We start from the raw sequence: 144,179 nt of genomic DNA, 5'->3' as shown, positions 1-144,179 counted from the left end.
GCTCCGCACCCCGCCGGGCCGTGCTCGGGGACACAGCTGGGTCGCCCCCGGCTGCGGACGCGAGGCCGAGGGCCCGCCCGCGGAGAAGCAGGCAGCTCCCCGGCCGCGGCCCCGGCTCTCGGCAGCCGGCGCACGCCGCCCCCGTCCCCGCCCCCGCCCAGGGCCGCCCCGCACGGTCAGGCGCTCTGTCCCCGGGGGCACAGCCCGGAAGTACCGGTGGGCGGCCCGCGGCCCGAGGCATGCTGGGGAGTGTAGTTCCACGACCCTCTGCGTCGGCAGGAAGCGGCCCTGGAGCAAGGCATGCTGGAGATTGTAGTGCCGCCGTCGGCCACGCAGGGCACGCGGGGGGCCGGAGCCGTGCATGCTGGGAAGTGTAGTCCTCCGTGGCCACCCTGTCGCCGGGAGAGCGCGCGGGGGGCGGGCCGGGGGCGTGTCCTCCCGACAGACCCGCGGGCGCTGGGGGCTGAGGCGGCTGGTTTCCCCGCCCCGCGCCCCGTTTCACGAGCCCTTGGGAGGGTGCGTGGAGCCGCGGTTCGCCCCGCAACGGGGCCGCGGCGCCCCGCACGGAGCCCAGAGCCCCGGGTTCTCCAGCGGGAAGATGAACCGGGGACAGGGACAGGGACCGAAGGACGGAGAGCGACATGGAGGCCTGGCCCCGGCCGTGCCTGGCGTCTGACCCCGAAAACACACGTTTGCAGGGGCGTCTGGGGGGTTCCGTGGGAGAAGCCTCTGCCTTCGGCTCAGCTCACGATCCGGGGTCCTGCGATCGAGCCCCGCGTGGGGCTGCTCGGGGGGCACCTGCTCCCCCGCACCGCCTGTGACCCCGTCGGTCAAATGAATAAATAAAATCTTAAAACCAACCAACCAACAGGCGTTTACCAAACCGGGTGTCCCCCGGGAAGCGGGGTGCGGTCCTGTGGGGGGTCGCAGCAGGAGCTCCCGCGCGGCAGGTGGCCTCCCGGACCCAGACCTGGAGCGCGCCGCTGCTGTGACCCGCTGTGACCCGCCGGTGGGACCTGGTGTGACCCGGTGGGACCCGCCGGTGGAACCTGGTGTGACCCGGTGGGACCCGCCAGTGGGACCCGCTGTGACCCGCCGGTGTGACCTGGTGTGACCCGGTGGGACCCGCCGGTGGGACCCGGTGGGACCCGCCGGTGGGACCTGGTGTGACCCGGTGTGACCCGCCAGTGGGACCCGCTGTGACCCGCCGGTGGGACCCGGTGGGACCCGCCGGTGGGACCCGGTGGGACCCGCCGATGTGACCTGGTGTGACCCGGTGGGACTCGCCGGAGGCGGCCCGGGGAGGCCGGCCGCGCCGCGGCGTCCTGTGCGGCGTCCTGTGCGCGGACGACGAGCTCCGGTCCGGGGGAAGCGGCGCTGCCAAGGCTTCGTGGCCGCGAGGAGCCCAGCCTGATGAGGCCGCCCCGGGCCGCGTCCCACCGCTGCTCCCCGCGAGAACCCGAGTCCTTGTGTGCGGGGGACAGGCCGCGAGGAACCAGACATGAAGCGGTCCAAGTAAGTCTGCACGAAAGCGGTGAGAGAGAAGCCGGTGAGTGACCCCCGCGTCAGAGCCTGAGGACAAGTCTCTCCAGTGAAATACAAGAGAAGCTCCGGGAAAAGTCCTTCCAGAAAACGGACTTGGCCGCGGGTGTCTGACGTCCACGTCCGGTCATTAAAAAGTATCTTGTCTTTAGGAAATTTCCCAGAGGGGAAATACAGCGCAACCCTGGATGAACGATCTCTTGGGTAGGAGGTTGAGAATATTTTCACTTTTTATGTCTGAACTTTTAGCATCTTAAACGTGTGTGTTTCGTGAACACACAGGGACGCTCTTGGGAAAGATCAGCGGCTCTGCCAGGTCCGAGGGAAGCGCCTGGTGTTGGCGCCCGCCCTCCCCTCTCCTTCCCCAAGATCCCCACCGAGGTCCTTTCTCCGGTGACCGTACTTCTTGGGCCCGTCAGGGTCCAGTCCCCGTGAAGTCTCGGCCCTGACACCCACTCTGCTTCTTGTCCCTGATTCCATCAGGCGCCCTTGGGGCCGTAACAGGCCCGGGCCAGGGGAGACAGCAGAGAGCACAGTGGTTTGGGTCAGGGACGGTGGGAAGGTCACGGGGAGGGGCACGTGTTGGGATGAGCGTGGCTCACTTGCAGAACTTGGGAGTGCGTCTTGTTTGGGGAGATGCAGAAGGGGTCCATGTCCTCGTTCCGCCAGGTGTCTTCATAAGCCATGTCTGTGGGAGGAGGGTTAGAAGACACAGCCCAAGGCAGAGAGTGCGTGCCATGGCGCGTGCCATGGTCTGTGGCCTGGGGGGTCTGTTAGTGATAGGGAGCATTTGAGGGCTCACTCAGAATGGGTTAGCGGCCACTACACAGTCCCTCCTGTCCGTGAACGGCCCCCACAGCATAATGAGAGCTCAGTGATGAATGCTGGGCGAGGCTTCCAAGCCGCCCCTCCCCTGACCTGCTCCTGCGAGAAATTCCGACGTGCTGCCGTGCAGTGTAAGCGGCTTTGCTCAAGCCCGACTGCTGTTTCACTGCCGTCTAGAATTCACTCTTTCCTTCCAAGGTCCTGGGATCCATGTAGCATGTCCTGCCCCACTTTAGAGATGGACCGGTTCACTGATCGGTTCTCAGCGCGGGACTGCCCGCTCTAGGAACATGGGCTTCCAGATCAGTCCGTGTGGGTCTGGATCCGGCATTTGCTGACTGTGAGATCTTGGGTGAGCACTGAGTTTCTCTAAGCCACGGTTCACGCACACAAGGGGTTCATATCAGTGTCTGTCTTGTGGGTTTGCTGTGACAGCCCTGACAGTGCCAGCACGCATCCGACGCACAGTAGGACCTCAGCGGAAGGCGGTGGGTGGTGCTGAGTGATGGGGGTCCTGGGTAGCCTACGGTTCATAACGGGGCAGAGCACCCTCCACTAGGAAATCCAGCAGGACTCTCTCTCACAAGGAGCTTCTGGCCACGTGTCCGCACTGTTTTCTGGCTCTGCCACAGAGGCTTGTGGACAGCATTGCCCGCTCCTGTCCTGCAGGTATGGCCACGGCTTTCTTAACATTCAGAAGGTGTGTTTAAGGTCTCAGACACAGAGGTGGCTCCTTGACACATGCCCTAGAGGAGCAATGGGAGCACCCTTACACACCCTGACCACACTCGTATCCTTTTGTCTGGTTCAGGGGGAGGCAGATGCATCATCTTTTCCAAAGCAGCATCTACGGCAGATCGGGAGATGACACAGCAGCTTCAAACTGTAAACAAGAGAGACACTGCACGTGGCTGGGTTCTGCCCTGAATGGGTGTGAGTGCCAGACTTTTCTAGAAGTGGCTCTGCGTGTGAGAGGAGCAGGGGTGCAGGTGAGAGTCTCCACCTCTGTGGGACAGATGGCTTGAGAGGACAGACAGGCAGAGGCAAAGTGACCAGGATTAAGAAGAGGCAGGACAACAAACCGAAGGGATGGAAGTGTCCATCGTGTTCATGGCATGAACAGGACTGAGAGAGTCCTTGGCCAGGAGAGAAGGGACAGGAGTAGTTCAGGGGCACATAGGTCCGGAGCAGGTGTGCTGGACTTCTGTGCCAAGGTCAAGTGGGACATGTACACCCGCAGGATATGGACACAGGGACAGCTGCACAGATGGGGGATCACCCGCAGGATACGATGGTGGGCAACTGCGCAGATGGGGGTGGGGTCAGCAGTACAGCCTCAGGCTTTATCCCAACAGGCCGTCTACCACTCTCCTGTGTAAGCAGGGGCTGTGTCAACACTAGAGCTTCTATTTCTGGAGTTTGTCCCTGTGGCTTTCCTTGCAAAGCTTCCTACCAGGTCTCCAAGGAGGTGAGTCGAATCCTGTTTCCCCAGACAGGCAGTGTGCATCCTGGATGCTTTGCTCCCCGCTAAGCCCTAGACTCCAAGATGAGTCTCAGGGTTCCTTGTGTTCCCTGTTTTTTGAGATCTTAGTCACTTGGGAGATGCCGTGGTGATAAAAGGGCTTTAAAATGCAAGACCCAGATGCACCCTGAAGCACGTCCCAGCACTCAGTCTGACCTCAACTAACTCTGTCTCCTTTAAACGGTGTCTGCTGACCTCGGAGCGCCTCACACTTTACCTGTCATGAAATTCCTCTCCAGTCCAAGGAATCTCACTGATGCCAAATAGTTTCTCCTCTTTCTCCTCCATGTTTGCCTCCTGATTCCCTTGTGGGTGTTTGCAGCCGAAGAGCTCTGGTCACTCTTCCTTCTTGCCCACATTCTGTACCTCCTGCCAGTAGTGGCTCGAGCATCACCATCCAATCCATTCCCCAGGGATATCCCTCATCTGAAAGAGGTACAGCAGCAGCATACCCGTTTTTGTTTTTAGTCTCTTAAGAATGTGTCATTGCCCCTTGCTGTGCTGGCAGGCACGAGGCCTGTAGGAATCCCCCGCTTCTCCTGGGGACCTTGGTCCACAGCCCCCTGTAGGTACCTCAGTCCGGCCGCAGGGTCTGCCTTTCCTCCATGCGGGGCTCAGCACCATGGACAGCCCACTCCTCTTAAAATTTTACTTGAAAAATACTCCACAGCATGGGAGTCGGAAAGTAGAATCACATCTAGAACAGTGGACAGGCAAGCTTGTTTTGGGTGAGGGGGAGCAAGTGGAGGGAAAACAGGATAGATATTAGGAGTAATTTTTTTAAAATTTCATTTTATTTTTTCAGTGTTGCAGAATTCATTGTTCATGCACCATACCCAGTGCTCCATGCAATCTGTGCCTCCTTAATACCCACCACCAGGCTCACCCAAGCCCCCACTCCCCACCCCTCCAAAACTCTCAGTTTGTTTCTCAGAGTCCACAGTCTCTCATGGTTCATCTCCCCCTCTGGTTTCCCCCAACACACTTCACCTCTCCATCTCCCCATGTCCTCCAGGTTATTCCTTATGCTCCACAAGTAAGTGAAACCATATGATGATTGACTCTCTCTGCTTGACTTATTTCACTCAGCGTAATCTCCTCCAGTCCCGTCCATGTTGCTACAAAAGTTGGGTATTCATCCCTTACGATTCAGGCATAGTACACCAAAGTGTATATGAGCCACATCCTCCTTATCCATTCATCCGTTGAAGGGTATCTTGATTGTTTCCAGTTTGGCAACTGTGCCATTGCTTCTATGAACATTGGGGTACAGATGGCTCTTCTCTTCACTACATCTGTATCTTTGGGGTAAATACCCAGGAGTGCAATGGCAGGGTCATAGGGCAGCTCTATTTTTGATTTCTTGAGGAATCTCCACACTGTTCTCCAAAGTGGCTGCAGCAACTTGCATTCCCACCAACAGTGGAAGAGGGTTCCTCTTTCTCCACATCCTCTCCAACACATGGTGTTTCCTGTCTTGCTAATTTTGGCCATTCTAACTGGTGTAAGGTGGTATCTCAATGTGGTTTTAATTTGAATCTCCCTGAGGGCTAGTGATGATGAACATTTTTCATGTATCTGATAGCCATTTGGATGTCTTCTTTGGAGAAGTGTCTGTTCATGTCTTCTGCACATTTTTTGACCTGATTATCTGTTTTGTGTGTGTTGAGTTTTAGGAGTTCTTTATAGATTTTAGATATCAGCCCTTTGTCTGTAGTGTCATTTGCAAATATCTTCTCCCATTCCGTGGGTTGTCTCTTTGTTTTGTTGACTGTTTCCTTTGCTGTGAAGAAGCTTTTTATCTTGGTGAAGTCCCAAAAGTTCATTTTCGCTTTTGTTTCCTTTGCCTTTGGAGACGTATCTTGAAAGAAGTTGTTGTGGCTGATGTCGAAGAGGTTACTGCCTGTGTTCTCCTCTAGGATTCTGTTGGACTCCTGTCTCACATTGAGGTCTTTTATCCATTTCGAGTTTATCTTTGTGTCTGGTACAAGAGAATGGTCGAGTTTCATTCTTCTACACATAGCTGTCCAATTTTCCCAGCACCATTTATTGAAGAGACTGTCTTTTTTTCCACTGGATATTTGTTCCTTCTTTATTGAAGATTATTTGACCATAGAGTTGTGGGTCCGTATCTGGACTATGTACTCTGTTCCCCTGGTCTATGTGTCTGTTTTGTGTCAGCACCATGCTGTCTTGGTGACCACTTTCAATGCCATCCCAACTGAAATTCCAAACAATCCTAAAATTTGTGTGGAACCGGAAAGGACCCTGAATTGCTAAGGAAATGTTGAAAAAGAAAAACAAAGCTGGGGGCTTCACGTTGTCTGATTTCAAGCTTCACTACAAAGCTGTGATCATGCAGGAGTAACATTTATGACTGTAGCCCTTGATGCATTGCCTTTTGTTCCACATAATTTTCATTGTTCTTGATAGTTATATATGATGGGTTTTACCATCTCCAGTTTAGAGGGGGCAAAGCAGAGGCATAGAGGGGTTATGCAGTTTGGCGTGGTCACCCCGCAGGGCAATAATGGCAGAGGTCGAGCTTGTCCGAGGATGGTGAGAGGCGCCAGGCAGGAGCTCTGACGGGGCCATGGCAGGGGTCTGCTGAAGACACCCAACCCCATTCTCAGAGGGAGCTTCCCTTCACCTTGCTGGGCTTTCACTGGCTGTCCATGTGCCCTCCCCTGCGACACAAGATAAAGCCACTGAAACTAGCCCTTGGCAGACTCTAGAGGTTGGGGATGGAGCTGCAGCTTCCCCCCAGGAAGGAGTCTTTCAAAAGGGGAGGGAGGCTGGTGGGGCACAGAGGTGGTGAGAAATGTACCCAGCGGAGTGGGCACAAGTCTGCTTGAACACCGCCATATGCAAACTCAGTTCATGGTGCGCAAGGGATGCTCCTTGTTTGCTCTGCTAGAGTGGGATTTCGGAATGGAGAAGAGAACAGAATGGAAGTATAACGTGCAATTGTTCCAACTGAAATCTTACCTCTGAAAGCACACCAGATTGCTTTGATGCAAACAGGAAATGAATGCCGTCTGAGGCACTATACAAAATAAAACTTGACTAAGTGGCCTGTACCCAGGCCAGGAGGTAGACACTCTGCCGTGGGGTATATGCTTTGAGCCTTAATCATATCGGCTATTTATGCCCTCAGAGACAGAATGCATGGCTTGCTTAGACATTTGTCACTGTAGAAACACTACTGAAACTGAGAACCTAAGCACAGGGGCCAGGTTTGGAAAGAGCGTAGTATTTCCCCAAGACCTCACAGTTCCCAGGGACCTTTCTTTCTGGTCGCTGGACCCCATGTCTGGAGGCACGGATTCTATGTGGAAATCTCATAGAGAAAACTTGGCAAACATGATAAATACAAATGTAAATTAGCTGTCAATCAGACATTAAAATGGATTTTTAAGAAGAATTTATCTACTTTAAAAGAGAGTAAAGATGATCCTTCTGCTAAATGATTTAAGAGTGTAATTGGCTGATGAGAGTGTAGAAAAACAGTAATAAAAGGGAAGTGCATTTAATTTTAGCTCGTCACTTCCAGCTTTATAAATCGGTTTATTCCAAATGAATATCACAGTTTTCAAAATTAAATTACTTTTTTTTTTTTTAGTTTTAATTTTTTTTCATCTCCAACCTTTTATGTGACCCTTACCTATACCAGCCAGTGGGCAAAAGCAGAGACTCTGAGTCTCCTGTGCGTGTGTGTTCACAGGTCTGCTAAGACTGGGTATCATATTTAATGAAATTGCATTACGCCGCCATCAACTTACAAACCTGGGGAAACGTCTGGCCCCAGTGTGTCTCCCTCAGAGAATGCTTGTTTGGATGAACTGCGTATCTTATTTCCACCATGACCTTTTAACCACACGTCTAAGCCCCCCCCCCCCCCCCCCCCCCGAGAAAACCTTAACAAGTTTCTCATCATCACAGAGAGCAATTAGCTGTCTTCAGTCAGATGTGCTACCAACTGCACCTGGGGCCCAGAGCGGGTCTGCCGGCCAGGCCTCCGGGAAAGCCCAGTGCAGCCCAGACAGGTTCATCTCATGCAGCGGTTACCAAAGTGTGTTCCTCAGTCGACAGCAAGCATCGCCCGGAAGCACATTAGAAATGCAAACTCTCAGGCTCCACCCCGCAGCGGTTCTGAAGCTCCGGGTGAGGCCCCAGGGCCTGCCCTGCACCAGGTCCTGGAGATGCTGGCTCCTGGTGGCTGGCGGAGTCAGCATGCTCCCTCCCGCCTGCCACTTGTGACCCTGGGAATGGGCGTGGACCGCCTCACCGCCACAGTCAGAGCTTCCCTAGATGGTGATGGAGGTAATTCTGCTGCCTTGACAGGCTGCTGCTAACTAGTTATGTGTTCACACGTTTCATGGGAGACTGGGCCTCGCGTGCGGGGCCTCGTGTTACGGTGGAGCCTCGCTGCATCGGAGTCAGCGCAGGGTCATGTGGTGGCTGTCCAGCACCAAGACGAGGGGACACACGCCAGGGGAGCAGACGGAACAAAGGCAATCACTCGTAACCACGCCAATCTTGAACTTTCTCACCAACTCTGAATATAAAATTGCAGGCTGGACGAGAGGAGCAGGCATGGGATGTGTGTTGTGTGAGTTTCCAGTCCCAGGCAGAGGGTCTTCAAAGGGAGCTTGGTGTGTGTCCCCCACACATGAGAAGGGATTCTACTGGTGCCTGCTTCGGAACTGTGAATTTTCAGCAGCCTTTGGCGGTTGCTCTGAGACTGGCGTGCACCGTCCCAGAGTTGATCGCAGTAAGGACTGTGTTTACCTGCAGCCGGGGGTGGCAGGGGTGGCAAGAGAAGGCTTGGATGGGGAGGTTGACGGGTGTCTCCTCCTGCACCAAGAAGCTGGAGGCCGACACCAGCTGGCACTAGGAATAAGCTCCCAGGACAAAGATTCTTCTACCGGGTGGAAGGACCAGCAGGAGAGAGGTCCTGGCAAAGCTAAATTCTAAAACATGAAGACTCCAAAGTCTTCATGGGGCAAGAATCAGATTCTGGCATAACCGAGCTGGGAGCAAGCTTATGACGGCACGCGCTCACAGAAGGTGGCTCCTTTCTTTATCACTGTGGCTCCCGTGTAAGAGGGTGTCACGGAGCTGGGTGCAGGGGATGGAGAAGCACCAGACCAACAACTCGCCCCCCATTCCACTCCAGGCCGTGCCATGAAAGGGAGTTGTGCCATGATGTGTTGTTTTTGGCATTTGGGGTTTTTTTGAGAGGGAAAGAAAGAGCAAGAGAGTGCATGGGGGGAGGGGCAGAGGGAGAGGGAGAGAATCCCAAGCAGACTCCATACGCAGCCATGGGGCCTCACATGGCTCACATGACCCTGAGATCACGACCTAAGCCAAAATTAGGAGTTGGACACTTAACCGGCTGAGCCATCCAGGCACCCCATGGAGATTGTGATGTTAAATCAAATTTGCTGTTTGATTAATATTTGGCCACAATCGTCTAATTTCTGAATTGAGACTCTTTGCAACTTAAGTGGTCCTTGCATTGTTTATCACCTAAAGGTGGGCAAAATAGCTGTGGCCTTCTAGAGTTTTCCTTTGAGAGAAGTGAAGATTAATCTCATTGAGAAATGCTCAAAGAGACAAAGGTAGACCATAGAAGTAAATTCTAGATAATGAGGACATGACTTATGCTTGTTCAATACATGTTCACCCACACACACGCTCACACACACATGCTAGCACACGCTTGCTCACATAGGCATTCACATGCACACACATACGTGCTCAAACATATACTCACGTGTCAGATCATAGATCTCCAACAAACGGAAGCTATTTGCTTTTATTAGGAAAAAATAACACTTGCCTTCTTTCAGAATGGATAAGATTTTATTAATTCCAGTTTCCTAGGTCTAAGTATAAAGGCAGACCCATCAGAATGCAAAGTCTTCCTGAGCGCTGACGGGAACCAGCAGCAGCTCCTGGTGGCAAGTGCTTCACAGAGTCACGGGAGGGGAGGCTGTAAGGCAGCCCAGAGATCTTCAGATGATACAGTAATGGGCTTGAGCCTCTCCAGGCGGGGAGGGAGCTGACTGCTCTCGGCAGCCATGTCACACGGGGTCAGCAGGTGCCTGTACAAGGCAGGCATGGTGAGGAGTGCTTCAGCTCCTGCATGACCGCCAGTGTGTGCCTGCAGCGTCCCCAACACCCAACCCAGGTTCAAGTCCACATTCTCTCCAAACAGTCCTGCCATGTGTTTGGACGCCCCCTGGAGCAGAGGCCTCGCTTTCGGATGGGTGGGGTCACTAAGGTACTACCACTCACGTACTACCCGTGGCTACAATGCTCACATATGTACGGCAAGGTCGGAGCTTCTGTTACGTATCTTTGCTCTGGGCTTCGACCCACATGGAGCCTGTCTTCCTCTCCCCATCGCCTCCCTTCAGAAATTCTGGGAACGTGAATGAGTCTTTCTGAGCCCAGTCCCCTCGACGCTTCCCCGTTCGGCTTACTCCTTGGATCCCGCTTCCTTCCGCGTCTGATGGAAACACGTCGCAGTTTGCATGCACTCTTCTGAAGGTGAGGGCCGTGCCCCCAAACCAGGACGCCTTCTCTTCTTCCAGATGATAAAAGGAAGGTCCAGGGAGAACATTGGCATGTCTGAAGCCATATAGGGGTCTTCCTTGACTAGGGTCCAGCCCCATCCCCACAAACCCAGTCCCAATTAAGAGCACCATAAGTAGGAAGTTTATTCAATGCGCTGAGTTTCCTGAACATGGGAGCTCAGCCTCGCCCACGTGACGTTCTCAGAGTCTCGTATCCTCCTACACCGACAACGTCATCGAACACAAAGTCTGTTTTATAAGGAAGCATCGAATGTCTCGTGCCATTTACTGAACACTATGCAGAAGGTGAGGAACAGCATGGCTCTGTGGGTTCAAAGTCGCTACAAGCATATTGGTTGTTGACCTTTGGGACCGTGCATCTGACAGGGAGTCGTGGCCACCGCTGCTGTCCAGCCTCATGAGAGGATGGTACCACAGACCACTAGCTTGGGGAAGAGATCCCAATCCCAAATTCCAGATACGGTTTCTACTGAGTATACCGCTTCCACGCTGTCGTAAAGTTGAGAAATCGTATGTTGAGCCATTGCAAATTGGGAAACGTCGCTGACTGGAGAACCAACCCCACAGCCGTGTTCCCACCATGCTACTTGCCCTCCAAAGCACAGAGCAGGTCTCTGTTACTTGCACTCCAGGGGGTTACCTCTTCCCAGGTTACACCTTTCTGCGCGGCTGTGTGTTTGGCGTGCTTGCTCCTGAGAGCACAGGGTCCGGCATGCGCACAGGGTAGAGAAAGCATCCATCCGGTGACTTTCCTCAGAAAGACCTATGATGGGTCGTTAGCACGGACGGTCAGGATGGTGCCCAATGGCCAGCGGGTCAGGATGCCCTTGGCCACAGGGAGCAGTCATGTGCATCAAGGGAAACAATCCTGTGACGCTAGTGACTCAGGACCCACAGTGACCATCACTGGGAGCTGCAGAGGGCCAAGGCCGTTTCAGATGCTTGTTCTGGTTTTAACTTCTTAATTATAGTGTAAATGTGTGAAGATGAGGGGAGCGATACCTACTGGTTTGCTGAGCATTTACAGATTGCCCACCCCGTGCCGCACACTCTGCGGGTGCCCTGATGTGTGCTCACACGGAGTCCTTTTCGTTGCGCCCAGAGGCACGTGTCCGTCTGGCACGTGACGTAAGCACGGCTCACAGAGATCCGTAAATCCTCAGGGTCCTGAAGCCGGTGGCTGGTGCGGGAAGACTCTGGCTCGCACCAGGCTGTCCGTCATGCACGGCTACGTCAGTGATCTCTGGCTGCATCCGACCTAATGCAGAGTTCGGGAGCTTCACGCAGCACACACTTAATGTCAGGAATCATCACGTGGGCCTCCCCACAGCCGCTTGAGCGCCCTCGCAACACGGCGCTGGCTTTGCCCAGAGGAAGGGATGAGAGGGAGAAGGAGCCCCCAGAGGGAAGCCTTTATAATGTGACCCTGGCCGCAGCCCCAATACCTTGGTGGTACGCTATGGGTCAGCCCCCCTGGCGTGTGTGGGAGGGGCTGACACAGGGGGTGAGCCTCAGGAAGTGGGGGCTCTGGGACCACCTTGGAGGCTGATGGCCCCGAAAGCAGCGGAACCTGAAGAATGGGGCCCGAAAATAGGTCATCTCTGCGTCTGTGCCATCACCAGATTGGCTGTTCTCTGATTTCGTTTTTGTTGTTGTAAAACACACACACACACACACACACACACACACACACGGAAGCACAATTAGGGAATGATTGTGTTAATTGGGCTATCATGATGCTGTGATATGCACCTGCCAGCTTCACCACCCAACGTCGACCCAAACAGGGAGCTCCCTGGCCCCACGTGTGTGTGCTGCATTTCTCAATTCGGTCCTCAAGCATCTGCGTGTTTGAGACCGCGATACTGGAGGCCCGTAACAGGAGTGATGTGTCCTTGACATTCTGGGGGTGAACTCCACAAGACAATGCAGGGCGGTCCTCACGCGCCTGTTCTCAACTGGCTTACGGGGCTTCAGGCTGGACGCTGCCTTCCCGGCGGGGAGGTGTCTCCCATATCGAAGCTGAATGCGCTGTGTTCCGTCTATGCAGGGCCTCTAGCTTTCCAGGGCAAGGCTGTGAGTGCAGGGCCCAGGCCACAGCTAGAGTGTGTGTGTTCCTGTGCCCGGTTGGGCGTGGGGCGGGACTGTCTGCAGGGCACGGAGATCCGGAGTCACCTCAGCGGGGCGCAACCAGCCTCACGTCTGAAGGGCACCTGGAGAAAGGCCAGGGCTCGGGGGAGGCTGGGGACTGGGCTGGTCCAGGGACAACCTCTCAGGACTCAGAGATGAGGAAGGATGTTTGCAGGGCTCTTTCTTGGCTTTTCCCCTTTGATTCTGGGCTCCTGAGCTGGGGCTGAGGCAGAGAAGCCTGTGGCCTTGAAGGCGCAGGGCTGGGCTAAACGTCCTTGACTTCTGGCCTGGCTTCCATTTCTGGAGCTGGGCGCCAGGAGAGCTGAGCCTCGGCCTAACCGAGTTCCTGCTGCCTCTGACCAGAGCAAGCTCCCGACTCCACCAAGAAACCCAACACGCTCGGAGGCCTCACGAGGGCACGCCCCTCACGCACGCCCAGCGGGGAAACGCCTGGACAGGGACACAGCAGAAACGGAAAAGTGGGCACCACACGAGGCGCTGATCGTCGGACGGAAACACTGTAATCCCGCAGCCCAGCCCCCGCCCCCGAGTCCCCGCCGAGCCGGCGGAGGTTTGGGCCAGTGACCGCGCACTGTGAAGGTCAGCAGGGTGGGAAGGCCCCGGGCTCCCCCAGGTCGCGGCTCGCACCAGGTGGGGGCTCTGCGGGGCCTTCCTTCCCACCTCTGTGGCCTCACCATGCTGGCCTCCCGGGTTCCCCCTGCCCGGGACCAGGCGTCCGTAGCTTTCTGCGCTTCTCAAATCACGAGCTTCACGCGAGAGCAGCGCCTCTGTTTCATGACGAGGTTGATGATGCCGCTCGAGGAGAAGCTGTGAACTCAGATGGAGGGAGGCTCACCCAAGGGAGGCAGAGCTCTGGACCCCTCTGCTGCCTCTCCAAAGCCCCCAGAACCCTCTTCTCCACACAGCAGCTCAGGCCTCTGAGGCCTGGTCTCTGGCACTCCGAGCTCTTTGCTCTCCACGCAGACCTACACCGAAGACGCAGGTGCCCGGCGGGGTGACAGGAGGCCACGCATGCCCAGGTTTCTGTTCGGTTTTCAACAGACACTTCATGGCGCCAGCAGTCGGCCCGACACCGTGCGTAGGCTGGAGCGCACCTGCTGTCCACCCTCCTCTCACGGTGCACGGCGGGAGGCGCTAACAGGGTGACAGTGGACAGGCCCAGAGCACAGGGAAGGCGGGTCACTGCCAGCACTTGCTGGAAGAGGACTGTCGGGCGTCAGTTGGACAGAACTGTAGGATCTGGGGGACAGAGGTCCTGGGGCTGCCATGGGGCTGGCTGAAGCGGCGTTGTCGGTCTCAAAGACTTCTCTTTCTTCCACTAGAGGTTTCTGGTCCTCTCCAGGATTGGAAATCCCTCTCCACGTGAGGAAGTAGGAAAGAGGTAAGCCTTCGTTTACAACATACACGTGGCTCCTCACTCTTGTGTTTTTATGCATTTTGGAGGGAAACTGGGGAAGGCTCTGTGAAGCGTTGTTAGCCAGACATGATTTCTCGATGGGAGTTTGACATTCCGCGCATCTGATGGAGTCAGAGGGACTTTGAGCAACGGTTGGGTTAATCCCTGCTGCCTGCCCAGCTTCTGTTCCACAAATATGCGGGACTGAACGCTAGTGATAAATGGAAACAATAGGAAACGCTCATTCTCTGCTGACCCATACGCAAACAGGCTCTAAAAATGGTAATGCATTTAATACTCATAATTAGCGCGCCAGCCGTAAATCGCCCCAGAGCTCACGTATTAAAACAATGAAATGCACACATCTCTATTAGGGATGAAAATTTATTTGTGGAAAAGTTTGGAAGCCAAGACCGAGCCCATGGAGGCTGGCTTGCGGCGGCCCCTTCTCTCTCACGCCGGAAGAAGAGACAGGCACGCGTCTCTCCAAGAGCATTCTGCAACCAGGGGTGAATCTCAGGGCCGTGTCAACGCTCCGGTTAGAGGTCAGAGGCAGGATGCGGCAGGGCAGTGAGCACAGAGCCAAGCCGGACCAACAGGAAGAGAATGACGGGGGTTTGTGACCATCGGGCCTATGATGGTGCACAAAGTTACAGCAGGAATTCTGGGTTAACCCTGGTGAGCCACCTCTTGGAATGTTTCTTGTTAAGGGTCTTGGGACCTGGTGTGGAAGGACCCCTGTGTCCTGGCCCCTTACTGGCAGGCATGAGGTCACATCGCTAGTAAGAGCCACGCACAGGCTGAGATCTCGATGGTCAAGGGGGCAGCTCCTCCCAGGACCATTCACTGGCGGGTGGGTGGCAGACCTCGTCCGCGGGGAGCTGGGTGAGGCCATCTCCCAGACAGGAGGGTCTGGAGATGTCCAGGAGACACAGGACTCCATGGAGTGGGTCCAGAGGCCCAGAGACTTCTGACCCGGATCCAGCTGGGCAGGGCCCATGACCTTGGCCGCCGTGCCAGGAGCACGCTCGGCCCAGCCGGGGGTGATGGCAGCCCCCTGCAAGCTATGTCCCTGGCTGCTTTGGCACCCTTCCTGGCACCCCTGAAAAACGAGATCTGTGGCACAAATGTGGTGTCCGGGCGATGAGGATGTCCCCTGTGGCTTTATATCCAGAGAGCGTGTACGTGCGAGGGGCAGGGAGGGCAGGCAGGACTGCGCGGAGCTCAGCCGGCGTCGGCCCGGCAGGTTCTCGCCTGTTTACAACAGACAGTCTGCTTGCTCTCTCACGCGGGAGGTGAGCCGTGAGGTGAGGGTTTGAGTGCAAGTTTTATGAGATCGAAGCTCATGCTTTCTTGTGCAAATACATTCAGAGACATGCACACTCCGCGTGCACACGCACACACAGCCACAAGAGGCAGGGAGACTGGTGCGGCTCCATCTTCTTCACAGCGGTCTCCATCCCGCTTCCTCGGCTGCCTGGCCGGCCTTCGCGGGGTCGCGGCTGTCGGCCTTCAAGCCCACATCGTGGATGACGCAGAGAACAGCCCAGTGGCTTCAGGCTCAGAGAGAAGGGTTGAGCTCAGTCTGCGTTCTAAGCGTCTCTTCTCTCCTTCTGAAGTGACAGCGAGTAAGACGAGGTTCCCGTCCGTGAGGCTGGTGGCCGGCTGGAAGCAGGGGCACCAGCCTCGGGGACGAGAGTGCGAGCTGTGTGCCGGCCACGCTCCCCCGTCATGCCCTCCGAGGGGCATGTCCAGGCCTGTTTTCCAGCCGAAGACGTGGGGGCCGGAGCGGTTCCGGGACAGCCGAGGGAGCACAGCCAGCGGGGGAGAGGCTGAGTCTCACCTTCCACGGACGTTAGCTGTTGGATCTCTCTGGGTTGCCCCCCGTTAAGTAAACTGCCTCCTCACCCCTCCCCTGTCCCCTGTCCCTCAGTGGCCCCACCACAGTCCAGCCACGATGTTCCCTTCTGTCTCATGGTGGGGGACACACCATTTGTGTGTGCTTTGTGGCTGCTGTCAGAGGTGTTGCCAGAAAAAAATCAGTGAGGTCAAGGGTGTGTATGGGTCACAGCCGCGAATGGCTTGCGTAGGGAGGGATGGGTCTGCGCTGACCGTCTGGAAGACACCGAGCTCTGCGTTGGGACCCGACACCGTGGAGTTAGGAGCTGAGGACGGCGCAGCAGGGTCGGGAACTTCCCGGTGTCATCCGGGTGCCCCGTACAGAAGGACCCGACAGAGCTGAGGAGACCCTCAGGATGCACAGAGGTGACTCCTGGGTCTGCTCTGAGGCTCTAGGGCTGCACCCCCACTTGGAAGCAGGATGGCCCTTCGCAGGGGTGCAGCCCTTCCATAACCAAGTGCACCTCGAGCGGCTCTGCTTTCCCTCCTGTCCCTCCCTTGCTCTCCCTGAGTCTTTTCCTTCAGCGGCGTCCTGTCCTTTCCGGGGACAGCACAAGGTCAGCCCCGAGTGAGGACAGGAGGGAGGTCGGGGTGCCACGCTGCAGATGCCCCCATGGACCCGTGCGCGGGTACAGGGCCCTGCACACCTGTCCTCCACACTCACCTCACGAGAGCTGGCCCTGAGGGGATCCAAGGGCCGGCCGCTCGCTTTCCTCCTCCACGGCTGCCGTGACGCCATCAGCTCGGGCGCTGACCCGCACCGCCGACTCGTGATCTGAGCTGACCTCTGCGGCCGCTGGCGCTTCCGGAACCTGACGCTGCTTTCAGACTTCGGCAACTGCTCTTTCCTCTCTCTTCCTTTGCTTTTTTTAGCAAAATAATCTGAGGTGGGAAGGATGCTAGAACACACACCGGGAAATGAGAACTCGAGGGGCACTGCTCCTCCCTTGACAAGGACATTCTTGACAAAGGTCTGGTTAATCCACACTGGAAACTACTAAGTTCTCGTGAACACAGCACAGACATTTGCTCTCAGCTCACCCACGCTGGGACGGTGGGTCCAAGCCCCTGTCCCCGTCCCGCGCTGCACTCAAGACGGGGCTAGTGTTCCTGCCTTTGGAGAAGAGGCAGAGCGGTGCGGCGCAGGGCTGTTTGGAAATCAGAAGCTGGTCCAGGGATGAGTTCCCCCCATGTCGGTGAACTGTGGGCAGAGTAAAACCAGCGGCGCCAATCACTTGCACCGTGGGTGCAGGCAGCGGCACACCCTAAATCCGAGGCTTGTTGTGGTGCCGGCCGCCTATCCTGGCTGAGGGCGGGTGATTCCCTTTCACTCTTAATTTCTTCAGTTACTTTAGTTGATAATGGACTTTGAAAGGTAGAGTCCCCAAATATCTTGTTATAATCACGTGTCATGTTATAACTACATTAGGCTTTCACAAATTTATAATAAAGTAGAATATTAATCAAATACCCTAGATGCTTATGCTTTTAGTGATTCTCAAATAAACAGCTGAGAATATTTTAACAATTTGAAAAAACCAGGAGAATGTGGACTTTGCTCAGCCAGGTAGGAAAAGCCGCTCAGAGCCACACTGATTTCTAACAGCGCGATGCTGGTGTGGGGATCCCCGGGGGTCTGCTTGGGGACCGGGGGGTCCCTCCGGGGGGCCTGTCCGATTCACCGACGCATCTCAGGGCTGTGGCCGGGCCTGCAGGAGTCGACAGTCCAGGCTGGCGCTGGTGGAAGTTAAGGGAAAGGAGAGAGAGAAGCAAGAAGTAGGAAGACAGGCCGCCCTGTGTCCTTGTCGGACCGTGTCCCTCCGTTCTGTCTCTTCCTTGCGCATCGGCCTGGCCGCAGAACAGCAGCCGCGCCGGCCTCCCTCCTGTGTGTCTGCCTCCCGGCTGTGTTCGAGTGCTGATGCGTTCGTTCCACATGTGCTCCCAGGGGCAGCTGGGTGGTCAGTCCCTGAGACGGCAGAGCCCTGATTTCCGCTCGGGTCATGATCTCAGGGTCCTGGGATGGAGCCCCGCATCAGGACCCCTCTGAGTCTGCTGGAGCTTCTCTCCCTCTCTCTGCCTTTCCCCTGTGCACGGCTCTCTCTCTCTACAGCAAAACCCAACCCACGTATCCGGTGTCCCTTCTATGCGCACACCTCCCCGCGCGTCTGCCTGCGAGCCCACCGCCCCCCAGGCGGCTCCTCTCATCACACCGGCACACCCGGCCCAGGATTCCGACAGGCGCCTCCTGGTCACCGCACCGTGACCGGCTCAGAATCACGCAGCTCAGGGGTCGGCCCATGCAGAAGAAGGGCGCAGGACTGGCTGCGAGGGGCGGTCAGCAGAGTCCTCAAGGAGAGCCCGGGAGGGTCTGTGGGCATCAGCAAGGCAGCCGAGCCACGTCGTGGGGGCCGAGCGGGGAGCGGCGGGCGGGTCCCCGGGACTCCCTGTGCGGCGCTAGCACCTCGTTCCACCGGGCAGGGATCCCTGTTCTCAACGCGTTGTCATCGGAGCAGAGATCAAATGCGAATCTTAGAGAACTTTCCTATTTAAACAATTTTAGGTGCACAGAGCACCCTGAGCTGCGGCCCTGAGAACCTCTGCAAGCCCGAGGACAGGACCCAAATGGGAGGAGGCGGCGGGAGTGGTACTGGGCTGTGGGCGCGGCTTCTCTCCGGGCCGGGGTTGGTGTAGAGCCGTCCAACATTTTACCACACGCACGCGTGCCAGTGACAGCCGCACAGAGCGCGCCCGCACCCCCGACCACACCGTCCGAGGGAGCCTCGCTGCAGTGCGCACCCCTGACGACCGTACACTGCTCACCGCGGGGGAGGGTTTCTCACTTTGAGAACGTTACACAGAGAGAGTGTACGCTTCGTGACCATACGGTACTGGCTTTTTCCCTCAGCGACATGCCCTGGGGACCCACCTAGGTCCTTGGGGCACAGAGTTTTCCCTCGCCTTGTGGAGCGGCCGCCCCTTGCACGGATGGGCCAGCCCGTGTCCCCAGTCCCTGCGGAAGGACACTTGTTCCCTCCCCAGGTTCGGTGACTGTGGCCGCAGCTACTGTACGCGGTCATTCACAAAGAGCTGTGTTAGCCTCGCCTGTGTGTTTGTCTAGGTGACACACTCAGCAGTGGGATTGCGGGGTCCTGAGCGTGTGTGCTGACCGCCGGGGACACCGCCCAGGGGTCTCCTCCTGGGCCACCCCCGGGCTCTGTATCCCCTCTCGCGCCACACGCGACCTCAAAGGCTCCCGCCACTCGCCAGCTCCTGCCGCGATGAGCTCCTCTTGCTTTCTCCGCTCCGAGGGCTGCGTAGACCGTCTCACGGCTGATCTCAGGAGCTCCCCCTCGTGCCCGAGGCTGCTGAGCGTCTTTTCACACGCCCGTCTGCCATCTGGGTGTCTTTTTTGGAACCGTGTCTGTCCAAGTCTTCTGCCCATTTTCTGACTGGATCGTTGGTTTCTTCCTGCTCAGCTTTGAGAGGTCTTTACATATTCCGGATACAAGTCCTGTGTTGAACCTGTGAATTGCAAATATTTTCCTCAAGTCTGCAGCTTATCTTTTCGTCGGCTGCGCAGGGTCTTTTGCAGAGAAAAGATAGTTTGGATTTTTAGGAAATCCAAATTTTCGTTATGTTCCTCCTGTGGCTCTTACTTTAGGTGTTGTGTCAAGAAAGTGAACCTTGGCCACAAAGAGTTTCTCCTAAAGGTTTTGTAGTTTTATGTTCAAGTATAAGATGCGTTTTCTGTTGTTTTTTATTTAGGGCGTTTGCCTATTTCCATCTTAGATCCTTCCGGTGTGCAGAACGGAGCAAGAGGAACCGATCACAGAGCGAGAGTGGGAGCTGGGAACGTGGCCACAGAGGGGAGGGTGCAGGGTCACGGTGAAGTCGGGAAGCCGCGGGACCCTCCACGCTGGGCTGGCCCTGGTCAGAGCGGCACACACGTGCCTCTACACATACATGTGTACCTACACACATGCACACGCGTGTACATACATGTGTGTGCGTGTCCCATTTACTAATCGCGTGGAGAAACCCGCTTCACACCAACTCTTGAGATCTTCTTAAACCTCTAAAAGGAAATACTTTCGTGTTTGGAAATTTATCTTGAAATAAAAATGTGTTTGAGGAGACACATTATTAGTTAGTATGCACGCATGTACACACCACGGTTTAGGGACTGGTGGTTTACAAGGTGGTTATTTCCTAATTACACTAAATCGGGCTATCCGTCAGCCTGTTTCAGGAAAGGCAGAGTGGAATGTGCTTGGTCTGACTGGTTCACATGGAGTATGATGCTAATTATATGCAGTGGTGTTTCTGGATTCTTGCCTTGGGCATAAAAAAAAAATAGTGCCTTTGGGTCTGAGAAATTAGGCTTTGACTCTTGAGCTAGATAAGAGCATGAGGCAGCTTTCAAATGATCTCAGTGAAATGCCCCAGAACCCACGATGGGGCTGCGAATTCCAGCAAGAGGAAATTAAAGCCATAAAGGCAGAAGCAAAGACTCAAACCCCGGCTTGGAAGTGCTGGTTTTGGACAATGACTTGCTGCCGCACGGACCCCGCTGCCGTGCGCAGACCCCGCTGTGCTGCGTGGACCCTGCTGTGGTGTCGTGTGGCCGTCTGCTGTGTTGACTTAGGGGCTCCCCGTGCAACCCCGGTGCTCCTGTGCCACCCTCCTGCAAACGGCAGTGATATTTCGGTGCCTGGTAACACGTAGGACACTGTGCACGAGACAGGAGGCTTGATATGCTGTGTGGATGGCGACTTCCGCTCGAGACAGTTCAAGACTGTCTGCACTGCCTGTTTTTAAATACCTCCTTTTTTCCTTTCATTTTCTGAACATACATTCAGCCTTAATAATATTCATGATTCTAGGGACGCATGCAGCCCTTTTTCTGGATCTGTCAGCCCGGCATGAGTGCGCGCTCCCGCAGATTTGTTCTGTCTTTCCTCGCTTCTGGGAAAAGGCAAAAGGGGCGGTACTGGAAGTCGCTCATTGTGGACTGCTGCTGTCGCCTGGGTCCCCAAGAGCCCTTTCTCCCCAGTGCATCCTGAAATAAAAGATGTCCCATGCTAGACTCTGTCACTTTCTGTTGGTGGTGGCTGGGGTGCTGTGGGCTCCAGTCCCAGGAGTCCGGGGCACCTGTCTGGGGGAGTCGGCACTAATTTCTCAGCTGTTTTATCTAGTTGCAGTTGGGAGGAGCTGATCTGAATGCATTCGTCAGCTACAAGTATTTGTAGTAACCACGGGGCCGTGACTGGAGAGAACATCAGGCGTGTGTGTGTGTGTGAGGAAGAGGGCGACGCTCCCTTGCCTGCACAAAGTTTAATATTCACTGTCTTTGGCCTCAGTGGGGGAAAACCCTCAAATTTTCAGAAATCTATCTCAAATATAGTTATGACTTTTTTTTTGTTTAAGTATTTGCTTTTCACTATTTTCTTTAAAAGCAAACTTTAGGGCAAGAAAGTCCTTTCCACGTCTACTTTAAATCATTCTTGTTACAGGAAAGCATGATTCTTCTTCTTTTCTTCTCCTTCTATCCTCAGCTAGCCCCTCATATCTGGTGAGTGTCCTCTGTGGGGCAGTTCGACGGTATATATACCCAGCTGTCGATTGTGTCCATCACCTCCGGATCTGTATTTTATTCATTCATTCATTCAACAAGAAATTACTGAGTCCCATGCTGCTCCCAGCACTGTCCTGGGTACTGGGGAGTAAAGATGAAAACCAGATGGTAAACCCTTAACTGATTTACCCACCCGTTAGGAAACGAGATAGGTAAATAAATGTCCAGGAGAAGCAATTTCTTGAAGCAGGTTTGTGCTACCCTGCCCTTGTTTAGGTGCTCCCACAAGACCAGGAGCTCCCATGGACCAGGAGCTCCCATGGACCAGGAGCTCCCATAGACCAGCTCTTCTCAAGGACCAGGTGCTCCCATAGTCTAGATTCTCCCACAGAGCAGGTGCTCCCACAGAGCAGGTGCTCTCACAGACCAAGTGCTCTTGCAGACTAGGTGCTCCCATAGACTAGATGTGCCCACAGATCACATGCCTGCACAGACCAAGTGCTCTCACAGACCAGGTGTTACAGGTTTTGAAGAATGGGGGCGGGCCCCATACCACATCACTGAGGCTGTGCCTCCACTACTAGAACTGCTTGCAACAGCTCTTTACAAAGGAGTAAGCAGGCAGCTGTGACACACAAAACCCTTTGACTGAGCCATTCTCAAAATCTTAGGAGGGGAGGAGCTTCTGGAATGGTGTGTATACGGGCTGTTGTGTAGGTCCAACAAGGCTTTCCAAGAGGTATCTGCCGCTCTTCGTGGTATGGAGAACTTCCATGGACCCTAAGCTATGGTCTGAGTGTTTGCATCCCCGCCCCCTAGGCACTCCTATGTTGGGACCTAATCCCAAGGTGATGGTAGCAGGAGGTGAGAGCTTTTGGGAGGTGAGCAGGGACCCCATGAGGATGGGGTCAACATGATGGGATTAGGCTGTCATGAAAGATCCTTCAGAGCTCCCTCATTCATTCCTCCGTGGGAGGCTACGGCAGGTCTGCAGGCTGAAAGAGCGTCCTCCCCTAGCCATGCCGGCACCCGATCTTGGACTTCCAGCCTCAAAAACTGGGAAATAAATGTCTGCTCTTTACAAGCTATCCAATTACAGCATCCCAGAACAGTCTAAGACACGCTGTGTCCAGGCACTTTTCTAGGTTCATACTTTATTCTCCAGGGTTCTGTGTCTAAAGAGGGACCCACATAGGACAGAGGAGTTACTTCTTCTTACCTTATGTGTGTTCTCAAGGCTAGGTCCATGCTTGGCAGAAAACTATCATTTAATAAACAATGTGAACTAATATAATTAATAGATGGGTTTAATTAAGTGGTATGCTGATAAAAGCTTAATAACTGGCAACCCAAAAATCAATCAATCAATGAATCAATCTATCACATTAAAGTCTGATTTGTAGCATTTGCCAATCTCTGTGGTGAAAATATTTCCATCATGACTGGTTTCAAGCCACCAATGTGATGTCAACTGACTCACAAAATTCCTGAGAATGTAACATTGCTCTTTTTCCGACCTGTCGTCCCAAGATGGGCCACTTTTGCATGCAGATTGTCTAGAGTTGAAAACAGTCAAGGCCCAAAAGTCTCTGGAGAAACATTTGACCTTCTCTCTAACGACCTCAAAGAAGTTAGATAGACAACCTGCCAGGAAGGGAGCGATCACCATAAGTAAGTATGTATCCTATGAACTAGGGGTGGGAGACGGAGGGAGCCTAAGTCGGTTGAAATTCTTCTCTGTGTTCCATTGTTTCCAAGTGGCCCAGCAAACATTTGTTCACCAAACATTTACTCTTTTTCATCTTCCCGTGAATTGCATTCCTTCCCTCTGAAGTCCCAGACCGCTACCCCGTCTGCTTAGTTTGGGATGGCATATGCACCTGACTATCTTTGGAATCTCACCTCTATGTGAATTCCTTGTGAGGTATGGTATTAAATTTGTTAATCTGTGTCATGTCAATTCAACGCTTAGACTAACCAAAGGAGTCTTAAAGGGTAGAGGAAAAATTTTCCTCCCTAACACTCTCGTGAAAGAGCAACTCCAGGAAACCACCGGCGGTTTGTCTGTTACCCAGTGTCCCAAGACAGTGTGACTCACCACTGCCGGGAATGGAAGGTCCTACCCAGGAGGCCTTGGCCCGATGCATGTTAAGGATTATTTCCTTGGTTACTCTGCTTGACTGGAAGTGCCATAAAGGTCGGACTCGGGTTTTATTTCCCTTTGAGTTTCTTGGTGTCGTTTCTCTGTCCTCCATGAGCAGAAGCTGTGATTTCATACAAATCAAATCCGTGTCACTGGCTCTGATTTTTATAGTTCCCTTTTCTAAAATTTACCACACCCTGAGAATAAATACCACCCCAGGCCAGCGTCTGGGGCTGTGGGCCAGAAGAGTGCAGCATGTCTGCTCCCCGGGGCCCTGCACACAGCACACAACAGCTCACAGAGTGCGATCCCAGGATCAGACAGGCGCTAGGGTCTGAGCTAAGCCTTAAAGGACGGGCGGATGTGGGAGCTGGGAGCAGCCAGGCACAGCCATTCCAGGGCCTGTGGCTTTGGTACTGCCCTTGAGCCAGAGCAGTTGCCTGGGGACGTGGAGGCTGGAGGCCCACAGATGCGAGTGAGGGTTCAGCAGACTTCTGCAGGTGGCAGGCCTCTGAGGAATTCTGAGCACAGAGGGTCATTGTCAGGTGAGAGCTTTCTTACCTCTTCAGCGGGCGGATCACGTGACAGTTTCGATTGCACCTGCTGGAAGAACTTCCTGCCCCTCCCTGGGGCCTGGGTCCCGCTTCTCTCCTCTCCATTTACCGGAGCCCGCGCCCTGTCCCCTGTGATGGTGATGTGCCCTGTGTCCCCGAGTCCCTTCAGAAATTGTACAGGTCTCCTTACAGGGGTGTGGGTGTTCCTGAGCCCTATTCTGATGGCCTGGACCATGCCCGCTACCTTAGCTCCCAGCTAGGGGTTCTGAAACAGGACGTGGCTCTGGGCTCCAACAGCTGACAGTCTCTTGTCACATCTGCTGCTCCGAGTAGTTTCCCAGCAACCTCCTGGGTCTGGAGTCAGGCTCCCACACCTTCTGTCTGTGCCTGGACCATCCCAGCACCACTGCGGGGGACGGAATGAGGCCAGCCAGTTTCCTGGGCCCTGACGGCGACAGCAAGGCTACATCTCAAATCCTTTTCCAATTAGCTATCTGCCTGGGCCTGACTTATCATGTCCTGTGTGTCCAGAACCCAGGTGTCCTCCCCCACCATGGAAACTGCTCTTGGCAGGAGCCGCAAAATCACCCAGGACACAGCTTTCAACAGGATCAAGAAAAAGGCATCTTGAGAAAAACCTGGTACTTAGGAGAATGGTTTGCTTCTGGTATAATAACGTGTTTCAGTGCCTAGAATTTTGTTAGAAATGTTCAATATTGGAAATATCAGAACAAAATTCAATATATATTTGTGTGTGTGTGTGTGTGTGTGTGTGTGTATTTTCTTCATTATGGGAGAAACTTGTGATCAAATGACTCAGAATCATTCTCAGATCAGCTGCCGTCTCTCTGTCTCTTATAAAAATGTGCCATTTGTCTCTGAAGCCGTTACTGTCCTTTCCAGAAGGAGGACAGGGCATATCGGAAGGAAAAGCACGTGTCTCACCACAAAGTGAAGGTGGTGCCCGTCTAATCGGTGGCTGATACGTGGGGCCTTCCCGCTCCCCTGTCCCGGCGCAGAGGGACTGTGAAGAAGAAGGCATCCCGGGGTGGCCAGAGCGTCTGCCGTCAGCACGTTGCTGCGGGTCCGCGCAGCTTCCAGATGGGCCCCCGACTGTGGTTCAGGCTCCACATTTACAGGAGTCAGACTGGGGCACCGGAGTAGGAGCCGCCCCTCTGCTGCTCCCCTGGCCTTGGCACACGACGACATGTGTGTGCCGGGGAGAGAGCTCAGAAGCCCCCGCAGAGGGAGTAGCCAGGAGGGAAAGAGCGGGACGGGCCCTGTCTGCACGGCCCTTGACACGGAGGAACGGACTTCGGGAAAGGAGCAAGTGTGGCTCCAGGAAACTCGGACCCCGCACACAGCATCCTTCGGTCTTGAGAGCTCTCGGTGGTGACGGGACCCCCATCAGCAGGGCCAGTAGAGGTGGGCGGGCCTCAAGCTGAGCCCTCGGGGAGCCCCCTCGTTCTTCCTCGGCCTGGAAACCCTGCCACACTCACTTCCCGAGGCTGCTCTGAGAGGTGCCCTTGGACCCCTTCCGATCTGACAGGGGGTCCAGGATCCCTGACGCACTCCTTCCGTCACTAGTGACAGCTTGGCCACCAGGGACCGCCAGGTCTGTCGCAGCTGCACTGGGGTCAGATGTATGCACCTGCTGTCCTCGGGGAGTCCCAGGCCAGCTTTAGCACTTTCTGCATCTGTCCTGTGCACTCTGGGCACTGGGCTAGGGACTGAGTGTCTGGGGGCTGCCCAGGGGACCGCAGGCACTTTCTCTGGGCATGACGTGTCCACTGGGCTGAGGCAGAGGCCTCCAAGTTCTGTCCGGGTGATCCTGGAGGCACACGGAGCAGTGGGGTCTCTGGCCATCCTGGCTCCCTGGGGCATCTGTCTCAGGGCTGCTGAGTTACAGCCACCTACCCCCCAGGCTGCGAGCCCACCCCGTCCCCTCCCCTGTCCCCACCTCCAATTCACCTCGGTTTCCCCCAGGCGATCCAGTTCCAGCGTGAACGTCATCACCAGCAGACGCGGGTAGGGAATGTCTCCAATACTCCCCCAGAACCACTTCACCCCGCAGGGAACGTTCTGGAACATCGCCATGGCCAAGTCCTGTGCTCTGAACGGAGTCCCTTGTGGCCAGGGTTTACTGATTCTCACCACGTCTGTGGAGGTCCTGCTCCTTTCTTGTGGCGAGCAGTCAGAATCTCCACGCACGCCTCCCGCATCTGCGCCCACTTTGGGGAACCCGCACAAGACCCGTCCCCATCCTGGTCCTGGAACAGGAGCACTAGCACTCAGAGGTTTGAAACCACATCTGATCCCTAGTGCTATTTCCTGCAAGCTTTCTGCTGACGGCCATTGCTTTTCCTTCCACAGGTCCCTGGAACATTCCGGTGGTTAAGTCAGGATGAAACTCAAAACCCTCTTTCTGTTCCTTGGCCTCCAGTGCCGCGGGCTGCCAGAGGGAGCCCAGCCAGAGCAGCAGCCCACCCGCAGGGGCTCCGCCTCAAGCCCAGGGTCGTGGGCCCAGACGGATCTCCTCCTCCCGGGAGAACAGCCAGCTCCTCGAGTGTGTCTGTTCACTGAGGCCACGGTGAGTGTGTGCTTCTGCTTCACCAGACAGCTTTCAAAACGGCTGCCTCCGACGAGGGGATGCTAGCTCCGCAACTCCCCACCTCGGACCACGGAAGGACGGCCCGTGCTGCCGTCTGCTCCCCAAACCACCTCATACAGTGCTCTGCAAACAAACTCCCAGAGCCTGGCGTGTCACCCTCACTGAGCAATTCGCCCGGCCCGGTGCACACCCGCTCAGGTCTGCCTCCCGCGCCGAGAGCCGCGGAAAGCTAGTGACCCGCTGTGCTTAACTGACCCGGAAACGGCTTTACACTTAATTGTGATTTGCTGTGGGTGCCACGGTGTTCTTCTGCGGGAGAGAAAACCAGCCCCGCTCTGGTGAGGGACGCCGCGGCAGCTGACGGCAGCGACAGCCAATGGGGGGAGCAGAGCCACCTCCCGACGCAGGGGTAGGAAGCCGGGGCAGCTGTCCCCAGGCTACGGAGCCCACGTGCCACCTGGAGGGGTCCTGGGGACCCGGCTACAGCCAAATGCTGGGTGTGGCCTCCCAGGGCGAGGAGCCCGGGCCCCTGTGGAGCAGCCCAGAAAAGGGACTTCTGTGACGGCCCGGGCTTGCTGCGCTCTGTCTTCTACAACCAGGCCCGCCCCAGGCAAAGCAGGGAAGCCTTCTGGGGGGCTCCACGTCAGCCCCCACGGCCCTGACTCCCAGCCCTCTCCCTTCTGTGGCCCCAGGCACACCCGTCTGGCGGCTCTCATCACTGGCAGTGGGGAGCCTCTGACCCCAGTGTCCAGTGTCCAGCCCCACACCCCAGTTTCCAAGGGCTCTTCCTAGGGCCTCAGGTCTTGAGGCCAGGCACGCCCTCCCTCGCAGCAGATGATTCATGGGGACCAGAATCCCGTCCTGGCCGTCCGGTACACCTGTGTTTCTGTATCTGGAGTTGTGCAGTGCCCAGCCTGTGCAGCCTTACGCAGAAGCGCAGCCTCGTGGCAGTTCAAGGTTGCTCAGAGAAATACCAATGCCAGAAACAGCAGAGGCCCCCAGTCTCCTCTGTGGACCCTCACAGGGCGCTGATCCTTACTAGGGCCGAGCAAGCACTTCCCTCATTTAACCCAAGATCCGTGCAGGAGGCATGGGTCTGAGAAGCCTCCCGGCGGGCAGAGGCAGGAAATGCGTCCTGGGCCGCCTGAGCCTGGCTCCGCCCAGCTGTCACCCTGACCCACCCCGAGTCAGGAGAGGCCTGCACGTGCTGGCTTCACACCTCAGCTGCATCTGGAGCAGACCCGGCCAGTTCGGGCCCTCGGCCGTGCGCACCGGTGCCCTCCGCCCCAGCCCTCCCGGCTGCTGAGGAATGCCTCGGGGCTCCCGGTGCTCCGCGGGGGAAGCTGAGATCTCCCTGTGGCCGCTTTCTTCCGCAGGCAGGAGGACGTTGAGTTGCCTCAGAGACATGGAAATGTTGCTTCTGACAAGAGGTGTCCTCGGTCTTGTGTTCAGACTACAGGAAACAGAAGTGTCCACGCTTCTGGGACCCAAAGACAACCATCAAGTAGACTTCGGACCCGGGTCCCATCCAGTGTTAATAGTGCTTGTCTGAGTTGTGGAGGGTGTGTCTGGGCTCTAAGCCTTTGGGGGGGTCCAAAAGGCAAGACGGAGCGAGGGAAGGACGCGCCTGAGCGCCTCGTCCTGACGTTAGCAGACGGCGGAGCCTCCCCAACAGCCTCTTCCAAGCTTGTCCAGATCCAGGAGCTGCCTCGGCCAGCGCACGAGGGAGGGCAGGTCAGGGCAGGCACCTGACCGTGGCCTGGAGGGGCCCACATGGGATGGGGTCCTGCTCAACACAGCGTCTTGGGGAAGTGACCACTACGGAGGGGTCGCCTTCTGGACTTGAACCCTCATTTGAGGTGCCCGGGGGCATTCCCGAGTCTCTGAAGCTCTAGGTCACCGTCTGTGGATTTGGAGGGCCCTCTGTCGGGGTCTCAGTGGAGTGGGCTCTGGAGGACCAGGGTTCCCCTGTCCCTTAGAAGCTGACCCTAGAGTCCAAGGGACCAGGAGGAAGGAAGGACCACTCCAGATGAGCAAGATGTGCCGGAAGAATTCAGGGAGTTTTCAGTCTGCTTCTGGGGAAAGAACAAAATGGGGGAAAGGATGAAAAGAACCAAAATTGAAATACGGTCACAGAAGTCGGAGCGTGGCTACCTCCGTGATTCGCTGGGAGTCCGGGAAGGTGCTACGGACCCTCAGTCGTAAGCTGAGTTCCAAGCAAGTGCTCTGGGATTGGATGTGAAGAAACACATCGACAAAAGGGTCTGGCCCTCTCTCTGCCCCACCGAGCTCAGGGTCCGGGGAGACAGAGATCATGTGGCAGAGGGGCCGTGGGGACATGTGCTCGGAGCTGTGAGGGCGGGACGAGGTCCCTGAGGGCAGCGCGGCTGGGAAGCCCGTGGGAGGGATAAACCTGGAGCAGTGCAGCCAGGCGGTGGGGTGGACGTTGGCCGGCACCGGGCCTGGCTGGTGTGCACCCTCCCCCCGGAACCCCGGGGGCCCTGCAGGATGGTCTACATGAAGGGGACAGGGTTTCAGGGTTTCATTTTATTGTTCCCATTTTGCAGCCAAGGAGGCTGAGGCTTGCTTCTAAACAGACGACGACCTTCCCGGGGTCGCTCAGCCACTGGAAGCCAGAGCTAGAATTCAAAGACGCTTTCTGACAGCAGATTCCTTCCCAGGGCTACATGATGTTGCCTCTTGTTAGAAACGTCGTCCTGAAATCAAACAGCGTTAGTTTTCAGGAGCGTCCTCGTTGGTATCGTGTGGGGTCAGTGTCTGTTCTTGACACGCGGAGACGAATGTTCCTCAAGCACCTTGGGTACCAGCGGGACTTGACCACGAAGCCTGGAGACCGTGTGCCACCTCGGATGCCCTACCTCCGGTCTCCCGGGTTAGGGGAAGCTTCCCTGTAGCCGAGAATGCGGCTGCCTTCTCACAGCCAAAAGAACCCCGACATTGCAGCTACCTCATTGCCCCACAGTTAAAAGATCTCCATCTTCCATGTCTGTGTGGCACGGTTTGTGCAGGGGACCGGGCGTGGACTAAGGACCTGCGAGCCAGGAGCTATGGCTGCGGACCTTCTCTCCCACTCTCTGGGCCCCTGAAGCAGGTGCCAGGACCGAGCAGCCCCCCAGGAGACTTCATGTCCCCATATCTGGAGACCGGCACCCACGCCTCCTGCCCTGCGCCAGGACCCTTCTTTGGGGAAAACCTGGGCTTTGTTTAGCTGTTAAAATGCCAAATTTTCTATCAAACAGGATAAATGGTCAACACATCACTCCGTGACGACGAGAAGGAAAGACGCCGTCTCAGGTGAACGGCTCTGGCCCAAGCTCTCTGGGCCCTGCGTCAGGAGCTCTGTGGGACCTGAAGTCCAGCGGGAACTCAGGTCCCCTAACTCTGCTCCCACCCAACGCAAACCCCGGTCCCGCAGGGCTCCTGATGCGTCACGACGCGGTGGCAGACTAGAGGACCGCCGGCTGTTCTCTGCTGACCACCTCCTTCTCCTTCTCTTTGGACCTGACAACTATGAGACGATCTGAAGGCATCACTTTTCTGAGCTTTTCTTGTAGCCTCTCCCTTGTCTCAGCCCTCTGTCCCTACCCAGATGAAAAACTCTAGTCTCCCCACAGTGCCGTCAGCCTGGCCCCAGCCCCACGTCACCTTAAAGATCTTCCCCTCCCTGTGTCCCCCTCCGTAGCCACATGTCAGCACCGGCTTCTCCCGGAAGAGATCTCGGATTACCTCTGGCTGAACTAGTTTGTTTCCAGTGGTGACAGTGGAGGGGTATTTGTGCCACGTGGTCCTCTGATACAAAGGCATCCGTTTACAACGGGAGCCCGTCCGCCAGGAGGGGCCAGCTCGGGGAGAGAGACGCATGTGGGGCCAGGTTTCCTGGAGCCTGCACTGCCTTTGCCTGGCCGTCTTTCCTGTCCACAACAAGTCCTAAATCTAAACCATGAAATGGGCTTCCAAGAGAGCCACTGCTCTCTGCGAGATTGCTTCTGGCTGCTGGGGTGCCTGTGCGTGGCGCCGGGCACGCTCGCAGGGGCACTCGGTTGGCCGGCATCCCGCCGCTGCCGCGGGGGCGGGTCCAGGAAGATGGGCTTCCTGACCCCGTGCTGTAGGCTGCCTCTGGCACCGATGCCGCCGTGTGAAGCAGTGTACGAAACGTGTGCCAAGGCTAAGTTGCCACATCTCCAAGCAACACTTTGTAGAGTCAGGAGTCTGCCGCTGCTAGGGTCCTACGCCCTCCTACCCCGGCGGTGGATCCTGGGCCGACGGAAGAGCCAGTGGAAGGCTCTGGAGCCCATCGTAGACAAACACAGCATTTGCATTTCAGGGGCTAGATCTCCTCACCTGTAGTTTGCGGGTCGTTGTAACTCTTCAACCGTCTCCCCTCCATTGGAAAGAGGCCGTGTTAGGAAGGGCCTCCTGGCAGTGGGGACCAGCCTGACGCCCCACACCCTGGGGTCTCTTCCCTCCCTGTTCTTGTGTTCTGCCTCTTCTCTCCCTCTTTCCTTCCAGCTGGCACAGGGAATCCCCACTAAGGGAATCATCAGAAATTCCTTGGGAATTCCAGTAGATAAATGGAGTGACATTTTTCTAGGGAATGTTATAAAGGATCTTATACATCTGAGCTGATGAGAGACGGACAGACAGACAGGAATAGGCTGGGGAGGCTGGCTGGTGGGCAGGAAAGAGAGAGGGGCTTGAGCGCAGATGGGAGAGCCGAGCCGCGTGTTCCCATCTTCCAGCTTCGGGGCACGTGAGATCCCTACCTGTTAGCACTCCTGGGGCACCCTGACCACACCATGACGGCGGCGACTCAACAGTCCCCTTCACAGCAGACCCGGCGGCCTCAGGGCGGGGCTGTGCACCTCCCTGTGCATGCACCGGGGCCACCCGTTGGCAGCGCTGGATCCGAGTGCTCGAGGACCCGACAACTGCCCGCGTCCACTGGAGACGCACAGTCCCTGCGCGGGACGGACCCGTGCCCTGGCCTCCTTGCTGAGCAAGCCTGCCATGACGTCTGCAGGAGGCCCGGGGGTGCACACCCCCGGCTGCCCGGAGCCCGATTATGCTGCCATCAGACCTGCTGTCCGCCTGCCCCTGTGTTCGGCACGGCCTAGATTGTTCTCACCAGGAGCGTCCTCTGGAAAGGAGCGGAACATAAATCACGGGGCTTGTCATCTTTCACGCGGTCATCAAGCCCCGAGGAAGGCCTGGGTTCTCGGGGTGAAGGTTTTGCAAACTCGGTGCCCTGCTCACATGCAGCCCGCTTTCCCGTCGTCTGTGCGGGGCTGCGGGGAAGGTGGAGGGGCCGGGGGCTCTGCGTGGGGGAGAGTGTCGTCGAGTACGATGCGCACGTTCCTGGAGATCAGCACCGTGAGCAACACTGAGCAGTGAGACCCCAGGACTGCCGGCAGTAGAGACACAACAGCCAGAAACCTCAGCCTAGGCTCCCGGGCAGGACGGCAGAATAGCTTTGTACCTACGCGGCCGGGGTGCCCGCCGCGAATGCCGCCCGGGGAAGAAGCCCACAACGCGCTCACGGCCACAGCTGTCAGGAGGGCCGCACCGGCGGGCTCTCGGTGGAGGAATTCTGCATGAAATGAGGTGACAGATCTGTGACACAAAGGCTGGGCGACCCCTGGTCCCCGGGAGCCGGCCGGGGAAGCCTGGGTGCGGGGGAGCCTGGGTGCGGGGGAGCCTGGGTGCGGGGGAGCCTGGGTGCGGGGGAGCCTGTGGCTGTGCTTTCCCTGCATCCGCTCAGGCCACCCGGTGTTTCTTGTGGGTGAAATCACGGTGAGTGAGCGTGAAGTGTGTGCTGTGCTCAGGATGTCGCCTACTGTATCCGTTGTGTTGGAACACGTTTGCATTTTCAAAACAAGGTCTGTGATGGACCAGACCCTGTGTCCTAGCTTCCTGGGCCTAGAAATGCCTGTGGTCCCAAGTAATCGTCACCAGTGCCCCGCTGGACGCTCGAATGACCCTTGTTCCAACACCAGGGTTCCTGGGTCGCCCCGTGCCTATGGGGCCTAGGACTCCTGGCACTGCTGAGACGAATGTGCCTTCCCCAAGAGCCCGTGCCTGGTGGGGCCATGGGGGAGACCAGCAGAGGCCCCCCGCGAAGCTGCACGTCTCCCCCACCCGCAGCCCCTCTTCGTGGACCGCACTCGCGTCTGCCAGAGGTCAGCTGCCTTCCCTGGGTCTCTCGTCACTGTCCTGTCCTCCAGTTACATCGGGTCAGGCATCCGGGGACCGGGAGCCCGAGATCCAGCTTCGGTAACTGGAAAATGTCAGCACCTCTCCCTAACGATGTGTACGTGAGGAGCGTGGAATCTCGGTCTGAGGAAGGTCAGGGCAGTGCTTGGTGACGTGCAGTTTCCAGCCCCATCCACGGAGACGCCGGCGTAGGACGCCAGGGACCAGGGCCGCGTCTTCAACACACGGCCTGGGTGTTTGGAGGAGGGTGCTCCACGGCGACACTTCGGGAAGCAGGGGTCTGATCCTGCCTGACGGGAGCAAGTGAGCAGACTCGGTTCCCTGTGGAGCCTGTCTCCCCTTCCGCTTTGCCGACACCTGTGGCGCCAGTGAAGCCAGGTGTTTCCGAGAAAGAGCGCAGCAGAGCCTGGGCACCTGCACTCCCGGCTGAGCGCGCTTCCAGAAGTTGGTCCCAGCCGGAGCGGCATCTGCGTCACCCGCGGGACCACCTGCAGCCCCTGCGTCTTCCGTTATTGAAGACCCCGTGCGGCTCGGCCCCAGCCTCTCCCAAAGTGGGTGCTCAGGGCCACCTAAGCCCTTAGCGGTGACGCGGCTGGTGTTCCGGCGGAGCCCGCACACCGGGTCAGCGGACACGATGGAGAGGGACCAGGCCCGCTGCGGCTGCTGGGAGGGGCTGGGAGAGGAGGACCCACAAGGGGCCATGCCCCTGCCTCCTGCCTGCTCTGCAGCCGCCGCCCCTCCCTTCCTGGCCCGAAGCTTGCGCGGGGCCTTCACCAGTGTGCAAGCGGCAGAGCAGTTCAGCCGAAAAAAACGGAAGGAAGGTCTCATGGGGCCTTTTGCAAATATGCCAGAAGGGAACGGCTTCAGCTGAAGGAGAAGTATCCGCTAGGTTCTGGAAGACGAAGACAGGCTCTGAAACCCCATTGCTTCTAGGGGGAGAGTCTCCTGCGAGTAGGAGTCACATGAGGAAGGAGACATGACAAGATGCTTGTGTTCGGGGCGGGGGGAGGTGCTGGTCAGGGTGGCTGGGGAACGAACGCGGGCGGGCAGGAGTGGCCGGCAGAGAGCCAGGGTCAGCCAGGGGTGCCGGGGCGCTGCTCCTTGCTGACCAGAGGATATGCGGTGACTTTGTGTTTCAACCTTAAATCTGGGAGGGAAGGGAGGCCTGCGCGAGCCCCTCGGAATCAGCAGTCTGTCGTGGGGGCTGCGGACATGCCGGGCTGCTCCCACGGGCATCTGCTCCCCCACTCCCCGCGGCCCGGGCACCACACCGGGAGAGCAGCACGCGCCAGGGGCTGTTCTCTTGGGAGGGGGCCGAGGGGGCGGGGAACGGATAGTTTTCCACGCAAGTGAGGGGAGTCACGTGGGATGAAGGCCAGGCGGGCTCAGGTGGGAGGGAGCTCCCCGGGCAGAACAGCTCCCAAGGTCCATGGAAGTTTCCAAGAATGAAAACTAGAGTCAAAAGAAAGTAAAGTGCAATTGAAGTCTGACTTTCTTTACTCTGACGGAGTCCAGGTCAAGTCCTGTCTAGACATGGGCACTGGAAGTCACGGCTTCGACGGAGCCCCTGATACCCTGTGACTTCTAAGAGTTCGCGGAAGTATGCCGTCTAGGGAAAGGTGCGCTTTGGAGGAAAGGAAAGGCCACGAGATCTTACTGCTTTACCCAGTGACCGGGGAGGGCCGCGGAGTCCACCTTCCCTGAGCTGCAGGCCGGGCCCGGGGCTGGGTTTTTCCACCGCCAGTGCTGTGTGGTCCCTTTGGGTGACAATTCAGTGTGATGGGCCCAGCCACCGCAAGCTACTTCGGGTGCGTGTGCTGGTCTCGCTCCCAGGCTGCCCAGCCGGGCAGAGAGGATGCCAAGCGCCAGGCTGTGTAGACACAGGCTTCACAAATGGGCACATGGAGACCTGCCTCGTGGCCCCCAGCACTCCTGCCCAGCATCCTGGGGAAGCCACGTCTCTGCTCCCCTACACTGTGGAGGGCGCCAGGCTTTCTATCAAACTGTGCATGCACGTGTGTGTGCACACACACCTAGTCACACGGGCGACAGAAATAAATACTGAATATCCAAATACCTCCAACCTGAACCGTGTAACATTCTCCTCAAACATGCATGCAATCCCTCGCAAATCCCCTGGAATAAGAAATTCAGCATCATCTTTGCAAACGTAATGGCATCTATTTTAATGAAGTTAAATATAAATTATATACATTGAAATAAAGTTGAAATGTAAATATTGCAATATTTTCTTTCTTATCAATTTTACTGAAACAGAATTCCACTCAAAGAAAACAACAGGGAGACACACCACCATATTTGAAGCATTACTGAAAATAAAATGAACAAAGAAAATTGTGGAAAGCACGTATCCTACAAACTCGATGGCTTATTCCAACAGGACTGCCAAACGCTGTGAGCGTGCGGGGTGAACCTGATCCCACAGAATGCTGGCGAGGGTGTGGCGGCCCGGAACCCGTGGGCTCCGCTGGGGGCCTGCGATGGTGGGACCACGTGAGGACACGGTCTGTGGGTTTCCTGAGAAGTCAGGCCCACACCGACCTCGAGCACCCGTCGGTGTCGCGTCCCAGCGCTCTCCCCAGGCATCGAGAGGCAGCACGCCGCAGCCCCCGCGTGAGTGCTCACAGCAATTCTCCAGTGCAGCCGAGACCTGGGATGCTCCAACTAGCAGTCGCGCTCGGACCCTGACACGGGCGTGCCCACGGAGCAGAGGGCCAGGGCCGCCGCGGGAGCAGAGGGCCGCCCGGCGACGACGGGAAGTGAGCTGTCCGTGCACACAGCATGGGCGTGTCTGTAAATAATCAGGCCGAGGGAGGGAAGCCAGCGGGAAGATTCCATTTATACACAACTTAAAAGATGCAAATTCACCAAAGCCGGCAGAAGACGGAGGAGTGGTTGATGGGGGATGGGGGCAGGGGAGGTTCGGAGCACGTTCACTCTCCTGACTGTGGTAATGGTCTTGCCCGTATACAATGTGTTAAATTTGATCAAACTGTACACTGTGCGTGCAGTTCATTCTGTGTCAATTATCCCTGGATAAAGCAGTTCAAATTGTTCTAGAAGGGGAGAGTCCTGCCGTCATAGACAAGCAGCACTAATGTGAGACTCAAGTGCTTGAGCAAGGCGAGATCCGTGTCATTAACGGCTTTTGCTCTCAGGGATAATGACGAGCGTTCCGAGGAGAGAAGGGACCAGTGTTCTCGTGTACTTCTAGCGTGAGTGTTGAATGGTCCCCATTCTCCGCGGGAGCATCCCAAAGCTCACTGATGTTCGCCCTCGTAGAGCAGCTGGACACCTGCCAGCATGGCATCCCCCCGAGACCACAGAAGGGTGCACTCATAGTCCCTCTCACAGCTATCCGAAGACTTCTCCAAATGGTGAGGAGTAGGACGCAATCCAGAACTCGCCACTCAGGGCGCGGAGTTCAGTAAAGGACAGCCGTGCATCCACGCCGCTCAGCCCTCCTCCTAGTTCTCCTCTCCGCGCCTCTCTCTCACAGACACACAACGGTTTCTGAGAGTTACAGAAGCCCACATCGGATGGTTTCTTGCATATCGTCAAACAACATGATCACCCATGATACGTCTCGTGAATACTTCCAGATCGGTAACAAAAGAATCCACGTGTTCTTGTCATGACTTCTTTGGATGTGACACCACAAGTAACTGTCCATGACGTCGGTCGATGGCTACTTACATCTTTCCCCCTGTTCTAAAACTTCCCCACACTATAGCGCGTGTGTTTTTCCACACTCGTGAGCACCTATGTGAGAATAATAAGTTCTGAGAAGTGGAATTCCCGAGTTAACGGATGTATTTGTTTAAAGAACTGATAGACATTTGATCAGAAGTGGGGCCTGGTGTGTGTCTACACCTCCAACCTCCCCACACATTCTGCGCAATAACAGACATCGCCGTATGTGAGCCTCCGCGCTCTGCGAGGTTAAAACAGACGCAGTCATTTCTTTGCTTTAGTTTCATCGAATTGTTGTGTGTCTGGGGTGGGACAGGAGGGATCAAAGAGAAAGCCACCCACCACCCACGCCACATGACCCCAGTGAGGCTGTGAATCACCCATGCTCATGTCCTCAGCCTGAGAGGCTGGAGCGGACAGGCTGGGCCACGCCCCCGACAGACCGCGGACTCCGAGTGTCCATGGGACCCCCATGGGAGTAGCCTGTCCTTGCAATTTCCCACCCTAAGAGGTGAGAGTTGGCTTTTCCTTACTTTGTATTCATGAGCTGTAGGAAATCTGGCCTTTATTTTTCTACCATGTGGACTGACTGTGGTTGGAGCAGAGGAGAATTAAGTCCAAATCACAACATCATCAGAGGCCAGTAGAATCAGAATGGCGAGCAAGCTGTACATGTTGTAAGGACTCCTGACTCCAGCCATGCCTGAAGGAGGATCACTTATCTTTCCAGTTATGTAAACCATTATATTTCTTTCTGCTTAAGCGATGGAACTTGGATTTCTTTCCACTACCTGATATTACATGTTCTTTGATCATATTTTAAAAGCTGTTTGTTGTCTTCTTACTGATAAAATAACCTGGAGGAAATTAGCCCCTTGTTTTCAACCTGGTATTTAAAAAAAACAACAACAAACAAACAAACAAATTACCTGAGCCCTAGAACAGATTAGGCTTTGGGTGCCACTGAGCCAGTTATTTTAACTTACCAAGTGTCTATTGTTGGTAGACGACAAGCTTAGTGTACAGAGAAAGACTTCCAAATGAAGAGTCAACCTGAAAACGCACCTAGCTGGCAGTGCTGGGGCCAGAGTGTACAGAGCTTAAAGACTTCATTGTTCTCGGAACTGACAGATCGGACTGAGCAACAAGAACTGTGCATGCGCGTGAATGACCTTGGAGCATCCGACCTCCGCTTCTAACCAGGTCAACCCTGGGACCAGTTGGTGGCCGTGCCAGCCAAAAAGAGCATATGCAAAATGAATTAGGTGGTTAGTCAGCTCCTAAGACATTCAGGTCTCTCCGGGCTGGATCGACAGCCAGAGGAGAGAGCCAAACCTTCCTGAGACAGGGACGGGCAGCCAGCCCCACCCGTAGGCCAGCAGCTCTGTTCCCCACCAGCTGTGGCCGCAATGTGGCTATCTGTGTCCGTGCCAGGCTGCAGGATGCTGCTGCCGGGGCCTGGCTGAATGTGACTTGAAGGACACACCCGTGCAGAGGGGCTGGCGACGCTTCCTCCCCAAGCTTCTCTATGACCGCAGTGTGCCCGTGTGCACACACACGGACGTACGTTCCCATGTACACACAGCGCACACCGCACATTCTGGGCCGGAAGGGGCTCCCGCGGGGTGGCTGCCTGTGCCCCAGCAGGGGAGAAGGGCTCTGGGCCAGGTGTCCGGGGAAGGAGGCATCACTGCGGCAGGGGACGGAGCTGGGCGTTTTCGTGACATCCGCCCTGACGTACCGGGTGAGCCACAGGACCCGATGTGGACGTGGCAGCCGACCCCTTCTTCTTCCGGGCCTGGGCGGTCTGGGCTGGAGCCCGTGTGACCTTGTCTGCAGGCCCCCAGACAACGGGCAGCATTTCTTTTGGGAGAGGATTCAAGACACTGTGCAGCTGGTCTCATTAGCGCCCTGGGGCAGAGGCTGGCTCGCGTCGCTCCACCTCCCCCAGGGCCCGTCTTCAGCGTCAGCGCGGCGGGGACGTGCACTTGCAAGGTGCTCGCGGAGAAAGGAGCACTCTTCAGGAGCAGGGCTCGCGGAGCCTGGGTGCGGGACAGACTCGTCTCCGCCAAGCGCGGGACTGCCGTGCTCCGCCACCGATGTCCTCCCGGGAGGGTCCTCTCCGTCAGCCCTGGCCGCAGGCGGGCCGGGCGCCCCAGGAGTGACATCTTACGCAGCACTGGCGGCGTCCCAGGCCAGTGGGTCCTAAACGTCAGGACTAAAAGGATAAAACATGTCCCACAAGTAGAGTGAAGGAGGCTGGCGCGGGGCAGCTCTGTGCTACTGTCCCTCGTCCCCCCCAGTTCATGAAGGGAGGTCCTACGCGCACCGGCAGGCAGGGTGGCCTCAACCAAACAGACACACTTGTCCCCACGGGCGTGTTCGGTTTCCTGACGCACTGCTGGGCTGTCCGTACCGGACACGGTGGCTCCCCGTACCGGAGACAACCCGTCACGGCGGCCAGGCGGGAACGGTGGGGGGGGGAGGCTTCGCCTTCCTTCAGCCGACCTCACCCTCGCTGGCTGTCAGGGGGCGAGGACAGCTGATATCCGGTAAGACTCTGCGTGATGTCGTCCGCAGGGAGCTGAGTTTGGGCCTTATCCTACCCAACGGAGTGGTCAAGGGGAGACGGCCAGGCGGCAGGCTGGCAGGACCAATATTCTCAGAGGGTCCTCCCCACGCGGGCCCTGCCCCATTCCGGGATCTCAGGATGCCCGTGAGCTCTCAGCTCCTGGGCCCGTGGTCTTGGCCCAGCATTATTTCTCCATGGAATGGAGGCCACAGGCACCCACTTTCCCCGCTGAACGGCGAACCTGAGACCCAGCTGCAGGCTCTTCAAAATGTCCCTTTTTTTCTCCTACCCCCGCCCCCTTCTCCTTCAATGTTCAGGAGACATTGAATTCTGGTTTAGGAAAGACCAATCTAGAGAAGAGCAGCCACCCAAGTAGAGTAAAATAAAATACAGTCTCCTCCCTTAGGACTGCGAGAGACACAGCACTGAAACACGGGGGCTCTGGCGTCAGGGCCCAGGCTCACCTCTTCCTACTCACTCTGCGCATACGGAGGACGCTGCTCCCGCCAGCCCTCGGGCCTCAGATGATCGCTCAGTGCGGTGCCCCTCCTGGGGCTCAAAGCACGGATGGACACACCCCAACCCGGGAGGAGACAGGACAAGCTTCCCCGGGCGTCCTGCACGGAGCCCCCGGGCCCAGAAGGATGGCCCTTCCCTCCAGGAGCTGGCCCCGAGCTCTCCCCGCGGCCGGCTCACTTGGAAGAGCTCCCTCCCCAGCCCTGAGCCCGTGGGGAGACTGCCTGACCGTCCAGCTCCGGTGAACAAGCATCAGATTAATCCCCCCTCAGGGGCATGTGGGAGAGTAAGCAACACGAGGGTGGGGAGACGCGAGAAACCACTGTGCGCGCCGTGGGGGGGCGGCCGCTTTCCGCTGTGCGCGCCGTGGGGGGGCGGCCGCTTCCTTCCCTTGACCTCCTTTGTGATATCGTTCCTGAGGTTTCAGACGAGCGTGGACCAGGAGCAGGTAGCCCTGCGCGGCCCCCGTCTGCGCCCGCCCTCGGAAGACCGGAGGCCAGTACAGAAGAGCTACCATCAGAGAAACCACTACAATATCGGAGCAAAGTGAGGGCCCTAGAAATCCCTGGAATCGGAAAAAAAATGATTTCCCAGGAGGGGACGAGGTCTGGTGTGATACAGGAGAGACCTCAAGGGACATGGGACCCCAGAGCAAGGCCTTCTGGCTCAGCCATAAGAAGTCCTCAGTGGCCTTCCAGAGGCGACCAGGGAGCCCTGTTGGGGTCGCGGCTGAGAGCGCATCTCGGGTGACACTGCCGCCAGACGCTGCGGACTCTCCCACAGTGAGCACGTCACACAACATCCGTCTGGTGACTGAATCCTGGGCCACTGTCTTCTGTATTAAAAACTGTCACTTCCCTATTTCTTTACCTGTTTGTAGTGCTGACCTACAAAAATTAAACACAAAACTGATGCTAACAAACTCTTAAGGGAATTGGGAGTCCAAAACTGTACAGTTAGATTCTTTTCAGACGCTTGATTTTCTGCCACCTGATTTTAAGCCTTCAGTGTCTTACTGTGGTGATCACGTTGACTGATTTGTGGGTCCCTGAAAGAAATCCGTGATGGCGGCATATGAACTTTTTAATGCTGTTGAGTTCAGTTTGCCGGTATTTTGTTGTGGATTTTTGCGTGTACGCTCATCAGGGCTGGTGGCCTGAAATTTTCTTCCCTTTCAGTGTCCTTGTCTGGTTTTGGTATCAGAGTGCTGCTGGCCATGTCCCATGAGTCTTCCAGTCTTTGGAAATTTGAAGGATTCGCGTTAATTCTCCCAGGATGTCTGGTAGAGTTCGCCGGAGGCCGTCTGGACGGGCTCTCGCAGCGGCTTGGGCGTGAGGACGTGCCATCCAGTGGCCGAGCTCTCCTCTCCGACGGGATTTCCTGTCCTTCCGCAGACAGTGAAGCCGTGGCACCCTGTCGCCTTCTGAACGCACCCAGTGTGGAGATCCCTTATTGATCCCGTCCAGAGGGACAAAACAGTTGACACGTCATTATGCAGAAGTCACTAAATAGAGGGACCATCTGCAGTCACCCACTGAAGCCGGAAAGCCAAAGCACGATGTCCAGAATAATATTCAGGAGGACGTGTTTCATTTCTGGTTATGATGCAGAAATCCCTTCGACCCCTGTGGAATCCCACCAGGTCTCTGGACACTAGTGTAAACACCTTCTCTCTGATGGATGGAGACTGCTCCCAAGAAGGTCACTTTCCAAGGAGCTTCTGCTCTTAAATCTTAATTCTAAACGACGAACGAATTATTTTGATTAGTGGAGCAGATAAGGAAGGTTTGGGCCAAGGAAAGGGTTCCTGCCTGGACTCATGAAGCCTGTCCAGACAGGCGGGCCCTGCTGTTCCCGCCCCATGGCCCCAGATCAGCGGCAGACAGCTCTTCTCTCACAAAGGCTGCAGGAGTGGGGCGGGGAACGCACAATTTAGATCATCCTTTGCATCACAGCACACACCGTAGTTTAAGTTACTGAGGAGAAAGCCCATCTCATGGGTAACCGCGGGTCGTGAGGTTTAGGGGTGCGGGTTGCTGAGGAGCACAGAGCACGGAGCCGAGACTTAGGGGTACATCAGCGGGGAACCCTCATTCTGCCTAATGACAAGCGAGCCACAGACCCTCCTCTGGGTCCCCTCCTCTTCTGCAGAATGGGGCAAAGCCTGTCTTCGGCAACCTGTCTCAGTGGTGGGAGGGACCACAGAGGGTCATAGAGGGGCCGTGATGCACAAACGTGTGGTAGGGACACTGGGGGGGGGGGGCGCTTCATGGCACGGCTGCCCCCCATGGCCCAGCACAGGCAGGACGCACAAACTCAGCATGTTCTGAAGACCCATGGTCCTCACCCTTCCAGACACAGAGGAGGTGGAGGTGAGGGAAATGGAGCGTGGCGGGAAGCAGAGCAGTGGTTCCCCAAGTCCCTGTGGCCGGCTGGGAGCACCAGCAGGAGACGTGGGGCATTGGCCAAGCGGGGAGGCCTTCTCTGGCCGCGGTCCTGGGGCTTGGGGCTGCACCATGCACGGGGTGCTGTGCGGAAGGGCTCAAGGGCTCAGGTCCCACTTTCCCCCATACCTGCCCTCCTTTATAAAACAAGCACTTCTGAACACGTTCTGACCCTGCGGATCGTCCTTTTGTGAAAGCTGAGGAACCCGCCCACCAGCACAGTGCGCGGTCAGAGGCCTGTGAGCGCCCGTGTTCCCAGCATTTATAGACTGTCCACCGGGCTGAGACAGAGAGCACGGGGATCTGTCCCCACCCACGCTTTTTAATTTAAGAACCCCGGGCGACCAGCGTGGGGTGACAAATGGTGGTGGCTTTACTGCTGTTGGTATTCTGAGGTCAGACTGTGGTTGGAGCCAGAAACCCAGGGATGAAGTATAGCATTAAAAATAATAAAGATTAAAAATACGGAGCCTCCCAAGTCAGCAGAGCAGAGCTAACAACCCCATATAAAGAAGCTTCGTGTGGGAGGAGCTTGTGTCTGGGAGGCAGGAGCAGGCAGGAGCTGCCATAAATCTTCCTCCTGCGCCTGCTGCAGTCAGGGCCAGAGGGGGGGCACCCGTGGGAGGGAGGGCACCAAGGTCGGGCGGCATGCATGTGTGTGTGCGTGCGTGCGTGTGCGTGCGCATGTACGTGTGTGCGTGCGTGCGAGTGTGCGATGCAGGTGTGCGTCCTGCCGGTGCACGTGCACGTGTGTGTGCATGTATGCTGCATTGCGTGTGTGCAGTGCACAGTGAAGGCACGTGTTTGCATGTGTGCACATACATGTGTGCGCGCACGTGTGTGCATGTGTGATGTGTGCACGTGTGCATGTGTGCATTTGCATGCCTGTATGCTTGTGCGTGCATGTGCATGTGTGTATGCACCTGTGCTGTGCCTGTGCGTGCATATGTATGAGTGCACAAGCATGGGTGCACACGTGTGTGCACGTGTGCGCCCATGCATGTGTGCGTGCATGTGTATGTGTGTGCACGTGCAGGTGTGTATGCGTGTGTACATCTTGCCTGTGCACGTATGTGCATGTATGCGTGTGTGCGTGTCTTGCATGTGCGCGTACATGTGTTCACATGTGTGCACGAGTGCACACACATGCACACCTCCATGCATGTGTGTGCACTTGTGTGTTGTGCCCCTGCGTATGTGTGCATATGTATGTGTGCACAAGCATGGGTGCACACGTATGTGCATACATGTGTACGTGAGTGCATGTGCACCCGTGTCAGCATGTGTGCGCCGTGCCCGTGTGTGTGTGCATGTTTGTGTGTGTGCACGTGTCTCCTGCTCCTGTATAAGTGTGTGTGCATGCGTGCGTGTGTGTGTGTGTGTGCTGTGAAAGGGGGGGCTGCTCCGGGAGGGCCTGAGAAAGGGCCAAGCTAGGCCAGCTTCCACTCTGAGGGGCGGGAAGTGCTCCTTTCTCTCCTGCGTAACCCGACAGGCAGACGCTTCTATTTCCCTTTGCATTTATCTTTTAAAATTGTATTTTGTTGTAAATCAAGATTCCACAACTTAGTGTGTTTTTTTCATGTCTGTAACCTCTGGCAAATCTCTCTCCTCACCCTCCGTCTCTCTTCCCGTCTCTGTCTCTGTCTCTCTACCGCTCTCTGTCTCCGTCTCTCTACCGCTCTCTGTCTCTGTCTATCTCATCTTTCCCTCTTCTTTTCTGCATCCTATTCCCTTGCACATTCTTAGTTCCCAGATCAGATCCAGCAGAGGCTCCCTCCTCTTTGACTCTTGCTATAAATAACTTTTCAGGTAAGAACTTGACTCTGCAGGTGTAGAAATGGATCTTCCCTCGCACAAGGGTCTCAAGCACCTGTCAGCTGTCCATCTGTGTGTGAGGTGTGCTGCATGGGTCTGTAACCTTGGTGCTCCAAGAGCTCCTGGTGGACGGATGCAGGAGGAGCTGGGGGCCGGGTTAGGACTGGAAGTGCATACGAGCGAGGGTGAAGTGTCTCAGGAGAGTCAGGGCCCGGGAGCTGCCACAGAGACGTGCAGAAGAAGGAGACTGTGTGTGGCTGGGCTGGGGGGGGGGAGGGGCTGGGGAGTCAACACAGCATCGAGAGCCCCGACTTCCCAGGGACGCACAGATCTGCACCACACCAGCGTTCCTGACGAATGCTTATTGAAAGTAATCGTTCTTTCATTGGAGAGTCAACTAAATTAATAAAAACAAGGCATTTTAGTTCTCAAATTCTCAAAGGGGCATGGGCTAGAGCGTTGCCGTCATCATAATTAATTCGGGAAGATAAAGCACTCTGCCCTCCGGGAGGTGTCCCCGCGGCTTGCCTCCCACGCACCCCTGCTCAGGCGCGCCCACACTCAGCGCTTGGGACCTCTGCTTCCCAGGCAGTGGAACCGCAGGGCGGCGAGTGGGACCACTGAGTCCCGCCCGCTGCTGTGTGGCCGCGTGGATGCAGGTGCGTGTCCTCACCGGCGCTGTGGACCATGACGGCACCTTCCGGACTCGGTCGCTGCGGGATGATTGGCTGCAGATGAGGGGTTCGAGGAGGACCACACAGCCGGGTCTCCGCCGGGCTGTCTTGGGGGGCCCTTCAGTGTGGCCCCTGCAGCTCTGCCACCAACACATCCCCGTGGGGCCAGCCATGGTGTCGCCTCCCGTGGGGCCAGCCATGGTGTCGCCTTCCGAGCTCCCCACAGGCACAACAGAGACATCCGGCTTCTCTGCCAACCAGAGTGCAGCTCTCGGGACATGGGTCTTCTCCACGACACTGTTGAGTGTTCCAGAGCCCTCAAGCCTGAAGGGGCCAGAGCTCACCAACCCCAGTGTTTCTCTTTGTGTGAAGAAGCAGGGGTCCAACAGGTTCGTGGTTTGTCCCGTTCCCCTGTGCTGTCTTCCTAATGGCGGGCACGGGGCTGGGGCACAGGTTGGGTCCTGGATGGTCCTCTGTACGGGACTGCCAGAGCGTGGGCGGTGGCTGGGCGCATGGGTGAGGGGTTTTACTTTCGTTTATGACGGTGAATTGTAATGGTTGATATTATTCTGGGCTGTAATTCGGCAAAAGGCTTCCAAGAAGGAAATGCAGACCCGGCGAACAGGTGACTCTTCATAGAGAGGGAAATATGAGGTTTGAAGAGTTATTTGCAGTAGAGGGCCCCAAGCAGGGAGCAGCCTGGGGAGCTGGATGTTCTGTGCTGAACTGTACCCTCCCCCCGTTCCTGTGTTGAGCTCCTAAGTCCCGGCACCGCAGACTGTGACTGCGTTTAAAGATACAACCCTTAAAGAGGTAGTTAAGGTCAAAGGTGGGCGTCAGGACGGGCCTGAATCCAAGACAGCTGGAAAAGGAAAGGAAAGTTGGACGCAGAGAAGGTGTGCGCAGACGGACGCACAGACAGAAATATACACGGACAGATGGGGGCACAGACAGACGGAGGCACAGATAGATGCAGACAGACAGAGTCACAGACAGACAGGCGCAGACGGATGCACAGACGGACAGACGCATAGACAGAGGACAGACCACGTGAGGGCACAGCGAGAAGGCAGCCGTCCGACGCCGGGCAGACCTGCCTGGGGAGAAGCCAGCTCTGCCGGCACTTCGATCTTGGACTTGCCACTTCCAGAGCTGCCACAGAGAAAATCATGTCTGGTACCTGTCAGGACAGCCCGCGCCGACGGAGGCCCCGGCGCGGGGCAGATGGGAAGGTGGTGAGCGCGAGGTCTCCTTCAGACACGTGTGCAGAAGGCCGCCATGGGTATCCTTCACGCCAGTTAGTCCAGCCGGCGACCTGACAGGGGACAGGCTAGGACTTCAGTAGAGCTAGGGAGATAAGGGTGAGGCACTAGCTCAGAGAGGGCGAGCAAGTCCAGCCGCACACACAGCAGGGATGTTTCTGAGCTGGGGCTCTCACCGGGACGCTGAGTCTCCAAGGCGACGTGCTGCGTCTTTCAAGGGCACCACCCAGGAACCCGTGGCCAGACTGGGAGGAAGACGGGCTGGCTTCTGGGGGAGAGGGCAGGAGTCACTGGGGAGGGAGGGTGGGGTGCAGACCTCGAGACAGTGCCTGTTCCCGTGGGCAGCTTGGCGGCGTGACTCCTGCCCCACCAAGAAGAAAAGTTGTCGCCATGTGTCTGGGCGCAGCCCTCTTCCTGGGCAGCCCCAGATGGCCCCCTGAGTCCCCTTTCCTTGGTTCCGGGGATCGGGCAGCCCAGACCGCCCCCTCCTCGAGGACAGGAGCAGCTCCCCACCCTGCCCCCCGGCCCTGTGCCTGCAAGTCCCGACTCCGGAGTACCTGTCCGAATGCAACGCCGGCCAGCGGGGGCCGAGGCCCACCCCTGCAGTTTGCACAGGGGCAGTTGGGGCGCTTGAAACGCCTGAGGTGCTCGTGAGCTCTGAGCAGAAGGGAGAACACAGGGCTCGACCCCTCCTCCCACGCACCCTCCTGATGCCGGCAGAGCAGGGCAAGTTTCCATCACGGTGACTTCGGTTTAAAGTAGAAAATGGCACTTACTTGTTTGCAGGCTGGGCAGAGAACCGTAAAAGCCAACAGACACAGTCCTCACCCCACCAGGCCCCGCAGAGAGAGGGCAGTGGCACGTCTGGCCGGAGCTTCCCCAGCCAGGAGGGGATCGCCAGGGTCCAGCTAGAATGCAGGTTCCCACGTGGTGGTCTGGGGGCTCCCGACTCTGCAGTTCTAACAAGCTCCCCGGGGCCGGGCGACAGGGAGGGGACTCCTCCGGGCACTTGCTCTTCCCCCTACAGCAGCCTGTGGTGTCAGACCAGTGAGGACCATACTCTATGCTCCAGGGGAGCACGTGTCCCTGACACTCAGCTGCGAGCCAGGCACTGGCTCTCCTGGAAAAGAGGCCCTTCTGGGGGCGGCCCCGAAACATGTGGGGCCCCCTGGGCTCCAGGGGACCTGTGTTGGCCTGACCTCCAGGCTTCCCTCACCCCCATGGGAGGGAAGCCTCCAGAACGGCCTTGGCAGGAGCAGCTCCTGCTCAGAGCTCCGCTGGGACAGTGAGAGGCAGCACAAGTCCTGCAGAAGGCAGGGGCCCTCGGACACAGCTTGTTCGCCAAGTAAACCTCCCAGAATTAGTAGTTCTGTCTCATCCAGAAGCTGAGTCTCAACAGAGCATAATGAGGGCCCTTGGGTGGTGCCAGGTGGGCCCTGGGAGGCCAGAGGAGTCACCTGTCTCCGTGTCCCCAGGTCCACTGCGAGCTGGGCTGTGACCTCACAGGTGCGAGGGACTCTGTCCTTCCTACCTGGCACAGGATTCCAAAGTACTTCTCAGGGAGAGTCTGCCCCAAGTCGGCTTGATGACGGCTGCTGTCGTGAGTGACCGTCTTCGCCCCAGCAAATCCCAGGGGCGCCAAATTTCATCGCTAAAGGAAATGCTCTGCAGCATTTTATTTCCTCTCTGAAATATTTCTGCCCCGGGACTCTCAAAGGCAAGATCGCGCGAAGCGATCAGCTCCAGCCAAACGCCTCATCTTCCAAAACCTGGAAACTGGGAGGCGTGCGGTCTTCTGATGGGAGCGCCCCCCGCCCCCACAGACCTGTGCCCAGGATGGCGCGGTGACAGCCGGCGGACTGGCCTCCCTCCAGGGGAGCATGTCCTCGGTGCTTCCGAGGGGCTGTGCCCTTGTCCCTGTCCTAGGCCCTCACCTCAGCTTGGGCTGGAGGAGGACGGTCATTCCTCTCTTCACACTGACCTTGGGAGGAGGGACAGTTCCGACGCCTTCCCTGGAGCCCGTTCTTCGCCGTGGCCAAGCTGGGCCTCAACAAGCTGGCCTGTGGGGCACTTCCGTCCCCGCTCTGGAGCAGGGCAGCCCATCCCATCTGGGGACCAGAGGACACTGTCCTGTGTGTGGTCCTGTGTGGGCATGACGCCCTCAGGGGGTTGCATGGGCTTAGACGGACAGGGCAGGGGCTGAGGGGTCGTGTGGCCACTCCCGTGGGAGGCTTCGGCGTCCCGCCATGCGGGGTTCGCTCTTTGTCCCTGAACCGGCTGCTTGCAGGGGCCCCGAGGCTTGGCCCTCACGCCCACGGTGCATCTGACCAACGCCGGCAGCGGGAAAGGCGTTAGCTCCGAAGATGGGTGTCCGTGGGGTGTGGGCCAACACCGGAAGCGCTTCCCGTTCTGGGTGGGTCCGCGAGACACACAGTGATGTGCCCCACATCACCGGATCTCTCCAGGCCCAAGTGAGGGGTTCACAGTCCTTTCTACATAGAAAACACTGAGGTACACGGCAGTCAGCGAGTAACTAACACGTAACTGCTAGAAAGACCCAGTCGGGAGCACCTTCCTCTCCTCTCCCGAGAACTTCGGGGCGTCTGCCCCCCACACCTGGCTCAGCTCCCTGCTGACAGAGCCCCGTGTCGTCAGAGGGGCACCACAGGTGCACGGGGGGACACGGAGGCCCCCGCTCATCGCAGGAAAGACTCCCCTGGGAGGCACAGAGGGGTCACCAGCCCTGGGCACAGCCTTCCCCCTGAGTGTCCCCACTGTTCTAGGAACACGGGCGCTGTGGCCGCGGACCCAGGGCCATCTTGGGACCACAGAGAAGGGACGCGGAATCCATCTGGGCAACTCTGGCCCTCACGTCCTTGAGCACCGGGACCGAGACCGGCACCGCCCGGCTGCGGCGTCCTCCGTGCACACACCACAGAAACTGGGAAGAAGCACACACCCTTCAGCCTCTGTGGCGTCCTTGCGGCCAACTGCTGAACCGGCTCCGGCCTCGCATCTGCCCGTCTTGCTGCTCAGAAGTGGGCTCGGGACGGTCGTCACCAGAGCGAGCAGCACACGTGTCCCTAAAGAGCTCTGAAGCCCCGAGTCGGCCTCCTCAGGAGACCAGCGCCCCCGGCGGGGTCCCGGTGCTGGCCACAAGACACACTGCCCCCGGGGCGGAAGGGTGAGGCTTCCTTCGTCCTCCAGGTGCCCCGACCGAGGGGGACACCGACCATTCCGGGGCTGGGCGGAGCTGCCGTCCCTCCAGAGGCTGCCTGAGCAACATCCCAGGTGAAGTGGGTGATTATAATTAAAGTCTCGGAACCATCGAAGACCATCGGGGCTTCTCTGCTCCAGAGGCTGACGGCTCCCATCGGCAGAGGCGCAGGTCACAGGAGCCCGCGCACACAGGGAGTGGGGTGTCCTCAAGAGCCCCGGCTGGCAGGCTCAGCCTCTGGGCTGTTCACCCGCTCCCTACGCGCTGGCCTGACCCACTTCTTCTACTGGGCTCCTGCCTGGGCCTTCCAGGACTGGGGCTGCTCGTCAGGGGCTTTGGGCGCAGACCCTGCAAGTCCGAGGAAGGGGCGAGCATGTGTAAGCGCAACAATCCTGTACGGCCGCGGGCCTCACAGAGACCTTGGAAAAGCCACCCGACTGCCCTGTGCCTCGGTTTCCCCATCTGCAGATGTGCAGGACGCGACCACTTGCTGCCTGGGGCGATGTTAGGACCGAAAAAGAGGCTGTGGCCGGGGGACAGTTCGGGCCAGTCTCGGGTCGCCGTGGCCGCTGAGGTGAGCGCTACACGCCGAGCAACGGCCGAGGCTCCGGGGTCTCGTGAACCGGGGGTGCGGGCGGCTCTGCGGCACTGACACGGACGCCGCGCGGTCAGGCTCCCTGGGAACCACCTGCGGGACACCTTCATCTCACAGATGAGGACGCGGCCTGGAGGGGAGAAGCTTGTCCAGGGCCGCCGCATGGGGCGCTTCCGTTCGGTTGGGGTCTGCCTCCCTCTGCAGGCTCTCGGCCGTGCCCGGGGGCGTCCGCTGGACCCGCGCCCCTGAGCCCCCGCGCGCCCCCCCCCCCCCCCCCCCCCCCCCCCCCCCCCCCGCGCCTCCTTCCCGGCCCGCGCGGCAGGCGTGTCTGCGGAGGAGCAGGTCGGGTCGTTAATAGCAGGAACTATTTTTAAGCAAACAAACATCTATTCAGGGCAGAACCCAGGGAAGATGAAGTGCTTGTGGCGCGGGGGGGGGGGGGGGGGGGCCCCGGGGAGGAACCGGCTTTAAAATAGCCTCGGACACCACGCGGGCTGGGGCAGGGCTCACGTGTCTCCGCGCCCCGACCCGCAGCCGCCTCGCCCTCGGCCCGACGGGGCTGGGACAGCGGCAGCTCGGGTGGCGCCGTCTCTGCTGTGCGCCCACCTGGCTCGGATGAAAGTCAGCTTTAGTGCGACCCGTTACAGAGTCTGGGGACGCTCGTGCCCCGGGACCCAGGGCTGGTGGGCGGAGGCACAACAATGACGCCAGTGTCATCGGGCCACCGGCGCAAGAGGGACAGCGCTCCAGGAGACGGTGCGCACCGTCGGCCGCGACCCGTTTTCACCTCGGCGGCAGAGACGGCAGGAGAAGGGAGGCTGGAGGTGCACTAAGGGGAGCGAATGGCCCAGCAGGACCCAGGGTGGCTCCTGATTAAAGCACTCCACTCTCAAAGCTGAAGACGGAGGCTGATGGTGGGCCTGGCCTAACTTGGGGAGGCCCTGGACCAGGGAGACCGAGGAAAAGGGTTTGAGGGAGCGTCTGGGCCGCAGACCTAACTGAGGCCACCAATATGGCAGCAACAGAGCAGAAGGCAGCCCGGCAGGCAGGTGTGGGGGGGCTCGCAAAGATTGGGGGTGGCTGCTCAAGCCCACGAAAACATAGTCTAAATACATCGGAACCAGACATCCAGCTTGTCGGGTGGGGATTCTGCACCTGCAAGCCTGTTTTCTTCCCTCTACTCACTTCCCCATCTGCAGGTGTATGTTCTGCTCCCAACAACCGAGGGAAGAGATGGTGTGGACAGTGTTGGACAGTCCTTGCTTGTCTCGGGGTTGATTTCTAAAATCCGTACAGCAGCAGACCGTGTCCTCTCTGACCCGTCGTGATCACAACAACCTCGCCAAGTGGACATCCCCATCTCCCTCGACCGGTGGCAGAGCTGGGGTGATGGAGGCTGCGGGGGCACGCCCGGTTTCTGCCATGGACGGCTCGGCACAGCTTCCCTCCCTGGACCATGGGCACTTTATTGTCCTTGGCTTTTTGTTCAGAATCTGGTAGAAATAGTTTTTGGTGTGAAATGATGGGATTTTTTTTTAGCAGGATTGCTACAAATGCCATGTACAGCATTGGGGCACCACTTCTGGCACCAGGCCCCAGAAGCTAGCATCCACAAAAGCAAGTCTTACAAATAACGACAAGACAATGGTCAGAAATGGGCAGAAAAGTTCCTATATTGACTAAATTTTCTCTTGGCGAGGCCTTGTCTCCATTTCCCACACCCTGTGACTTCCTTGAAGTCAGGGGTCGTATCTGTTTATATCCCCGACGGTTCCCATCTTTGCTGTCTAGGACCCGTAATTCCTCAGCAACTTACCAGTGACTTAACATCTATTTCACCTGTTTGGTGATGAGCAAAAGGAAGCCACTAAGACTGGAGGCTGAGATCGACTGCTGTGGAGTCGAGCTCTCCGTCTATCTGTCCACGTCCTTCTGAAAACTCTTAAGACTCTGTTTTCACGACTGAGCTAAGGGGACGATGTCCCCTTTGTTATCAGGATTTACTCATGACATAATGCACAGAGCAAAGTGTGTAGTACAAAGTAAGTTCTGTGTAAAGTGTAGGTAAAATTAATAATAATAATGATAATTAATAATAAGCTTGGAAATAATAGACATGGGGTAGAATGATGTCGGCAGGCCGTGATCTAAAGGAGAGTAATTATACCCCTAAGATCAAAGCAAAAGGAAATCAAAGATGGGACAAAAGGAGTAATCACATCGTGGAGGGGATGGAGGTTACGCTGGGAGTTCATCTTCTAGCAGGGGTCAAAGCTTCATGCACGCAGAAACAGGTCTTATTTATTCCAGTGTCAAACTCACTCTAAGTATGTAATGATGGTTTGTTGAGAAAAAGAGTGGAGAAATAAAAGTTCTGGCAACCAGGTTGATTCTGGATGGGAAACCACCCAAGGTGAGAGTGTTTCCTTAGAAAAGGTATTAGCATCCAACAGTGGCCATATACTGCCTCTATTCACGGAAGTTCATCGCAAAAAAAAAAAAACCCTAGAACATGCATAAGTAATTTGAATGTGTGTGTTGGATACTGAGAATTCATCTTGCTAATCACTCTTCAAAACTTACAGGGTATGTATGCACATACACATACTCTCTCCACCCACCCCTCCATCCTTCCGCACACCCACACACCTTCCATCCATCCACCATCCAACTACCATGCATCCATCTGTTCGCCCAGCCATCCGTCCGTCTGTCCATCCATCCATTCCATCCACTGGTCCATCCATCTGTCCATCCATCCCTATGTCCTCTGTCCACTGGTCCACCCACCCTCCGTCCATCTACCCACCTGCCCACCCATCCACACACCCATCCTTCCTTCCACTCATCTGTCCGTTCACCATACATCTACCCATTCTAAGTTTAGTGGGAGCCTACCTATGTCAGGCTATACAGTAGGAGTAAGAGAATAGAGCCTGAAAAAGTATGATTCTGGCCCTCCAAATTTCACTTTCCATTAAGTAGACAGATAATGTCAGAAAACAATCACTTTACACATAGATTCGGTTGCGCAAGAAGTAACTTTCCTGGGGATAGTAGTGGAATAGTCTACTCTAACATTGGCCATAACTTTTCCTTTCCTTCATATTTTTAATCATATAAAAATTCCTGAGTTCATAGCTTTGTCTAGCTAGCATTAATTTGTATAACTGTTGGTCAGCACTCCCCGGCTAAGAGATGTTTATGATGCTTCTCATACTATTAAAGCAACTTTACAAATTCCTAATTGTTTGCTGACTGCTCTTTAACTCTTAGACCACTTACTTGGAGACATCTCCAGTTATAAAGCTTGGATTTTATCATGAAGTTTGATAATTTTTCCTCATTTCATGTTGGCACATTCAAAAAATTATTTGCACAACGGTTTTTTTTTTTTCCTTTACCCATCATAGATCAAAAGCGTTCACCCTAACACCAGATAAATGCTGGGAATGGAGAACAGGGAGATTGCAAGACACACCCACCTTGTGGCATCATTGTGTGGGGAAAATGTGTGTTTGTGCTGAGATGGCTCGTATTTTGCCAACATTTTGTGTCTTATGGCTGCGTAATCACCATAAACAAAGCTCTCTGTATCTAGTGAGCTGAGCAGGGCCTGACAGAAGGGCAGGAGTCCCCCTCGTGTGGGCTTCCTGGAGGTGGTGGACGCTACGCCGGACTTGCAAAAGGCAGGGGACCACAGTGTATCTGACAGAGGGGCCGCCTCCTCCAGCATCATACACACACTTTCTGGGAAAAGACTGGAGAGGGAGCACTTTTGGGAAGAGTACCTGTGGAGAGAAGTTGGCCATGAGCTGTTGTGACAGAGCCCATCAGCCAAGCCCTTGGAGCCTGCGATGGCCCTTCAGAGCTCGGTCTTGGAGGAAAGGGAGCTGGGCCTTTAAGCCCCATGATGATGTCATTGATGAGAATGTCCCCAGAGACAGGTGGAGTCTGGATGAGGCTGTCAGTGAGGAGCAGTGCCAGGAGAGGGCTCGGGTAAGAGCTACCAGCCGCCAGCACTCCCAGCGAGGGGGTAGTGGATGCTCCGCTCTTCGGATGGTTGGGGGAGAAGGAGCTGGTGGGTCCCACAACACCCGCCCCACCCAACATCACCGTCCTGAAATCTGGTGCTCTCCCGTGGCCCATGTCCACTCCAGCTCCTTCCGTCCTCGGCCCTCCTTCAAAGCTTGCTTCTTGGGGGAGGGCACGTGCCTTCCTTGGTGTCCACTCCCCCTCAGTGTTCCAGTCTGCCCCCACCAGAACCCGGAATCATTGATGCCGAGATAAACCATGACCTCCATCTCTCCAAATGCAGCAAAGGGCTCTCAGTCCTCAGCGGACAAAGTGGATCCCATTCTCTTGTCTTCCGGGACCCCAGGCTCCTGCCTCACCCCATAATGGGCTGTGCCTTCAGAGCCCCCTCTATGGAGCCCTCGTCGGGGCTCAGACCTGCGTCCTCACCTGGGCGTTCGTTCCATGCTCTCTGCTGAGTACCCTGCACGCGGCACCCCCTCGCTGCCCTGCGTCTCCAACCCTGAGCTCCTCCTGCCATCGACAGTGTCTCAAGTGCACGAGCGGCTGTCCTGGCCTCACCTGGTCCAGAGTCCTCTGCTCACTCCAGAGACCTCGGACCACCACGTGTGCAAGCCAGAAAGCTGAGCCATGCTGGCCGCTTTGCCCTTATCCTCAAATTCCGTGCCCCGCCAAGCTGCACAGCATAGGTCCCCCTGCCTCTCTGCAGGTTCCCGCCCTGGCTCCGGCAGAAGCCGTTTCACGGCTCGCCAGGATCACCGCTTGCCAGGACCACCGTTCACCGGTGCCTTCCCCGCCTGACCTTTACTGACCCCTCGGAGTCTGGGTGATGCGCTGCCTGCCTACGTCCCGTGCGTCGGTGGGTTCCTCCTCCTTTTCACACACACGCGAGTTGCCCTCATTGTACCCATCGAGGCACTACCTGGTCTGACCTCCACCTGCTTCTGCAGCTTCTATGGCTGGGTTCTCCTCACCTGCCCAGACCAGACCCCTCTCGGGGTCTGTCCTCCCCACTTTGTGCCCGTGTATGTCCCCATCTCCTTCAAGCTAACACCGGATGATGAAAACCGTACTCACAGATGCACAAGAGTGACGCCGGAACCTTCCATATCCCTTGTGAACTGTGCACACCTCGCCGGCATGTGCTCCGCAGGTCTGCATGCCTGTCCACCCTGACTCTTACTGCAAGCAAAATTCATGAGATGATTTAAAACCTGACATTCTCATTCTGCTGTGGGCTCTGCGAATGTCAAGGCAATCCAGACGGCGCTCAGTAAACGGTTTTTAGGTGGAGAGATGGGCACAGGCTGACACATAAAGGAATTCAGCACCAAGAGCAGACACAAATTTTGATGTTCGTGTTGGCGGTGTCGAGTCTGGCATGCGTGTGAGGTCTGTGAGCTGCGTCCAGCATGAGCTCAAGCACACGGTGTTGGGGGTCATGGTCACAGACAGAACCACCCAGGGCTGGAGTCCAGTACTGGACCCTGGGAGCCAAGAGACAGGATGCAGAGGTTCCTAGAAAATACTAAATGTCCCCCAGATTTCATATGCCAAAGCCCTAAGCCCCAACATTTCAGAATGTGACTGTATCCAGACATAGGTCCTTTAATGCAGTCATTAAGTTAAAATGAGGCCTGTTAGGTGGGTCCTAGTCCAGGCTGACATGCGTCTAGTAGGAAAGGAAATTTGGAGACACTGAGAGACACCAGAGGAGCACAAAGACAGATGACCTACGACACAGGAAGTAGACCGGCATCCGCCAGCCAAGGAGAGGGGCCCCAGGAGACACCAACACTCCCGCCACCTCCGTCTCAGCCTCCGGGCCTCCAGGGCTACGAGAAGGTTAAGTCTCTGCCGGGCCGGCCCACCCTGCCTCCTGCATTCTCTTCCCGCAGCCTGAGCAGATTAATGCACGGGCCACAGTGAAAACCCGGGCGTTTGCGTCAAGGAATTCTGGAGAAGGGATTTTTTAGTGAACAGGAGAGTAATCGGTATTTTCACATTGCTGGAAGATCCAGTGAAAGAAGAACCGAAAATCTTCTGCTCAGTTTGACAGGGAGGTACTTGTCGTGGTGAGGCGATTTGCAGAGAGCGGCTCGTGAAGCTTGAGTGGGACTCGGGACAGGCCGACGCGTGCGGAGTCCAGCTTCTTGTGTGGTGGGAGAAGGTGGCGCGAAGGAGCGGGGAGCCGGGCGGTGGGAAGTGACCGTGGACCTTGGAGATTTTGGAGCAGGAGAGCAGGTGCCAGATGGTGCCGGCAGAGGGATGGACACCGGAGGGAGACCAGAAGGTCCCCGGGAGGCAGAGACTCCCACTCCGGCACGGGTGGGGAGCCACAGGCAGCAAAAGACGGAGACAGACGGAAGGAAGGGCGGGGACCCCGGTCGGTCCCTGAGCTTGGTGCTTGCAGATTGAGGGCGTGTGAGCTGCAGCCCCCAGGCTTCTTGTGCATCTGCGGCGCTGCGTCTGCTCATTCGGGGCGGCTCCCAGGGACAGCTTCGAGAATTTCAGCTCCGCAGCAAGAACATCTCCACGTGAACAGCTGCTTGTGATGATAGTGATAATAGCTACCTTTCACTGGGGGCCCGTCCCGGACCAGACAAGACACTAAGATCTTGAACTGGACTCTCAAGTTATAGTCTCTCCTTAACCCGATGCATTCAGTAGTATTATTACTATTTTGCAGATAAGATGAATTAAGATTCAGAAACGTGACTTTTTCTAGTGCACCTGATCGACACACAGAAAGGAATAGCTTGACTGGTAGTGAGTTCCCCATCTCCAATGGTACTTTTGCCTAAAACCTGTGATTGCTGCATAGACCAGCAGGAGTAATTTCTCCCAGAAGCAGGAGATACGGGGATCCTGGAGGCTCCGTCCATGAAGCGTCTGCCTTCCGCTCAGGTCATGATCCCGGGGTCCTGAAATCGAGTCCCGCATCGAACTCCTTGCTCAGCAGGGAGCCTGCTTCCCCCTCTGCCTGCTGCTCCCCACACTTGCACACTCTGACAAATAAATGCATAAAATCTTAAAAAAAAAAAAAAAGAAAAAAAAGTAGGAGATAAAAAGGAAGCCCTGTCATTCTGACTCCAAATACTCAAACGAGCCACTTGTTAGGTGCGCAAGAAAGATGGGGTTGCAGGGACCTGGTGGTACACGGCCGGGCCCCCCGGGAGCCTGGGCCCCATCAGGATCCCGGGCTGTGCTCACAGCTGCAGGCCGCCCCTCACCTCGCCCCATCCAGCTAGATCACCTGTACCGCCATCTGCTCTGATGCATATTGGGGTCACAAGTAACATTTCACGTAAAAAAACTTCTATGGGTAACAATACGGAAAAAAGCCATTGGAGTTTAAATAAAATTCACCTCTGTTCTGGGCCCAGGATTCTGTGGGAAGAACTTCCTTGCAGGGGTGTCTCGGCGACTGGCACGACCTTCTTGCCGGCGCCGCCTGGGCCCCTGCCCGCCCTTGAATGCCCTTGTCTGCCTCGCACAGAGCCCCCTCCTCCTCCACGCAGGTCGTCAGCGCTTCTCAACCTGGGGCACCCATCGTAAGCCCTGGGGCTCGTGGCGCCACCTCCAGGGTTTCTGACCCTGTGACCGGGGAGGAAGGTCACAGCCAGGGAAGTAGCGTCCAAGGGGCTGCGGATGCTGCCGGGTCCAGACCCGCCCTGGGCAGCCCTCATCCTCGTGGCCTCCCATCCCGGGAGGACGTGAAGGCAGACGCGGCAGACACGCTCTGTGCTCGCACGCACAGGGCCTGACTCAGCTGTCCTGCTGCGTAGAGCAGCGTCCCCGGGGCAGCCGGGGGCGGCAGGGTCAGTGTCTGCCTCGGGGAGCGGCTTTCCGCCGGGCACTCTAGGCAGAGGCGTGTCGTGTCGGGACGCCGGGAGGAGCACCCCCTGGAGCCGGTGCGCAGGGTGGCTCTGCCCCCAGGGCGGGGCGACGCAGCCCGGCAGCTCACCTCCTCCCTTTGTCTCTAACCTCCACTAAGTAGCACAAAGGATGAACGTGGGGGAGCCATTAGGAGCTCCCCTGGGGCGCGGGCTTCCGCGTTTCCTGCTCTCCAGCCCGGCGGCCTGGATCCGTGATGCAGCCGCAGCCGGCCTCCCCCTCCCCCGCCCCATCTCTGCTGCTGTCAGGCACCACGGGCAGCTAAGGCCAGCCCAGACGTCCGCTGGTTTGGGGAGACCCCCTTCTTCACCCTGAGTGCGTCTGTGCACGCCAGGAAGGGACACACTAGGATAGAAAAGCAGTAAGCCCTGAATGCAATCTTCCCGAGGGGCAGCCAGCTCGGGTGGGGGGCTGGGGCCGGTGGCTTCCTCTCTGTCTGGCACGAGGTCACAAAGCTTCCTGTCCTCCACCTGGGAGTCGGGGTGATCAGGGACCCCTGAACTGGTGGGAGGGTCAGGAGGGTGACGACCGGCCGTGCCCGGAGGCTCTCCTCGGAGCAGGTGTGTGGGAGGCCGGCACCCCTGTCTCCCTGTTTTATGAGCCACTCCCTGCTGCCCCCCCAGCACTCCCGCCCCAGCAGTATCCGACGAGCCGATCCTGGGCCTTCTTGTGACTAGGCTCCTGGCTGCCGTCCGTCTCTGTCCTTTACGACTCACACCGGCCCGCCTGGGCAGTGAGGTCATCAGGACAAGGCCATGGCCACGCACGCTGGCGCTGCCTTCCGGAGCTCTGTCACGCACCTTCTGTGGGGAAGGTCCCCTGAGACGATTTACAGAGCCTCTTTTCCCAGAATGATCAGGGGCCCTTGAGGGAATTTCTCAGCAAAGCACAACAGCAGTAAAAATAAATAAGCCTTCGCTGGAAGGGCGAACCAGGAGAAGCAGAGCACGGGCTTTAATTATGACGGGGGCGGGGGCAGCCAGACTGCAGGGCTCCGGCTGAGGCTCTGGATTCCTGATGGGGACGGCCGCTGGCGGGAAGGGCTCTCGGCGTCCGAAACCCGGGATTCAGACCTCAGCGCGCGCCGGCCGGGAGAATCACAGGCTGGTCCACCTGCAGCGGAGCACTTGGGGTGAAGTCGGACAGCGAGTTCTCACCTTACGGAGCGCCCCTTCTTTCTGCCGGGTTCACCCCTGCAGGGAGAGCGAACCCCACGCTCCTCCCTGGCACCCTGCGCCCTGACGAGCAGGGTTTTGTCTCCCGGCCCTTCCTCACGTCCCCTCTGGGAACACTGACCGGAGGACCGCCGAGGCAGACCCCGTCTAAGTGACGAACAGCGCGGCTGAGTCGGGAAGGGAGGCAGAACCCGGTGGAACCCGCCCTCACGAGGAGCCCCTGCTGGGGGGGGCGCTGTGACCTGCAGAGGAGCAGCGTGGCCTCGCTGACCGGCTCCGCGGGCCCCCAGGGTCGGTCGGTTTGGCCAGGAGCTGGTGGTGGGAAGGGGCAAGCCCGCGGGGAGCGCCTCGAATCTCTGTCCAGGACAGATTCCCTCGGCAGCCATGATTGCCGGCCGATTTGTCTTGCTCCGTTTTCAAACTGCACTCCTTACTCCGCGAGGGGATTGCGTATTTATTTTAAGGAAAGCAGTCCCTCGCTGTGTTGGACGCACGGGTGGCAGGAAAAGGTGGTCCCGACCATGGCTCGGGGACCGCCACCTCGAGTCTGCCCGCTGGGCTGAGGGGCTCAGGGAGCCGCTCCTCCTCGGTCTGCAGACCCTGTGCTGCTCAGTCCCAGCCCTGATGGCCCGATGGCCCTGTGCACCCCGTGTGCCCCCCACGGGCGGGTGGGTGCGCGGCTCACCCCCCCGCGTCACACGCCTGCAGCCACTCTGTCATCGAGAAGATGGAGCAGGGAGTGGAAGCCGGCGCCTGCATCTGCCCCGCACTTTGTTCAATCCAGACGTGTCTTCGCGGCACGCAGACGCGGCTCCTCAGCACCCTACCCTGAAGTCTCCGACCTCTCCAGGCCTCTGAGGGAAAAGGCGTTTCTTTTTATGTTAGAAGCTCATTTAACATTCAACCTAAGCATAACAAGAGCTGGGTTTCTCAAGTTCACTTCTGGGGCAGCTGTGGCCCTCCAAAGCCATCCGTAGAGGCCCACGTGGCAGGAAGGACAAGAGGTGCCCAGCCCACCCTGAGGCCCCGCTGAGCCGGACCCAGAGCCTCCTGCAGACCTGTGGTCCCTTTGCCAACGGGCCCCCACGGCTCCAGCTTCCTTCAGGTTCACTCCCGTCTTCTCCCAGCCCTGCTGACTCCCCTGATCCACACCACTGTCGGCACTGGGCGGCGGAGGCCAGGGCCTGGAGAGCGCCGTCACACGGCCACCGGGCGGCACAGACGGCCACACTCATGAGCCCGCAGGAGACACGCTCTGCCCCTGCCCCCACTATGGGCCCCCACCTCCTCCTTCCACGGCCTCTGACCTTTTTGCTAAAATCCAAGTACTTATAAGGTCCGAGAGGGCTTCACGTGTCACCCCAGAGGCCCTGCCCTTCCCCTGGAGTGAGCATCGTGGTGGCATCACAGATAGCAGGCGTGGGCGATGGAACCCCAGGGAAAGCTGTCTCACCGGCCTGGCGCTCCCTCTCACTGCCTCTGTGTTTCCCCAGTCCTAACTCTGGACCACATTCTCTGACTCGATTCCTGGCCTTTTGAAAGGCCCAACAGTATCTCACAGTGGGGTACACATGTTCGAATGGAGCGTGTAAGGGCTCGCTCGGACACTCCAGCTGGGGAAGGGTCCCGTGCCAGTCCACGCACCTGCTGAACCCCAGCTTCACCACTTCTTAGCTGAGGGACGACGGGCCGGCGTGTCGTCCGTCTGAGCCGATCCCCTCACTCGAAAATGGGAGGAATCCTACCCTGCTCGAGGCTTGTTTGGAGACAATGTCGGTGAAACGCGCACAAGGGCTGGTTTCCAACGTTTCCCTCATCTTCTCGCCCCGTAAATGGATGTGGGTGTAGAGATCGGTGAGCAAAACCGTGGGTCGTTCTCGGGACACAGGAGGTGAGTGGGAGAGGTTAGGGGTGCTGAAAAAAGGCACCCGTCGGTGTCGGAGTAAGGGCTGGGAGCCCCCCAGCAGCTCTGTTCTTCGCTGGCTGGGGCCTTGAGGGACTGGCCCATCCCCACCCAAGCCCATTTCCTCGCCAGCGCCATGGGACAGCCGTCCCACCGGAAAAGGTTGCCGGGAAAAGTCACAACCACAGCGCACCACTGGGTTGTGTCTTTGTGGCCCTCAGGCCCCGCCCGGGCGTCCAATAGCCAGTGCCCCTCGCTCACGGGAGCCCAGCCCAGGCCAAGCTAACCAGCGTGGTCCCGCTGACGCGAGGCTTACAGCCTGTCAGGGACACGGGGTGAGCGATTCTCGCGCAGGGTTCATGCTTTCCTGGAGTGCAAACAAAATGACTTGGACCTCTGGATGCGGCTCCGTATGTGAGAGTCTTGAACCGCAGACGAGGGGTATGAAATAAAGGCCAGGGGGGCTTCGCATCAGACAGACCAGCGGCGCTCTGCGCCGGTCAATGTCTCTGTGTCTTGGCTGCGCCCCCACAAAACTGAACTTTAAACGGTGACCTCACCGGCCTGTTGTGTGCACTAGAGCCGATGTCTGTACAGGGACCCGGCTCCTGAAAGCACCAGGTGAAAAACAATCACCTGCTGTTATTATTACAACCCGGAAAAACCTGCGTCTCTGCTCAGTCTCAGCACTCGTCAGGAGCAGAAGAAACCAGGCAAGTTCGAGAGGCAGGAACCCAGAGCACCTGCTGTCTGGGGGAGCGGTGACGGGGTGGGTCGGCACACGGGGCTCGCAGGCAGCCTCCCTGTCCCCTGCACTCCGCGGTCTCCACGGCAGCCTTCACCCGCATCCCTCCCGTGTTCGTCCCTCTAAGGCGTGGTGGTCACTCCCTGTGTCCCTCTCCCAGTCACTGACCACTCAGTGCAGCAAGGTTCTGATTGCCTGAGCAAAGAAGAGACCCCTGTCCCCGAGAACTGGGAGGGGGAGGGTCACGTCAACGCCGGCGTGTGTGCGCGCGTAGGTGCATGTGTGCACCTGCTTACACATGCGTGATCTACATTTGTGTGATCTACATTTGTGTGTATGACCTGTACATGTGTGCGCATCTGCATTCGTGTGCACGTGTGATTGTGGATGACCTGTGCACGTGTGCGTGTGCCCTCACGTGGGCGTGTCCATATATGTATATGCACGCTCAACAGCTCATCCTCTTACCTCTGTATTTTCTGCCTGCTCCCCTCGGCAGTTGTCACCAGAATTCTGTATCTCCATCCCTCCAGACCCCGTTCCCTCTGCTGCTCTTGGCCAGTGTCCTCCTGGCTCTGACGCCCTCCTGTTGTCCTCGCGGGTGCCCTGCTGCTCCTGCAGACACGGCACTCACAGCAGCGGATTCCGCTGTTGGTCTGTCTGCCTCCATGAATACAGAGTGAGTTTCTAAGGCCCTGGTCTGAGCCGGTCCCGCATCTACAGCCAGTACTGCACTGTCTGGGGCATCGTAGACTCCCATGTAATGAGTAAAATGATGAATAAATGAAGTTAGTAAAATTAGCATCTAAATAATAGATGGGAGAAAGAACATTACTGATAAACCACTAACTCAAGTGTATGTATGTAATTAACTCAAAGAAATAATTACAGTATGTTAGCACAAGATCTCACGTTAAGCCGCAGAGCCATGCGGCTCAAAGTCACATCAGGGTACTTCAGAATTCCTATCATAGACTCGCCAGAAAACGTGCGCTAGACTTGGCCCAGAACCATTGTCAAACATCTTTGGGATGTTATTGACATAGAATAAAGTGGTGACTCGTACGGGCATAGCCTGATGGACTTCTACAGTTGTATATACCCACGGAACCACCACATAAGGAGACACCCAACATGTTCACCGCCCTTCCCACCCCATGAAAACAGAGTTTGCTCACTGCTTCTTCCTAAAAGACAGGACACCACAGTAACATCTAACAACCAGAGCCCTGGTTAGGAAGGGAAGCTCCAGCACGGCGGGACCAGTGTGCGGTGACCCCTCATACCCCACACTCATCACTGTGCCCTGAAGACAGCCAGCACCCTGCTAGGGGCTAAATTACGTTCCCCAAAAGGCAGAGTGAAGTCCCAGTCCCCAGCACTTGGGAATGTGATCTTATTTGAAAACAGGGTCTTTGCAGAGGTAAGCAGGTTAAGATGAGGTCCTTAGGGTGGCCCTAATTCCAGCTGTCCTCACACACAAGAAGAGCACGTGGTAATGGCACCGAAATTAGAGTGACACACCCGCAAGCCAAGGAATGCCGACTGTCACCCCCTCACCAGATGTGTGGTCCTCAGAAGGGACCAACCCTGCAGATGCCTCGATTAGAACTTTTGGTCTCCAGAACTTCAGGAAAATACATCTTTGTTGTGTTAAGTCACTCAGTTTGTAGTGAAGGCAGCCCTAGGAAGCGAACATACATCCACAATCCACACCTGTGACAGCTCACATCTCTGCTACGTCTTGAGAAATGTCTCACAAACCTTTCCTTTGCTCAGGCTCACAAACAACTGATACTTGTGGACACAAGGGAGGGACTGAAGATACAGTACAAGGAAGCGCTCAATACTTCCGGGGTTAAGGGACCAAGGTCACCCTTTTGCTGTCTCCCCAGTGCCCCAATGTTCCCTAATAGCCTACTAGTTTGGACTCGGCTGTGATACCAAAGTTGGTGATATGACATCATACCAAATGTTTATTCATAACAAAAGTAATAAAATCATATTCTTTTTCTAGTTTTTAGGTATCTGAAAAAACAAGAATCATATTGCAGGGTCACCGTCTTGGGCCCCTGAGTCCCTGTTGCTACAGTCTGGGGTCTACTAGTGCATATATAGTGGGCGGCTTCCCTGACCCTCTCTTGCTCATTGAGTAGATTCACTTCTCGTTTTGAAGACAGACGGTCCATTTCAGTCACTTTGCATGATCCGGGAACATCGCTCACTCTCTCCATAGGACGCATTCTCTAGGGCTTTTTGCCTTACGCGTGGATCTGATGAACTCCTTACTTGAAGGGCGCCTGGGTGGTTCAGTCAGCTAAGCATCTTCCTTCAGCTCAGCTCATGATCCCAGACTCCTGGGACTGAGCCCCATGGGGCTCCTGCTCTGTGGGACCTGCTTCTCCCTCTCCTCCTGCCTTTCCCCCTGCTTGGGCTCTCTTTCTCTCTCATAAATAAGTAAATAAAAGCTTTCAAAAATAATTCCCTAATTGACTTAGGAAATATTTACTGAGCATCTGTCAAGGCCCTGGAAACTATTCGGAAACGGAGAAAATATGAGGAAGTACCTACGACCTTCGTTCTGAGAAAGCGCATATCGTAGCTGTAGTGGGACCCACTAGAAAGCACATAGGCAGAGAATTTTTAAATGACTATTTCAGAATTTTCTATGAGTTTCAGAAGCTCATCCTTGAAATCTTTTTAGATCTTACTGGCACTATTCAATTCATAACACATTTTCTTCCTTGAGAAGAAATTTCCACTGGAAATTCCCATTACCTACTGAAAAGGGCATTTTATAGGGTTGGAGTCGCTGTCAGCTGAAGGACACAACCCAGGGCGTCGCACTGGGAAGTCTGTCACCGTGATGTGATCATCGCCTTCAGGCAGATTTTCGTACTTATAAGGCTATATGTGGCTCTGTGACCATGAAAATGTTGACTCATACGAAGACACTGGGAGTTTATCAGTCAAGGACAATTCTATCTACGGGATAGAATTTGCACGACAGGCAAAGCAGCTCTTGCTCGTATCTTAACAGTCAAGAAGACCCATAGCTGTGCCCGTGCCTCTCCGTCATGGCTTCCAGTGGGCTCCACTCTCCGTCACTGCTGGCGGCATTGCTCCGAGGTCCACACTCTCCTTTCATTGGTTGTCAAGAACGCAGGACATACTAGCTCCAGCAGAAGACATTCTGGGTAGCAGAACTTTCCAAGCCTTTTCTCATGTGGATCAAAGTCTCCGCTGTGCAGAGCTCAGAGCTGGGAGTTAAATGAGAAGATGTCGGGTGAGCTTCCTTATGGCATGACCGTCTGAAGAAGTCAAATGACTAATAACTTACCTGATTGCAAATGATCTTCTGGGGCACTAAGTCATTCTGGAAGGGAAGCGTGTCACACTGCTCACGGTACACTCAGGCACACTGGAAACTATTGCTCTGAAAACACTGACTGGAATATACATCTACCGCTCTAGAATGTTTCTTCATTCTTGAACGGTTGAACCAATCAAGTTACTCAGTTTCAGCAACAAGGATCCATCCTTTTCTCTGGGTAACCCAGAAAGCCTTTGGAAAGTATAGGATGTTTCCAAAGGAAGCAGGTGAAATGCTTAAGCTTCTGCTCTGTTGTCCTGTCTGCTTGGAATGGCATCCGTCCCCCCTCGTGTTCCCACCAACGCCAGATGACGGATTTCACTGACCTTCCCGACTGTCATGCCCTGATTCCTCTGCGCTCTCCTTCCTGTATGTTCTCCTATCCCAGCACCCGGTGACGCGTACCTGTTCAGGCCTCCGAAGTTCTTCTTTGGTGCTCTGAACGCCCTCGCAGCGGGGACCGTGTCTTGGGGCACTGGTGGATGTGGCACCCATGCTACAATCGGACCCGTGGGAGGAGCACGTACGTATCTTCTTGGCAAATGAATGAAAGCAAAAATGGACTGGGTGGACGCCCAGAACTGTCTCGCAATGACCACAGCAACAGCTGGCGTTGCGTGAAACTGCAGAGTCCTTACGGGCGCACCCACCGTGAGCGGCTACTACGCGTCAGGCATGTGACTGGCACTTCAGAGGCCGTGTCTGAGTCAGAGCAACAGCTGGGAAGAAAGGGTCCTTCTCCCTGTACCTCCCTTCCGTCCTTTTCACAGATCGACCCCCCATTTTGGTTGACTTCGGGTGTATTCTACACTGTCTCAGGCATCTCTGCCTACAGAGAGACGGGGACTCATGGGACACAGCAGATCATTTGCTCCGCTTCTGTTCCCACTCACTCTTCAACAGGCTCCTCCCCGAGGATGAGACACCGCGGAGCTGTGCACCTGTGCTTCCGCGACGTGCAGGTCAGGGGCGGCGGGACTCCTGCCGGCCCCGAGCCGGTGAGCTCCACGGCTGGCTTGACCAGAGCGGGTCCACGGGAAGTGAGTCCTCGGCCGCTTCAGGTCCCCGGCAGTGGGATTTCTGCAGGGCTACCCAAGCACCAGTGAGAGCAATAGAAGGAAATTACAAAGTGTTTCTTTTCTGGTTCCCAGGAACGAGTTTAGGGGGACGCCCGTGTTGTCTCTTGACTTACCAGCAGATCTGGAGGAAGCCGCTCCTCCAAGAACCCTCTTCTGGAGTTAGAGATGATCTTGGCCAGGTGGGAAGCACACTGTGCGCTCGAACAGGTCCGCGGTCCCAGGAGCTCGTATGCGGTGTGACTGTGGGTAGAGATGGTCAGGACACCTATCAGTGACAACATTATCACGTGTGGGCCAGTCGGGCTCTTGTCCGCCTCCAGCTCCACCAAAACTTGCCAAACAAATCCTCCCACTAGGTTTTTCAGATCGGATCCGTTCTCGGTCTCTGAGCCGGACCAGACCAGAACGGATACGTCATTAACTTTCTGTCCTTCGGGGCAATAACAAGAACTGGAATGTTAGGGGGAAAATAATGGTTTTTAAAGTTTCAGGAAATGATGAAGGAAACTGTGCAGATAAGGCTTCAGGATCACGACGCCTGGCGTAAACTCTTCAATCATCTTTCCTGTGCATATTCTCTCAGATTCAAAGCCAAAAGAAACTCACAAGAAGAACAACAAAAGGAAGATATTTCATCTCACGTGTTTAGTAAGTGCAGGGCGATACTCCTCACATGCTAATCTTTGAGACGACTATAAAGCCCGATGTTTTTTAAACAATGGGAATTAGAAGGCTTCTAAGCCTAGCAAGAATTTAGAAAAGATTGGACTTGTTGCTGACATTAACTAATTATATTGACTCATCAAAATCATTGTAAGAAATTTCCCGGAGAGCCGAAATCAATCCATAAACGCGGTTTTAATCCCTGTCATGTGCGTCACACAGGGTCTGCCGCTCCGGGTGCTGAAGTCACGGAGCCTCCCTTCCCGGCAGGGCGGCACCTGCAGAAAGAGACAAGGCACGTGCCTTCCATGACAACTCAGGATGCTCCCAAGCTTTTAGGAGAGATCATTCTAAATTACGGCACCACGTTGTCAGCTGCAAATTGCGCACTTGCCAAAAATATCAAACCAAAGGTTTTCTCCCCACCCCAGAGCTGCCTTTTCTTGATTTCTTCAAGAAACGCCTGTTGAGTGACCACCAGGTTCTGAGCTCTGAGCCGCGTCGACGGCCGTGAGAGCAGGACCCGTGGAGCCGTGATGGGTTTGGGAAGGGCATCAGGACTGCGGCGCTCAGGTGCAGGGAGCGGGGGAGGGATGGGGACCAAGGACTTCCCCAGCAGGGGACCGCCTGAGAGGGCTCTGCAGCTACTCAGGTCCCCGCGGGGGAAGGCAGCAGAGCAGAGCGAGGCCCCGTGGCACCTGCAGGAGAAAACCCACCGTGTGGTGTGGCTGCACCAGGAGATGCAGAAAGGTGGCGGCATGGGAGCCGAGTGGGGCCGGGCACGCGGGGCGCACACCTGCGGGGTTCCCCCGAGACGGGGAGGACGCGACCTGACTGCACGTGCGCAGGCGGACTCCGGCTGCTCCGTGGGAGATGGAGCCCAGAAAAGGGCCCCAGAGGAGCCACAGACAGGGAGAACAGTATGGGCCCAGGTCACTAGTGCCTGCTACTGCCAGCTCCAAAACTCAAGAACTTTTTAAGGGGAGAGCGGATGGAAAAAGACCAGAAAGCCTAGAATTCAGAGTATTAGGTCATAAATGATAGGAGCAAGAACGACTGAGAAACATGTAAAGAAATATTCATGCCACATATGCAGTCTGTGTGTATATTTAAAGATTTCACTTATTTATTTAAGAGAGAGACAGAGAGAGTGTGAGCAGGGTAGGGGGAGAGAGACGGAGAAGCAGACTCCCCACTGAGCAGGGAGCTCACTGCAGGGCTCCATCCAAGGACCCTGGGATCATGACTTGAGCTGAAGGCAGAGGCTTAACCAACAAGCCACCCAGGTGACCCTTAAAGATAGTATATTTATGTACAAATGCATGTAATTATTTCTCTAAACATACATTGTTAATGTGTGAATGTAAGGTATTTATACACATCTACGTAAACAGAGATATACACAGAGGCATTGCCAGCTCCTCTGATCCTTCCTAATACCTTAGGATGGGTAAGACTGTATCTGTGCCTAAATAATGTTTCTAGGGCACCTGGGTGGCAGGGTTGGTAAAGCACCTGTCTTTGACTCAGGTCATGATCCCAGGGTCATGGGATCGGGTCCCACATTGCGCTCTTTGCTCAACAGGGAGCCTGCTTCTCCTTCTGCCTGTGCTCTCTCTCTCTGTCTCTCTCTCTCTGACATACAAATAAAATCTTAAAATAATAATAATAATTTTGTTTCTGATGACTTCTTTCTTTCTGAACGTCCATCCTATAAGAAATCACTGCAGTCTTGGTAACATACTCTGAGCTAGACACCGTGATAAGGACTTTCTTAGCTAACCCTCATGCGGAGTCTGGAAGTAAGTTATCCTCATCTCCTAGGTGAGGTCCGTGGGTTTGTCTTAGACAAAGCAGCTTTCCAAGTGGCAGAGAAGCGGAGACCACTGCAGGTGGGGGCAGGTCCCCTTGGACTCTGGGAGCCCTCAGTCTCAAGCTAGTGCAGACTTGGATCACGAAGTCTTCTGCTTTCCCATCTGGGACAGATCGCACAGGCCATTACTCGAGGCTCGTTCCTCCACGGCCAAAGAAAGCCGGACTGAGGGACGAGCTCCCCGCCCCTGTTGCTCAGACTGTGAGGTTCCACCTGGAGCCACACACCAGGCGTCTGCTTCCTGGCCTGCTGCTTTGCTACCATCGTCTTCAGTATGCACAAGAGCTGAAAGTGAACACTCGGTTTATACACGCTGCAAAACAAATGTTTTACCCAAACTAACGAAGAAGCAAATTCAAATGTCACTTTATGCAAATAAGGCCCCGTTAGAAGTTCTGCGTAAACCACACCTTTGCAGATGGGATTGTGGACTCACCCTTCACTTGGGGGTCACGGGGAATGTCTAGGGTTTTGGACTTTAAGGTCTTTTGCTTTTTCCTTGTCATCAAGGAAATATTATTACGTTGCTAAAATTTCAAAAAATCTGGCGCTTTGGATCCACAGGACTTCAAGGGTGGGCGAGCCCTCCACAGTCACGTGGGAGTTCATAGCTGTGTGTCTGCACACACTCAGGTTCCTTGGCTCTAAGTGCTGTTTCTCTGGGGAGCTAATCCATCGCTCTCAGAAGGTTTGAAGGAAATGCACCCAAATCACAGGCGACACTGAAATATGGGGCTTGGCGACCAATAAAGGGTTACCGATGGAATAATACAATCTTCCACGGCGGTGCTTTTGACAAACACGCTGGTTGTTCATTAGATGACCAGAAACGTAGCGGTACCTGCAGATGGCTCTCTAGGAGCCAGGCCGTCCACCCGTGGTGCCCTGGGCTCTTCCGTGTGGCCTGTCCCACCCTCCCCTGTTCTGCTGTCCAGGTGCTGCCTGCGCTGCTCCCGCGACTTCACGTGCGACCACGAGCACTCCCTCTCCGGGTTGCGCCTTCCACCCTGGGAGGCTTTGGTCACTAGATTGTTCCTTTCTGCAGGTGCACGCTGCTGCCCTGTGATGGTTGGGTTTATGTGTCAACCTGACTGGACTAAAGGATGCCCCAGAGTGCTGCAACAAAAGTATTCCTGGGTGTGTTTGTGAGATTAGGGTTGTCCGTCTGCCAGTCTGTCTGTCTATCCATCCGTCCGTCCACCCATCCACCCTGTTGCTGGTGTTTCTCTGCAGAATCCTGGCTCATACACACCCTATGTGCCTTGGGCCCCACTCTGGGGTTACACAGACATGTCTGCTGAGATACCTTCCTCGTGACGACCACGACTGCTCCCCGTGTGTACCAGCCTCCACGCTCCTGTCCGCAGCTTCCTCCCCCGACCCTCCAATCCTACGCTCTCTGGTCCCCAGAATCCAACCAGATGACGATGGATATCGGAGACGAGCTCTGGAGAGCTCTAAGGAGAGGGACATCGCGTCCCCGTTCCCGATCACTACACGCCCTTTAAAAAATCTTAAGAAGCAATAACTTCTTTCGCACTTGGATCGCACTGAAGGCTCATAAGACAATAAAACATCATTTTTTTCACATGCTGTCTTTAAACCATGGCTTTTCCCTTATGCCTCAAATGTCCAGTTATTTTTATGAACAAAATATAACATTTTCTATTTGTCCATAATAGATTCTATTATTTAAGACTCACACCCTTCTGTGACAAGCCCCCAGGGGCATCTTTGGAAAACAGTATAGAAAACAGTTTATAAGCCGGATGGTGTGGTCTGGTGGGACCTTGCTGTCGCCACAGACTTGACTACTTTTTATTTCCTACCTCTATATGTGATCAAGCTATCGTTTTGTTTTCCACTGGCCTTTGCTCTCACGGACGGCTGTGGCAGAAGGTGTATTTGAGCCTGAAATTGGGAAAAGTACAGAAGAGAAGAGCAAGGATTCGGGTCCTCTTCTGAGGACGCGCGACCCAGCTCTCTCTGGGTGTCCTGTCTCCGCCATTGTCTCTGTTCCTCTTCTGCCCCCTTCAGCTGTCAGCTTGCCGGGGCCGCAGGCAGAGTGCGGGAGTTGGTTGACCCTGGTCACTGCCCCCCCACACACACCCCCGGAGCAGTCCTGCCCAGGACGTGGCTTGTTGCACTAATGTTCTTTTTTTTTTTTTTTTTTTTTAAGATTTTATTTATTTACTTGACAGAGAGAGGGAGAGCACAAGCCGGGAGGGCCGCAGGCGGAGGGAAAGCAAGACGCAGGCTCCCCGCTGAGCAGAAACCTGGATGCGGGGCTGGATCACTGGACCCTGAGATCATGACCTGAGCTGACGGCAGGCGTTTGACCGACCGAGCCACCCAGGCGCCCATGTTAATGTTCTTCATAGAGGATATTTGTATAGGACACTAGTTGACATAATGACTTCAATATATATCATGAGCCAGAATAACAGAAAGGTATCACCCTACTTAAATATTCTCATTTTACAAGAGAAACATGAGGTTTTATAGTAACTTGGAAATGGTGATCTTCATTTAAATTCAGTATCTTGCACATACTACAGTCATGGTCCCATAACATATTCCAAAGCTCCAAATATAAATTATATTCAACCATTTTCTGAGAAAAGTACAAATTAATATTTCCTTTAAAGTAAAATATCATTCTCATAGGTTTTTCTTCACATCGCTTTGTCACAAAAAGGCCAAAAGGACATTTAATAAATAATAACAAGAAGAAGAAGAGGAAGAAGAAGAAAAATGACTGTAGAGTCATTCGCTACTTTGTGCGCATGAAACAGAATAGCTTCTACATGCAGATAAATTTGTTAAATAGTCATCTTTACAGCCATCAAAAGTAATTTACAAATGCACAAATTGATAACATGCCTTGCTCAGTCACACCACATATCATTTATTTCACCTATAAAATCTTACTGCATTTCTAATTAACCACACTCATAAAAGGTTATCAATAGGAAAACCACAGTATCGCGCTCGCGTGATAAATACTCATCCTCTTTGTCTACTCGCCGCTCCCCCTTCAGCTGTGTGTGCGTGCGTGTGTGTGCTCGTGTGCGTGTGTGCTCTCCGTGTGCCTCGAGTGCAGAGAAGATGCCGCTTGGAGACAAGATGAAGGAACAAGCGTGCTCTTCGCACGGTATACGTCCAAGCGGGCTTCCCCTACAATCAAGAGCTGACACGACGCTACTCTGCAGATACCGTGATAATATCTCTGGAAATTCCAAGTATTTCACAGAGAAAGCATGAGAATTTAAAAGTCAGGTTAGCAAGATGACTGTTTATAAGGTCACGTGTGCTCAAAGTGATCGTAGTCCTAGATACGAACAGCGAGAGTAGAGAATTAAATTCATGAAAGCATCAAAACTCCTCACATACAAAAACAAATGTAAGACCTCTACACTGAAAACTATTCACTGTTATTGACAGAAATTAAAAAACCCAAATAGATGGAGAAATATACCATGCTCGAGGCTTGGAAAAAATCAGCCTTTACATTAATTTCAAGTTGCCTCACGCTGATCTGTTGAAAGAAAGTTTTAGCAGAGTTGTTTTTCTTTTGAATATTAAACTGTTGCTAAAATTCCTATGAAAATACAAGTGGCCAGGGCAATCTTGAAAGAAGAAACACATAACTGGGGGAGGGAAGCTTCCAGTGTAAAGATCTATTATAAAGCTAGAGTCGTTAAAGCAGAATGGTGGGATGGATAAAAAAAAAAAAAAAAAAGAACGAACTAGATCACAGAATCAGGCCTGCGTGTAAACGTGACCCGATTCAGTAAAAAATATAACACGAAAACGTAGTGGGCACACGAGACTCTTCTGGGTCAATCGTTCTAGCGCAACTGGATGAATACATGGAAAAATTAATTTTAACCCCTGCTTTACCAATTCACAAAAACAAGTTCTTACACATTGTAGATCTTAAAGTGAAATATTAAAAATAAAGTTTTAGATGAAAATACTTCATTTTTGTGACTAGGAGTAGGCAAAGATGTCTTAAAAAGGACAAAAACCTGTAAGCAAAATGTGATACATTTTATATATTAATATTACATGATTGAGTACTTTGTTTATCCAAATATGCCATTAAAAGTACGAAAATACAAACCAAATAGAGAAGGAGAATGGGTACGTCTTTCCAGCAAAGGCTCACACCAAAAATATATAATGATCAACAGCAACAAAAAAGCCAATTGAAAAATGGCCAAGCCACTTAAATTAAATAAGCACTTTATAAAAACACATCAAAATAACCAATGAATATATAAAAAGATGTTCAACTTCATTCCTAATCAGGAACATGCAAATTAACTTGACAATTGAGAACTGTCAGAGGAGCTAAAATGAAGACAGACTTTCTCTGTCAAGTTACATGGAAGACGAACAGCCAGAACTCCATACATTTCCGGCAGAAGCATAAATTGGTACAACTTTGGAAAACAGTTGGACGGTTGTAATAAAACGTTGCTCGTAGCGCTCTTCACAATGGCCAAACACTGGCCCCAGCGCCTGTGCAACGGACCCGTCACTCGCCGCGTCACGCCTGTGGCTCAGGGATGACCAGGGCAGGCGCACCAGGGCGACACCAACAGGCGTGCGTCTCCCAAGCCCAACATCAGGCCAAGTACGCCGGACAGGAGAGCACAGGCTGTCTTGTGCCTTACATACAGATTCCAGAAATGAGCCAAGTTGCTCTGTGCTGCGTGGGTCAGGACAGTGGTTCCCTCAGAGGCAGGGTGGTAGCTGTGAAGGGACCTGGGCTCCTGGAAGCCGGTTATAACCCGACTCTTGATGAAGGCTTTGATCAATACAGGTGTGTTCTGCTTGTGGAAATTCATTACACCATATGCTCTGTAGCTATGATTTTATACTTTTACTAATGGATCTTATCCTTTGGTTAAAAAAATCTCCAAAATCATGTCTCTTCATATAAAACAATGGAAGTTGATGAAATCAATGATTCTTCGAAACCTTTAATTTCAAAACCTGATTTTTGTGTCTGAGTGGAGTGACGCAGTCCTGACTTTGCTCCGTAACTTTGTTCCCATTAGGCAGCCGGGCTCAGCACTGTGAATTCGGATTCCTAGAGAGTCTTCAATATAAAAGTCACACAAACCTTTTTTATGCTCTACCTTGAAGGTCTCAATAAATTTTGGCCTGCCTTATTCTGTGATGAGAGGTGTTTTCCTGTAAAATCTTTGATCAAGACCATCTCTCAGAGTGGAATGCATTTCAAGGGCTATATTTATGTAAGTTTGGTTATACTCAGGTCTTTTTGGACCGTCTCTATGAATATCAATTAAAGAAGAAGTTGATCGATGTCATTTTGGAGTGCAGCTAGTAAAAACGTGAGGCATTGTGGATATTTTCTCGTAAAGATTGTTCCTACCCATATGTGAGGAGGTATTTTTGAACGGCCGGCCAAAGGCCAAACCTGGGGTTTCCACCTGCTCCTTCCTCCAGGGTCAGAGAAGGGCCCAGCGAAGGAGGAGCCGCCCCCTCCCGCCAATCTTTGGGTTGTTGGATATGTTCTCCAAAGGGATGACAGCCCAAGAGGCCAGCGGGGCTTGAAGCCCGGCTGATGTGAGAACCAGAGGCAGGAGAAAAAATTAAATTTCCTTACCCACCACAAGCCCTTGTAACAGCAGAGTGACATTCCTCTGGGGACTCAACTGCCTCCGCCTTAAGACTTTGCTAAGGGCAAAGGGTAATCCTAGGCTGACCGACCCCATACTCCCAACCAGGATCCTGAAGTCGACTGTAAAAATTCCTTTGGAAACTTCCTTTATCTCTAAATCCTCTAAGATCGTATTAAAGATCTTTCCCAAGCATATGGTCCAAAGATACACATCTAAAGGGTCTCACAACAAAGGTTTTATTACTAGTAATGAATAACCGTCTTCCCAACAATAGCTGGCCCCTCAAGGTCCTGGAAACTCGCTTCCGAAGTTCCTTAGAGATTTACGTCACCCCTGGCTCACCTGCAAGTGTATAACGGACCCCTCCTCACAGCCCCGGGGGCAGCAGCTCTTTCTGCCCACAGGTCCTGGCCCCGTGCCTTAATAAACCATCATTCTGCACCAAAGATGTCTCAAGAATTCTTTCTTGGTCGTCGGCTCCGGACCTCAGCCCACCGAACCCCACTTACCTTCTAAGACTTCATCACGGCCTTCCCTCTGCCCTCCGGGCCGTGTTCTCCGGGGGTGGTGCTGCCTCTGCTCCAGGCCAGACGGGCATTTTCTGTTTGGCACAAAGGTCTGGGGAGGGCTAGCCAGACCTTACTCCCTTTTAGCCAGATTTCTCCAAAATCATTCTTCCTCAGTCTCTCCCTGTTTCTCTGTCTAGACCGGTGATTCCAAGACTTTCGGAATAATGTAAACCCCTTGATCCTAAATTTTTAAAGGATTAGGTGGTTTGGTCTAGAATAGCCTTATCATCTGTGAATATCTTATTCTGATCATACATCAAGAAAGTGACAAGCATATGGCTATAGTCCATTTTGCCATTCTGTGAGGCGGTTTAATGGCCCAAACAGTAAGTCACTAAGTCCCTCAGATCTTCTGCTTCCCTGTTTTGTCCTTGTTTCTCAGTCCCGCAGGGTCTCTTTGCCTGCCCCTCCCCCATCTCCCCAGCGCACCCCACATACGCAGGTACACAAACACCCATCTGCACACACATGTGCACACACTCACGCACAGACACACTCACACACCCACACTCAGCACCCATCCCAAATCGTTTCATAAACATTTCTGAACTAGTCTGCTGAGTTTTCCCATATCTAAGGTTGGCATTTCTCATAGTCTGGTTTGCTGTTAGGTCTTCTGTCCATGAATTTCTGAATGGTCTTTACATTCGACTTGGCCATGTGTGTGCAAGCCCCCTGCAGAAAGGTAGCTGTAAGCCGTCGCGTGGCACTGAGGCAGAGGCCCCAATAGCCCCTGGTTCTGGGCACATGTTTTTTAATGCCGTGTAATTACATGAACTTGAAGCTGTACTTGGGTTTGAGGATTGTCCTTGAGTGTGTGTTCTGCAATAAATTATTTAAGGAGATGTGGAGGAACTAATTAGTTAATAACCATAATTGGGATTAAAGAGTAATTTTGATTTTCAAAAGATGCTTTAAAGGATAAATATTCAGTTGTCTCATTTTACCGTTAAGAAGAAGCAAACCTCCTTAAGTGACTCCACATAATGGAAAGCCTAGGTGGGTTAAATGCTACCCTGGGTGTGAGGCGACAAGCCATTGTCCAACCCCCACTGATGGCAGACTACCAGGAGCTAGCTGCTCCTTGGGCTCTGCCCTGAGGACAGTGACTATTATTGTTTGCGTTTTATGTTACTCGGTAAATGTACATTGTGCAGAACAATAGATTAAATCGTGCTGAACAAAGAACACGATTCCAGCCCCCAGGAGGAGACTTAAATTTTCGATGCTAAGTGACCCAGCTCAGACTTGCAGAGTGGGTGTGGGGCATCCTAAGTGCTGGGAGGGAGGCAGGGGCTCCCGCGTTCTTAGCCAGAGAAGAAAGGCTGGGCGCTGGGGAGTGAGGAAGGCAGGCGGGAGCAAGAAAGCGCAATTAGCTTAAGAGAAGGAGGCCTCGGGAAGGAGGAGGAGAAACGCAGACAGTGAAAGAGCTACCAGGCCACAATAGGGGCTCCCCGGCCAGGAAGTCAGCCCTTTCCTGTTCTGCCCGCCCCTTACTTCAAGCAAGCTCTAATATGCTTCTACTCCCAGAACGATCTTCAGGGGTGGCCTCCAAGAGAAACCCCAGATGCTTACCTCGGCAGATGCAATGACTTTGGCTCCAGTCCACTGTGTGTGTCCAAACCCCCAGACCAGACATCCCCACTCCTCAGGCCTCCAACACACCGCCCAACCCTGCAGACCCTCATTCACTTCAGACCCGGTAATTCCTCCACTTCTGCAAGCAAGTGTGGAACGAGTGTGACATTTAGTAACTCCTCCAGGAGTTCAGAGAGAGGGTGATGTTTGGTCAGCCTTACAAAAAAAGATTTGAGCTGAATACACTTCAAAAAATCTGTTATTTAATTTGATGATTAGTCAGTAGGTTTCCTTAAGTTTCTCTTTCTGAGGTCCCATCAAAATATTAAAGCATTAATGAAAAATATATTCATGATCTATAATTCATTACTTTGACACAGTTGGTTTTATTTTCTGTTAATCTTCAGTTATATCAATACATAGATTTACTAATAGCAGACACATAATTTTAGATGGTTTCCTTATTTTTATATCACTGTAAAGTTTTGCAGGCGAGGTAAACACAACACCAGGTGAGGTAGGCGCAAGGCAAGATTTATTAAAGGCATCTCCAGCAAAGTTTCAGGGTTCAGGAGAAGGGGGAGTCGGGAAAGTCAAGCCGGGAGGAGGTCGGCACTCTCGGGCGGCAAGGTCCCGAGACTTGGGAAGGGGGAGTCTCATGAGGAAGTGGCGCTGGGAGGGAGTCGGCGGGGTCTCTATCGGGCCAAGGCAGGGCAGGGGCTCACATCCGTACATGGTGAGGTATTTGGTGATCGGAGGGTATGGGGTGGGGGGTCCTGATACTTTTGTTTCCTGCATAGGTATCGGGTCACCTATGGAGATGTGACCTGGGCATACATCCTTTTGGCAGGAGAGTCAAGGGTTAAGGAAGGGGGGCGCTGGAAGATGACTGTCCCTATGGTCATTTCTATTGTTCCTCCTGCATTCCCAGAGCCGCCGACCCAACAATCACTATATGTATTTTGCCTCCCGTAATATAATATTAATGTTTATTCTATACCATAGAGTTATTTGCTACAGACGTGGAAGCATTCTTTTATTGCTGGGTACTTTCATTGTTTCTGAGGTTTTATAGATAACTGATGGTAAAGAACATCTTTAGCCATCATAGTATTTTGATTTGTTTTGATTATTTCCTCAAAATAAATGTATTTATTTTAATGTACATAAGTACTTTAGGTCAAATAATAAATACAGTCAATGTCCAATAACGTGATCATGATATTAATTAATTTCTTGATCTTATTTCATTTTTGTTTTTATTCTTTTTTAAACTTTTTTGTCCTTTTGACTTTTAAAAATTTTTGTTGTTTAGCCTTTTTCTGTCCTTTTTTCTTTTATTTTTGATAATGTGATTATTAAATGGGCTTCTTGATATTTAACACCTTCATTAGCAAATTTCAATATACATAACAATTTCCCTGGAAACTGTTGGGCTGGCAGGAAGGGCTACTCAAGATGGCGAAAGTTCCCGCCACAAGACCTGAACTCGGCCAGGAGAACAAAGGCCCAGGCAGGAATCTGAGACCCCCGCCCCGGGCTCCAGTGGACCAATGGGACCCCGACGATCAGGCAAGATATCCGAATAAGGGAAACTTGCCAAAAGACCCCTGAGCTCCCCTAGAGATCCCTTAAAAGCCCTCTCCTCCCTGCCTTGGGCGCGACTTCTGCCACTCTGCTTTCCAGAGTTGTGGAACCTCGCCCGAGGGTGCCCACCTCCTCAGGTTCTCTGAGTTTTACCTGGAGACCTGCGGACACAAGATGAGCTATGTTCCTGAATTGTAAGCATCATCTTAGGTTATTCTGATATAGATAATCCACGTTATCAAATATAGGATCAGAAACAGATATAAAGAAGTAAGGAAGGCCTAGTTTTATCTTGCCTCAGTTGCCCAACTAAAATAGTGTTCTAAACATATTGAAGAAATTTAGGTTAGCACAACATCAAGAACAATTATGGTTTTTTGTATTTTTAAAATGTTGCTGGCTGTTCCTAGTAAATGCATTTTCATCCTATGATAACTTACTTTATTTAAGTATTAATTTATTTAAAAAGAGAGGCTAACACACTAGAAAGAAAATAGTATTATTTCATAGACATTCCATTTGCAAACAGACACGAGATAAAGGCAGTTCTCAGGATGTGATAGGACTCTTTGCAGACACGGGCGCCTTTGTAAGTAACGCACCACAGAAACTTCAGTGCCATGTAGAGTTTTTCCAAAGCTTAAGAGGGTCACATTCTTTATACGTTTCTTATTATGCTCACATAACAATGTACAAAACTTTATTACCGCTGTGGGTTAGAATAACAAGTCCGAGACATTCTTTCCTTGAGCCATGCTCACCCCCCATCTTTGGGCAGAGGGGAGATGATTTAACCAACGGGAGGCAGGAGGGGGTGCATTTGAGTTGGGTGCCAGAGAAAGTAGATATTTTTTTTTTTTTTTTTTTTTTTTTACAGAGAGAGATCACAAGTAGGCAGAGAGGCAGGCAGAGAGAGAGAGGAGGAAGCAGGCTCCTGCTGAGCAGAGAGCCCGATGCGGGACTCGATCCCAGGACCCTGAGATCATGACCTGAGCCGAAGGCAGCGGCTTAACCCACTGAGCCACCCAGGCGCCCGAGAAAGTAGATATTTAAAAGGTAGATTCACAAAAAGAGGGAACAGGACAGGATGATAAAGTCTCCTTGACCCCATGAGTGATGGCTCTCTCTCCAGAGAGCCCCAAGTGAGAGCTGGAAAGACTCACAGACTTCTTCTAAAATGTGTCTCTCTGTTCACAGAACGCAGATGGAACTACAGAAACCTTACTGACTGGGGTTATCTGATCGTAACCTCTGCCTAAATCCTTGGTTAAAAATTAAACTAAACTATATTGTACACCTGAAACTAATAGCACATTTCATGTTAACTAACTAGAATTAAAATTAAAACCTTAAAAAAAAAAAAAAAAAGGAAAGAAACTAAACAGGACCCAGGGAGACACCCAGATAGGCAGGCTAAAGAACAAAAGCAAACAAACACACAAACAAGCAAATAAAACAGAAAAGTCTGTGACTACACTAGGAGCTGAGAGGAAGACAGGTTGTAAGCCTGTGCAAGGGCTCTGGAATTACCTAGTAAGACAAAACAAAGAATCTTGTCCCCCAAGAATAAAACCTCACAGCCCTCTGCACAGAAGAAACAGAATCCAGAGTTATTTTAATGTATTATCTTTGACGTTCTATATCCAAACCAAAATTATTAGACGTACAAATAAAAAGGAGAATATTACCCAAACTAAGAAAATGTTATCCTGAAGTTACGTTAATGTTGGATTTTGTAATCAGTAACTTAGATGCAATTATTATAAATATGTTCAAATAGTTAAAGAAAAATATGATCAAATAATTGAGTGAAAATATGCTATTAATGAGTGAATAGTTAGGAGATCTTAATGGAGAAATAAAAACCACACCAAAAACAAAAATAAAAAACAAACAAACAAACAAAAAAACAGATGGAAATTCTAGAGCTGGGATGTTCAATACATGTCATAAAAATTCACTAAATGGTTTTATCAGCAGCTTTGAGATGGCAGAAGAATCAACTTAAAAGAAGATAGACCAATAAAAATTATCCAATTTAAAGAGCACAGAGAGAGAAGATTGAATAAAAATGAGAGACTCATCAAGCTTTCCAACAGATGTATAATTGGAGTTCCAAAAGGAGCAAAGAAAATACAGGTCACACAGAAAATAGAGAGACAATGTCTAAAAGTCTGCTAAATTTGATAAAAACATTGATTTATAAATTTACAAACTCAAAATGCCCCAAGTAAGATATTCACAAAAACAAATGCATCTAGACATCATATTCAAACCTCTAAAAACCTAAACCAAAAGCAAGAATCTTGAAAGTATCAGAGAAAAATGACAATTTGCATATGAAAATACAATGATATAATTAATAGTTGACTACTCATTCAAAACAATGAAATCTATAGAAATTGGAACATGTTCAAGTATTGGAAGAAAAGAAACATCTTCTATATCTAATGAAACTATTCTTTAAAAACAAAGGCAAAACTAAGACTTTTAAAAATTTTTACAGAGAAAGAGTACTGGAGCCAGGGGTGGGGCAGAGGGAATGAGAGAAAGTCCCGAGCAGACTCCCCACTGAGCAGGAGCCTGAAGCAGGACTAGATCTCATGACCCTGAAATCATGACCTGAGCCAATATCCAGAGTTGGATGTTCAGCTGACTGAGTCACTCAGACACGCCAAAACTAAGACACTTTTGATGTACACTGATGGCATTCTATTGTTATCAGATCTGTCTTATAAAAAATACTAAAGGAAGCCTTTCACATGGAAGGTACATGACAACAGATAAAACTTAAGGTCCTTATCCACCAAGAAGATCTAACAATTATAAATATTTATGCCCCCAACATAGGAGCAGCCAATTACATAAGAAAGTTATTAATCAAGATAAGGAGTCATATTGATATGAATACATTAATAGTAGGAGATCTTAACATGCCACTGTCAGTAATAGACAGATCATCCAAGCATAAAATCAATAAAGAAACAAGAGCATTGAATCACACATTGGACCAGATGGACCTCATGGATATATATAGAATATACCACCCTAAAACAATAGAATACTCATTCTTATTAAGTGCACATGGAATAGAATAGATCACATACTGGGTCACAAATCAGGGCTCAACCGATACCAAAAGATTGAGATTATTCCCTGCATATTCTCAGATCACAATGCTTTGATCTGAAAATCAAACCACAAGGATAAGTTTGGAAGGAACTCAGACACCTGGAAGCTAAAGACCACCTTGCTTAAGAATGTTTGGATCAACCAGGAGATCAAAGAACTGAAACAATTCATGGAAACCAATTAGAATGAAGACACTTTGGTCCAAAACCTATGGGATAGAGCAAAGGTGGTCCTAAGGGGGAAATACATAGCCATCCAAGCCTCCCTCAGAAAAATTGAAAAATCCAGAATACACCAGTTGTCTTTACACTCTAAAGAACTGGAGAATCAACAACAAATTAAGCCAACTCCACACACAAGAAGGGAAATAATCAAGATTAGAACAGAGATCAATGAGATAGAAACTAGAGATACAGTAGAACACATCAGTGAAACTAGAAGCTGGTTTTTTGAAAGAATCAATAAGATCGATAAACCATCTCCTAACTAGTCCAAAAGAAAAGAGAGAAGGCCTAAATTAATAGAATTATAAATGAAAAGGGAGAGATCACAACTAACACCAAGGATACCTGGGCACAAACTTTACCAAAGAGTTAAAGGATCTGTACTCAAGGAACTACAGAACACTCATGAAAGAGATTGAAGAAGACACAAAAAGATGGAAGACTGTTCCATGATCATGGACCAGAAAAATGAACATTGTTAATATGTCTATACTGCCTAGAGCAATCTATACTTTCAATGCCATTTTGATCAAAATTCCATTGGCATTTTTCAAAGAGCTGGAGCAAACAATCCTAAAATTTGTATGGAATCAGAAGAGACCCCAAATTGTTAAGGAAATGTTGAAAAAGAAAAACAAAACTGAGGGCATCATGTTGCCTTATTTAAGCTTTACTACAAAACTGTGATCACCAAGACAGCATGGTACTGGCATAAAAACAGACACATAAACCAGTGGAACAACGTAGAGAGCCCAGATATGGACCCACAACTCTATGGTCAAATAATATTTGACAAAGCAGGAAAAAACATACAGTGGGAAAAAATTCTCTTCAATAAATGATGCTGGGAAAATTGGGACAGCTATGTGTAGAAGAATGAAATGACCATTCTCTTACACCATACACAAAGATAAACTGGAAATGGATAAAAGACCTCAACATGAGGTAGGAATCCATCAGAATCATAGAAGAGAACATAGACAGTAACCTTTTCAACATCAGCCACAGCAACTTCTTTCAAGACATGTCTCCAAAGGCAAAGGAAACAAAAGTGAAAATGAACTACTGGGACTTCATCAAGATCAAAAGCTTCTTCACAGCAAAGGAAACAGTCAACAAAACAAAGAGGCAACCCACAGAATGGGAGAAGATATTTGCAAATAACACTACAGACAAAAGGCTGATATCCAGGATCTATAAAGAACTTCTCAAACTCAATACACACAAAACAGATAATCATATCAAAAATTGGGCAGAAGATATGAACAGACACTTCTCCAATGAAGACATCCAAATGGCTATCAGACACATGAAAAAATGTTCATCATCACTAGCCATCAGGGAGATACCACCTTACACCAGTTAGAATGGCCAAAATTAACAAGACAGTAGATAACATGCATTGGAGAGGATGTGCAGAAAGGGGAACCCTCTTCCACTGTTGGTGGAAATGCAAGTTGGTGCAGTCACTCTGGAAAATAGTGTGGAGATTTCTTAAGAAATTAAAAATAGAGCTTCCCTATGACCCTGCAATTGCACTCCTGGGTATTTACTGCAAAGATACAGATGTCGTGAAAAGAAGGGCCATCTCTACTCCAATGTTCATAGCAGCAATGGCCATAGTCACCAAACTGTGGAAAGAACCAAGATGCCCTTCAATGGACGAATGGATAAGGAAGATGTGGTCCATATACACTATGGAGTATGATGCCTCCATCAGAAAGGATGAACACCCAACTCTTGTATCATCATGGACGGGAATGGAGGAGATTATGCTGAGTGAAATAAGTCAAGCATAGAAAGTCAATTATCATATGGTTTCATTTATTTGTGGAACATAACAAATAACACAGAGAACATGGGGAGATGGAGAGGAAAAGGGAGTTGAGGAAATTGGAAGGGGAGATGAACCATTAGAGACTATGGACTCTGAAAAACAATCTGAGGGTTTTGAAGGGGCGGGGGGTAGAAGGTTGGGTGATCTGGTGGTTGGCATTATGGAGGAATGCATGGAGCACTGGGTGTGGTGCATAAACAATGAATTCTGAAAAGAAATTAAAAAAAAAACCAAAACAGAAAAATAAGACTTAAGGTCCCTGGGAAGAATACAGAGCACAATAAATAATAAGTATGTGGGTAGATATGTAAGATCACATTTCTGTGATTTTAAAAAGAAATATTGTTTTTATTATAAATATATTTATTATATATTTTATTATATTTATTAAAACAATATTAAAACTATATAAAACATATATTAATATAAAATATATTATTTTAATATTTTATATATATATGTTCTGTTCTCTTGATTTTATTGAAGACATATGACTGTAAAGACAAATTTATAAAGCTATATTTTGTGTTATAATACAATTATAATGCATAGTACTATAATACATATGATAATAAACAAACAAAGGTATGGAAGGGAATGGAGATATACTGGCATAAAATTTTTACGTTATATTGGATGTATGTTTGAAACATGTGTTAAACATACTTTTAAGCTCTTTTTCACTTAAAACTTTCAAATACCAGACTGATGAAGTTTTGCCTGGACACCTGCATGTCCTATCATCAGCCCATGGACTCGTCAGAACATCTAACACTGCATGAGATTATCAGAGGCGTGATCAGCTTTTATGAGAAACTTATCATCAAGCAGCAAAATGACGAGCATTCATAAGCAACTGGGAATACATAGAACATGTGGCTACTTCATGGAGCGCCTGTGGGAGAAGGCGAGCCCTTCCGCATGCTTGTACTGGGCGCATGTGGAGAAGGGGTGGATGTTCCTCATGGGACTCGGGGAAGGTCAGCCCCTTGTTGTCTCATCAGTACTGCTCCTGAGCTCTTGAACATGCCTTCTCCTAGGATACAGGGCCAGCTTCAAAGTCTACCTCAGAAGATCCTATTGATTTAGACAGTATCCCTCTAGTGAGGACTTCCCATCTGGGAAAAGCAACTCATCTGGACGATGACGGAGATGGCAGGAAAGTTCCAGGGTCCTGGTGAGGTGAGAATGGATCAGTTATTAGTAAGATAGAAATTCTGAGGAATCCCAGTGGAGAATGGGGAAATGCCCCAGGACCGTCTCTCCTAGCGGCTCTTTGGATCACTGAAGTGATTTGTTTTGCTTTTTCCAAGAGTGGGAATAACCCTCCTGAGGTTGCCAAGATCCCACTGCTCTGTTCCTTTCTAGAAACAGTTCCTGGGAATCCTGCGTGGTCCATCCCAGGAGTGCAGCCCGGGCCCGTTGAGTGTTACACCAGTTCCCAAAGTCAGAGTTCCGAGGCACGCCTACGCACGCATATGTATATTTGTTCACTGAACAAACGTGCCAAATACTTTCCCTTGTCCTAATTCCAAGCTCCTGTGGAGGTTACACTGGCGGATAAACACTGAGATTGTTTCTTGTAGGATCTAGTAGAAGAACATCAGCGTAGGGCACTTCATGATAAATGCCATCTGAGCACTTTGTACAAATCGAGCACCAAATGGTGACCTAGTTTGGCTCCGTGCTCTGAGCCCACAGAAGGCAGAGGACGTGTGCTTGGGCTAGAATGATCAGGGTAATCTTCCTTGAGAAAGTTCAACCTGAACTGATATAAGACAGTATTGACTTAGAGAAGAGAGACAGTTCTCCTGTTTGAGGTGAAAATTCAGAGTCACGGTTCAGGGGTCGCGAGGCCTCAGGAAGAATGAAGAAGCCTGATTGACCAGGGGATGGGGGAGGAATGTCCCAGGAAAGTAGACAGAAGCCAGGAGAACATGCAGCCGGCTGCAGACCCAAGACTTTGCCCTGAACAAAATGATGGATGTTATATATGGAAAGTGATAGCTTAGGAATATGATCTGGGAACTCTGAGGACAGAAGACGGGAGTTAAACACAGAAGTAGAGAACGAATTCGGGCCCTAAGTCAGATAGGAACAGAAGAAAAAGTAGTAGAAATGGAAGAAAGGGAGAGATAGAAATGAAGATTCTTTGCTTTGCTTTTAAAATAACTGCAGGTTTGAGTGGTAGATTGAGTTGGTGGATGGAGCAAAGAAGGCCAGAGAATCGGGGGCGTTCTCCCCGGACTGAGTCCAGAGGGCTGAGTGAAGGCCAAAGCCACAGGGGCACGGAGGAGGCTCTGTGGACTGTGGGCGTGCTCGGAGAGCAGGTGTCAGCTTCTCTGAGGCTGAAACACGGGATGCTCAAGCGGAAATGATGGCAGGAAACTGCATGTGCGTGATCAGAACGTCCAGGACAAGATAGTGAGTGACCTTCTGGGGTGATTGATACAGAAATGATATGGGAAACCTGGGAACCGCTGAGGTCTCTGAGAAGGAACTGTTTTAAAGAGGATGTCTCACAAGTACTTTGGCATCTGCAAGTCTGTGCGGAGCAGGTTGACCTCGCGCTGGCCCCCTGTGCCTGCTGCCCTCTGCAGAGTTTAGATACTGCATTGATCGCAGTATGGACCTCAATAGCAGCCATGGATGCCAAGTCAAATGGACTGTCATTTATTTATGACTTTCTCTGTACATTTGAAAATTCTGTGAGACCTGCCCTAGATGTAAGTTTCCGTTCTTTCCGATTTATTGCTGCTCTGCCAATTGATATCTCATCCTTGGGATGCAGAGGCTATCAAAGCTTATTTATTGATTTCTGACCATGAGCCAAGCACTGTGCTAGGCACTGGGGATACACAATAAATAAGTCATGGTCCATGCTTAGAATTGATGAAGGGGAAGGCCACACAGACAGTTACCCATTGTAAAAGGACATAACGAGTACTCTAATAGAGATATAATCAATAATAGAGCTATAATAGAGCTATAAATCAATAAATCACCATAGAAGTGTAGATGACAGGAAGGAAAAGCCTCTCCCCAGATGTGATCCTTGATCTGGGCCTTAAAGAATGAATAAGAGTCTGGGCACGACCTTCCTGGGAGGCAGAACCACAAGAACAAGGAGTGTGAGGGCATGAAATCACATGCAATGTTGGTGTTTGTGTTGTTATTCATGTTAAAAAATGTCCACAGCTGGTTCTCGCAGGAATCAAATACCTTGAAGGATACGTGTGCATCCACATGACGTGTGCATGGTCATTTCTGAAACCAGGACAATGCAAGTGTCACCTTAGTCCTCCAAGCTACCAAGGGCATCGATCGATCCAGCATCTCGAGAGTGAGCTGTGTGTGCGCTGGCATTCAAATCACGCTTCACTCCTGAAAGCCCTTCGACCCGAGTTTCCTTTGTGTAGAAGAACGTCAGGGAGTGAGCGTACAGGGAGGCAGCAGGGACACGGACCCACCCTGAAGCTCTCTCCGTCTCACGTTCCCCGGACACCGGAGCACCTTCTTTGCCCCCAGCGAGCAGGCGCCTGAAAGACCAGCGTTGCGCGCGTCCACTGAATTGAATACCGACAAGAATGAGTGCGTTCATCGTGATCTCTTAATAGCAGAGTAAATGTTGAACCAGCTTTTGTGTCTCTTAATTTCTTGACTTGCCAAAATTTTCCAGTTCATTTCATGCAAGTAATTGAGGCTACTGAGCCTGGTGCTGGTGTTTTCCCCCAGCACTGTGACTCTTTGAACATGAGATCAATCTGTCTTTCTTGACTTCGTTGTGGCTCCGGTTGCACGAGACATGAAGGCGATCTGGGAGCTGCAGCTGTCAACCTATTGTTTGAACTCATGGCCCACGTGGCTCTTTTAGGGACACAGAGAGAACGGGGCTTCTGCTGCAGCTGGCAGCCTCGCCGCCACCTTGACATCTGGCTGAATTCCTGCTCTGTTTAAAGCAGCCGCAGCTCTTCCCCAGTTCTAATGACTTTTCCTTAGTACCTGACAATCTATCTGAACTATCGACTCATTTCTGACCTGCCAGTTCTCTCAAAAGTTATGGAAACGGTCTGCAAACTGCAGCTTCAGCACCTCGTCCCCCGCGCACTGTCTGTGCATCGACAGATCCAGGGTAGACAAAGGAGAGAAGCTGCATGTGCCGTGGACTCCCAGGCGCTGAGCGCAGGGGGCTCCGCCGTCCCCGGCCAACGGGACTGCTGCCTGGCCGCGAGGGCGAAGGTTGGGAGCGGTGGCCATTGGCCGGTGCTGGGCTAGAAAGTGCAGGGACAACCGACCTCGGCGTTTTTCGTGCGCTCTCCGTATCCTGCCTTCCTTTCTACTCGTGCTTCTCAAGAACCACTCAGGTCACACTTTTGAAAGAGATTGTCAGTGCGTTCAAATTCTTTACCATCTCTCTCCCTCATTTAGAGAAATGAGGAGTTTTCCCTGAGAGACGGCTGGGCTCGGGATGTACGGACCGCTCCGTCAAGCCAAGGACACGCGTTCACAGGAACCCATTAAATCGCACCGAGCCCGGGTGGCTGCAGAAGGGGTGGGGTAGGAGAGAGAGAACGCCGGACGAAGGAGGGGGACTCGGTGCACATGACTCTCGCCCCCCGCCCCGGCAAGCTGAGAGGTCACTAACATCCATCTCTCCTTACTGTAAAAAAACTATAGGAAAGCTTTTCACCCTACACACCTAGCTTCTGAATTAAAGTAGACAATATAAGTGAAAATGTGTTGAAAATTACGAAATGAATATGCTGACTATCTGTCGTTATAATTATTGGTAATGTGCTATTAGAGGCCTGCTCTTCGCCTTCGGGGAGTTAGCCTAGTGAAGGGAAAAAGCAAGCATAACACAAATAATTTGCGTACACTTAATTCTCTGCCTAGAACGACTTATGAGTGCGTGAGGTATTCAGCAAAGGGAGACCTAAACATTCAATGTCATATTTTGCTTCTTTTGGGGACCTGGTTTAAAAATTTTGTCCTTAGATTGCTACTAGCCCCAAAACGGGAGCTGGTTCCAAAGGAGATCGAAACAATAACACGAGCTCGCAGCGCGGGAGCTGGGTTTGCTCCTGGACTCGCTCTGTCCGTCAGAAAGCCCTCATGCCCCGGAACATCAGCTTCCTGTGGTGGCAGCCTGCGTTGCGGCTCGACACCGAGCAGCCTCCAGAAGTTGGGCAAGAAGGCAGGACCCAGGACCCCGGCTCCACTGGCTTTCCGTCAGCTTCTCCTTCCAGTGCCCGTGGCAACCTGTAGCTTTCCTGACGGTTATTATGTTGGATGGTGGCTGTTGGCTTGTTCACTCACAGACCCGCCTCCCCGGTGGAACTTACTCGAGGTCAAGAAAGACACGTATTTTCTACAATCCTCAACACCATGCCAAGTCTGTGTTTTGCCCATAACGGCACCTAATACATGCCACGGAAAGAGGGCAGGGCCGAGAAGGGGGCGCCGAGCCGAAGAAGCGACACGGACAAGAGGGACGTGTGCGTCGGGAGCCGGGGTGCCGCGGAGAGCGAGGAGCGCGTTCGGGCTCAAAGACTCGGGAGCTCGCCGCTGTGTTCACGGGGAGACCGTAGTCTACTGCCGATTGTCGATCCAGAATTAAAATCTAATCAATTATTATTATTTTTTAAATTTAATCAAATGTGTATTTACTCGTTCATTTACTGAAGTGTGTTTGACCACGTTCCATTAGTTTCAGGTGTACGAAAGTTAATTTTTAACTTTTCATTTTGAAATACTTTCAGACTTCAACGTCACAGCACCGGTCCACTGTGGAAATTAGACTTATTCACCCTTGATTTTAGAAAAAGTGGGCTTGAGTTTTTCAAAATATGAGCTCATATCATCAGCAGAGCTTACTTTTAGTTCCTCAATTAAGCATAGAACTATCTACCTAAAAATATTCCTACTTCCCATGAGTATTTTTCTATCGAGCAAGCAATCAAAATCACATGCAAATACATAAAATCTAAGTTGCTCCAAAACGGTAACGGCCTGCTGCAAGCGTGTTCCCTCCCCTGCCCATCCCGGTCGCGCTTCCCTTGCCCGTAGGGGCAGCCTCAGATGTTTCCTTCTCTTCCTGTATTCCTCAAGCGAGCAAGACAGTTCAATCAATCCAAGTTTTACCAAGCCAGATTTTGAATAATTTCTAAGAAGCCTTTTAAACATTCCACAAATACTTTAGACTCATGGTGTACAAGGTCAAGCTTGTCTTTTTCTTTTCTACTTTCTTCTCCGTTTCCTACACTAACTCATTCATTCATTCATTCATTCATGTCTAGAAACATCTGAACGCATCGTAGGTGCTGACGCCATAGCAGTGTCAGAAAGGGACGGTCCTTCCGTCGCGGCTGACATCCCAATGGAGGGTATGAGATTAAGTACCGAATTACCGTTTTAGTGAATAATTAAAATAATCAATCAATCATTGATAATAATAACTAAACTGATTATCTAATAACTAAATTAATGATCATTAACCATGGATATCCTACAAAGAAGGGGCTCAGGGCGCTATGGGAGTATTTTAATCGTGAACCTTACCTGGTCTATCAGAAATGGGAAAGCTTCAACAGTTACGTCCGCGTTGAGGGTGAAGGGCCAGCAGACATCGCGTGAGTGGTGGACGGAGAGCAGGGGACAGCGTACCAGGCAAGAAGCCACCGAGTGTGAAGGCCCAGAAGCAAGGCCTGGCCTGGCACACTCAAGGCGCAGGTAGGAGCAGCTGCCAACCTGTTTTGCGAACCGGTCAAACCACTTCATGCTCCTGCCCGTGTTCTGAAGGACGGCTGCTGTCTGCATCCGCCTCTCTCGGTGCACACTCTCCAGTTCAGGACGCCGTAGTAGGTGCAGAGCTGTCTTTCATTATGGTTTTCATCGGCCTTTGTCCAGTGATCAATGTGGTTGAGCATTTTTGATAAACTCGGTTGCTATTTGCGCACGTATTTTGGTGACGTGTCCGTTGCTCTGACATGGGTGGAAGGAGGAATGTGAAAACCCCCCGGAACCCCCGGCGGGCCTGATAACTCCAGTTCTCCAGGAGCCATTCCCCAAGTCCTGTCCGTTTTTCCTTCCCACCACTCCGCACACCTCTCTCCCCCTCTGCCTCCCTGGATGGGCATCTCCCGTCGGGACACTCTGCCTCCCTGGATCGAGCGATGGGCATCTCCCGTCGGGACACTTCGCTGCGGCTGCCTTTCATCTCCGCCCATCAGTACGCCTCTGACGGCAGCGGGAGCCATCCGCATGAGCACCTGTTCTTACCGGCCCCCGCCTCAAACTCTCCGAGCTCTGGGCTCCTCCCAGGGGCAGACGGATGTCATCTGTTCGTCCGGGGCAGCCAAGCAGAGCACGTGCTTCCTTCCGCGTCAGCCTCACCCGGCAGCACACGGCACCTTGTCTGGGCAGCCGGCTCGCCCACCTTTCTTGTCCCCAGATGGGCCTCTCCACAGACTCCCAGGCTCCCGCGCTCTTCCTCAGTCTGGTTTTCCTCCTCTCTCCGCTCCTTTCCCTTGTTAGCCTTCCATGTCCTCCAGGCATGACTCTGCCTTATCGCCACACCTCAGGCAATTCTTCCTGGAGCTTCTGAACAAGTGCAACGCTCCGGTCTTGTTTCACGATCCGATGCACCCATCACCTGCTGGACGTGCAGCCAGAGTCTCACCCTGATCGTGTGATTCTTTGATTCACGTATATTGTCTCCACTAAGTCATGATCTGTTCTCTCGGCCCACGAATGCAGGGAGCACGCCGGTTCTCCCTCACTCGGATCTGTAGCACCCAGTAGGGTGTCTGGCTCTCAGTAGGTCCTCAGTAAACCTCTGCTCATTGAGTAAACAAGTGGATAAATAAATGGAAACGTATCCGAAATCTGGAGCTCGGGGTTTTGGTAGGGAATAGAAAACCCTGGACTGCTTTTACAACAAAGTGTTTGTTGTTTGTTGTTGTTGAAGCTGCCAGGAGCAGGTGCAGGTGGGAGCAGTGAAGAGGTGTGCATCGTGGGGGCTGGACCAGGCACTCGCCAGAAGTGTCGAGGGACTTAAAATCTGGACTCTGATGTGTTTACGCTTTTAATGCCAATTCACACCCTCTTTCTAATTCTTGGTAAGGTGTGCTACCATGGAAAGGTCCGTGTGTGTGAGTGCACATTTGTGCATGTGCGTGCACATGTGAGTGTGCCCGAGTGTGGGAGTACATACGTGAGAGTGTACCTGTGAGTGTGAGAGCCCTTGAGTGTGCATGTGTGTGCACAGGTGTGCGTCTGTGCGGGTTAAGTATGCGTACGGCTGAGTGTGCGTGTGTGTGCACGGGAGGGGACTGAGAAGGGAATCGGGTTCCACCCATCTGTGGTCCGGAAGAGCCCAGTAACCGGAGTGAACCTGTGAATAAAATCCCTTCCTCTCCTCCCCATTCCAGGTTTGCAAACGGTGGAGGAGACCTTAGGTCTTCCTTACTGAAGTAGAATGGAGACTTGAGACAACTTTGTGCGCCATCGAAGGGTAGGGCGTTCCCCCATGACAGCTCCCACTAGACCGCGGGGTCCCAGGGAGCAGAGACCCGCCCTCACTCACGCTCATCGGCTGCCTGTAGCAGACGCGGTACTTGGCTTGTACGTGTGTCCGACTGAATTGAACCCTTTAATTTATGTCCTTGATGTCATTGGCATCGAGGATTTCTGGTTTCGCCTTTTCAAAATGGAAATAAGGGAGAAATGGGTATTACTTTTTGATTAGTTTTCTGTGGGGAAATACCAGGTTTTATTTTGAAGTTGCTAGAAGCTAACTTTCCAGACATGAAAGCAGTATCCCTAGAGCGAGGAGGAATCACAGCTTCTCGTACTTGGCCCGTGGTACCCAAGGGGCAGTGGGCTGGAACAATGAAGCACGCTCTTTGACCCCAGCCCATGTCCCTTCTAGTGGAGTGACCCCATGACCGAGCTGGGGCCAGCAGGGCCCGATGGGAGCCCTCGGAAAGCCGTGTGCATTCAGGGATTTGCAGACGCATGGCCACTCGCAGCCACTTGCCCGTCTGCCTGTGTAGGAAGATGCACTCCCGGTGGCAGGTGGCTGCGTGCAGAGCGAGAGCCATGTGCCGGGAATGACGAGAGGACTCGGCCAGCCTGGACAGGTGGAGACATGCGGGGTCTTGTGCGGGGTCCTGAGCCGGGCTGTGCTCCTCTCTGGGGATACCTGGGGAGAGAAACAGTGAGCGCCTTGGTTGGTTACCCTTCGGAGGCTACAGAGCACTTTCAACATGCAGTTGAAAGAAAATCTACATGAAAAATAATCTTGGATCTTTCTCAAGTATCCTGGCCCCTCCCTAAGGCATCCTGTACTCTGGGAGGATCCCCAGCACCAGCAATGAGCTGTCTGTGGTCAGGAATGGGAATCAAACAGCCCAACCCAGGGAAGTTCAGGAACTTGCTTGGCTAAAAGGGGAAGAAGCTTGGGGTCGCCGCGCTGAGCAGGACGGGGCGGGGGCAAGTTGGCCTCGCTGGGACACCAGCCTGCTGTTCTGCCGGCAGGAGGGTCGCTGCCTTCTGAAGGGGCTGACCCTGGAGAGGCTCCCAGAGGGCCACCTTCTTTGAAACATTAAGCCTGCCAGCGACGCAACCCCAAAGACTCCTGCTATTGGTTTTATTTTCAATTCTGTGGGACAATACATCAAATTGAAGCTGGATTTGCTATTATGTGTTGTGTGGGTGATGACGGGAGGCGGCTGGTCCCACACCAAACGCGGGGTGTGGTGCGCTAAGACAGCCGTGGTGTGTGCATCTGGGAGGCACGGCCGGGACTCAGTAGCCGTAGCTCTGAAGCAAATGAAAAGTGAAGTAAGTGAGCTGGTGGAGAGTTCGGGGACATCGTCAGGTAATTCAGTTCCACGCAGGACATGGAGAAAATATGGCAAGGAGTTTGTTTCATCCTAGTTGCTGGGAGAGCTGACGGACTAAATGATACTGTGTTTTCACACAGGAAAAGGATCCCTCTACTCTGGTGCCACCGTGGGAAGGAAAGGCTGGGGGAGGGCTGCACAGGGGGAGGGCAGCACACGGGTTTGACGACCCTCCTTCTCTGAAGACAGAACTCCCGGGAAATCCCTCTCCAGGCAGGGGTTAGCACAGGTCTCCACCTGGCTAGGAGAGCAGCCCAGACCAGGGGAAGCTTTCCGCCTAAGCCCAAGGGGTGCTGAAGGTGCCCGGACGGCCAGATCTCAAGCAGAGCCAGTACTGTTGGGTTCTCTGTGGGGGAGAGTCCCCCTGGGTCTCAGATGCAGAGACACGGGAGGCGCAGACCAGAGAGAAGCCCAGCCTGGGGGTCACGGAGCAGGAGCGCAGGCGTGGAGGCTGTCCCCAGTGGCACCCTGCCCAGGAGATGGGACTGTGCCAGGCTTGGATGTGGGGCCGAGGGCTCTAATTCCAAATGCCGGGAGCTGGTGACGCACTCAACACACAAACACTGGAATTCGGAGGTGGGGTGTGAACACGCGGGATTTGGACCACAGGGACTTGCCGGTGTCTTTGAGACGTTCTGGTAAATAATGTGTCCTGGAGAGCACCTGGTCGTGGACTTGGGTATCAGATGCAGGGCAGGTCGATGTAACTGAAGTTACGACAGTGGGTGAGGCTGTTCGGTCAACATTTATCTAGCAGGTTCTGCGCGTGAGGCACCTGGGCTTTCCTGCAGCCTGAGGTGCCAAACGATCGGACTCCTAGTCCAGATGTATCATCCACATCCTCAAGGGCTCACGGTCGAGTGGAGTCCCAGGGATGATGCTTCGGGGCTCATCCCCAAAACTGGCCGGTAAAGGAAGGTTGTCAGTTCACTGAGTAGGAAGAGTAAGGATGGGGTTCTCGGTCACTGCGGAGTCAAGAAAACAGAAACCAGGAGTGTGGCAAGGGAAGGAGGGAGCTATTGGGGAGGAGAAGTGAGGGGCCGCGGCCAGGTCGGGGTGGGTGCGCTGGGTGAGCCTGGGCTCGGGGGACTGAGGAGTCACTGGGTGGCATCTTGGTGAGACTGCAAGGTCCTCCGGCAGGAGCTCTGAAGACCACACGGCCTGCTGTCCGGTGGGGAGACTCGGGGTCTGCCACTGGGGCTGCAAATAACCTGTGTCCAGTGGAGCAAGAAAAGAAAACAAAACATGTCTTCCCTCCACGTTCTAGTGCTTGTCCCAGACTCGCATCCAGGACCTGAGGAGAAGCCACCCGGCAGGAGCGAGCGGGCGAGGGGCTGAGTGCACGCGGCAGCCCCGGCTCGTCAGCCTCGTCCCCCTCCTCCCGTGGAGGCGCTCCCACGCCCTGCCAAGCGGGCACCTGCTGCTTTCATCTGCCCTTCTCGGGGAGTCTTGGGGACCCTGACTCCCACCTGCCGCCACCCCCATCCTGGGTGGCATGAATTCTGTAACAATGGGTAAATATAACACACAGACTGGGGAGCAAGCTTCGGAAGTGGTGGAAGCTTTGATGGGGAATTCTCTCTGACCCCAAGCTGCAGTCGTCCAACTGCCCAGCTCAATGCGCGTCCGTGACCGCCGTAAAGTGGTTTACAAGAAGGAAAGCAAAGAAAACAAAATGCGTGTTCTCTACCCTAAAGGCTAAATTGTAAAGTCAGCCAAATCCAACCTCCTCAGATAAAATCACGTAAACGTACATATGTATTGTGTGTTTGTCTATTTCTGGATAGAAGACAAAGGAGAGGCGCATGTGGATGCTACCCTCTCGTTTCTTGTTTCTTAAGTGGTCTTGCCGCTGGAGGTTGCAATTACGTATTTACAAGTTCTCCCATTCCTCGTGCAATTATCCTGCTTGGGGGAGTTGCAGAACTTACCGTTGAGTGGTTTGGGTCACTAGCAGGCTTGCTGTTGTTGAACTGGAGTGTTTATCTACTCATGTTTGCGGAACATGGTGGAGACGCTCTCGAGCCTGTCTTGTGATCTAGATCTCGGTCTCCTCGTGGAGCAACAGCTCCGTTTCCCCTCACTGGCTTGGAGAACTCATGTCCCGCGGTGCTGTGACTCCTTTCTCTGCTGGATGCGCCACTCAGGAGGGGCTCTGAGCGATGATGGGAACGAGTCAGCTTCCACATTAAGGAACCCATTGTTGTTTCCACTAGGTTTCACTTTAGAGGATTAAAAATTCAAACTGGGACAAACTAGAGATCCAGAGACACACAACAAAATGTTTCCAGTGGGCTCTTAGCTGCAGTCAGTGGAGGAGTCGGTCCCCCCTGCTTCCCGTCCTGGACTCTAGGATCCCGCTCGGCTCTCGGGAGGCTGTTGGCTGCGGGCTCCAGGCGCGCACCCCAGCCTGCAGGGCAGCGCCGTCGTCCCGCAGACAGTGGTCTCCTCGCGCGTGTGTTTCGGTCCTCCGCGAGGGCTCCTGGGCGCAGAGTGTGCGGCGGGGCTGGGAGGGGGCACGTACCTGCTGTCTCCCGACGGAGCAGACCGCCACGTCCTTGGTCAGAGGCGGCATCCAGCGGGTCGGCACGCAAGACCCAGGACTGGTGGGGCCGGCAGAATGGTTTTGGGTGAATCCGAATGCAGAGAGAGGGCTGCCTCCTGACGGCAACGCTGCCACGCGAGCAGCCTGCCGGTGGGTGGCCGCTCGGACCGCTGGCCTGTCGGACGCGGGGCTGCGTCAGGGGCTCTGCGTGGAGTGGTTGCTCCTCGGGGGCAGTGCTATGGGTTTAATCACATGCCCCCAAACGACTGTTCATGTCTTAACCCCAGGAACCTGTGTTCAAACGAGACATATCAGAGTTAGGACGAGGCAGCCCAGCCTCCAGCGACTGGTGTCCTTGGACGAGGGAAATGTGGACGCACAGATGTGCCCAGAGGGAAGGACGCCACCGGACAGGGCTGCTGCCAGCCGAGGCGTGCACGATGGCCAGCCTGTCCCAGGAGCTGCAGGAGGCAAGGAAGGACCTGCTTGCGGAAGGAGGGAATGTGGTTCTGCCTCCGCGCCTTGAATCCACCCTTGTGGCCCCGGATCGTGCGAGAACAGCTTTCTCTTACATTCAGTGCCCAGTTCGTGCTATTTCGTTCCAGGGGCCCTGGCAGGTAACGCAGACAGCGGCCAGATCAAGCGTGGGCCAGGGTCCATTCTGTGGCGCCCAGGCACAGCCTCGTCCTGCCGTGATCACTCTGCGGGTGTCCCCGCCTCGTAAGCACCAGGGGGCTGGGGAAGGTGGAGAAGCGACCAGGGCCACCTGGTTCATGGTGGGGCTCCTCCTCAGTGGGTCTTCAGCGAGCGCTCGCATGAGCGGGACCCCCCGCCCCGCCCCGCCTGGACCCCCGCCCCGCCCCGCCTGGATGGTCACCTGCAAGCTTCCCCACAGACCTTGTTACCCGTCCTGCGTGCCTGTTCTGCTCACACTCTGACCACGCGGCTGGACGGTAGCCACGGCCGCACGGCCGCACGGCCGCACTCCTCCTGGACGACTGTCCCTCCTGAAAATGTAGGTAAGCAGGGGACGGGTTTAGTTCTGGCCCTTGGGAGGACGCCTTCCCCTGTGCTCGTCGGGAACAGCCCTGCAAGGATCGGCAGGACCAACTCTGCCTGCGGTGAACTCATCACCCAGGAGCGCCTGTAAGCCACGTGTTCTCACACAATCAGCTTAGTACAGGGACCCCTGCCCTCATGAGGCCATGGCCATGGGCGAGGAGAGGGAACACCGTGCCTCAATCCCGCTGCCACCTGGGCCACAAACTAATGAACCGACCGGTACTCGCGTTCTCACACACGGTACATGATGCGTTGTGTTCAGAGGCTACTCAGGGCCTCGTGGTCGGTTCTGCATCACGTCCAGGAAGGAAGCCGGCGGCTCTCACAGGACAGTAAGTATTTGCGGGGGAGAAAGCCTGGTTTGGCTCACACAGCAAGGGTCTATGATGTGAGCTCGGTGGAGGGGGGTGTTGGGGCAGGAGTATCAGAGGCTCCACCCCGGCCTACTGGGTGTCCAAGCTCATCGGAGCTCTGCTAGACCCACCAGGCCACATAGGGCCGAACAACGTGTCAGCTGGCCTTATGGCTTGGATCTGCTACACCCTGACGTGAGTCCAGCTGGAAATGGGTAGCTTTATGGGTTACTCGGTAAATGGATCAGGCACAGACTTGAATGTGGCATATTTTGTGTCCAGACTCCATAGAGGCCCTAAAAACTTCATCTTCCTTTGTGGTGAGTGGTAGTGTGCTTTCTTCAGTCAGGGGATATGCCAGCACGTCTCTGAGCACTAGGACATAGAAACGTAGGTAAGGCCCAAGCCCCTGCTTCATGGGCTTATCTCCCATCCCCTGTCTTGGTCTATTTGGTACCTTGTACGTAATTCAGTACTGCTGAAGGGTACAATTTGCTCGGGATACAGGGAGTAATTTATACCTCTAGCAATGTATATATAGCTCCACAGATAAGTGGAATAGAAACCATACAAAGTATTGCATATATCCTAAAGGGTTTGGAATATATTTTGAGTGTAGTGGGGGTAGCAGTTAGAAATTCTAAAAGGAATTTACAGGATCAGGCTTGTGCCTGGTAGGACTTCTCTGGCCACAGTGGTAAGGGACAGAGGAGGCCAGGAGGTTGGCTAGTGGCTGGTTTGGTCATCTCTTTGGGAGTGGAGCACCTGGGTCCGCAGGAGGAATAGACACGGCCCGACTCAGGAGATACCAATTGTCATTAATTTCCCGCCAGGACCCGAAGTGCCTGGGTAGCATGCTGAAGGAGCGGAGAGCGCTGTGAAGCTCACAGTAGTGAGAGAGACATGGGTCAAAGGATCACACCGACCACCGCAAAGTTACAAATACAGAAAGAGCTGGAGAGGAGGGAACACCACGCTTCAGAAGCACAAGGAGAAACGGGTCTCTCTCAGGGAGGTAGCAGGAGGCCGGCAGCCAGGGCTGCGTCTGAGGCCGGGCAAGGAGCTGGAAGGTGGTGGTACTGGGCGGCCGAGGGGGGTGGGGAGCCGTGTTGCTCAGGCTGGGAGGGCGGCCATGCCAGGTGGACTCAGGCCTTTGCTCTTTGTCTTAGTACCGGCTGCTAAGTAGCGCTATGTCTCTGCTTGCACTGGAGAAGGTTTGCTTTACTCTCATGCAAAGTGAGTCACCAGGATGGACATCAGGAGAGCAGCAGGTGGGTTGGGGTCCAGGAGCCGTGGCTGTCACCTTGGGGACAGGGTCAGGCAGCCAGCCCCAGGGAGGTGTGCATGCTCAGGGCAGCCAGCGGAAGAGCAGAGCTTCTTTATAAGGAACAGAGAAACAGCGGTGGCTGATGTAGCAAGTAGGGGCAACACACTTTCAGGGCTCGGTCCCCAGAAGGCAGCCTTCCAGGGGAACCCTCCCTGGCAGGGAGCCAGTGTGAACACCGGCCTGGCGCCCTGGGACGTCCTCTTCAGATGGGCAGAGACAAATCCTTCTAGGCTTCCCATCTCAGTGGGCTTTATTTAGAAACTAGTTTGTCAACTCTTCAATGATATTAATATCAGCAACAAAGATCTCCAAGGGAATGAACTGTACCATGCAGAAAACATCAGCGGACGAAGGCCGCGCATGTGGCGGACATGCCGTCAAGCCACTGAACAACCTGACGAAGAACCTTGTTTCTTTACCCTGTGTTGTGAGAAGGAACATCACCGGCTTGAGGAAGTTGTGCTATTTTGAAGGAGTCGCTCTATTTCTAACATGCTGATGTTTAAGACAAATTAGTAGTCTTTGACATCATAATTACATTGTTTATTTCATTTTTAATTAATATGCTTTATTTTTAGAGCCTTTTTAAGTTTACAGAAAAATGAGCAGAAAGTACAGAGGATTCCCATCTAAATCCCTCTCCCCACCCCCTCAGCTTCCCTGGTTATTAACAGTTTGAATTAGTGTGGCACATTGTTAACATTGAGGAAGCGATACTGAAATATTGCTTACTCAAGCCCATACTTTATTGTTAGGGTTTCCTCTGTGCAGTTCTGTGGGTCCAGACAAATGCATAATGTCATATATCCACTGTTAAAATGTCACACAGAACAATTTCATTGCCCTAAAATCCCCCCCGTGCTCCCCCCGTTCACCCCTCCTGGCCCTCCCCTGCCCGAAGCCCCGTCAACCACCTGTCTGTCCACTCTCTGTAGTTCTGCCTTTTCCAGAATGTCACCGAGCTGGAATCACAGAATGGAGCCTTTTCAGACTGGCTTGTTTTTTTTTTTTTTTTTTTACTTAGTAACATGCATTTGAGTTTCCCCTATGTCTTTTTATGGCTTGGTAGCTCATCACTTTTTAGTGCTGAGTAATATTCTGTTGTCTGGATGGACCAGAGTTTATCGGCTCACTGACTGAAGGATGTCTTGGTTGCTTCCAGGTGGTAGGCGTTATGAATAAAACTGTTCTAAACATCCACGTGCAGGTTTTTCTGCAGACCTAAGTTTTTAACTCAACTCATTTGGGTAAATACCAAGGATCATGACTGCTGGCTCATAAGGTAAGAGTACTTTTGTTTTGGAAGAAACCACCAAACTGTCCTCCAGGGTAGCCAGTTTTGTGTTCCCAGCAGCGAGTGAGTGTTCCCGCTGTCCCACATCCTCACCAGCTCCTGATGCTGTCAGCACTCTGGACCGTGGCTGTCCCCATAGCTGTGCAGTGGCATCTCACGGTTGTTCTAATTGGCTTTTCCTGATGACCTACGCTGCTGGGTATCTTCTCACCTGCGGTGTGTCATCTTTGGGGAGGAGTCTATTCAGATCTTTTACCCACTTTTTAAAAAAATTTTTTTCAAGATTTTATTTATTTATTTGACAGACAGAGATCACAAGTAACAGAGAGGCAGGCAGAGAGAGAGGAGGAAGCAGGCTCCCCGCCAAGCAAAGAGCCTGATGCGGGGCTCGATCCGAGGACCCTGAGATCATGACCCGAGCTGAAGGCAGAGGCTTAACCCACTGAGCCACCCAGGCGCCCCTTTTACCTACTTTTTAATTGAGTTGTTTTACTTTTGAGTTCTGTAAGTTCTTTGTATATTTGGGATACTAGTATTTTATTAGATAGGTTTTTTGCAGAAATTTTCTCCCTGTGGCTTGACATTTCATTCATTTAAGTGTCTTTAGCAGAGCAGAAATTTTTAGTTATAATGAAGTCCAACTGGCAATGTTTTTCTTCCACGGATCATGCATTCAGTGTTGTAACTGCATTTTTAAATGCCTTTTTTAATCTTTACTTGCAGCAGGAATTACTACCAAACTCCACTCATTGGGCCAGAGACCCCAGTGGTGGTGGTGGTAGAGTTAGGCCTCATGTAGCATACTGCCTGCCCTTGTGAGCTCATCAGCCAGCCATAAATGTATTCTAAGTCCTTTGGTTAGAAAAGTTGTTTTTCCACTGTTGTTATCTTAATTTACATTAATTTGGCAACAAACAATTTTGTGTGTGATTGCTGAAGATGTATTTATTTTGGAGAAGGAGAAAGAAACTCAAACAGACTCCCCACTTAGCACAGAGCCCGATGTGGGGCTGGGTCTCATCACCCTGAGATGAAACCAAGAGTCTGATGCTCAGCTGACCGAGCCACCCAGGAACCCCTTGTGTGGATTTTTTTTTTTTTTAAAGATTTTATTTATTTATTTGTCAGAGAGAGATCACAAGTAGACGGAGAGACAGGCAGAGAGAGAGAGAGGAAGCAGGCTCCCTGCTGAACAGAGAGCCCGATGCGGGACTCGATCCCAGGACCCTGAGACCATGACCTGAGCCGAAGGCAGTGGCTTCACCCACTGAGCCACCCAGGAGCCCGCCCCTTGTGTGGTTTTTAAAGTGATGAAGTCAACACTAGTCATGACGTCCGTGGTTGTGGATTGGTGAATTACTAGTGTGTCTGGTTTTGTTGTATGGAATGGGTCTTTCGACAAAGGCGTAAGTCACAATAAGTCACGATCTCCTTTTGCCTTTGATCTTCAATGCCTCAAATCCTTGTGAGCTAAAGGGAAGTCATTTGTGTATATAAATTATTGATTTGCATCAGTTTTCTGCATTAGCTCAGTCCATCGGTCAAGGATTTCCTCAGTAATAATATGCCAGCTATAAGGCCATCATGAAAACTCCTATTTTTATCCACTCAGTTTAAAGTTGGATTATATTGCTATCTTACGTCTTGAACTAGGCCCACTGCATATTAGGCGTTACTTAATCTTTGATTATTTATAATCCTATTTCGCTTCGGGGCTGCTGCAATAGCCAGTCTCCCCACGTAGAGGTGGGCGCGCTCTGCACTTCACACGGGGCTCCTCATTCCGGGTCTGCTAGGACTTCATAAGACACTATTTCCTTAAAGGGTTCCCAGACAATCACGTAAAATATGTTCATGTACTTCATCACTCCTACCCTTTTGTTTCTTGCTGCCTGAGACTCAGAATCATGTTATGTTTCTGCCTGCTTGCTGTCTGCCTTCCCCAGGATGGCTGGGTGTTCTCTGCCTCAAAGCACTTGACCAATGTTTGTCCAATAAATCCAAGTAAGTTGGGGACAAAAATATGGCAAATTCCTTCTAGTGACTCACTGAACATCTATGGGACACAGGTTATTTCTGCGCGCTTACCTTGGAGATGGTTATGGTAATAATGGCACTTAAACTTTGCATTAGATTCTGCCATCAATTCTGCAACTGTCAGGGCACAGGCTTTGTCCATCTGATGGAAAAAGAAAGCGTAGTTTGGAAGGACTTTTTTGGGGGGTGGGTGGGGCGGTGGCTTGGAGTAGTTTCCTAATACTATGTTACCTCTGAGCTGATGTGAATGTGAAAAAAAAAAAGAAAGAAAGAAAGAAAGAAAAAGAAAAGAAAAGAAAGCAGTCAAGAAAACCTACACCACTGCTTGGCACAATGTGTGGCGTGCCTGGAGCAGAACGTGCTGTTACTTGCTCCAAGAAGCCTGGCACACTGGCTGTGACTGGTCAGTTCCTGGGCTGACCCAGGTCACTTTCAAAGTAGCTGCTACCATAAAGGCTCTGAAAAGCCTGGCAGAGGCAAAAAACAGAACAAAACAACAACCAAGTAAAAGACCCAAACCAGTTTAATTGTATAGAGCAGGTTTTCATGCATTTCTGTGATCTCTGTTTTACCTAAAACATATCATTCCTTGGATCTAGAGTTCCCAAGAATACCCTTTGGAAAATGTTGCCTTTTGCACCTTTTGTTAATTTGGAGAAGAAATGGAGGAGGTCAATATCAGTTCAGATCCTTTCTTAGGCTGAAAGCAATTAACGGTATAGGTAGAACTCTTTTGTTACTGTTGTTAGCGAGAGTTTACTATAAAATTTCTGATTATAGCTCATTGACAAGAAAGCTTCTTTATTAGCACATTAAACAAAAGCCAAAAAGTTAGAACGTAATATAAATTATTAACTATCCTTATGATTTCCCCCATCAGAATGTGAACAGCAGTGCATCTTAATCAGCTGTAGTATTAACTGGGAATCTCTTCTGGAAAGCACAGAGAATGACTAAAGAGCTTTATCTATCATCTAAAAAGATCACCTATTCAGAGAGGCCTCCTCTTATCTCTGGGTCTTAAATAAACCCCTCCAAGGTACTTTCTAAAATTAATTAATCAATTAATTTAGTATTGGTAGAATCCAACAGTATCTCCTATAACCCCATCTCTACTGCTTCTCTGAGCTCTTCCACTTCCACAAAATTTCATGAGTGTGAGCACATCTATAAGGATGGGGCATGTGTTGGGCAGGTTCATGGAACATTCTTTTCTTCAAAATCAGCATTTTAGAGATGTAGTTCACAAACCATACAATTTACCCATTTAGAGAGTTCAGCCCATGGTTTTTTAGTATATTCACAGACATGTGCAGCCAGCACAGTCCATTTTAGAACACTCCCCTCCCCTCATTAGCTGTCATTTGCCTACCCACCCATGTCCACCCTGCCCCAACCCCGAGTGACCATGAAACTGCTGCATCCACTGTTCAACTCTGGAGTGCCTGCTCCTGACATTTCTGATCTAGAGCCCCACAACACAGTTATGACAGGCTGCTTTCACCTAACATAACTATTCAAGGTTCATCCATGCTAAAGCATGCACAGCCCTCTCATTGCCTTTTTTACAGTCAAGTAATATTCCATTGTGTAGGTATACTGTGTTTTGTCAATTGATGAGCTCTGGGCTGTCTCTGCTTCTTGATTGTTGTGAACAATGCTGGTATAAATATTTGTGAATGAGCTTATGTGTGGACGTAAATTTTCATATCTCTTGGGTATATACCTAAAAGTGGAAATACTGGGGCATGTGGAAATTATATTTCACGCTTTGAAGAATCGTCATTTATTGAGCAACAGTTTTCTGAACAGTGACACCATTTTCCATTCCCACCGGTGACGTATGATTGTTCAGATTTTCCACATACTTGTCAAAATAGTTTTTATTTTCTAACTTTGATTCTTGCCATCCTACTGGATAGAGATGGTATCTCATTATGGTTTTGATTTAATTTGATGTCTAAAAATGCAGAACATCTTTGTATATGCATATTGGTCACTTATATATCTTCTTTGGAGAAATGACTATTCAGATCCTTTGCCAATGTTTTATTTGGATTGGTGGTCTTTTTTATCATTGAGTTATAAGTGTTCTTCATAAATTTTTTGTAAATGTGATTTTCTCCCATTCTGTGGGTCTTTTTACTTCTTTGATGATGTTCTTTCCAGAACAGATTTTAATTTTGATAAAGTCCAACGAATTTTTTTTTTAATTGTTCGTACTTCTGGTGTCCTGCGTAAGAATCCTTTGTCAAATCCCAAATCATGAAGATTTATTCCTATGTTTCCTTCTAAGAATTTTATAGTTACTACATTTAGGTCTTTGATCCATTTTGAGTTAACTTTTATGCATGGTGTGAGGTAAGTGTTCAGATCCATTCTTTTGCATGTGACCATCCAATTGTCCCAGCACCATTTGTTGAAAAGACTATTCTTTTCTGGTTGGATGATCTTGACTTGCAGGTTGAAGATCAGTTGACCGTTGATGTTCGGGTTTATTTCTGGACTCTTGATTCTACTTCATTGATCTATATGGCTATTCTTGTGCAGAAGAGCATTCTCTTGATTACTATTGCTCTGTAGTAAGTTTTCAAACCATGAAGGGTTAGGTTAGTCTTCCCCCTTTATTCTTTTTAAGATTGCCTTGACTATCCTGGGTCTCTTGCAAATTTGAATGAGTTGTAGATTCAGGGTGTCAATTTCTACAAAGTCAACTGTGATTCAGATGGGAATTGTGTTTCTGTTGAATATACTACAGCTCAGAGATTCCTTCCTCAGTTGTGTCCAATTTACTACTCAGTCCATCAGGAGCATTCCTCATTTTATTGCACTGTTTTTGATTGTTATTATTTTTGATTATTTCTCAGAATCCCATGTCTGTTTACATTGCCCATCTGTTCTTGCATATCCTCTACTTTTTCATTAAAGAATTTTAATCATAGTAACTTTAAGTTCGTGGTATTGATGAGGGAGCGCGAGGCTGGCCGAAGACAAAGCAAAAGCTGGGGCCTTGTACCCCCACTCCCATCCGCTCCCCCTCAGTCCTACTTGTAGCATCCCTCAGGCAGCCCTGACTGCCATAAACAATAAGCAAATAGTTAACTTGCAGAGCTCACAGTCCTGCTAGACAGGAGTCTCCCTTGGCTTACAAATGTCCTAAATCTCACTAACAAAGACGATTGATAGCAGGATTGTGACACCCCACCAAAAAGTCTCCCAACTATCTTAATGTTAATGGCTGGTCTAAAGAGGACATTGATCAAGCCCCAAGGGCAAGACCTCCCGCAGGCCTGGGACCTCCTGGCACCTTGGAGGCCCTCTTTAGCATATGAAAACTCCCTTCCCCTCACCTTCCCCCAACCACAGGGCACGTAATCTGCCACCCCTCACAACGCAGGGCAGCAGCTCTTCCTGCCCACGGGTCCTGTCCCCGTGCTTTAATAAACCACCATTTTGCGCCAAAGATGTCTCAAGAATTCTTTCCTGGTCATCGGTTCCGGACCTCAGCCCACCGAACCTCACTTAAGTTCTGGAACTTCATCAGTATGATCATTTCAACTTTCCTACCATATCTGTCTTTGTTCTGATGCTTGCTCTATCTCTTCCAACTGCATTTTTTAAAATCCTTTTACAATGCTTTACAATTCTGTGTTGAAAGCTAGGCATGACATCCTGGGTAAAAGGAGGCACGGTAAATAAGCCTGTGGAGGGTGGGGAGAAGTGCTGTGGTTCTCATCCTGTTGTAGACCACTGGACTGCAAGTTGAGGAGTGCTTCTAAGTTCTGCCTCTATGCCTTAGGCAGGACAGAATGGCTGGGACTTGGGAGGAGGCTGGAGTGGGGTCTTTTCCTTTCTCCTGGGCTGCCAGGCTCTGATAAAAAACCTCACAGGTTAGGCTGAGACAAAATAGTTTTTCTGAAGGCAGGCGGTGTCCGTAACTGAATATGCTGGGACACTTTAAAAGGGCTGCTTCTCCCCTCCCCCTGCCAGAGCCCCCCCCCCCTCCCCCGCCCCCGGGGGGTTTCCTCCTGTTTTCTTGAACACCCGGTAGGGCTTCTGTAGGCAAAACCCACAAAGGTGCGGGGAGCACCACCCCCACCCCCACCCTCCCATCTGGAGTCTGTCTCTCAGAGCTGTCCACCAGGAGCCTACAAATATTTGTTATTTGTATTTAATTACAGGTTGGGCTTTCCTACTGGGCTCTCCTCCCTGGAAGGTTTCTGCTTCAGTAAGTTGTGATTTCCTGTATTTGCCAGTCTCTCTAATTTTGGGGGTGGTGACCTCAGAATTTTTGCCTGTGATCTCAGCACTTTTATTTTGTTAACCGCTGACTAAAATAATGGGTACAAAAAAGAGTAAGTTATGTGTTTAAGCCAAAGAGAGTTATAGGAACAGATATGAATACTGAAGTAGGTTATACGTGATCACACACCTCAGCTTCTCTCAGAACAGATAAGCCCCCACATCAGGCTCTGGAATTTGCAGAAGAAAAAAACCAGCCCACCATAGTGTGCTCCCTTGTTCTCTCTCTCAGTGGGCTCAGCCACACAGGCTTATGGAGAGCAAGGCTCTCCACTAAGGGCTCTGGGACTCCAGTGATGACTACAGTAAGCTGCCTTCCTGCTCCTCATGAATATATCCCACGAAACCCTTCAACACAAATTGTAAGTATAATCAAAATTATCTTAAATAAAACCCTAGACTTGACTGACTACCTGGAGGACCACACCTGCAAAGGCAAGAATCTTGAGCTAGCCTAGCTCTGACAGCATGGCCAGCATTTGACCTCCTGGGCTGATGTGTGCAGCCCAGCCTCAGCCCTAGGTTAGCTTTTTCTCATTTGAAGGTTATGATCCTAAGAACTACGAGAGGATTACAGTTTGAGAAAATCATGGGGAAAAGTAAGGGCAAATGCCATTTCATTGAGAGGTTGTGGATGGTCTTGAGCAATCAGAAGCCAGAAAATGTTTAAATGGTCTGTGCTGAAACTAGCTGCTAATAAAAGGCTTAACAAGAGATGTGAAAGATGAAAACTCAAATTGTGTGGAAATGTACATTCTGACCCCAATTTGGAAGGCCAGAGGCAGAAAGCGCTTTCCCTGGGAGTAATGAGCCCGCTATGCGGACAGGCCGGCATCGCCCTGAGACCTCAGGAAGCCAAAGGTGGTGGCTCAGCACTAAGCCTTCTGCTCTTTTCTTAATCAGACAGATATACAGTACAACGTAATTAGTAATAACCTCTTGGTGTTTATGTTTGTCAGCTTTTCCAGTTAAATTAAAATTATTAAGAAACTTATTTTTAACTATTCTAAATGTTTTGAATCATAAAATATTACAACACAGGGAACAGGAACCACTTTATCTTGAAAATTGAGGACATGTGCCAATTATTTTTATACCTTATTACAATATTATTGACTATATTCCCTATGCTGAACTTTTCATCTCTGTTACTTAATTTTATAATTCGAAATTTGTGCCTCTTACCCCTCTGTTTTGCCCATCCCCCACCCCCTCCCTCTGGCAACCACCATTTTGTTCTCTGTATTTAAAAGCATTTAATTTTTTTTAAGATTCCACATATGAGTGAGTTCATATGGTTTCTTTCTCTGACTGACTTATTTCACTTAGCATAATACCCTCTAGTTCCATCCACATTGTTGTAAATGGCAAGATTTCATTCTTTTTGATGGCTGAGTGGTATTTCATTGAGTATATACGCCACATCTTTATCCATTCATCTGTTGATGGACACTGGCTTGATTCCATGTCTTGACTATTGTAGATGAAACTGGAATAAACATAAAGTTACATATATTAATTTCCATTTTTATACATTATAACTATTTTGGGGAAAAATTACAATAACTGAAACACTCAAAAGTGCTGGTGAGAGTGCAACCACACTGAAAATTCATTCAGCATTGTGCACTCCTGTGTTGATGTGTAAATGTCATCCCCTAGGTCTCTTCTCAACAGATATCTGAAGACACACACAGAAATGTCCACAAATTCATCATTAAAACCCAAACTGGAAATAATTCTAGTGTCCATCCGTGCTAAAATGGGGAAGTCCCTCACCATATATTCACATATATGACATAACCTGATATGGCATGGTGTGACGTGGTTTGACATTATGTGATATGACATCACATGACATGGTGAAACCTGACATGCATGATGTGCTATGATGTGATATGACATGACACGGTGTGGGCTGATATGACATGATGCAAACTGATGGTGTATGATAAGTAAGAGAAGCCAGACACTATGGAGTGCATATTGTTCTATCCACACAAAGCTCAAGAACAGGCTCTATGAACCTGTGCAATGAAAAGTATGCACAGTGATTTCCTGGGCAGTGGTCAGGCAGGGACACAGAGGCGAATTCATGACTTGGGTGGTGGTTACATGTAGTGTTTACTTAGGGATTAGTGGTATAATTCATCACTATAAATTATATGATTTGTTCACTTTATATTATACTTTGGATTTTCAAAAAATATTTGATAAATTATTAAGATAGTCCTGCAAGTATGGGAAAGTCTCTAAGTGGGGAGGTCATAGGAGTCCAGAAAAATCTGGATCAAAGTGAGCCATCTGAAGAACTTTCATTTTGTTCTGAGAGGAATGAGGGCCACTGGAGATCCACTGAGCAGAGGAGCAGTCTGTTGTGTCTCTTATTTTGGAGTGAGCATTCTGGTGCTATGAGAAAAGTATACAGTGGGCTGGGGCCAGAGGATGGGATCAAGTTCAAGACTGTGCCTTTCAGATTGAGATGTACTTTGGTAAATCACTGTCCTGCTTGTAGAGTCTGCAGAATTTACAGTCACCCTGGCACTCTCCTGCTTCATCCCAGAGTGGTGGATTTAAAACACTGGGTATCTGTACCTTTGATGGGGAAAACGGTGTCTTAGAATAATTGTAATTTCCATGTCTTGTATCATGGGTGAGGTTGATCTTTTTGTGGATTTGAGAGCCGCTTGTTGCTCCTTCTCTATCAAGTGTGTTTGCATTTTCCTCCTACCTTGCTGTCATTCTAGCACTTTGCACATGTCCACTGCATATTAACAAAATAAAGTGTCTGTAATTTGAGCTCCACTATGTATTTTAACTGATAAGTTTTTAAATTAAAAGCCCTTTGTCACCTAAAAATCATGATTAAATATGATAGTAATAAAAACTTAAAATTCACATTTTGTTCCAGTATTTTGGGGATTTCTTTTTTTCTTAAAGCTTAGATCATCATTCCATTTAGAATTTATTTCGGTATACAGTATGAGAAAATAATCCATTTTTTCCGAAGTGCACATATCATGGGCATAGATTGTTTGGTTTGAATTCTGCCTCTGCCAATTACTAGCTCTATAACTCTGTGCAGCCACGACTCCATCACGACACCATTAATCTGTCCACCTGGAGTAGAAAACAGGATTGTCCAGGGTGAGCCATTCAGGCTCATCACCATCTTTCAAGGCTATCCATGAGTGAGCTACATCCCAAGCTGACTCACCTGTAAACCAAGCCTGGGCTTTTGCTTCCACCATCAATAGCTCCCACAACCACGGGTATGGGTTGAGGAGAGCTAATGACATGATACTGAGGGAGAATCATGGAGATACCATTAGAGTCAAGGAGACTTACTCATACAGCTTCCTTGTGTCTAATAGCCTCACTTATGCTTGTTCCCATCAAACCACTTCATCACACCGTGGCTGGTTGCCAGCCTGTTTACATGGCCTAGTGACTCTGTCAGAATGCAGGTCATAATGGGCAATTCCAGATCCAAGGCCACTTGGAGCTCCATGGCCAGGCATTCTGTCTCTACCAATAGGGTACCACGTATTATTTTTCAAAAGGTGATAAAGGTCCACTGCAGATGAGCTGATCTTGCTTTGGAAATCCAGAGGCTTACATTTGTCATTTCAACCATGGTGTTGGTACACATAACATCTGTTTCCACTACTGATATCTCTGACGTCATATGATCTCCTGGGTCATAGGGCCTGAGCCTTAGCTATACCACAGCCTGGACCTGCTACAGTGCCATTCCTCACTTGGGCTCCACGAGAATCCTTCTGTATTACTGTGTATGGCCTGAAGCAGCATTCTTAAGGATCAAGCGTGCTGCTCCAAAATCCAAAGAGAGCTACCAAGTGGTGTGCTTGTAGATTTGCCATGGTGCTTCAAGATCTTTCGTCCTGGGATCATGGCCTCCTCTTCAATCACTGGGTCTTGGGTCCAAATCTGGCTCAGGTCTGGAGACTGCACAAGGCGGTGTTGCTCTCAGTTTCCCACTCATCCATCCTTGATTTCTTCTGATGAAGTGAGCAGTTGTCTGACGGGCTATCTGTCTATTTTGCCCCCGGGGATGCGGTATTCTATAAACCCCCTTCATAATTCTGAAGGCCAGGCCTCATTGGCTGCAACCCCACATTGCCAGTCATGATGATAATTGTATCCACTGGCTTCTGACCCTGATGCACTGCCACCTGGCCTCTATTGCTGCAGAGTCCTGCATCCCCGTTGTTAGAGGGAGCCTAACTCCAGGACAGCATCACCCACCCCCAGTCCTGGCCCACACAGGAAAAGCACTGTTGAGAGCTTTTGTGGTGCTGGTGACTTTCTTCCTTCACATTCCTTCTTGCTTTGGTAAGAGGGACTCTTCCATCCAGCAGGTGATCTGGCCACCCAGAGTCCATCCACCTCAGCGGGCTTAGTCCCTTGCCATTCAATCCCTCTCTCCACAGTCTGCCATAGAATTCTGCATTTCAGCTCACTTAGAATGGCCCATCGGTTCTTCCATGATCCCAGAAAATACCCCAGTAGCGATTTCACACCATCTTCTGAGGCTTTGCCAAGATGCTGAATCCTGTATCTCAGAACTGCTTCCATGTCAGTACTCTCCCTTGTAAAAGCTTCTGTCCAGGGCTCTTGTTCAAATGTTCCTCAGAATCCAGTCCTGCACATTCTCCTGCCAATTCATGTTATCTGAATCTTATAACTCCTTATCAGACCCAGGTTATTCTAGTCGTGGCACAACCCTAATTATGTATGATCTAATGGCCAAAAAAGGTGGGGGAGAATGCAGGACTTTGCATTCTCCTTAGGAGAGAGTCTTTGCTCTTAATAGGAAGAAGTGGGCAATTCTGCAGGACAAGCCTTCAAGGGAACAGGAGAATTCACCAGGCCAGACATCCAACAACCAAATGTCAGGGTCTCATTCTTTCCCAACCAGAATCCTGAGCTGCTCTGGTTGGGAGCTTCACTTTGATCTCCTTTGGGATTCATCTACTCTAAAGATTAAGTGCAGTGCCTGTGTGGTATACTGAAATAGACCCCTGCTTTTTATCCTGCTGGGCTCCATGGCAAAGGAAAATTAGGGCTGAGATGGAATTAAAGTCGCCAGTCAACTGATGTCAAAATAGGGAGATTATCTAGATTTTCTGGGTGGTCCCAATATCACCCCTTCTGGCCTTACCCTACCTCCATGGCATTGACCTTGTCCAGCATTTTTTTGCAGCAGAGGTAAGGGTCATAGGTGAGCTGGTCTGGAGGGGACATCTACTGCCAGCATTTACGGCAGGGACATAGGAAACATATCTGTATGTCCATCACACTGTGAGAAGGATGTTTACTGCTTCCCCTACAGAACTATAAGGGATTTTCTATCAATTATTATTTGATATTATTCACTTGTGAGCACTGAGGATAAACATTTTCAGTGAGGTTATACAAAAATCTTTTTATTGACCTCAACTGCAAAAAGCATATACCTGAATAGAGTGCAAGAATATCTTCAAAATACTGAGGAAAAATCACTGTCTACTTAGAATTTTGTTTTGTTCAGAAGTGCAGCTGCATTAAAGACTTCATGTAAATACTGAGAGAAAGATCTCAAGAATCCACTCTGATGGGGAGTTTAAAGACCACGACTAAGGATGCACTGGGAGTAAGGAACAGAGAAATCGTGAAGTAGTGAATGATGCTAGAGGAGAAGACAAATGCTTAGAAGTCTGAAAACTCTGAAAGTTAACGAATAACACGGATGACACACAAACAGGATTACATTCAAATGGTTTAAGAGTACCGTTGCTCCTTAATAAAAAGATAGAAAAGGGGGCATCTGCGTGGCTCAATGGGTTAAAGCCTCTACCTTCGGCTCCAGTCATGATCTCGGGGCCCTGGGATTGAGCCCCACATCGGGCTCCCTGCTTGGCGGGGGAGCCTGCTTCCTCCTCTCTCTCTGCCTGCCTCCCTGCCTGCTTGTGATCTCCGCCTGTCAAATAAATAAATAAAATCTTTTTTTTTTTTTAAAGGAAAAAAAGGAAAAGGGGCGCCTGGGTGGCTCAGTTGGTTGAGCATCTGCCTTTGGCTCAGGTCATGATCTCAGGGTCCTGGGATGGAGCCCGGTGTCCGGCTCCCTGCTCGGCAGCGAGTCTGCTGCTCCTTCGCCCTTTGCCCCTTTCCCCACTCGTTCTCTCTCATTCACTCTCTCTTTCTCTCAAACAAATAAATAAAATCTTAAAAAAAAAGAAATAAAAAAAAGAAATGTTTGTTACATTTTGATATTCTTAAGTATTTAATTAATATTTGGTGGGAATAACCAGAAAGTGTAGAAATAGAATGTTTAACAAACCAGTGACATAAAAATAAGTTGGTGAAAATAAATAAAAATTTATCAATAACCACTATAAATGTAAATATTTTAGAGTTTTCTGTTAACCAGGGAGGCCAGAATAAATTTTTAAGATAATGTTTTCCATATGCATTTTATAAGAGACACACATAAAACATGACAGAAATGTTAAAGGAGACAGATAAAGATATGCCATGCAAATATAAATAAGAAAAGAAAGCAATAGTAATATTAATGTCAGAAACACAGAATCAAGGAGACACAGCCAAAGATCTCTCTTAGGCATGAGGTAGTCATAAAAAGTCACAAAACACTCAATCTTCTATGTTCCTAACAATATAATCTCAAAAATATAAAAATAAAAATTGACAGAACTACATAAGTAAATGGAAAAGCTAGAACCTTACTTAAATATTTTTAATATATTACTCTCAGAAATGAGTAGATTATCAAACTAGAAAAAAAATTTTACACAAACTTGACAGGCTTGATCTGATATTGATCTACATCCAACAATGAAAGAACACACACCTTTTAAAAGCGTACATGGAAATTTCATTTAAAAGTAAACACAGGGGCACCTGGGTGGCTCAGCTCATTAAGCGTCTACCTTCAGCTCACTTCATGATCTCAGGGTCCAGGGTTTAAGCCCCATGTCTGGCTCCCTGCTGAGCAGAGACCATACTTCCTCTCCCTCCACTGCTTTCCCTGCTTATGCGTGCTCTCTCTCTCTCTGCCAAATGAACAAAATCTTTAAAAATAAAATAAAAGAAAAAGAAAATACATTTAATCACAAGGGAATTCTCAAGATACCCCCCAAATTATCATTCAGACTATATACTTGGAGTACCATTTAGTAAAATTAAAAACCAACTACAAAAAATAGTTTTAAAAAATTCCTCCCACAAATTTGTAAATGTTAAAACCCATGTGAAAGTATTCCTGAATCAAAGAAGAAATTACAACTGAAATAAGTAAATGCTACGCATCCGTCAGTTGTACAGAGAAACCACATTCAGGGAAGGAGAACTGGTGGTGAGGACCAGATTGTTGATGGTGGAGGGTCCAGTCTGGGTCTGAAGGCTGAGAACCAGAAGAGCAGAGGCCAGGAGACCCATGTCCAGCGCAGACAGGACAAGTTCACCTTCTTCTGCCTATCAGGTCCTCTCAGGTCCTCACTGGATTGGATGAGTGGATCTTCTCCCCTATCAGGGAGGTGGATCTTCTTTTCTGCGCCCACCATTCCCATACTGATCTCGTCACTGATTTGGTATCTGTATATACGTTTATATTTCTCATTGCCTAGAGTGGAAATATTAGTCAACCGAGGTGTCAGGGCACTTCTTGGTCCTTACCACTAGCTGAGTATACATTCTTGAACAAGGGCATGTTAACCGTGTACCTCACATTGCTGTTTGACTTGTGAGGAAACACTTGGAGTTACCTTTGGGGAAAGCATAGTATAAGGTTCTGTTTGTAAATATTTACTTAACACCTGATATGTTCCAGACCTCGGATCATTGGCAGATCATGTCATTATCATAACAAAGGCATTTGTTACTGCGATATTCATCTGTTCACAGAGAAATATTTGTAAGAAAAGCCTCTTTCCTTCTTTCTTCCTGTGTCCAGAGTCTTCCCTGCCCAACACTCCACCCCTACGCTCTTTAGTCTCTGGTGACAGTCACATCTCCAGACTTAATGGTCATGTCTCTGTTTTCATCGCTCGATCTTTAGTCTCATCTGACAGAACTGAAATGTCTTGAAACAAATTTTTCTTTTTTGACACCAAATTCTCTTGGACGTCTTTTTACCTAATGGGCTAATCTTTTTCTTCATTGATGGCTCTTCCTCTGCCCAAATCCTCATCTTGAAATCACTCAGTGGCCAAACTTGAGGTTAATTTTCACCTGTACATATACTCTTCTTCTTGGTATTTCATCCATTCCAAGAACTTTCTGACACCATTTTTATGCTGATAACTTGCAAATTCATATGGTCCACCCAGATGTCTCCTTTGAGATTCAGATTTATATATATCCGACTGTTTACCTGACATCTCACCTTTAATTCCCCACATATGTCTCAATTTAAGCAAGTTCAAAATGGTTTTCTTGATGTGCTCTGGAAATCTGCGCCCTCCCCAGCTTCTTCCTGACACTACCATTTACCAAGTTGCTCAGACCAGAGCCTGTGTACTTCACCTGTTTAGGCATCAATTTGCACATCCTGTGCTATAGTGAGCACTGTGAATTATGTAAGACTGATGAATCACAGACCTATACCCCTGAAGTAAGTAATACCTTACAGGTTAATAAAAAATAAATAAATAAAATAAGTAAAATAAAAACCATGAGAAAAAAAATACATCTTAAACTTTCACTGCCATCAACTCAATGTTCTATCACCTCTTCTTCAAATTTCTACATCAGGCTTCTATTCACTCTTCATACTTCCAGTTTTTATCAGTAATCAGTAATGTCTACAAGCCATGAACCCACTGACCCAATGCCAGACCTTGTAAGTGTGGACACACCAGGCAACCCTGCCCTAGACTACCATGCCCTAGCCCTGCAGAATCAGCACCATCCTCAGTCATATCCTTCCTATACTTTTAAACAGTTTTATGACCTATGTAATATGCCTCAACTATGTAGTTTAATCTTCACTGATTTTGTAGACAGTTGATGGAATCATGACACACATCAGAAAAGACTGTTAGAATCTTGAATGGACAGTAGAATCAGAAATCAGAGGTGTAAAGCTCAGTAAACTTTAACAAATGAGAACAGCTGTGTAATGAGAACACAATCGAATCAACGAGCAAGCTACTGGTGGCTCTCAGAAGTCCCTGCCGGCCTCTCTTCCTCCCCTACTCCCCGACTAACCACCATCTGGACCTGTAACACCACAAATTCACTTCCTTTGCTTTTCGGTTTTATATAAATGAAATTATGCAGTGTGTATGCCTTGTGACTCATCTGTGCCACTCCACACTGTGAGCTGTATCCACGTATTTCCACGTGGTGTGGTTCACAGAGTCTCAGTGTCATACAGGATTCCATTTTGGATGTTCCCTCCACCCTGTGCTGGTCTGGTGTGTGGTGGCGATCAATGGAATAGCTTCAGGGTGCGACTGTGGGGGAATACCTCGGTTATGAATATATTTGTGCGTGTTTCTGGTGAGCTCACAGGTGCACACTGCTCTTGGATATGTACCTGGAGAGGAATTCTGCGTTGCTATGGAATTTCTGGGAAAGAACTGCTTATCTTTGGGGAATGCTACTGGTGCATCTGCATACATCATTCCCACTGGCGGAGTGGAGGAGCTCAACTCCTCCCCATCAGCACAGATGCTTTAAACGTCAGCCTCCATCTCTCTAACCCATTTGAGGAAAGAATGGCAGTGGTACCCAAACTTTTTGATTTAGTTTGCATCTCCCCAACAAAAAACTACATTGAAAACCTTCCAAAATGTACCGAGTCATCTTCTGTCCATTTTTCTAACTGAATTATTTGGTTTTTAAAATTTGATTGTTTCAGAATTTTTAATGTTACAAAAGAGCTTTCAGTCAGAAGAAAAATCATAAGCTGTATGTATGTATATGTATACACGTTCATAGGATTTCATGATCAGAAGCTCTTTGTAAATTTCAACTGACCCATTTTCTCTTTACGGTTAGCACTTGTGAATTTGTCTATTTTTCTCACTTTCATTTGTTACTATTTATTTCTCTATTTTAAAGTGTTATGTATACATACATATATACACATTTATGTATACATATATGTAAAATTTAACTACTGAGATCTACTTCACATACTATGCAGTTTACTCATTTAAATTGTACAGCTCAGTATTTTTTAGCACATACACAGAAGTGCACAACCATCACACAATTAATGCTGACATTGATGTGCTCTGGAAATCTGCGCCCTCCCCAGCTTCTTCCTGACACTACCATTTACCAAGTTGCTCAGAGCCTGTGTACTTTACCCGTTTAGGCATCAAGCCTAAGGCATTTGTTACTGAGATATTCATCATTTCTATTACCTCCAGATTCCTGTATCTTACCTATTTCTCCTCAGCCTTCTAAGCCCTGGTCAGGTACTTTTGTGAATTGGTTCTTTCTTTTTGCATAATGTCTCCAAGGCACATTTCAATATATCATATGGTAATTGTACAATGTAATAGTTGTACAATGTATCATATAATAATTTTGTTATTTGGCCAACTTTGTATTGCCAAGTAATATTCCATTTGGAATGAAATGGATGCACCACATTTTACCTATCCATCCAATAATCAATGAGCATTGAGGTTGTTTCCATTTACTGGTTCTGGTGATAAACTAACCTGCTACAGACCTTCATGTATAGTTATTATGAGGATGTGTGTTTGTATTTCTCTTCGGTGTGTACTGAAAGTGAAATTGCCAGTTCATGTGGTAACTCCATGTTTAATGTTTTGAGGAATTGCCAGGTAGTTTTGTTAAGAGACTGTAACATTTTCTATTTCTACTAATAGTGTATACAGGTTCCAATTTCTCCCTATTTTTGTTAACATTTCTTGTCTTTTTGATCATGGTTACAGATGTGAGGTTTTATCTTGTTGTGATTTTGATTCATATTTCCCAGATGACTAACCATGTTAAGCATCTTTTCATGTCCTTGTTGACTATTTGTATATCTTCTTTGTAAAAAATGCCTATTCCAATCTACTCTCCATTTTTAATTAGGTTATTTTTATTTGTATTATTGAGTTCTTAGAGTTCTTTATATATTAGTCCTTCATAAGATATGTGATTTGTTTAAATTTCCTTCCATTCTGTGGACTTTCACTTTCTTAATGATATCTTTGAAGCACAAATTTTTTTAATTTTGAGGAAATAAACTTTATCTACTCTTTTGTTGTTTATGCTTCTGATGTTGTATTTAAGAAACAAATGCCTAATCCAAAGTCACAAAGATACATATTTGTTTTCTTCTAAGACTTCTATAATTTTAACTCAGTCTTTTACTACATTTTTAGCTCATTTTTTTAAAACTTTATTTTTGGTGGGGAGGGGTCAAGGCAGAGGGAGAGAGAGAATATTCAGCAGGCTTCATGCCAGAGCAGAACCTGATGTGGGGCTTGATCAGGACCCTGAGATCAGGACGTGAGAGCCAAAATGAAGAGTTGGACACTTAACAGACTGACCATCCAGGAGCCCCTCATTAACATTTTACATATGGTTTCAGGTGGTTGCCCAGTTGTTCTGGCATCATTTGTTGAAAGAACTATTCTTTCCCTCATGTAATTGTTTTGGAATCCATGTCAAAATCAAATGACCATAATGTGAGAATTTATTTCTAGACTTTCAGTTCTCTTCTGTTAATCTATACGTCTATTCTTGTGCTGGTGCTTCATGCCAGAATCACAATTACTAATTTCCGTAGCTTGTAGTAAGTTTAGAAGTCAGGACTTGAGCCCTCATCTTTATTCTTCTGTTAGGGACTGTTTTGGGTATTCTGGTTCTCTTGCATTTCCATGTGAATGCTAGGATCAGCCTGCAGGTGCATTTTATGGTAAGATCAGCTTGTCAGGTGCTGAGAAAAAATGGCACCTGGGATTATCATGGGTACTATGTTGAGTCTGCAGATGAATTTGGGAATTATTCCATTTTACCAACATTAAATCTTCTGATCCATGGTCATGAGCTGTTTTTTCACTTATTCAGATCACTTCCATTTTCTTTTAACAATGGTTTATAATTGTCAGAGTTTAAGTTTTGAATTTTTTTATTCATTTTATTTGTAATTATTTTTTTGATGCTATTATAAATGAAACTGCTTAATTTCATTTTTGGATTTTACATTACTAGCATATAAAAATAAAATTGATTAGTTCTTATACTTTGCAGTGGGTTTCCTGGGGTTTTATATATTTGCAAGATCATGGTGTCTGCAAACTGAGGTGATTTTACTTCTTTCTTTCCAATCAGAATGCCTTTTATTTCTGCGTCTTGCCTCATTGCCTCAGCCAGAACTTCCAGTGCAATGTCCACTAGAATTGGTCAGAGCACACATGACAGCTTGGTTCCTTATGTTAGTGGGAAAGTATTTAGTCTTTTACAACCAGGTTCCATGGCAGCTGTGGGGTTCCATAGATTTTCTTTATCAAGTTGGGCAGTCTCCCTTCTACTTTTAGTTTAGTGTCCTTTTACTATGAAGGGGTGGTGGGTTTTGACTGTTTAATCTATTGAGGTAATTGTGTTTTCTGTTTTCTGTTCTAGTAAGACAACATTGTATCACTGGATTTTCACATGTCAAACTAACCTTGCATTCCTGGGCGAGACCACACGTGGTCATTGTGTAAAGTATTTTTTATGTCACTAATTTAGTTTGCTATTATTCTGTTGAAGATTTTCACATCTAGAGAGTGGCTAGTATTTGTTTTAATTTTATAAATGAGAAAAGTAAGACTGCTGGAATTTTAGCACATACTCTACAATCACACATCTGGGACACTGGAGAGATTAAGATTGAAGCATGAGATCTGCCTCGTTTCAAAGTTTATGTGTTTTTTTTTTTTTGTTTTGTTTTGTTTTTACTTTTAATAAGGACTTTGAGTTTAGGTGGCATTCTTGACTTCTGTGATGGAAAATTCTGGATCAGAACAACTATATTGTCTATCATCATGAGACCTCACAGGGACTTATTTTACCTTTAAGAAAGACTACTTTCTCTACTACTTCCTTTTTTAAAAAGATGTCATGCTGTCTAAAAAAAAATACTAAAAATATCAATCAAGCTTTCTGACTAGCTCTCCATGGATAAAAATACAAATTATATATAGATATACATATAAATAGTAATTTCTATACTGTGATGAAGAAAAATATACTATGTTGCATTATAGTTAATTCTCCTGGTATTTTCCAGATTTCCTTCAAATGGAAAATTAATACACATATTTTTTAATCCCCATCATTTATTTCCCCTATCTCCCCACCCACCTCCCACCTGGTAATCATCAGCTTGTTCTCTACAGTTCAGTGTCTGTTTCTTGGTTTGTCTCTTTCATTTGTTTGTTTCCTAAATTCCACATATGAGTGAAATAGTATGGTATTTGTCTTTCTCTGGTTGACTTATTTCACTTGGCCTTATACTCTCCAGCTCCATCCATGTTGTTTCAGGTGGCAAGATTTCATTCTTTCTTATGGCTGAACAATATTCCATTGCATACACATATCAGATCTTCTTTATCCATTCATCTATCAGCAGACACTTGGGCTGCTTTCATAGTTTGGCTATTGTAAATAACGTTCCGATAAACATAAGATGCATGCATCCCTTTGAATTAGTGTTCTTGTATTTTGGGGATAAATACCCAGGAATGCAATTTCTGGATAATAGGGTAGTCTTATTTTTTGAGGGATCTCCATACTGTTTTTGAATGGTTATACCAGTTTGCATTCCCACCAACTGCGCAAGAGGGGGTTTCCCTTTCTCTACATCCTCACCAACACCTGTTGTTCCCTGGGTTGTTGATTTTAGTCATTCTAATGAGATAATCTCTCATTGTAATTTTGATTTGCATTTCCCTGATGATGAGTGATATTGAGGATCTTTTCATGTGTCTGTTAGCTATCTGGATGTCTTCTTTGGAGAAATGTTTGTTCATGTCTTCTGCCCATTTTTAATTGTATTATTATTATTATTTTGGTATTGTGTTGTATCAGTTCTTTATATTATTTTGGATACTAACCCTTTATCGGTATGTCATTTGCAAATATCTTCTCCCTTCAAGTAGGTTGGTTTTTAGTTCTGTTGATTGTTTCCTTTGCTGTGCAGAAACTTTTTTTATTTTGAGGTAGTCCCAATAGTTTATTTTCAATTTTATTTCCCTTGCCTCAGGAGACCTATCTAGAATGTCACTATAGCCAATGTCAGAGAGATTACTACTGATGCTCCCTTAAAGGATTTTTATGGTTTCAGATCTTATATTTAGGTCTTTAACCCATTTTGTTTATTTTTTGTGTGTGTATGGTGAAAGAAAATGGTCCAGTTTCATTCTTTTGTTCATTGCTATCCAGTTTCCCCAATACGATTTGTTGAAGAGACTGTCTTTTTCCCATTGCATATTCTTGCCTCCTTTGTCAAAGGTTAATTGACCATATAACTGTGGGTTTATTTCTGGTTTTCTGTTCTATTCTGTTGATCTGTGTCTATTTTTATGCTAGTACCATATGTCTTAATTACTACTACTTCATAGTGACTTGAAATCTAGAATTATGATACCTCCAGGTTTTCCTTTTTCATGATATCTTTAGCTACCTGGGGTCGTTTGTGGTTCCATATACATTTTAGGATTGTTTGTTCCAGTTCTGAAAAATTAGCCTTTTAAGATGTATAATTTCCATAGGAATGGCAACATTCTTTGTTAAGACAGACTGATTGATAGATGATAGGTGAATAGTTTTTTAAATGAATTTTCCTGTCACTTTTGGTCTTAGAATTGTGCCAAGGAGTCAATAAGGAAAATATTTTTTGTCATATTACTGTCCCATACCTACATTTCTGGTGGCTATCATCATGTCACTGAAATAATTTCTTTTGGGTTCCTAGGATTCATTGCAAAATTCCAGATCCAGTACCTCTTTTAAAATTCACTAATACTTGGTTTTAAGTAAAACTTCTCTTTTTAAAATTTTTTTTAAATTTTAAAGATTTTATTTATTTATTTGACAGACAGAGATCACAATCAGGCAGAGAGGCAGGCAGAGAGAGAGGAAGGGAAGCAGGCTCCCCGCCGAGCAGAGAGCCCGATGTGGGGCTCGATCCCAGGACCCTGGGATCATGACCTGAGCCGAAGGCAGAGGGTTAACCCAGTGAGCCACGCAGGCGCCCCTAAGTAAAACTTTTCAATAAAACTTTTGTTCGGTTTTATTCAGTTAGGCAAACCAGTTTGTATTTTTCTTAAATTCCCTCATCATCTGGTACAGCTCTGGGGGTGTGTTAATGATTAAAATAAAAACATATAAAATTACTTTATAATTTCCAAAATACTATATGAATATGAGATGTCAATAATGACAAAAATAGTAGTAGCCATTCACTAAATATATGTTACATTTGATGTCTTTCTTCGTAATGCTCTTTGACTTTGCCAGCTCTTAAAATCTGAGTCATGTTTGTACATGTAACAGAATATAAAATTGGGTCCTTAATCAATTACTGAGTATCATGACGGATTTTAAAGAGGACATCTAGATGTCTACTTATCTGGAAATACGAGTTACATGCAAAAAAAAAAAAAAATCAGGTTTATAAAGAATAGTAGGAGCAAAGAATACTGATATTTACCATGATCTATTTCATGTATATGTTTTGAGGATGTAAACAGACATAGTCGGTCCCACTCACGATGGCTCTAGAATGAATTGTTAAATGGACACATAATAATACTTATGTGAAATATATAGAACAATGCATCTGTGGCTCAGAGAATTGATGACACTGAGGCAAGTTGTTTAAAGACACCAGTCAGAAGCGTGAAGATAAAACCAGAGTCGGGTGGCCTTCTCCAGAATGAAATTTTCCCTCTGGTCTACAAAGAACAATAGCTCGCAATTTTTCTGACTCACTAATACACAGCTGGTAAACCCAGTATTTCTTCTGAGAAAGAGAATGATACAACTTTTGTGACAAATTTAAAGTTATTTCATTAGCTATTTTTTTTCGAAAGTAAATATAAAGCCCAACTCAAAATCATCTCAAATGTTATTCTCATAAGCAAGAGGTCCAGAAGTAGGCTGGCTTAGCAGTTGGTTAATAAAATATTGCAACCGTATAACTGTGAACCCAGTTCCTTCCTCAAGACTTCTCAGTGTTCCTCAGGCTGCTAGTTTATCACTCCGCTTAACCATGTTCATGGTTATAAGACAGCTATCATTCCAGACATTATATCCACACAGGAAAGTGTTTACTAAAGGATTAAGAGCCAACTCTCCCTTGTGTCTTTTAGCTAAAGCAAAGCCAGATTTCCTTTTAGAAACCCATCAGACGGGGCGCCTGGGTGGCTCAGTGGGTTAAGCCGCTGCCTTCGGCTCAGGTCATGATCTCAGGGTCCTGGGATCGAGGCCCACATCGGGCTCTCTGCTCAGTAGGGAGCCTGCTTCCCTCTCTCTCTCTCTCTGCCTGCCTCTCCATCTACTTGTGATTTCTCTCTGTCAAATAAATAAATAAAATCTTTAAAAAAAATAAATAAATAAAATAAAAAATAAAAAAAATAAAAAAAAAAGAAACCCATCAGACTCTTCTAGGATTTGATTGGCCAGAGTTGTGTCAGGTGCTCATGTCCAAGCCCCTTCCTGGCTAGGAGACTGAGAACACCATAGCTGGCTTAGGTGAAGGAGGTAGCTGGGTACCAAGCAAAATTGGGTTCTCTCTACCAGCAAGAAAAAAGAGAGGAAGGATGCTGGGTAGACAATCAACTTTAACTATTAGTAATAGTTCTCTACTTTAATGTATGCATTCTTATATAGTCAGAGCTATGTATCTCTTTCCCCCCAGATAAATACTGATGTAGTATTTTAAATGTATTTGCTTCCTGGAAGTTTAACCTTGATTTATGCTTTTTCTGACCCTTAAAAATAAAGGTAGTGAAAATCTTTGGGAAAAATAATGCAAGTATCATAACAGACTGGAGCCTTGTAATAAGAGTGATTTCATCTGTGGGCTAGATCCTCAGTTAACACATACTATTGCTATCTAAAATCCTCTTTTCACATGTCTCTCCCTGGGGGTTTTTCTGATTGCAGCAGTTGTTTTTCATATTATGTCTGCATTAAACATGAAATTTCAGCTGCCAGAATTGAGCCTTCCTTCTCCTGACAAGATTGCAAACAGCTTAGCTGCAACCATTAGGATCAACATAAACAGTCTCCCGAAATGAGTAAATGAGTTCAAGTGCACAGGGCAGAAACCTCATAAAATCTGGAGGCCACTAAGAGGCAAAATTACTAGAGAGTCATTGTCAGATACAAAGAAGAATGAAAAGAAAGATCTTCCTCAGAAGGGCCAGGGAAGTCCATCCATAATGGATCATATCACGAGGTTCCCGTGGGCTCCTCAAGGGCTAAGAAGGGCTCTACAGAGTGTCGAGAAGTAGAAATCGTGTGGGTGACCCCACAAATAAAGCCTTTCTGATCTTCTCTGCAAGTTTATCTCAAATGGTGTCACACCCGAAAGAAACTCAAATTTGACTCCAAAATCTTGAAAGTAAGATGTCTTAACCAGTGAAGAATTGGCAGAGAAAATAACATTGAATAACATGAGGAGCTTCTTCAAGATTTTCTTTTGACACCTCTGTCTGTTCCTTTCTACTTGGCAGTGACTCCAACCCTGTTCTTCTGGCAATTAAAACCTAAAGACCTGTCCAGCCACCTGCTTTCTTTTTAAAAGCTCACAATTTCCCTGCTATTCCCTCCCCCAACTAGAAGTTCCTGTCAGGGTTTCTCAACCTTAGCACTGTGGACATTTGAGGCCAGATAATTCTTCACTGTTAGAGGCTTTCCTGTGTGCTGTAAATGTCCATCAGCATCCATGACCTCTACTGACCTGAAGCCAGTTGCACTGTCCTCCTATGAGCACCCAAAGGGAGTACAGACATTGCCACATTTCCCTGTGGGGACGCAATTGACCTTGTTAAGAACTACTGCTGTTGGGGCACCTGGGTGGTTCAGTGGGTTAAAGCTGCTGCCTTCGGCTCAGGTCATGATCTCAGGGTCCTGGGATCGAGCCCCGCATCAGGCTCTCTGCTCAGCGGGGAGCCTGCCTCCCCCACCCCCACTCTCTGCCTGCCTCTCTGCCTACTTGTGATCTATGTCAAATAAATAAATAAAATCTTAAGAAAAAAAAAAGAACAACTACTGTAGGTAATTCACACACTTCTTGGGTTTCTGGACCTATCCTTCCCCTAACGTAGCCCCACTGACATTCCAATCTCTCACTCCTCTGGGCAAAGCACAGCACTTTTATCAGAACCCATGCTTCTAAGAAGGTCAGGGGTGGGGCATCATTGTTCTCCCCATCACATGGAAAGTCAGGTGGAAACTAAGACTAAAAGAAAGCCCGGGATTGATATTAGAGGACCAGAATGTTTGCACACTCAAAACATGGAGCTAGAGTAGGAGCATCAGATGTAAAACAAGAGGTTAAAAAAGTCTGGGAAACTATGAAAAATGGGAGTAGAAAGCAAGATGGAATCAACCCAAAAGATGTAGGTCTAGATTCTGAGAAAGAAAAAACAAAACAGGGACACCTGGGTGGCTCAGTGGGTTAAGCCGCTGCCTTCAGCTCAGGTCATGATCCCAGGGTCCTGGGATTGAGTCCCACATCGGGCTCCTTGCTCAGCAGGGAGCTTGCTTCTCTCTCCACCTCTGCCTGCCTCTCTGCCTGCTTGTGTGCTCCCTCTCTCTCTCTTTCTCTTTGACAAGTAAATAAATAAATAAAATCTTTAAAAAAAAAAAAAGAAAAAGAAAAACAAAACAGAGCCCGCTGCTTACTCTTGTTGAGCACCAACCATAAGCGATATGCACCAGCTGGTCACTTTGTAAGATACTGGATGGGACCACAAGGAGGAATGACAGAAAAGGAGAGGGTAAGGAGAATAGTCTCAGGAAAGACAGGCTGGACCGGACTCCTCAGTAAGGTCTGCATCAGGTGCCATAAAAGTACTAGACATTCATGCTAACAGTCCTTTCTATTTGGTATGTCTTATACCTGAAGGGTAAAATATGGTTAAAACTACTAGCATTAATCTCATTTTGGAGGAAAAGAAAACTTACAGTCACAGGAGTAGTACACCTTCTAGCCTCCAGGAGCTTAACTGCTAATTCACTTGGAAAAAGCAAATGAAAACCTAAGAAAAACATTTTTAAAATAAGTATGGAATATCACAAAACAATGAATGTCGTCTACAGCAACAGCATAAGAAGAGGGGCATCATTTTGAAGCAAGATAAATGGTGGTCACCACTTGTCTTAGAATAGAGATTGCCTGGAGAGGAAGGGAGACACCAGTTGTAATCTCATTCAATACCTACAAAACCCCGATGAGTTGTCACCTTCTCCCACCGCACACACACTGTAGATGAGAGTGATCAAGTAGCTGGGGTGAAACAAGACACAGCTGAGCCACGGTAAAAATCTGTCCCTGCCTCTATCCTTTATCAGGCTCACTCATTTCAAGAGGTTTTGTTGTTTATAACTTTATATTCTTACATTGGGTAAAACTCTACTCCCGAAGGTCGCAGGGAAGATGTATTTGCTATTAATTTAAAATTTCAGTTGAACAAACATATACAATGTACACAGTTCAATGAGTAATGCCCAGATGATTACACTCAGGTGGGTACCACTGAGGTAAAGACATGGAACGCTCCTGACACGTCTGACCCCATCTCTGCCCTCTTTTTCCTAGGATGTCCCTTTTCTTGGGAGGTAGGCAGCAGTCTGACTCCTAAAATCATGGAAAGGTTTTTAAAAATTTTACAGTTGGGGGAAACCGGAGGGTGAGACAAACCATGAGAGACTGTGGACTCTGAAAAACAATTTGAGGGTTTTGGAGGAGTGGGGAATGGGAGGTTGGGTGAGCCTGGTGGTGGGTATTAAGGAGGGCACGTATTGCATGGAGCACTGGGTGTGGTGCAAAAACACTGAATTCTGGAACACTGAAAAGAAATTTTAAAAATAAGTAAAAATTTAAAAAACAAGTTTACAGAAAACTGACCATTAACCTACCATCTATTCTTTTTGCCTGGATTTTGCCTGTTCAGTATTTTGTGAGATTCATCCATGTTGTGGTGATAGGACTCCACAGTATTGTGTTGTCTGAATATACCTCAATTTATGTGTCTATTCTATTTTGGGAAGACATTTGGAGAATGCAGATCAGGGCTAACACTTACCGTTCTATGAGCATTCTTAATCCTTCTTTTTTGGGGGTGAACATCTGTCCCTGTCTGGTTAGGAAGTGGAATTGCTGAGTGTGTATGTACACAGTTCAAGGTAGATTCTGCTAGTTTTTCAAGGTATGCCACCATGACTGTGGTTCACTTATTTTATTTGCTGTATAGTTTTTCATTTTGTGATAAGCCGCAGTATATTTATCCATTCCACTCCTCACATCTTTTGGTGTCCAAGCATGACATTTCCATCGTGTATGTGTGTATGCATATTTATATAGATGTGACTAGAAATGCATTAGGAAATCTAACTGACATGCCAACAGTAGGTGCGCCACCATCAACAGATGAGAGTTAACTTGTATCTTTATCCAGCGTCTTAGAAGCAATTTATTTCCACTTATTGCTTTATTCCTCACCAGTTGTCTTAGATGCAATCTCTTGTGTTTACCGGCATTGACTCTGACCCCATGTTTGGGTTGAATCTGAGTGTTACCACTTACTTAGTTTTTTAATGCTTCTTGATTTCTCCACATAAAAATTTAATGATGATACTAAAAATACCTTAAAGAGTTACCAAAGTGACCAATGAATTCATATATATAAACACCCAGTACCCTACCCAGTACATAATAAATTATATGTAAAATTTTCACTTATGCTTATTACTATTCTGATACTAACTCCATTTAAATACAGTAGATATTATATAGCAAGTGTTCAATTAATGTATACTTAATTATAATGCTTTTTAAGTTATCAAAGTCATTATCTATAAAATGTGTTTTATAATTAATAAGGATGTTAGCAGCTTTACATCACTATCCTTCATCTGCCAACAGTTACATAATAATTTTTGTTAAATTAGCAAATATTGATTATGTTATGTGTATTGATCACATTGTTGGTTACATTATGTGTCCTAGTTTCCTGGGGCTGCCACATTGAATTACCACAAACTGGGTTGCTTTAAAAAATAGGAATTTATTGTCTCGTAGTTCTGGAAGGCAGAAGTCCTAAATCAAGGTGTTGGCAGGCTCATCCTCCCACTGAAACCTGGGGAAGAGTCCCTCTTTGCCTCTCCCAAGGTTCTAGTAGTTTGCCAGCAGTTTTTGGCATTCCTTGTGTTGTAACTACGGAAGTCCAAGCCCACAAGATGTTCTGTCTGCCTCTCTCTCTGTCTTGTCCTCTTATAAGGACACCAGTTATATTGGATTAGGGCCCACTCTAATGAGCTCATCTTAACCTGCCTACATTTCCAAAGATTCTATTTTCAAATAAAGTCACATTTACATGTACCAGGTTGGGGCTTAATGTATCTTTGTGAGGGACACAATTCAAACCCTAACACATAATTATATAAATATTTCATAGCAACTCCACTAGAAATGTACACCTGCACTATTTCTTCTATAAATTTTTCCTGATGGTTCTCCCCAGTGATCCACCGGTTGTGCGATATCTGTAATCATTTCATGAAAAGTGATCTGCTACAGCAAATAATGGTTCCTTCATTTTCCTGTTATGTCCTTTTAGAGCCTTCTAGTCTTCTCTTCCAGTTTATGCTGCTTTTGTTTAGACCTACTACATCTCTGTCCTATATTCCTCCTGTATTAGGGTTAGTGCTTTCTGCATTCTAGATTTACTTTTTCTTGACTTTCTCCCAGCTCTCATTGAAATATATTCCCCCATTGTCTTGCAAAGGAAGAACACATCATCATCTATTTTCTGAATCCCTGAATTTAAGGAAAAAAAAATTTTTTTGATTCTATCTTATAGTTATCTGATAACTTGACTAGGTATAAAAATCTACATGGCACTATTTTTTCCCTTCCAGTTGTGAAGGGAAGGCTTTGCTCTTGTCCTGAATAAAATGTCTTTCTTTTTTTTTTTTTTTAATATTTTATTTATTTATTTGACAGAGAGAAATCATAAGTAGATGGAGAGGCAGGCAGAGAGAGAGAGAGAGGGAAGCAGGCTCCCTACTGAGCAGAGAGCCCGATGCAGGACTCGATCCCAGGACTCTGAGATCATGACCTGAGCTGAAGGCAGCGGCTTAACCCACTGAGCCATCCAGGCGCCCATAAAATGTCTTTCTTAATAGGCCATTGCTTTTTAAGTTTTTATCTCTTATATGTAATTGCATCTTTTTCATTTCTCTGTGCAAGTCTTATGAATTTTTTTCTAATTTTTCCCACTCACAGACATATATGGAGTATATATTTAACTTGTCTTTTCATATTACTAATTTTAATGGCTCCCCCTTATCCTCTATTTGCTTTTCACAGTATGCTGCTCTTACTTTATAGATGCAATGTCTTTTCTTATCACTCTAAGGTTTAGAATGTTTAAGTTTATTTTCCTTCCTGCATTATCTCTTTTTCCTCTACACTCATTTTGGTTCAATTGCATATTTTTTTCTTTCTGTCATTGAAATCTACTTGCAGATATTAAGAGGTAGGTGAATCTTCATCTGTGAATAATGTACTAATGAATTAACTAGAAGTTCAGAATGCATGGGTAGTTAAAACTTGCAGACTGGCTGAGGTCATCATGAAGTGATCAGGCTGGTGGTTGGACAGCCATTTCATTTTAGGGTCCCAAATGTCTGTTGATGGAAATGAGACTATTTGGTTTCTCCAGAGAACAATCCTCTACTCTCTTGCCATAAATATATGTCTGTTGGTATAGATTCTAGTAGCTGAATAGCTTATTGTAGGTTGTCTTTAATATAGTATTAAAAACACTACCGTGTTCCAGTCTACTTCCTTGTCTTCTTATAAAATAAAGCATTCTGTTTTCTAGAGATGTAGGTGGAACACTGAGGAGGCCAATTAGTATCATGCTGAATGCACAGGGGAGGGGGATGTAATGAAGGGAGAGCAGGCGCTATACACAGGTGCTCAGTCAAAACACCTGTTTGGTCTTCCATGCCTCACTGTCTCACTTCTGTGCAACAGATGACCAAAGTTCCTGAGATCTCAGATGTTTTGTTTGACAGATTCACTTGCTTCTCTTTGATATCATCCTGTACATGTATATATTTGTAACTTCCTCCTCTCTGCCAAGTAAATAACTTTTTCATAAAATTTTTCTACTTTCCATTAATCCTTTTGGTTGCTTCAGATTTATAGACTTTTTTTTTTCTAACTTACCGTTATTTGTGGAAGAAAGAAAAGGGTATGTAAATACATGTGGCCAATCTGCCATCATTAACCAGAGGACTCAACTAAAGCTTTCCATGTTTATTTTTTTAATACATAATTTTTAATATGGCTAGGGTGTGTTTTTACATTATGGTGTAAGGAAGGGCCTACACTTCACTTGTTTGTTTAATTTCAAATAGCTATCCATTTGTACCCCCTATCAACTGCTGAATAATGCTTTATTTTCCCAATGAAATGTGAGGCTTCCTTAACATTTTTTGTATGTCTTAAATCATGTGAGACAGGAATCCATCAAAATCCTAGAGAACATAAGCAATACCTTTTTGACATCGGTGACAGCAACTTCTTTCAATACACATCTACAAAAGCAAAAATGAACTTTCAGGACTTCAGCAAGATAAAAACCTTCTGCATAGCAAAGGAAACAGCCAAAAAAACAAAGAGACAACCCATGGAATGGGAGAGGATATTTGCAAATGACACCACAGATAAAGGGCTGATATCCAAGATCTATAAAGAACTTCTCAAACTCAACATCCAAAAAACAAATAAGCAAGTAAAAAATGGGCAGAAAACATGAACAGACATTTCTCCAAAGACATACAAATGGCTAACAGACACATGAAAAAAATGTTCATTATCATTAGTCATCAAAGGGATTCAAATCAAAGCCACATAGAGATACCACGTTATACAAGCAAAAATTGACAAGACAAGAAACAAGTGTTGGAGAGGTGGTACATCACTACTGGTGGGAATGCAAGCTGGTGCAGTCACTTTGGAAAACATGTGGAGGTTTCTCAAAAAATTAAAAATAGAGCTACAATATGACCCTGCAATTACACTACTGGGTATTTACCTCAAAGATACATATGTAGTGAAAAGGGCTATATGCAGCCCAATGTTCATAGAAGCAATGTCCACAATAGCCAAACTGTGGAAGGAGCTGAGATGCCCTTCAACAGAGGAATGCATGAAGATGTGCTCCATATACATAATGGAATATTACTCAGCCATCAGAAAGGATGAATACTCAATATTTGCATTAACATGGATGGAACTGGAGGAGATTATACTGAGAGAAATAAGTCAGAGAAAGACAATTATCATCTGGTTTCACTTATTTGTGGAAAATAAAGAATAGCATGGAGGACATTAGAAGAAGGAGAGGAAAAATGAAGGGGGCAGGAATCAGAGGGGGAGATGAAGCATGAGAGACTCCGGACTCCAGGAATCCATCAAGCTTAGGATTTTAGAGGGGAGGGGAGGTGGGGGTATGGGTTAGCCCAGTGATGGGTATTTATGAGGGCACATATTGCATGGAGTACTGCATGTTATACACAATGAATCATGGAACACTACATCAAATACTAATGATATACTATATAGTGACTAACAATAAAAAAATTATAATAAAACATTTAAAAATGCTTTAAAAATATTGTTTCAGAGGGTTTTTTTCCCCCAAGATTTTCTTTGTTTATTTGAGAAAGAGAGTGAGAGAGAGCATGAGAGGGGGGAAGGTCAGAGGGAGAAGCAGACTCTCAATGGAGCTGGGAGTCTGATGCAGGACTCTGGATCCCGGGACTCCAGAATCATGACCTGAGCCGAAGGCAGTCACTCAACCAACTGAGGCACCCAGGTGCCCCAGAGCTTTCTGTTTTTAAGAGCATTGTTTTCTTTCTTGATATTAAAATGTTATTCATTTTAGAAAACTTGCAAAATACAGAAAATCGCAACAAAGAATGTGAAAACGGCCCTCTCCCCACCCCACTGTATTTGTTTCTCCCAGGGCTCCACTGCACACATGCAATGGAGACAGGAACTCAGAGCTTCTGACACATGCAATGGAGACATGAACTCAGAGCTTGTTGCATCTGTTACTGAGTAATCTCTAGTCACTTAACATTAGATACTAAACACTTTCTCATCACATTAATTATTCTTTACCAACATGATTTGTAACTGATTAAGAGTATTTTATCTTATAGATACACCATACATCATTTCTTTAAGTAGTTTGCCAACACTAGGTATTATGCAAATTTAAGTTGTCACTTGAAGTTCAAAACAGATTTGTCCTCTTATCATGTAATCCTGGATGGTTAGCTGTTTTCTCAGTTTACTGAACACACGGTTTTTCTCAAAAGCTCTGAAATCTCTTCAAGTGACGGACCTGTGTGTTTGATGTGGGGGACACAGAGACTCCACCAGGGAGCTTTGCAGGACATCTGTCTGTGTCCACTCTAGTGTCCTTGCTGTGTGACCAGCAGTCTGTAGACCTCAGCCTCTGCAGGTCAGTTTCTACAGCTCACTCGTCACCCACCTGACCATTCCAGTTTATACACACTTTTCTCTCTGGATATTCATTATTGTCTTTGCCATGACAGACTTTTTGTTTTTAATTCCCATAGCAGTTATCACTTTCAAACATATAATTTGATTTTATTAAACCTATTTCTCTGCACAGGAGACTGTAACCTTCATGACCAGCATCTTTGTTTCCATCAGTGATAAACCTGAGCACTAGAACAGTGTCTGGTCCATAATGGTAACTTGGCAGGTCTTCTTGAATAAATACACTTTATTGTTTATTTTTATTCTTTCATTCAATAAGCATTTATTGAACACCTAGGGTTAGGCCTTATTGTGGAAATGAATTTGTGTTTCCTTCCTCCCTGAGAGCATCCCTTTGGGTAGGGCAGAAGCAAGAGAACCAGCAGCTGCAGTGGGTGTACAAGGGCCCCAAGATTCAAGTACACAGGATTTTAAGGGATCCAGATGGGAAGGATCAAGGGGAGAAAATGCTTGGTGTGTGTGCACAAGGGAGTGTTTGAATGACACTGCTTGTCATTAGAAGTCAGGAGCCTCACTGGAGGGAGAGTCCGGAGCTTTGCTGGAGAGGAGCAGGGCAGGAAGCACACGCCAAATCTGGAAGCCTCTTGAGAAAGGAGTTTCTATCTCCTCTTGGGGTAGTTGGGGAAGGTTGAGAAATTTGAAGCTACATGATTAAATATGCATTTACAAAGGTCACTTTGAATTGTGTGAAGGATGAATTGGAAAGGGGGCAGACTGGACACAAGAGATCACTTTCTAAGGGATGGCTGCTGTCAAGGTGAGAGACAAGAGGGCAGGCAGATGCCACTGAAGTGAGGATTGAAAGCAAGGGAAGTACTTCTTGAACAGTTTACGTGATACAGCTGACAGGTCAGTGACTAGAAAATAGACTGTAAAAATGAGAAGGGGAAATTCCAGTGCATACAGCTGGGGTCTTTGTTTTTCTGATCATTTAGTGATGCTTCTATTTACATGTGAGAGATTAGGGATAGGAAAATAATAATTAACACACTAATGTGCTTATTTTAATGTGTACGGTATCTATCAGGGAAAAGTATCTTGTAGGCAGCGCTAAGAGGGTGGGTCTAAACTTTAATGTAGTGAACTTGCGCATAAGTAAATATATGGGACTTGTAGCCTGTAGGTGGTAATTGATATAATTACCCAAGATGTATATAAACTGTCAGAAAATATAAAAAACTCAGAAGAAATCTTGAGAACATCAGTAATTAATCAGTGAGGGGTGGGTACAGAGAGAAAAAGAGGCATCTTACGAAAACGAGAGACCAAGAAAGAGGGCAGCACAGCAGCATCAGGAAGAAAGGGTGCGTGCTCACCCCTGGAGAGTAGTCGCCCTCACATCACCTGTGACCTTGGGCAGGACACATTCCCCAAAAGGATGGAGAAGATGTCATGGGTACATCGGTGTTCTTGTTTTGTTTTAGCTGTAAGTGGGTTGAGGGTTTTTAATAAAGAGAAAGAGCAAATTAGAGCAGGGTCAGCAGGGGGGTTTATGACCATCTTGCCTGCATCTAAAAGAAAGAATACGTTGCAGAGGTGTGAAGTGATAAGTCGGAGACCACGCGGTCAGGCTCCGCTGTGCGCCATCCACCTGCCCACCTGCAGCTGGGTTTGCTCATCTGCTCAGGGTTCTGAGAACAGAAGGCAACTTCCTGAGATTCCTTGCATATTCACTTGTTTCCACTGTACTTCAGAAGCAAACCATGTCTCATTTAGAGCAATCGTACATTATGGGGAAGCACAGTCCTGGTCCTAGACATCTTCTGTAGGATACTAACATTTCTGGATCAGTCATGTAACTGTGACACCTAGACATGAAGCAGGTGGCAAAGACACACAGACACTCCACCCAATCTGTCTTTGGGAGATCAGCTGTTTCAGACTGCCGAGGAGCACGGAAGCGAGGGAGAAGGACTCGGCTTGTGGTTGCTGCCAGGCCAGGCATGACCTAAATCCAGTAGGGGAGAAGTTTAAAACAAAGCTACTTTTCTGAAGTTCTTGACAAGCTCACAAAATATTCACCAGCCCTTTCCTTACGGATCAATGTCACCGTAATGATCCCTTTGACAGCATTGGTATCAGTTGCCTGAAGAGACAGCGCCAACTCTGAGTGTTCTGTTTTCATTAAGTGAGGAGTCATCCATAGTCTGAGTGGCTCTCTGTTGCTTCTCTCACTTCTGTTCCCTGCGCTTCCCTGCGCTGCCACGGGTATCCCTCTGGCTTGCTAACCTGTGAACCTGGAATGCAAGCGGTCCTGGAGGGGCTGAGGATAAAGCACTTAGATGTGCACCTGCAAGCAGGGCATGACCCAGACCTCCACGAAGGGCGGAGTGACACGAAGTCTGACAATAACCTACCAGTGCCAGGCTCCGTTCTACGTGAGTTACAAGTACCAGCTCATCTAATTCTCGGACAAACCAGAATTGATGCTGTCATCCCTGACGGACACAAGGGAAAAACAGCGCCAGGACAGGAGACTGTAGCCACACGCATGACGAGTGGAGGGAGCCCTGCGGGCACCTGGGTGTCTGGTCTGGCTCTTTCCTCTATATGCCTGCCTGAAGTTTAGCATCAGAAAGAGCGTGAGTGGGCGAGTGCTGGAAGAGTATTTAAATTACTTCTGCAGACCTTGCCCAGGTCATCACCTTTTTGCCCTCCTGCTTCTTTGCAACACGACACTCTAGGTCCCCCCACCCCAGTAGATTTTGACGAAAGGTTCTCTTTAAGAATTTCCACATGGTGGGTGCCGTTAATAGCATTTTAGTGACGGATCTTAGAGCATGATTAACAAAAGATTCAGAGAATGCAGCACTCATTTGAACAATGCAGAAGGTGTGAGGAATTTCAAATTCAAAATGACAAACCATCCTGCATGCTTAGGCGCTCCTGTATTTTTACTACATGACTGGAGTGTCAAAATTCCAGCTTCTTGTCTGAATATTAATCAGTATTTAAGACTCATTAAGCTGGTTTTAGTGATTTATTTCATTCTGTAATTAGATATTATAATTAGATTATCTCTATCAGATTTTCAACTTTCCCTTAATAAGAAAATGTTCAATAAATACAGATATAAATTTATCACATTATAACACATCATTTGACCTAGGTTATAAATCTTGTTTTGAAATAATGGAACAATAATCTAATGATGCCATGGTATTTTTGTTTTTATACGAATACATATTTTCTAGGTGGTCAATGTGTCCCAGTGGTATTTTGGGACCTTTGTTAAGTGACGTAACTGCCTCACAGTATTAAATGTGACCTTCAGAATTCAGAGGAGAATTTATGGAGTAGTACCATATACTCCTGTGTTATGTCATTTATAGCCATTCTAAAGAATGGTTCCTTCCTGTAAGGAAGTAACTCCTGACAGCAGAGAGCATAAAATAAGACATAAGTAATAAACTGCACTGAGGACTGAGTAATTATTCCTTGTCGTCTAGTTTTGCTACCTACAGCGATGTGTACATGTGTGTTGTGTAAAAGCCAACCCAAAAGTCGAGAAAGGGTGCGGGCATTGCACCATTTAGAGGAGATATTCAGATAATCCTGCTTCAAAAGAGGTTGAATTTGTCTACTTTGCTATAGACTGAACAAAATTTCAGGGTTGCTTTCGTGGATCATTTGAAATAAAAATCAGGAAATGAAGAAGCCATCAGAATTATTTTGGTCTGCTTCCCAGGACGGCCAGTACGCGGTGGTTTCACTCCCACGCTGGCGCCTGGGCCTGAGTTCAGCCTCAGTCTGACTCTGATTCCCGACCCGTAAGTGCTGCTCCCAGAGCCCGTCCTGAGGGATGCTGAGCATTTGCATCTGATCTTCAGCGGGGAGACAGAGGTAGAATTTAGATTCAGGAGTGGTTCCCCATGATTTGGGTCTACTTTCTTGTTAAAGAAATGAATACCATATTTTCTTAAACATAAATGTGGACATATGGTCTGACACATGCTCTGAAAATGGGACAGAATATTTGAAATCAGGTCTGTCCCAGTCAATCCGGGACATATGGGCACTGTTCAAAGTGATTCTGAATCTGAATTTCTTATTCTGTTCTGAAGCCCAATAGCCACTGCGTCTGGGGCTGTTTGTCACTTGATGGCAGACCTACTGCCGCTCTACTTGGTGAGAGTTATTCTAAGCGTCAGGATCCCAGCATAAGCAGAGTCAACAAAAGCCCCTGCCCTGTGTATTCCTGCCCAGACTCTTCTGCAATGTGAAAATATATTGAATTTGATTATTATTTTTGTATGTTTTTAAAGGAACCTTATGGGGCTTTAGTGCAGACTAATATTTTCAGCCTTAGGAATCTGGGCAAGAAGTTACCAGTGATAAGACATCTTGCTCTTCATCTGGCACTCAGCAAGGCCAGAGGAAGGGGCCTGGATACTGGTGGGACAGTGAGGCTTAGGTGGGTGGCCTGAGTACAGATGTGCTTGGGGCAGCAGGCAAAGAAACCAAGCAGGAAACAGAATTTTAAGTTAGGGACCTCCCAAGTGGAAATGTGATACAGAAGGAGGGGGGATGGCCCTACGTGAGAAGGGGGGTCAGCTCTCTGCAACCAAGGCTGGTGTGGCTCTGATACAGAGCGACTCCCCCAGAGGCTCCGTATGCTTCACCTGAAACGGGATCTGTCCTTGAAAGGACAGGTGAAGCCAAAGGACCTCCCGTGTGCGCAAAGGGGCTGCGGGCCAGCCAGATGTCCACAGCACCATCAAGAAGCTGCCTGTCCTTTCGACATTACCTGGCACTGAATCTGGGTGACACTGGCTATGTGGGCACACCAGGGGGAATGGCTACTGCCCGTGAGGAGAGCACTCGTCACTGCCGAGAACCTCACCCCGTCTGCCAGTTAGTGACAAACACAACTCTGATTTCTGCAGTGATCGGATTCTCGGTGTGTGTTCCCCCTGTTTCTGTGTCGTGAACACAACCACCCTCCTCCTCAGAGATGCCAGGTAGGCACAAACAGGTTCCTCACGTACCTCAGCCAGGTCCCCCGCACTGCACATCCTACACATGGCACCGGTCACCTCACTTCACAGATACAGAAACAGAGAGAGTTAAGCATCTGTACAAAGGTCCTAGGAAGTAGCAGAGATGTACATCCAATCGAGGGTTCCGGTTTTGGTCCCCAAGAGCCAACCACATTCTTTCTGCATTCTAAATTGTATATCGGCTCATTAGTACAGTGGGGTTTTAACAATTACTATTTCTTCTCACTTAATACTATGTTTGTAAGAACGGTCCATGGTTTTATATAGTGGTATAATTTATTTTTCATTTTCCTCTTGGACATTTGGGTTGTTTCCAGTGTCTGGAGAATGCTGCTGTGAACATTCTGTGAATGTACCTGATGTGCAGAGCACGGGGTTCTCTAAAGTTTTCACCCAGGGCTGAGTTTGCTGTGTCATAGAAAATAGCTCTCTATCTATCCGTCTGTCTGTCCATCCATCCATCTTCTTCTTCCTCTTCATCATCATCTATCAAGAGAATAGCTATAGAGAATGAAGGAATTCCAGAGTGTATTTTAATGATCCCTACTCACATTCATACTAATGATACATATGAATGTCAACTTCTTTATTTCCTTGACAGCATTTGGAATTACTAGATTCACAAATCTGTTTTTAGCATGTTTGGTATATAAAAGATATCTTATTTTGGTTCTAATTGTCCATGATCACTCATAAGATTAATGTCTGTTTTATGTATTTATTAATCACCAAATATCCTCTTTTCCCTTTTTTATTTACTTTACTTTTGTATCTTTATGAAATTATGGCATTTAACTAAACTTACTCTTAATTGTTCCATAATATCTGAAAGTAAAATCATTGTGCTGTGCACCTTAAACATACACAGTGTTCTATGTCAATTATATTTTTAATAAAACTGGGCCAAAAATAATTCCATTTATTCATTTATTTCTTAGGGATCACAGGGTTGCTTTATTTCTTTTAAATTCAATTAGCCAAAGTATAGTATGTCATTGGTTTGAATAGCCTTTTTCTTAAGTTCCCATTCAACTTTTTTTTTCTTTTCCTTTTTTTTTTTCTGATTTACAGAATTCTCTTGTGTTTCCTGAACTGTATCACCTCATTAGTTATAGGTATTTCAAGTGTCTTCTCTGATTCCATGGCTTATCCTTTTGTACTGTGAAGAGTGTCTTCTGGGAAGTTGAAGTTTCCTCCTCTAGTGCAGTTGCATTGGTGTATGTTCTCCTGCGCAGCCGGGGCTCCTTCTTCCAGCCAGCCTTGCTCACCCGGCGTGAGGAGCGCGTTCTTCAGTGCGCACTTGCAGCCTCACTGATCCCGAAATGTGCTGTTTGTGTGTGTGGACGCGTGTGTGTTGATTTTTATACATTTTTGAAATCGTCCTATAAATATTTTAAAAAAGACTACTCTTCCTACACTGAATTTAAGTGTAATCTGTCATATTTGCCTCCGTTGGTTTCAGAACTTTATATTCTGTTCTGTGTATCTATGCCTGCGCCAATTTTACCCTTTTATGGTTATTGTAGCTTTTCCAACAGCCCTTAATGTGGAGAGCTCTCTCGCTCCTCAGAAACGGAGTCTCCTCCCGACCTGAAACTCCACAGAAGTGTCGCATCAAGCTTCTGAACGCAGTTTGTACGGAGACGTTAAATAGCTCATGAATTTGTACAGTTATTACCTTAGTTGCATTGGAGCTTTCAATTCATAAATACCATTTATCCTCGTATAATTAGGTCTTTAAAAATACCTACCAATAAATTTAATAATTTTATCTGCAGACTGTACATCTCTCACTAGATTGTCCTAAAAAACATGGTCAGTGTTTTTGTGGCTACTTTACTTTTATTTATTTATTATTTTTGTTTTGTTGCTATTTTAGACACCATTCTCATCTTTAAGTTTATTTCTGCCCTAATTTAATGAACTTTTGATATGGAATTTCAATTTGGCTACTTAACAGTGGGACTATTTATTTTTTAAAGATTTCATTTATCGGACAAGGACGCAGCGAGAGAGCGAGCCCGAGAAGCAGGGCGCCCACGCGGGGCCCCAGAAGGGGGACGTTTAAGCGCGGCCAGTGACGAGAGCGCCTCGGGAGCGTCCGCGCTGTCCGACCCGCACCGCTACCTTCCCTGAGCATCCCGCGGCTGAGCCCGCTGAGCCCGCCGCGCCTGCCCGCAGGACTCGCAACGGGAAGCGGTGACGGGCGGGCGGGAAGCGCACCTCGTCCTCGAGCGCAGTTGTGCGCGTTCGCGGGGTCACCACGCAGTGCTGCGGGCCGCGGCCCAGCAGACACTTCCGCCTCCGGCCGCCGCGGAACCGCACGGACCACGGATGAAAGAGAAGAGACGCACCGGACCGCAACCGGACCGCAACCGGACCCGCATCCCGGACCGCAACCGGACCCGCATCCCGGACCGCAACCAGACCCGCTCCCGGACCCGCAACCCGGACCCGCTCCCGGACCGCAACCGGCCCGCAACCCGGACCCGCCACCCCGGCCTCCAACCCGGACCCGCATCCCGGACCTGCATCCCGGACCGCAACCCGGACCCGCATCTCGGACCGCAACCCGGACCGCATCCCAGACCACAACCGGACCCGCATCCCGGACCGCATCCCGGACCCGCATGCCGGACCGCAGGAGCCCGCGCTCTCCGCACAGCCGCCCGCAGCGGGAGGCCCAGACGCTGCAGGACCGACGAGCGACCCGCCGGGACCACGCCAGCAGGACGGCCGCGCGCAGAGCCCCACGAAGGGCGCGGAGAGGCCGCCGTCTCGCGCGTGTCGGCCACAGCGCGGGCCACGGGCAGGCGGCGGCGAGCGCGCAGCGGGAGCCCCCAGAGCAGGCGGAGGCGGAGGCGCGGGGCCGCAGGAGCCGTCGCGGGCCTCCCACACGCGGCGACACCGCAGACGGGGAAGGACGCGCACGCGGCGACCGGCGTTCGCAGAGAACTTCCCGAGGCCGACCCGACCCCTGCGTCCAGAACGTTCCAAGGCCCACGGGGGGTTCCGGACGCGTCCCGCCGAGACGGTCGGGTCGAGGAACTGGCCCCTGAGTCGCCCCGGCCGAGCCCGCCGAGCGCGGACCCCCACGGCCGCGCACTCGGTAGCGCCGGGCCCGCCGCGAGCCGCACGGCCGTCCCCGCAGACCGCGGCCCTCCCCCCGCGCAGGCAGCCCGGGGCGGACGGGAGCCTGGTCGCCGTCCGCGTCCCACGGGAGCCTGGCCAGCTGCGGGCGCTCGGGGCGGACGCCGGCCAGACGGGCCCCACCTCCGTCCCCAGGTTTGCCGAGCGGACGGGACGGGACGGGACGGGAGCTGGCCGCGGGGGGCGCACCCCCAGCCACTCACGGCCACCGCCGCGCGCTGTCCTCGGGGACTTCGTCACCGCGCGGACCGCTGGACAGCACGTGCGTGACGGAGTTCCGGCGTCACGTCCGCCTCGCACGTCACCGCGTCCTCCCGACCTTGTGCGCGGGAGGGCGTTTCCCGCCGAGCACGCCCCCCTCCCACGCGCGTCCAAGTCTTCGCGGGTTTCCGCCCCCGCTCCGGGGAGCGCCGCGTGGCGGTGTGTGCGGGTCGCTGGGCCGCGGCGCTCGGGGCTCCCCGTTCCCGCCCACAGCCTCGCCGCTGGCCGGGCCTTCCGTCCGCGCAGCCGCGATCTCGGCCCGGGAGGCCCTCGGCCCCGCCCCCACCGCCGCGCCTCTCGGACGCCCCGACCCGCCGGGGCCGTGGAGCGGGGCGGCGGCCGGGAGCGCGGGGACCACGTGCTGCTGCTCGGCTCGGAGACGCCCGGGCGGAGCCCCCAGGGCCGCGGAACCCCCAGGGCAGCGGAACCCCGAGCCTCCCGACGGCGGCGCGACCCCACGGGACGGAGGGGCGCGAGGAGGCGGTGGCGCCGGCGGCCTGTGGGTCGCTCCGCCCCCGCCCGCCGCGCCGCGGGCCGGAGAAGGCGGCGTCTGAGGCGGGGGCGGGCGTCGGTCCGGACAGGCGCGTGGTCTCCGCGGGACGGACGCTGGCCGGTCCCCCTGCGGGAGCGCCTGGCGGAGAGGCCTGTCGGGGCCGCGGACCGTGTTCCCGACCAGCAGCGCCGACGCCCCCGGAACCGGCCCCGCGGCGGGCCTGGCCACGTCCGCCCGCAGCCGGGACAGCGGCCGCGTCCAGCTCTCAGGAAGCCCCGCCACTCGGAGCTCCTCTGCGGGCCGCGTTCCTGCGGGAGGTGGACAGCGGCCTGGGCGGGCGGCGCTCCGTCCCTGTCCGACCCCCGCCGGCCTGCAGGGCTCTGCTCGGCGGACACGGACGCCCGCGGACGCGCGGAGACGGCGGCCGCAGACGGGCCGGACGCGCTGATGAACCGTTTGTCCGAGGCTCGTCGCCGGTCGTCGGGGGGCTCGGTCCGCACGGCCGGAGGATACCAGGACCCCTGGCTCGGTTTGTCCGTCTGAGAGCTCCGGATGGACAGCCGAACCGGGGCGGGCCGGCCACCGCGGCGGGTGCCCCGGGGCTCCGTGGACTCCCCTCTCACGCATCACCCGGGGAGCTCCAGGGGCGGGAGAGAGGGTGTCGTTCTGTCCGAGCCTCTTCGCCTTTGGAAGACACGTGTTCTTGGAGCAGCCAGGAGCATGGGAAGCCCCGAGGCCCAGAGCCGCTTTACGGGTGGACACGCTGGGCTGCGGGCGGAGAGTCCAGCGTCCGCCCTGCTGCGCTCAGGGAGGCCGGGAGAGCCGCCTGAGGACTCGGCTCGTCGCCCACTGGTGTGTCCATCCTACACGTGGCTGTGGGGCCAGCATGGGGGAGCCCACGGCACGGTCTTGGGGAAGCTGATGGCCGGGAACCTGGGGAGGTCGTCCCTGACGAGCGCGGTGTCACAGACGGCGAAGATGTTCCTGAGTGTCTCAGCAAAATCTCCTTTTGTCTGAAATGTGGGACAGGGGAGCCGCGATGCTTTCATGCAGGGCGGTCCTGCCTGGCAAAGGTCTTCTGAAAATAGGTTTTCCAGATAGTTGAAAACTTATTATTTTAATTCTAAAAAAGATGTTCCGATTTCTTTGATTGCAGGGAGATGGCCTGCCCTCCTTGCTCCTGCTCAAGCCGTCCTGCTGCGGGGATGGGAGAGGCTGCCCCGGGGTCACCTCCCGGCATGGAGGGCAGAAGCAAACCCAGGTACAGGATGTGTCAGAAGGAGAAAGTGTGGTGAGGGGGGATGCAGCAGAGCGGCAGACACTGGCCACGGAGAGAAAGGTGACCTCACAGAAGCCAGGAGGAGCCGCGTCGTGCAGCCGCGTCGTGCAGGGCTCTGTCAACCAACCTGAGAACTTTGCCCTTTACTTACAGTGAAAGGAGCCATTGCGTGGCTTTGAACAGAGCTGGAACAGGTGCAGACGTTAGTTTCTGAGAGGATCACTCCGTACTCGGGTTGAGAGAAGACTTTTCAGAAAAACACACAAGAAATGTAGGTGGTTGGCTATTCACAAAACCTTGGGATCATCAGGTGAGACCCCCTGGTGGCTTTTCTAGACCAGTAGCAGCAACTGTGAAAGAGGGATTGCATTCTGGATGTGTTCTGAAACTCTGTTTATGGACATGGGCTGCAGGCTACCGACTGATGACTGATAGGGTCAGTCTCTGCAGTAGAGAAAATGGCCTTGACGGCCACAGGGCCATGGACACAGCCCATCTGAGGTAGAAGGGGACGCACACGCTTCTGGACGTGCTGGTCTGAAAATGCCCGTTGGAGATCCCCGGGAGACACTGCGCTGGCCATTTGAAAATGTGGATGGTAAATGTAACAAATTAGTACAAAACCTTTTCATACCTGCTGTGGATTCTGGAGATGTCGGGACTTCATGCGGTGGCGCAGGTGAGCATTCCTGCACCTGTGTGACGCCGGGCAACTTCACGTTCTCCCCGGCGTCGAGGGCTTCTCCTTCTAAAGATGACGCGCTCGTCAGATTTTGAAAACTTGTCTTAACAGTTACCTCTACTGTTCTTTGCTATTTATTGTCACATCTTGGTGCTACCAAAGCATTTCCCACTGGAAGTCCAGAGCAGTATTTCAGAGTAAGAAAAGAGAAGGTCTTAAGGCACAAAAATATTTTGGGTTTGGAAAAACAACAGTTTTCCCACAAGAGATTGAAAAGAATGGGCAGGGATTAAGGAGAAGGGTGTGTCGTGACAGAATTTGGAGGAAGAAGTGTCCCCAGCCGGAACTGTTAGAAGGGGGAACTTCTGTGGGGGTAGATGGAGAAGGGAATTCACTCACCAGGTTTGGGGGAGGGGGAGGAGGTCTGAGTGGGATTTGCCCGGGACACATGAGTGGTTTCCTTGGATGTGACTTTGCTAACAGTGAGGTGCCCTAGGACTGCAAGTTGAGAAAAGAGACCTGACCGGTACCAGCGTTCTGTCATCAAAAATCTTCCCATATCCACACCACCCAAGATTTTGATGGATGCGAGCTGGAGGCTCCGGGAGAGTGGGAGTTTGAGGTGCATGGACAGCGAGGGGGGCCTGATACGCCTGCCTCCTACCTTGAAGACCATCGCAGTCTTGGACACCAGGCAGGGTCCTGAGCTGCTCTCTGGCCTCTTCCCTGGGTGTCTCAGATCCTCCTGGCATGGGCTGGTGGGTGCCACACTAACAATAACAACATGGGAAGTAATCACTTGTGCTGCGTCAATGACTTCAAGTGTAAATTAATGTTCACATCTCCTGGAGGCAGGTCAGCGTTACCAGCTCCGTGTAACAGATGAGAACATTAGGAGAAAGTAAGTGACTTGCTGAAAACCTCTATGCCAGATCGCTTATCTAAAGGCCGGCTATCCCTGCGTTGGCTCCTTTGGGCTGTGTTGCTTCTCCTCGGCCCCTTACTCTCTCCATGGAGCCGTTTTTCTGTGGAATGACTTGACCCGCTGGAGACGGGGTACAACGTGAGCCATCCTTGTTGGCACAACGTGTAGTCAACTCAGTGTTGTCTACCAGATGTCCAAGTGTGGGAGCCTTCAGCTCTGTTCTCTATTCTCCGTCTGACCCAACGCCCAGTCGGCGGTCCATGCAGGTGGCTCAGAGTGGCTTTAAACAGTGTCCCTAACAGAACTCTGTGTGCCTCTTGAGCCATTCTTTCTGTCCCAGCGTGAGGCACCACTGCCCTGGGGGCTTTTCCTCTCTGCCCCCATCATCTACTCAGTCTTCAGAGTCTTCTCTGCCACTTCCTGTCCAGGCTGCTGTCACCCCCCACCGGGCTGACACCGCGTCCTCCGAGCCCTCCGGCTCCGTCTCCTGCGGAAGTGGAGCTGTGCTGGGAAGGCAAGACCCTGATGGTGGGTGCCTCCTTGCACACGCTC

General features: G+C 50.4%; 1 protein-coding gene across 1 annotated transcript; it reads left to right on the top strand.

The window, feature by feature from the left end:
• The first annotated feature begins 44,768 nt into the window (after positions 1-44,768).
• On the top strand, positions 44,769-141,284 carry LOC132022173 (collagen alpha-1(I) chain-like). Its single transcript, XM_059407514.1, has 7 exons — positions 44,769-45,178; positions 45,940-46,024; positions 48,339-48,464; positions 49,171-49,235; positions 49,737-49,842; positions 139,019-139,379; positions 139,426-141,284. The coding sequence occupies exons 1-7, from the start codon at positions 44,769-44,771 to the stop codon at positions 141,282-141,284; spliced, it is 3,012 nt and encodes a 1,003-aa protein (XP_059263497.1).
• The last annotated feature ends 2,895 nt before the right edge of the window (positions 141,285-144,179 follow it).

The sequence above is a fragment of the Mustela nigripes genome, chromosome 7 (genome assembly GCF_022355385.1).
Source record: "Mustela nigripes isolate SB6536 chromosome 7, MUSNIG.SB6536, whole genome shotgun sequence".
Lineage (NCBI taxonomy): Eukaryota > Metazoa > Chordata > Mammalia > Carnivora > Mustelidae > Mustela > Mustela nigripes.
This window is presented reverse-complemented; position numbering and strand designations above follow the sequence as displayed.

Coding starts and splice junctions, on each gene's coding strand:
- LOC132022173 (XM_059407514.1), top strand. CDS start 44,769: ATGCAGGTGCGTGTCCTCACCGGCGCTGTGGACCATGACGGCACCTTC. Junction 48,465..49,170: donor GGAAGCGCTTCCCGTTCTGG/GTGGGTCCGCGA, acceptor CGGCCTCCTCAG/GAGACCAGCGCCCCCGGCGG. Junction 139,380..139,425: donor CCGGACCTGCATCCCGGACC/GCAACCCGGACC, acceptor ACCGCATCCCAG/ACCACAACCGGACCCGCATC.